Source organism: Aquila chrysaetos, chromosome 22 (genome assembly GCF_900496995.4).
Source record: "Aquila chrysaetos chrysaetos chromosome 22, bAquChr1.4, whole genome shotgun sequence".
In the NCBI taxonomy this organism is placed as follows: domain Eukaryota; kingdom Metazoa; phylum Chordata; class Aves; order Accipitriformes; family Accipitridae; genus Aquila; species Aquila chrysaetos.
Window position 1 is genome coordinate 1,834,075 of NC_044025.1, and position 140,593 is coordinate 1,974,667.

Sequence of the window (140,593 nt, forward strand, 5' to 3'; positions counted from 1 at the left end):
TTCTGTTACCGCTGTTCAGCTGTGCATCCTGAATGAGTACAGCCACGGTTGATATCTTCATAGCTTCAGCTCTGTGTCTCCCCGTTTCCTGCACGGGGAGCAGGGGTTTCATTACCAGCAATGTCCTCTCCTGGCTGCCCTTATATTTATGGCAGTCCTTTTTTATAGCCAATTTTGTAGAGTGCCCAGCAGTTAGCTCAACTGCTTCCTTTCATTTCTGCATTATTGCCAATTTCCTGTTCCACAGCCTAAATTTATCACATCTTTAATTGTTTGATAACTCCTAGAACCAGCTTAGAGTCACCCTTCCCTATGCTGTCCCAGTTCTCTGTGTGCAGGCTTCATGCTCCCATCCTCAGCACGCGTCTTAGTCCCCTCCTAGCACATATACACAAAGAAGATTCCAGTCTCAGAGCCAGTCTCAGCATCTCTTGGGTCCTTTTGGCCTCCTTTCTCTCATTTTAATTTGCCAGTCCCAGCCTAGCTCAGCATCCGTACTTTGGTCCATTGCCAGTTTATCCTGGGAGTCCTTGCGGTGTGTGTGGGTCCACCCAGAGGTCTTGCTCCTGCCAGCAAAGGCAGCATTATCCTACAGAAGTTTGCTCTGAGCTGTGTCCTTCTCAGCTCATGCCTGTCCCAAAGCAGACGCCAGGACTTCTGCCAGGTGTGAACAGCCTCTGGTGGGGGTAGGTCCATGGCACCCACTATCTGCCTGCATTTGGGCTGTGAGGTGAGTAAGAGAGAGGAGGAAGGATGCTGTTGTGTTGGGACAGGCTGGTCCTTCCAGAAGAGCGGTCCAGCCTGAGTTCTGAGGCTGTCAACTGGTCTTGGACCAGGGTGCAACACAATGAGACCATTTTTCACTTTAGCTCCTGAAGTCTTCGTGCTTGCTCATTTCTGTGAGCTATTTGGAAGTCTCTGATGACTCTTTTGATATCTGCTGTCCTACACTGCTGAGCCAACATCATCCTGGCTGGTGGTTGCGTCCTCGGTCTGGCCCAGCAGGGAGATCTGCAGACCGGCTGCTTGGGCTGCTTCGTGGTGGGTTCTGCTCCAGCAAAGATTTCCCTCCTGACTGCAGGCTGCTTCGCAAGCTTTTCTGGGAAGCTTCCAGTTTTTCTCCTAGATTCAATTTTAGCTGGACTTGTAATGCCTCCAGTTATTGCTTTGGTTTTATTTCGGTTCTGCCAGCCTTCTGGCCGCTGGCGATTTTTGTGACTGCTTTCGGGTGCCCATTCCCTCCCGGTGGAGCATGGCTGGGGTGAGCGTGTACGGTGGGCACGTGCAGGGGTGCACAGCCCCTGAGCCGTGCAGACCTGGACCTCCTTTGCCAGGGTGCCAGCCTCCTGGCACAGGGTTGCATCCTGCTCCCAGGTGCCCGTCCCAGGTGCGGCAAGCCCTCCATCCAGGCACTGCGCAGGCTGGATGCCTGAAGCTCACCTCCATGGCTGAGCCCCATAGCTTTTTCAGTGGCCTGGCATGGAGATTGTGTCTCTGTGCCCCAAATAGTGCTTGTGGGGTCTCCAGGAAGGGCAGGGACAGTTTGAAGGCGTCAGTGTGAAGAGAGGCTTGGGGGGCAGAGGCAGACATGCCTCTGTACCGGGTTACCCGTTTCATGGGCTCCACCCCATGCCTAGTCACAGCTCAAAGACAGTAAGCAAGCATCATGCCAAGACTTTCTGCTGAATAACATCCGAATGTCCCAAGCATACGCCCCGCTGCTCCACAGCCTGGCTGTGCTATTGCAGGGAGGGTTGAGCATTACCTCTGTGCAGAGCCACGGGAGCACTGCACCCTTGCAGGAAGGATCCCTATCCCATACACCGTGCATCCATCCATTTGGGACCAGTTTGCTGTCCTTGTTGCTTCAGGCTGCCTTTAATGCATGAATTAGATGGGTTTCAGTGCTGTGCCCCATTTACACCTAATTGTGTGACATCCCAAAAGCCCAGGGGGGAGCAGCGAGTCCTCAATCGAGGTCCTGCCCCAGCATTTACATGTCCCCTGAAGCAGCCCTAGCCCTGCAGTGCTGGAGGTGACAGCTACCTTTTAAGGGTAATTTGGAGCCACAGAATTACCAGGGGGCTTCACGCCTTGCATTGTTAGTGCTTGTCAAATATTTATGAAAAAACAATCTGGAGATAATTAATTCAGCAGCGATGGCAAAGCCTGGCTGAGATTTATTTGATGGATATGATTGGAGCATGGACAGAGCTCTGCCAAGTCCAGGAAAGTGTATCATCAATAATAGATTTGTCAATAGATGAAAACATCATCAGATAAGCTAGCCTTGAGTGCCACCTGGCCAGCACATCCCCGCAGTCATCCGTGGCCAGTGCCAGAGAGATGGGCTCCAACCTGCTTCGGCAAAATAGCTGCCCCACAGCTTCCAGTGCCACCATTCTGGTCTGGAGTCTTGGTGGCCAGTGGCAGGGGACCAGCAAGAGCGTCTCCAGAGCCACTCCACACAGCTGGCCCCACAGGGGACAAGGGGTGGGACACAACCGGCTGCAGGGGGGAGAGGCTGGGGTAAAGAGCCCTGGTGCTGGCCTTGTGCCATCATTCCTCCGTTTGGTGTCACCGCCAACCCCAGGGGAGCCCCTGCTCTGGGATGCATGGCACAAAGGCGACCTTGAGCACTGGGAGGGCCACGCTCTTTCCCTGAATAGCTGCCCCGCCGCGCCATGCCCGCAGGGTACCCCTGACCCTGGCCCTGCCACCCTACAGCAGCTGGTCTGGGGCTGCGGGGGTCTTGTGGGGGGCTGCACACACTGAGCCCATTCATCCACCAGAAAGGAGCCCTTGTTCCCTGCAGACAGGCTGCAGGGGCTGGTCCAGCTGCGGCGGCGCGGGTCCACCCAGGCCAGGACCAGCCCCAGGCGCTTCGCAGCCTGGCTGGCTCCAGCAGGGCTGGCCGATGAGCTATGCGATGTTTCCCACTTCTGGCAGCCGCGGGCAGGGGTGCAGGCAGGGCTCCGCAGCCTCCAGCACCCACTTACTTATCTTCTGAGGCTGGGGCAGGCTGTGGTGGGACATACAGTCCCATTCCCGATGCACTGGGCAGGGACCAGACCACACTGCTCCATTGAATCCAGGCAGCCAGGGGACTGTCCCCTTCCCCCGGCATGTGCCACGCTGGGTGGACACGGAGCATCACAGTGAGAAAGTGCTGCAGGCTGTCTCAGGTGGAAGCAGGAGGGATGCTGGGGGGCTGATGTAGTGATGGCCCCATCCTGTCCTGCAGCCTCTCCCCGCCGTTGCTCCTGCTCTGACAAATCCTAGCACCCCACTTGCAGCACCCTGCAGCCCCTGGCACATGGGGCCATGAGTTGGGCATCTTCCGTGGGGCATCCCCCATTCAGGGGATGCTGGGCTTGATGGGACCTGGGGGACATGCCACCTTGGGCAGGGTTGCCCCCGCTCCCCACGGGCATCGGGGCTCCCCAGCCTCCCGGGTCGCTGGCTCAGGCTGCTTCTCATCCATCTGCTCTCCTGTCACATCCCCGTCTCCCTGATTATTTTAATGAGGATAATGATTCACACCTGGGCAATTCAAACCCGCTAACAATAACAATTTTAATTAGTTTCCACTACAAATCTGAAACGTCGTCATTAACATTTAAAACGCTTGCTATTGGCAACTCCATATAAAGCAACGCCTGGGTGGGCTGGGGGGAGCTGTGGGAGGGGCAGGCAAGGCTCAGGGGTGCAGGTGGGATGGGGAACCCACTAGCGGGGGTCAAGGCCAGATACCCACACACCATGGCCCTGAGCTGTTCCACTCCACTCCTGCTGGCCCCCAGCCCATCACAGGGGTGGATGGCAGGGAAATGCATCACCCAGGCACTTTGGTGAGTGTGGGCAGGGACTAGAACCTGGCACTTGGTGGCACCTTGGCTTCTCGCAGTGGCATGTGAGCTGCAGCCTTTGGGGACCTGTGTGGGCAGGCAGACCCACGGCGGGGGACACCCATCACCCAGGCAGCGATGCACGCCCAGGAAAGGGCACCTACGTGCCAAGCACAGCAGGTCGCCATGCCCCATACCATGCACACGGGGCACGAGGAGAAGGGGACATGTCCCAGAGGCTCACCCTACTTCCCCAAGACTCTCTCGAACCCCAGAAACCCTCCGCTCCCCCAAAAAGCTTTGCTACAGACTTCCTACTGCACCACAGCATCTGAAGACCATGAGCGTTGGGGTCAAGCCTGTCTCAGTCCTACACCCAACTGTGCGCCCCACAGCAGCCCCCGGTGCCTCTCCCTCTCGGCAGACCTGTCCAGCCCCAGCACACCTTTGCCCAAACAGCCCTGCAGAAGATGGGGAAGACCTTGGAAGGGACCAGACACAGATGCAAACATGTCCCTCACTCACATAAGTTGTAAGACTCACTGGGGAAGAAGTGGTGGTGCCCTGAAGGTAGATGAAGGGGCTTTTTCATGGGCGTGGGAAGAGACAGTGCCCTGGGACGCAGAGCAGGGTTGAGTAGGCTCTGGCTGGTGCAGTCTATGTGCAGATCATCCATCACCTGCAGGCACACATGAGGAATGCTCCCCAGAGCAGCAAGCCTTTCTGACCCAGCCCCTCCAAGCTCACCCCATGGTGCATCTCTTACCCCCAAGGGTCCTTCTCACCCAGGGTACAGTTGCAGCTGGCAGAGTAAGGGGTTGGGGGTTCTGGGCAGGCTCCTGCAGTGTCTTAGAGTGTGGGCAGCAGAGGTCTGGGGCTCTGGAGGTGCTGGGAGCAGAGCAGAGTTAAATACAGCTGCAGAGGAGACCTGCTGTTGTCACCCTGCACATGGTGGGGTCCTGCGGCCCCTCGCCTTTTCCTCTGCACGGCAGAGGACTGCCTGCTTGCCCTGACTCCTCAGCAGCCCAACACGAGCTAATGCAGCCCCGCGTTCCCACTGGTCTTGCATCTGCCTGTGGTCTTTCCTCCACTGGAGGCTTCTGTGGCCCTGTTCATGGGATTTACCCTTGCTTGGCTTGCTCAGGCATGTGTGGCAAGGGACCACACTCCAAGAATTTGCTCCAGGCACTACAGGGAACAAGGGGAAAAGACAACGCCAATGATGCTTTGGTCCAGCTGCTGCCTCTGGGACATGGGGTGTGCGTCCCCTAGGATCCTGGGCTCAGCTTTCCCTCGACACCAGGTCTGCCTTTGCAAAGCGGAGCCCTTCTCAGGCTGCTCCTGCAGCTCCTGGCGCTGATGCTTGCCTGTCCCTGGAGGAAACTGGAGGAAGAAACACTTCCACAGTGCCCAGCTCAGGCAACCTGTCAGCGATCACATCAATCATTCAGCCAAGCCTGGCCTCACGGGATGTGTTTAGCAGGAGGATCCGGAATAATGCTGGGCAAGGATGTCGAGCAGCACATGTGAGGCCCGCGTGCGTGTCGCCCCAGCAGCAGGGCAGCAAGATGCTCTCCCGAAGGCAGAAGAAATGAGCAGCAGAGCTGAAGCTGTGGTTTCAGGGTGATGGGAACTCAGGAGTCCCCTGAGGGTGCCCCAGTGATGGGGCAGCAGGCAGGGCTCCTCCAGCCCAAGATGTCCTAGTAGCTGGGGTGGCATGGGGTGCGGGAGCTTGCAGGGTGCAGGGTGGAGGCTGTGGCTACTGGTAGGGGATGTGGCAGCCGCTTGGGGAAGGGTGAGCCACAGCCTGGGCAGGGACCTTGTTGTCAGACTGGGGACAGGACTGCGGTTCTGAGGCTGTTTGATGTCCTTGGAGCTGTTTCCCTCAGGTTTGTCCAGCTCTTTGCACACTGATGGAGGGAGCTGCCTGTGTCCTGCCCTGCCGAGAGCTTTCCCCACCCTGGCAAGCCTGGGGGTCACCAGGGCTGGAGCTGTTTCCCTTGAGCCTGCCCTACCAGCTATTGTGCAGGGACACCAGGGGCTCTCCTGGGGCCGCGAAGGGGCCCGTGGGCTTGGGGTGCCTGTTGTCACAGCAGTGCAGTGAGGGGCACCCGGGTGGGAAGGGGACAGGGGCTGTGTCTCCAGAGCAGCCCAAGGCCACCGTCGGCAAGGACAGACCCTGCAGCCCCTCACCTCCCCGACCCCCACACTGGTGGGTAAGGGCCAGTTGTACTAGGAAATCCGCCTCCCCAGCTGGATCCCAGTGCCAGTGCTCTGCCTCTTGGCATGGTGAGATCCTGCCTGTCTCGTGCCCAGGGTGCAGTGGTGTCCAGCCCCGGGACATGGGGCAGTGAAGGGCTGTGCACCTTTCCTGCATCTCTTGTAAATGGCAGATGTTGGGCAGTGGGGAACAGCATTGTGGCCAGGTCTTGCTCATGGTAAGTCCTGTTGTGGCCCTAACCCTGCATCCTTCTCCTGGGTAGAGATTCCCCTTTACCGCTTCTCTCCAGGACCCCATGCCCAGGGAATAGTCGAGACCAGCTCTTCTGCAGAGTGGACACTGGCAGGCTTAAGGCAGGGTGGGCAGCTGAGCCCCTTGTCCCCCAGAACCCCCTAGCCTCAGCACCATGCAGGGGAACCCCTGGGCAGACTTGAGTGCTGCAGAGCATCCTGCCCTCACTGTCCCACAGCAGAGAGGGAGACAACAGCAGAGATGGGATGATGAAGGCAACACACAGGGCTTGAGACAAGGTGGTAGCATCACTGCTGAGAGCCCCAGACCACCGCTGCAGCCAGACCCTGGCCAAACCCTGGTTCAGCAGCTTCCTGAGGGGCTGGCAGGCAGCAAGCTGCTGGGGCAGAAAGCATGAGTGAAGATTACAGCCACCTCCTCTCCCTCCCCCAGCTACACCGGCTGTTGTCTTAGTGTAAACAAGGTATTTAATATGCAGAAGCACTCATTAGCATCTCCTGGTTTCAGCAGCGCCGTGTCTGCAGCTGGACTCACGGGACATGTCACAGGAAATCTCTACACACAACTTTTAATTACAGACAAATGGGTGGACACGTTGTCATTACTAGCTCCCGGTGCTTCCTGCCAGTCCAGCTCTGCCTCACCTCCGGAGGAGTCCGTGGCCAGGCTGGGGCTGCCTGGGCTGCGGGGGTTCCCAGGGCAGCGGGGACGGGGGATGCTGGGGGTGGTGGGCACCTGGGGCCTAAACAGGGACCTTTGAGCAGCAGAGATGCAGCCCTGGCACTGCCAGCTTGTTGCAGTGTGGAGCCGGGTGTAGGAGCCCCCACTTTTAAGACTGGGGTCTTGGCAGGGTGGGTCAAACCCTTGTGCGTACATGAGGTGACATGGATGGAGCACCTCCTCCTTCCCCCGGAGGCTCCCAGACCCTGGTGCAAGGTGTTCAAGCCTCCATGCCCTCCCTAAATGCTTGCTGGACCACAGCCATGGACCGCAGCCATCCTTGACCCCTTTTGCCACTCCTTGGGGTCCTGCGGCTCATGATGGCAAGGGGACAAGGAAACACTCAGCCCTTTGCTGGGGTCAAACCAAAGGATCCTGGAATGGACCCTGTTCTTCTCAGTGTGCCAACAGAGAGGCAGCTTTGTGGGCTTGAAGCTCGTTGTGCAGACAGATGGCCACTGTCTTTACCCAAAATCAGAGGTGTTGGCCCAAACTGGACACTCCAGCATCCCAGTGCCCGTGTATTTCCAGAGCCGCGAGCTGTCCATCTGCAGTGTGATGGGTAGGCGGGTCCTGCCGGCTGGCTGCAGAGTGGAGCAGGGGGGACGGGGTGGCTGGCTATAAAATCCGCATCCTCGGAGGGAGCGGTGTGCAGGCATTGCGGGGGGGAACCAGGGGAGCAGCCAGATGGGGACCCCTCCTGCACAGCTCAGCTTTGCGCTGGCACTGCTGGAGCCTGCGCAGACCACCCCTTCTCTGATCCTGGTGTCAAGGGCATGCCCAGGGCAGCTTTTTGGCCTGGGGCATGGGCAGATGTGTCGATCGCTCTTTCCATCACACAAGGAAACTGAGCTCCAGGCCTAGTTTTTGATGCTGGGCTGGTTCAGAAAGCAGCTATTGTCCTCCTGGGCTCACCTCTGAGCTCTGGGACATCAGCCAGCTTGCCAGCCCCTGCTCCGGCAGGGTCTGCCTGCTTTAGAGCAACACTTTGAAGGCAAACTTGTGCAAGTTTGCTTTTGCAAGCAACTAACGGCTGATGATTTCTCACTTGCTTTCCCTTGGGGCCACTTGTGTGCTGGAGGGAGGGTGGAAAGGGGCATGCAGGCATTTTGCACACAACCTTTGGATGTTCTGGAGGTTGCAGTAAGCAGTGCTCAGGCCGCAGGGTGCAGCAGACAGCTGGCACTGACAACCACAGCTGCGCCAGGGCCCTTCCCTGCACAGACTGCTGCTCCCAGACGGGTGCCTCCCTGGGGAGGCAGCTGGGCAGCAGCAGGTTATAATGCCTCTTCCTGCAAAGCTTTTATCAAAAGCCATTTGTTGGAATTATCTGCAACACCATCCCAGCCACGAAATGCCCCTCCTGAGGTGGGCAGCAGGCAGCAACCAGCAGCCTTCCAGGTAGCTGAAAGGATGTCCCGCTCGCTCTGGCACCAGCCTTCCCATCCCAGTACATCCTGGACGGCTAATGCAGGCTGGGATGTGGGGTGTAGGAGGCAGGCTTGGATCTGTGCCGCATTGCAAGGAAGAACCGGGTCATACAGATGTAGTTTTGGCATCTCTGTGTTGCATAGTGATGGGGCAGCTCTGCCTTCCCCTTGTTCCCTTGGAGGGGCCAAACAGGGGGCCACAGAGAGACCAAAATCTTGGGGCTGGGCTGGATTTCAGGAGTCCATGCTCCATACGAGGGCACAGATCACCAGCTGAGCTGTGAGGCCAGGAGGGTGTTACAGCAACTTCCCCACATCACACCCCTAAACACCCACAGCACCCCAGTCTGTGAGGGTACCAGCCGCATTTGTCATGCATCTAGCCCAGACCTCGGAGGGCTTCTCCTCCTCCTCCTCCTCCTCCTCCTCCTCTTCAGGGCTGAGCATGCTGCTGGCACCACTTTGCTGCATCCTCCGCAGGGACCATCAAGCGAAGTGCAGGCAGAGCTGCTCTGCAGCCTGGGGGTCACTGGAGGTGAGCAGAGAGGTGATGTATGGGCATGTGTCCTCTCCTCCTGACGGAGCCTGGGTGCCCTCCCGTTCCCTATTGCTCTCCCCTGACTGCGAAGCAGGCTGGGATCCCCTGGAAATATCAGAGACTCCAGATAAAATGATCCCGCCCATCCGCCTGCTCCTTCCCCTCTCCAAACTGCAGTCTGTTGTCCCTTAAATTGCACTGGCCCTGCGGATCTTCACTGCCAGCCACATCCTAAAATCAGCTGTCTTAAAAATAACTCTCTGAAAACCCCAGCCTGGCTTGGCACACGCGCAGCCCAGGGCTGGGAATGTGCAGAAGGAGCCAGGACGCGGCTCCGTGAGCGGCAGCCTCTGAACCCCTGCGCCCTCTTGGCTGCCCTGATGGGTGTGTGCACTCGCCCGTGCAACTATGCATTTATATATAGCCTCGGCTTTCTGCACCACACGGTCATGGAGCTGCCATTTCCTCCCCACAATGCTGGCACTGGGGCCACGTAGCCACATTGATGCCAGGGTGACACCTCTCCTAAGGTCCCCATCCCCAGGGAAAGGCAGGGAGGGATGCAGGAAGGACTCGTGCCAGCCCGGCAAGGAGGTGGGATTTGGCGGCAGTGCGGTGGGTGTCTGCGCAGGGAGGGCTGGCTGAGGGTGCTGGCTGGGTGGGGATGGCTGTGGCAGATTTGGGTGGGGGCACGGGCAGATGAGGACTGTCCCAGCCGGGAGGAAGGGAGGCAGATGGTGAAAGGCAGGCTGGAAAAGTCTGAGGGCTTTCGCAGAGATTTTGCACTGGGAAAACCAGCAGGATTTACACCTGGAATGGGAAAATTGAGAGAGAGGTCTGGGAGGAGGGTCTCACCCAGGGTAGGGGGTGAGAAGAAGTGCTCTGTGGCGCTCTCCATGGCAACTGCCTGAGCCGGAGGAGGGAGGGCTGGGAGGAGGATTAAGGGATGCGTTTTGGCCATGCTGATCCTAAGCTATTGCCTGAACGCCTGTGAAGCATGGTGGGTGTCCATGTGCCTCTGTGTGCCCTCCAGAGTGCTCCCGAAAGTGGTCCGGAGGGGCATCCTGCTGCTGCTTAGCAGGGGATCCCACCACCATCTGACCTGACAGCAGAGATAGGGGTGGTTTTGGGGAAAAAACACCCAGTGCCTCCCAAAACCCATCAGCAGGGCATCTCCAGCATCCTCTAGCTGGTGCCCCCAGGTTAGCCCCTGCCCTGATGGGGACAAGCTTCTTGCTCCCTTGAATCCTTCCCAGCCACCGCTTGGGTGTCTCTGCTACCTGCTGAACTCTGCAAGGAGAAAGCTCCTCTCTGGGGAGGTATTTTCAGACCTGGCTCCTGCAGCTTCCTGATGCTCACTGCCTTTCAGCATCACTGCTCTCTGAAAACATGGGGCCCTTCCAGTCCTCCTGTCCTGCGTGGTCCATTCCTAGGTGTGCAGCCCTGCGCTGTGTGCATCAAGAGGTGAACAGCCATCATATGGACTTGTACGCAAAAGCAGAGGTGTCCCAGCTCCACCAAGAGCCAGGCAGGGAGCACCTCCCTCGCCCCACGTCACCGCCACCAGTGACCTGGATTCCTCCCTGAGACACGAGCCGGTGACCTCAGCAATAAACAAAGAAGTGGGATAAAACCAGGGCAAGATAGATGCCTGTTTTATAGGCTTTTTAAAAGCTTTTGACTCATTCTGGCAGTCAGGACTAACCTTAAATTGCTATGTGATGGAACTGGTGGAACATCATCTGGCAACATCGAAGCCGTGCACCAATCCATCAAGCGCAGGATAAAAATAAACAGCATGCAAACAGGCCCCGGGGCTGGTGGGAGGAGCAGGACCCCAGCGTTAACCTCGCACCCTGACACAGCACCCTCTCTTCGCCCTCAGGGCTGGAGCTTAGTGCTTCACAGCGCTGAGCATCCTCAGTCCCCTTATATACAGGAGGGATCAGCCCTGTGCAGGAGAGGGCCTGAGGGCTGGCATCTTCCCCCTACAAGATTCTCCGGTGGAAATGTCCTTGGCTGAGATCCCACTGCTGTGCCTGGGCTTCTGCTTTGCCCCGTGGGACTCAAAGCTGGCATATTTGCTTCCCTGGCAAGGTTTATAAAATAGACCCAAGGTAAATGTCCTGCTCTGAGGAGTGAGGGGGAACGTGATTCCTAAACAGAGCTGGGATGTCTGCTCTGGAGAGGGGGCACATGCCAGCTGAACACATCCTCTCCCAGGGCCAGTGCAACAAGGAGTATTGCTAACATTCACTCAACAGCTGGCTGGAAGAGCAGGGCTAGCGAGTCCAGCCCAGCAAAGCTGGGCTCTATGCACTCTGCATGTCAGAAAGCCAGACAGAAATTCAACCCATGAGCAAGCCTGGCTGTGCATGGTGAGAGGCCAGCACCAGCCACTGAGGGCAGGATGGCAGCATCATCTGTCACCTCCCCATCGGGGTCCTACTGCCTTGACAGCAGCATCCCCAGGAGAACTGACCTGCTCCTAGCTACAGCCTCAGGTCACAAACCCTGTGTGCAACCCCCAGACCTGATCTGCCCCCCGCACCCAGGAATGACTTACCAGGAGCATCCACACCAGACCTGCATCCACGCAAACGTGCCAGGGGCTGGGACCTGCAAGGAGCTGGGTGCAGAGGTGGCTCCGATCCCCTGGCACCCTCAGCGTGCCAGTGGGTGCCGGCGAGTGTGGGTCTTTCCCAGGACATGGCACTTGGAACCAGGCAGCCGGCAGCGTGGTGGCCGGTGAGCCTGTGTCACCCTGGGGACACAGAGCTGGGATCGCCCATGTGACTGCCTGCTTTGCCTGCCTTTCAGCAGAGAGCATTTGCGGCATCAGATGTGCCGCTCCGATCTGCAGGGCTTTGAAGCGGCTTCTAATGCATTTCTAATTCCTGCTTATTGCTGGAGCCTGTCGGAGCTTGTCTCCCCAGCCCCTCTCAGTGCGGTGCTCTCGGCTCAGCTCCGTTACAGGAAGATCTCATCTTCAGACCTGCGGTTTTTGCCTGGGAAATCTCCCCACAAGCCCCTGCCCCAGCTTGCACTGTGGTGAGGGAAGCTTACACCATGTCAGCTCCCTGCCTGTCCCTGTCCACTCCTTGTGTCCCTTGGCACTAGGTGAGATGAGATCCTGGCCCTTGCCAGACTCTGTTGGCATCTCTGGGCTGGCAGGTGTCCCTCTGCTCAGCTCATCACACCCTCTCTGTCCACAGGCCAGGTCACCTCTAGGAGCTGGGGGGAAGCCCTTGCAGGATGAACTCTGCAACCCATCCCCAACCCCAGAGTCCCTGAGAGACCTTCAAGGGGTGACAGAAAGTCCTCGGTGGAGGGGACAAGCGAAGTGCCACCCATGCCAGGGCACTGTCTGCCCCAGACCCACGGCCACGGGCCAGGGAATTGGGTCCCAGCCCCCGTGCCCTCCTGTTTGGGCCCCTGTCAGCGCTGGGAGGGCAGTGGAAGGGGCAACCTTGGCATCCCCGCACCAGCCAGTGCTCCCGGGTAAGGTGCTGCTGCGCTCCTTGTATCTCATGCGATGGGGAAATGGCTCTGTGCAAAGTGCTCTGAGGCTGCGGATGGGAAGTGCCCTCTGCACTGTGCTGAAAGCTGTTATTAGCGCTAATGGCTCTTTTGCTGGGGGTATTCAAATAGCAACCACTCCATTTTCATTGCAAATCTTCTCCCCCCCCCCTTCCCGCTCCCGGGAGGAAGACAAAGGCTCCTCACTGCCGAGTCCTGCTCTGGCTGAGGATGCTCAGCTCCCAGGGACCAGCAACGCTGCCGGGCCCGAGCCCAGGCTGAGCAGGCTGCAGACACATGGCCTGGATGTTTGCAAAGGAAAGGTCCACAGCAGCTGCTAAACCAGCACTGGGGGAGCAAACAAAGCTCCCTTGTGCAAGGAGCAGATGTATCCAAGCAGAAAGTGGGAACGGGGGAGAGCACGCACAGCCCGTCGAGGTCACGGGCACCGGTGGGTGCCAGAAGCTGGCAGAGGCAGTGCAAAAGTGCAGAGCATCTCCCCTTCGTACCCCACAGCCCGAGGGATGGGGTGGGCTCGGGGCTGCCTCCGTGGTCAGCAGCAGCCCTGGGGCAGATGGCGGCCCAGCTTGCCTGGCACTGACTGCTGTATTTGCATTTCTGGGATTCACGGAAAACGAGAGTGATTTTTTTTTTTTTTACTTAGTAAGCACAGAGTTTATGTTAGTTGAAAATTGACTCAATAAATATTTCAGCCGGTATTTTAACTGCATGCGCGGGCTTCAAAGGCTATTAGAGGAACAGATTTATACAAACAGGCACTGACTCGCATTGGCCAGAGCACATTACGGACCGAGGTATGAAGACTGCTCCCAGGGGAGCTGTTCTTGCCACTGTCCAGTTTGGATAAAGGAACATCTCCTGCAGACTGGTAGGGATGGGACCTGGGACTTGCACCCCTGAAACGCCAGTGGACATCACTCACTGGGGAGGATGCTGAGCTGGGGATTTGCAACGCAGGGTGTGAGCCCTAGTTCTGACCCCAGGGAAGGTGCTGCTCTGCGTAAGGGAAGAAGCTGTTGTGACTGATGTCTGCAGGCTGCTTTGGGACCTGCTGCCAAGCGATGGGGAGACCTGGGTGCTGCTGTGGGGCTGTGGGAGCTGAGGCGCTGGGAGGGCCAGGACCCGCTGCTGCTGGGGTGCTCCGTGGTGCTGCAGAAATGAGCTGAGCAGCGGCAGGGGAGGGCGCGAAGCCCTGGGGGAGTCATCTTCCTCCCATCTGGTGGGGAGAGGGAGGCAATTACCGCTTGCAGAGCCCTCCCCATCCGCCTGTGCACTGAAATGGCCCCATGGGCAGGCTGCCAGGCATGCGTGGCTTGGCCAGCTTGGGCTCTGCAGCTCCCGGCATCGCTTATGCCCTGCGCTGCTCTGAGCTGCCATGTCCCAGCAAGGCACAGCCAGCCATGCTGTGAAAGCAGGGAGCTGGTTTTGGGGCACCCTGATACCCCCATCACCCCCCACCAGGCACTCTGTCCCCCCCCATCCGCCTGCCTCCCCATCGGTGCTGGTGCAGGCGTGCGTGCTGCAGCCCAGCAGACCTGGAAATGCTTGCAGCCAGCCAGACAAGTGGAAACCACTCCTCTCCATTTGGAAATTAAACGGGAGCTTTAAATATTGCTGAAGCCAATCGATGGGGTGGGCAGGAGCCCAGCGTGGCCCTTGCCAAGAGCTGTCCGGTGTGGAGGCGAGAGGGCTCAGTTGCCCCAGCCACAGCCCCAGCAGCAGCATCACCTCGCATGTCCCCAGCCCCGTTCCCCTCAGCCAGTGCATCCGCACAGCTGCATGGGGTATCCCATCATCCTGAGCCTTCCCTCGTGGCCACAACATCCCTGGGGTGACAGCCGAGGGCAGCCCTGGTCTGTGAGTGCCCCAAGCCACATCCCTGACCCACGGTGCAGATCAGTTACAGATCCGCTGGCAGGCGGGGGGCAGGGAGCCTTGCGCCAGGATTAGAGCAGTTTGTTCTGGGATTAGAGCACTGTTTAGCCATAGCACGGCGCAGTAACCCTGCTCTGCTTTACTGAGCTCTGCGGGATTAATACTTTGTTTCAAAGGATTAGGGCGATTAGGAGTGTTGTGGGGGGTGCTGCAGGATGCAGGGTTGCTTACTGGTGCCACACAGCAAACAAGCACGGAGTCAAAAGGACTCAGTCCCTCGACTGGCTGGGAGGGCTCCGGAGGTGCCCCAAACTCATGCTCCCATCTCTGAGGGCTGCTGGTCCCTCATGGGTCCATGCCCAGGCCATCAGGACCAGGCACAGAGCTGCAGGAGATGCACTCTGCCTAGTCTCCTTGGTGGGATGCAAACCCACCCTGTACCATGCCAACCAAGCCCAAGCCTGGCCTGACCCCATCTTCCCCATCCACACAGCTCAGCTGCCTTTTACCCCATTCCTGCACAACCTTGGCCCAGAGACCTGGCCCAGAGACCCATGCAGCAGGCAGAGAGCAAAGGCAACATTTGGGAAGCCCTTGGAGGGCAGGGAAATGTGAAAAAACAATGTCATGAGCTGTCCCCAAGTCCCCGCGCCCAGCAGGAACCTCTCCTCCCTGACACATTGGCCAGCAGCTTCTAGCCCTGGTACCCTTTGTGCCACCCCGGCACCACAAACAAGCAGACCTGGGGTACAGGCTGTGTGTCGGTGCAGCAGCTCCTGGCTGGCCCCACGCAGCCCTCCACGGCGAGGATGCTGCAGCGGGCAGAGCTGGCGCCTGCATCCCATGCTCACCTCCTGCTACTCGAGGTTGCCGGGCTCATGAGGAGCTCTCTCTGCCTGGTTTCCCAGTGAGCTGAGATGCTCCTGTGAGTCCCTTGCTCCCCGAACTGTCCCCCAGGACCCCAGCTCCCTCTCTGAAACGCCGCTCCAGGGTAGGAACTGCTGGAGCCCAGCGCAAGGAGCTCAGCGGGGCTGGAAGCAGGACCAGAGGAACTGCTCTCCCCAAGTCTGTCAGTGCAGGATTGAAGCTAAAATTGCAAAACCCACCCAAGGTTAGAAGCTGGAAAAGCCAAGGAATGGCAGCTGGAGACTTCGGCCCTGGGTCTCCAGCTGGGTGAGATGCACCATGTAACTGGGTGCAACAGCAGGCAGCCCTACGTGGTGGTGGCAGTGCCAGGGATGGTTTCTGGGCTCCCACGTCTCAGCCCTCATCCTCCGCCAATATATCTGCTTGCTGCGTTGTGCTGCAGCCCAGATCACTGAATTGATCCAGCTACAAAGGACTTGGCTCCATTCCTGGTAAAGCCCCACTAGCAGCATGGCTGAGGGCAGGCGAGAGGCTGCAGTGAGGGGGCGGGGGGGCAGTGGGACCCCCACCCTGCAGATCCTGACAGCTGATGCTCCTGAGCCAGCAGCATCAGAGCTTGGGGGGCTGCAGGGAGCAGAGCAGCCCCCAGCCCTCTGCTCCTTGCCTGCAGCCAAAATCCCAGAGTCACATCTGTCCTTACCATGTCAGATGGACACAGAGCTCTTTGCTCAAGTCTCACCACCCTCTTTTCTCCCCTCACTGCCCCACAGGTAACCCCCTGTGAGGGGGTTACAAGCTCTTACTGGCCCACAACCCATATTGCACGAGATGAGGCTGTGGGATTTGGGCTGGTTTAGCTGGCTAGGAGGCAGCTAACAGCAGCATGCAACTATCTAAAGAGGAGTGGCAAAGATGTTGGAGACAAACATCTCCGTGGTGGCAGATGGTAGCCCAGGCAGACAGAGGTTGCACCATGGCAACTTGTGCTGGATGTAAGGAAAAGCTTCTTCCCCTGGCGCAGGTTGTTAAATAGGAGGGAGGATCTGCCTCCTTGGAAGTTTGGCTGGGAAGAGCCAGGGCTGACCTTGCCTGGCTGCTGGCAATAGTACTGCGCCCAAAGACACACAGGCAGCACACCCCCAGCGCACGTCTGCATGCAGGTGTGCACCCCCGGGGAAGTTGCAGGTGTAAATTCACACTTGCAGAGACACAATTTTACACGCCAAGGAGGAGGCACGCACCAGCAAACACACTGGGAAGCACACACATGCAATTGCCAACGTGTCACTTTGCTGTGAGTCCCCCAGCCACTGATATTTTGCAGAGGAATAAGTTGCATTCAGGGAAATTTTCTCCTTTGCCAAGAAAATGTGTAAATGCTGCTTTGGGCATGGCCACACTCAGACCCCAGGGCAGTCCCAGCAAACCAGGACTTCAGGTGTCCCCTGGCCACACGTCAGTGCCTGGCTCCTGCCGAGGGCCTAGCCACTTCTTTGGGAGAGGACCGGGCTGTGCTGGGGGCCAGCCATGCCTGGAGAAAGATGATTTGCAGGTCTGGGGTTGGGCTGGAGAGGATCTGCAGAGGAGGAAGGGTTGGGTGGGTCGGGGTCAGGGGGCTACTGCCCGGGGGCTGGGGTAAGCAGAGATGGTTTTCATCCTTTCCCCTCCTCCAGCCTGTAAGGAGAGCTTTATTTTAAATCCTTTTCCTTTGCTCACTCCCCCCGAGCTTGCGCTGTGCTGGAATGGTTTAATACTGAAGAAAGACAAATGAGTGACTCACGCACACATGCAGAGGATAAAAATACTTGGGCCCTGTGCATCCCACGGCCTGGACCCACGTGGCGTGGCCGTGCGGAGCAGGGTGGCCAGGCGTGCGGGAGGTGACGTGCCTGCTTTCGTGAGCAGAGCCAGGGACCGGGTACTCCAGGGACTCGGCGAGTGCTGCCGATGCTGCCTCGGCATTCAGATAATGCTGCTCCCACCCCAAGCAGCTCTGGCTCTGCTGGCTATGAATGAAGGGGATCAAGGGCCACACGCTGTGGGGGGCTGACCAGGGCTCACGTGGACTTTGTGTCCTTCATCAAGCAGAGGAAGATGCAGCTTTTGGCAACAATCCTGGATCCCACTCCTGTGTGAGCATCAATCCAGGTGATACGCCACGTTGTGAAACCAGCAGCACGTACACACAGCCTGGCTGCAATGTTGCATCCAAGGGGTGGCCACCGGGCAGGAGCTTGTCTCCTCTGGCCTCTGGAGGGGTAACACAGCCCTTTCTGGCAATGTCAGCAAGGTGTGCCCAGCTTTCAATACCACTCTGCCTTGCCAGCAACAGTGGCTTAGCCTGGCATGTGCAAGGGTCAGACCAGAGCAGCTTGCACTAACCCTTGCTTTCCTATTCCCAGGTGGAGGAAGGAGATTAGAAAGCAGAGCCTTAACTTTGCCTTTCTTGTCTTTCACAGTTGTTTTTGAAAAGAGGACATTTTTGCAATGGCCTTGCATGCTTTATGCTGCTTTTTGCATGCTTTATGATGAAAGACTCCCATGTCAGTGAGTGTACACACTGCAGTTAACACCCAGGGACCGTTCATGCCCATCCTTCCTGTAGCTTCGTCCTCCAGTCCAGAACTGGTGGGTGACAGTTGTCCCATGCCCTTGCAGAGCCTGCTGCCAGGTATGTCGGTGGCAAGCGGCATCAGGATTGGGAGGGGACATCACTGAAACGTTGCAGGAGGCTGGTCAAGCCCTGCTGAGCTGCAGAGCCTAGCACTGCTCAGACAGCAGGAGCACACAAGGCACAGAGGGCTTTGCCTGTGGGGTGGTTTGTGCAGGTCTGTGCACTGGGGAACAGGCAGAGAAGCACCCTGGAACTTGTGCCGTGACTTACAATCCCGTGATGGGCAGTGATAAGTGCTAGCTTGTAGGAGGCACATAAGGAATGGCTAGAACAAGAAAAAAATGGGAAAAAAAAAAAAGAAAAACCCTTGGCATAGCAGGTTGGCAAGAGGAGGAGATGCCCTTTGGGTGAAAGTTTCCATGAAAAAGCCTGATGGAGCTCCCTGCCAGAGTGTGGCTGGTGGCAACTGGTCCTCTGCTTCACACTGCTGCCTCTTCCATGTTGGCTGAGGAAGAGGATGTCAGCCAGAGGAGCTCCCGCAGCGTGGTACCCTCAGGCACATTGGCACTGCGGTAGGAGTGATGCTGTGCTCCATCCCCAGGTCCGTGCAGCATCCGACTTCCCATTGCGTTTCCCGGGCCCACAGCCTGAGAGGCAATGGGGGGCAGTGGGGCTGCAGGGATGGGGTCTGAGCACCCCACGGTGCCTGTGCACCCATGTCCTGGGTGTTACTTGTCCAGCTGGTGATTTTCCAAGGAGGGGGGTGACCACCATCGATTTGCCCAGAGAAGGGTTAGACGAGGAGCAGGAGACTCTCCTGGCTTAGGTATGACCTCAGCTCTCTTCAGGCTTTTTAAGGTGCTGCCCCATTCCCCGCAATGCCTCTGAAGTTTGAGCTGCCTTCCTCTGCATCCCTGACCTGCTGGTGCCCATCAAGGGGTTTTCTTGCAAGCAGCTCTGAAACTCGGCAGGCTCCGCTGGGTTTTGGTTCACCAGAAAGTCCCCAGGCAGGGTGAGAGGGGACACCCAGGTGCTCATGGCAGCGGGACCACTGGCGATGCACCCCAGACCGAGGCACGGACCGCATCAGCCGCCCCACCGCCATAGCTGCGGGCGGCGGCGTGGGGCGGCAGGAGAAAACATCCCTCCCTGTAACCTGGCAGGCTCCGGAGATCACGTTTCTGGCATTTAGCTGGAAGCTGAAGTGCAGGAGACGGGGGTCTGGCAGAGATCCCAGCACTCTCTGCTTTACTGGTAGTGGGGTGGGGATCTGCCACGGCTCGGCAGGAGGCCAGCCGGGGGCTGGGGTGCGGGGAGGAGGATGCTCTTGCAGGGATGCAGCCGTGGGAGCCGGCTGCAGCGGGAGGGGACAGAAGGCCAGGGTGGGCAGAAAGCAGGGTGGAAAAGCAAAGGAGGGTGCCAGGCAGGAGCGGTGGGTGAGGTGGGAGCCCCGCTCGGTGCAGGGCGGGAGTCCGCCTCGGGAGGCTGTGCAGAACTCAGACGCGTTAGCAGATGCAAATTGCTTCAGCCCTGTTCACCCGCTCTGCTTAGCTCTCCTACATGGCTCTGTGCACACGCCTGCTCTCCCAAAGGCAAATGTGAGAAAGCAGAGGCTGTTTGTCACCCTCTTTAAACCTGTGTGCAAGTGAGCGTAGGGACGTGCGCCTGGGCTGAATGCAGCTCACCTCCATCACAGACTGCTGGCTGGAGGAGACCAAGCAACCGACTGCAAGGGAGATTCCTACTTTGGCTACAGCGGCTTTGCGATTTTGTGGGTCCCCTGTGTTGGAGGGGGGTCTTTCCCCACTGCTAGCCTTGCTCGCTCTGCTGGCAGTGGTGGCATACTGGGCAGTGGGGGCAACTGGGGCAGCGGTGGGACAGTGTTGGGCTCTCCTGCTGCTGATTGAGGGCTCGAAGAGCACACCAGCCTGCTTGATTGGGGGTTGTGCAGGGAACTACCTCACAGAACTGAGCCAGTTTAAAATACATGTATATATATGGCAAAAGAAAGGGCTATTTTTAGCCTGAATTAGTTCCTGGACCTGGATCTGACCCCCCAGCAGTCTGCATGGCTGTGCCAAAAATGCTAGGTGGCACTGGGGCAGGAGCAAGGGGATGTGGGATGGGATACCCTGACCTGGCATCGGTGCCAATGTAGGCAGGACACACACCAGGACACAGGGTCACCTCCCAGCGACGTTTACACCAGGCTGCAGCCTGCCCAAGCTGGCCGGAGCACCAGAAGGGGCAGAGCTGCTCTGCCACCCCATCCCTAGCTGCATGGTCCTGCCACCCCAACTGGTGACAATGCAGACATGAGTCAGTTTGGTGAAAAAAATGCTCCTTTTCTCTTTTTCCCGTTGCTGTATCACTTCCTAGCTGGATAGCTTGCTGCATGAGCCACCAGTAGCAGCTCTCCCCTCCTCTGCTCAGGACCACAGCTGCCCTTTCCTCAGTGCTTGCAGGGATGCTAATGCTCACTTGCTATGGCTCCTGCATATTTCTTCTCAAAACACCAACCTCAGTTTGGCAGGAACAGCCTGCACTGCTTGTTCCTAGTTATAACTCTCAGCTGGTTGTATTAAATAGGATGGTTGGATCGGCCTGTGCTGGTCTGAAGACTGCCATCTCTTCATCACTATTTACTGCTCTGCCAGGCTCATGTGTCAGCTGCAAATATTAGCAGCAAGATTTTAGATTTACTTCCAGACCACTGATGAAAATGTGGCATAACAATGAACAGCTCTTTTGCTGGTCTCCACATCCTCTGGGGAAGTTTCCAGTGCGAGCATTTCGGGGTGCGGGGTGGATTCAGGAGTGAAGGGGACCACCTCGGACTGGTGGGCGTGACCCCCCCTGCCGCGACCACCCTGCCTGGTCCTTGTGGGTGCTCCCACTGCGCGGTGACCCCGCTGCCTGCACAGAGCTGCTGCGTGGCCACAAATTACCACCTGGCACGTGGAGGAGACCTGAGATGTGTTTGCAGTGGCTGTCTTCTGCCATGGAGGTTCAGCGGCTGCTTCACCAGCAGCACAACCAGTCTGGCAGCGCAGGCAGAGGGTGGAGCAGGGACAGAAAACGCTGCCCTCAAATTAGCCCACCCGGCTGGTGAATCAGAGCCTTTCCTAACCCCGGCTATTCAACTACTGATTGATTGAATAAACATGCCATAATAACAGCTCTTAACCTGTAATGTGGCACCCATTACGTGTGGGTGCCCTGATCCTGGAGCAGATACCGGCAGAAAGCATCTCGACTGCTCTGTACCTGGTGAGGAAACCCTGTGCAGGTGAAAAAACCTCCAGACAGCAAGATGAGACTCTTACAGGCTTCGCAGGGTTGAGCCTTGCCCCAGAAGGAGTCAGGCCAGTCCCTACCATGCCACCAGCACACACTTCAGCATCATCGCTGCATGAAAAGGGAAAACCTAGTCTTTGCTTTTTTTTTTTTTTTTTCATGTCCATTATATTCGACATGAGACAGCAAGCAAGATGGTATAACTCAGCTCTTTGCAATGCAGCTCATCTGTGGCTTCCTGTGTCTTGAGGACTGCCGTCGGCTGAGGGCGGCTACGTCGCTTTTGTCTTTCTAGCTAAATTCCACTTCTGTGGGAAATGCGGGGTCCTCCAGGCTTGACTTCTCCTGGGCAAATTGCCTGTCCTGCTGGAGGATGGGGTGAGCTTGCGTGAGCCCCCAGGTCTTGCAAACGCAGGCAGCAGGACACGAAAGCCTGAATCCATGGAGGATGTATGCAGGAAGAGGGATCACACTTGGGGAGTGAAATGCAGCCCAAGCAAAGCCAACCTGAGCAAGAGCCTGCCTGCAGCTTTCTGAGTGGCTCTGGGTCCTGCTCATCTGGTGGTCTGGTGCTGCTGCAGGAAGCCATGGGCTTTCTGGTGCTGATGGGACACGCTGCTCGCTGGGGCTTCCTTGCATTTTCTCAACGTGGGCATTCAGAGCAGGTTTGCTTCGTGGGTCTGGTGCAAAGTGTGGCAGGCATTTTCATGCACTGATAATCTGTAACAATAGGGTGAAAATCTCTCCTGTATTGTTGTCAAGTTTCAAATCTCCAATGGGTTGGAACAGAGACAAAGCTTTTCTGGTTTGCTCCTTTTCCATCTCTCATCATTTGGGCTGAGTGGGCAGATCACTCCAGAGCTAGGCAGGCAGGGAGCTACAAGATGTTTTCTAGTTTCATGCTCTTTACACTGTGATGGGTCCTCCAGGACCTCTTGCTTCCATTTTGTTGGATGAGACGCAGCATGTGGCCCACTGCGCCCCTTCAGATCCATTCCCTGAGGTCCCAGGTGTTTACCTGAGCAAGGGGAGCTGAAGGGAGCAGCTCCGGCATACCCAGCCCCTGTGGTTCCTGCAGCTCCTGAGGTGCTGCCTACCCAGAGATCAGAGGAATTTCAGTCAGTACCAGCCATCCCTGAGAGTCCAGGAGCTTTCAAAGCAGGGAGCAAACCTTGCTCTTTATGGGCACTTTGATGGGTGCTGGTCAGAGGAGGGTGGGGAGGAGTTGAGTTTGCAGGATCTTTCTGGGGATGGGAGTGCCACACAGGGCTGGAACCAGCAGCTCCATCTGCACCTCCATGCACCTCCATGTGTCCCCATGCGGCCCATGCCTCCCTGCTTTGTGTGTCTCCACAGGCCACCGATGCCCTTCCCTGCGGCCACTGGTGGGAAGGTGCTATCTCCACCATCTAGACCTGGGGATACATTGTCCAGGGCATTGCAGGCTCAGGGGCATCTCCCCACCATCCTCATCCCTACACCTCCATCACTGCTGGTGCTGTACTCATCTGCCTCCAGTGCAGAACAGGCTGCACCGAGAGCGCAAACATTCCTACCTCAATCCCACAGCAATACCTCTGCTGTAGCCCCCACTGCAATGCCTCTGTCCCACCACAATGTCCCCCCACTACAGCAGGGTCCCCCCCAGCTCCCCAGCCCCTCTGCCATTACCCCCAATGCCCTTGCTGATGCATTTCCCCCTGGCCTGGTGGTTCCTCTCTGCCACTCTGGGGAGGAGGCAGGGAAGGATATAAACCCCCCTGGTATTTTCCAGGCCCGGGTCCCCACAAGCTGCACCTCGCGCTGCATCTGGAGGCAGCGCCGGGAGCTGCCAGCTGGGCTGAGCTGCCTGGGAACTCATCTCCGCTGCGAGAGCCGTGCCGCGGAGCCCACGCCGGCAGCACTGGGTCATGCTGCAAGACTCATTTATATTCCTTAGCGTGTGGTGGGTGCCTGTCTCTGCTCTGGGTGGTTCTGGCTCTCCGCTAGCAGGTGGCCCGCTGGGGTTTGCTGGCAGCCGTAAGGGGAGGGTATTTTTAGCTTTCCACTCCCTCTTGCTGTGGGCGGTATGTGGCATTTATTTGTCGCTAAAGTATTTGTAATTAGGGTGGCAGGCTGCTTACATGGCAGGAGTGATGGCACGGAGCTGAAACGTGCTAAAGGTACCATCACTAACCTCCAAGCCCCTTGGTGCTGGGCCAGCGGTCCTGCAGGCTCTCCCCACTCCTGTGCCCAAAGGTCCAGTTGACTCTCCCCATGTCAGAGGGAAGCTGGATGGCTTGGTTAGAAATGCAAGAGACCCGAGTCAGCTGGTCATAAGCTGTAGGTAGAAGCACAGGCGAACTTCCAGGGCCACAAATCCATCTGTGTTTACATAGGCACCACTGTCGAAGCCACGCTGAGGGTCTATGTGAAAGCATTTGGGTGTCTTGCCTCCCCGCACCCCTGGGAGACGCCGTCTCTAATCAGGCAAGAGCTGCCTCCTCTTCCCAGCCTCCATGTGTCCATGCCCAGGTTGGACCCACTTTTTCTCATGCCAGCTCCTTGGCTCGGCTCCTGGTATTCCCAGGCCTGCATCCAAGTTTCCTGCATGCCTCTCCTGCCCCTCCGTGCCTGCCCGTGCACCTCCTGCACACGTGTCTCTGGGGAGAAAACACCTTGTAGCTGTGAAACGGTGCCCTGCAGGAAAATGCTATCCAACCTGTTGGGGTAGGTCTCTGCAGGGAGCCCCGTGCCTTTCCAAAACCTCCGCAGGCTGCTGGAGCCTCCCTGGCACATGAAGTCCTTGCTGCAAGGATCACGCATTCCCTGGCATGGGGGAGAGCCCTGCTGGAGGCAGCGCCGGGGCACGGGGCCAGGCGTAGCGTCACGCTTGCTGGGAACTCGAGCAGCGAGCACTGCGCCCGCACGTGGAGCGCATGCAGGCTACTGGCTGCACCGGCCCCGTCCTGGTGTGGGGCCAGGCTGCTGGGCTGCAGGCGAGCCCTACGCTCTGCAGCGTGGTGGGGAGGGTGAGTCCAGCTTCTCTGCCAGCCTCGGCTCCTTCTTGCATGGGTGTCACACCTCTGGATGCATTGACCAGAACAACACGTGCTGCTCCCCCTCTGTCCCTTCTCCCTCCACCTGACTGCAGGGGCTGAATCCCTGTGAGTGTGCTGAAGGCGCGGTGAGAGCCAGACTTTCAGAAGCTGGCACTGGCCCAGGTTTGCTGCTGCAGCTCCTTGTGCTGGCATTAGAAACCCAGATCAGAGGCAGGGGGAGCATTAACCGGCGTTTGCAAGAGTACCGGCTGCGGGAACTGTGTGGGAACTGAGCGCAGGGGAGAAAACAGAGGCTGGGAAAGCAGATGCCAAAACGAACCTTGGAGACATCTCCTAGAGCTAAACAGGAAGGTGTTGTGGCTGTTTTGCTGCCCCGGACCCTCTGTCGCTCACCCCACGATAAGGTGCGTGCTTGCACATACTCTGTGTGCATGCGTGTGCATGTGTCTGTGTGTGCAAGGTCACAGGTGTCCTCCCTGCAGTGACGCAGCTCTGGGGAATGTCCCTTAGAAAGGACCTGTTGCAGCAGCCTCTCCAGTGCCTGCATGGCAGAGAGCAGACAGGAGGTGACTGACTCACTGCAGGTCCAGACACTGTGGGAGGGCTGGTTTCAGGTCCTGGCTCCACCAGGCTCCCAGTATGACCAGTGATGGCTCCTGGCTTGTGCCTACACCACCAGCTGTAGCAGAAACCCGCGTTCAAACGTGGTATCTCACAGTTGCACTGCTTGTGTGTGACTCCACCTGAGAGCCTTCACGTTGCCTAGGAAGAATTGAGGGCAAAATTTCTGCCAAATTGTAGTGCATTTGGCCTCTGCGTGTCCAAACGATATCCCCATATGAGTGGGAGCTTACGCCTTCACGTGGATCCACGTGTGTGTTTCCTCAGGAACTCAGCCAACGCCGGTGCCTCAACAACACCACTGTCTGTACGCACACAGTGGAGAGGCAGAAGAAGAGGCATGGTCAGGGCAGGTGCCTGCATGTTCCCAGCAAGCCAGGCTGCATCTCAGGGTAGTCAGGCATCATGAGCAACCAGGGAAGATCCTCTCCCTGGGGACCCTCAAGCCTCCTGCTCTTGTTGCAGGTGGGTGTCTGCACCACTGGGTCTGGAGCAATGCCCCACAGGTGCCAGGTGATGGACAAGCAGGCAGAGAAACCTTCCTGATGCGGGATGATGCAGTAACCGTGGATACCAGCAAGGTAATTGGTGAGAAAGGAAAAATCTGAAAAAGGCACCTGCTGCTGAATTCAGCCATCTCGAAGCTCTTTGAGGTAGCTGCCGATTTACACATCAAAAGAGGAAACTGAGAAAAGCCTGCCCAAAGGTTGCAGTTGAACTGTGCTCAGGTCCTCACCCAGATGGCTACTGGCCTCAGCAGATGGGGTAGGATGCATTCCTCTCAGCTCAAACTGCCTCCCCGTTGAGTCTGCTCTCAGTTGTCCCTTTATAGGCTGTGGGGGAGATAGACCCCTCTGGAAGACAATTTGTGACATTCTCAGGTAGCTCCAAGACAGGACTTGAGACTGCTTCTGGAGCAGCCCTTGAACGCAGATCCCAGGGCTTGGCTATGTGAAGAAATGACTGGCGGGCTGGAAAGCACCACTGCAAAGTTTTCACGCCCAGGGATCGCACATGTGTGTGGCCAGACAGCCACCATCTCTGATGCCTTAGCTGCTGTGGTAGGGGTTGTTTTCCTCAGTTTTTTGTCTCATGCTTTGCACCATGGCCTTGTCCCAGGCTTCACAGAGGGATGGGCAGTGGAAGGGGCATTTCCACGCAGGGCTCATACCTACAAAATCCCATGGTTCCCCTCTTGCCCTCCCACTGTCAAATGTTTTCAAGAGAGCTGGCACCACGTGCACACCCCTAGCAGATCAGGATGGAGGGGACTGCTTTCTGAGCCATGGAGAAAAAAGCTTTCTGAAGGGTTGGCTGGAACCAGCCAGGTGTTGCCACGATAGTTTTACAGGTCAAAATATCTTCTTGGATAAAGCAGAGAACCATCATCAGTTTCAGTTACAGCTCCTTCATCTGCTCATGGAGTTGGGCCTGGAGGAGAACAAGAATGGGGTACAGAAGGAGAAGGATGAGAAGCTGTTTCACAAGGGACCTCTCCTTGAACCGTCTTCATCCTGTACATGGCTAAGCTGTTAACGGGTGGGAGTGGAGGCTCAGCTGCCGGCCTGGGCTCAGCAGCTCTGGCTGCAGCACTCCAGGATGACAACAGCAATTTCCGTGGTGTTTTACAACCTGGCAGTGGGGCAGACTGGCTCTTGAGGTCCAGCTGAAGGACACAGACACTGCGTGGTCCCCATCTGCTAATACATTTGTCCATCCAGCTCCTGTCCTGTCTTGTTTCCCGGCTAGTCTCCACACACACTGGGTTTTGGACCTGCAGCCTCGCCTTTGCTGGGGTCTCAGGAGGCTGTTGACCGCCAGCAGCGTGCACTGTCCTTTTCCAAAAACCAGCTCCCAGGACAGCTTCTCTGGGACAAGGGATGGGGCCAGGATGAAGCCCCCCCTCAGGTCTTGGTGCTCGCAAGGGATGCACCTTTCTGTGCTCGCCCAGCAGCCCCCATCAGTCCTGGCCATGGTATTTCCAGCCAGCAAGCCTCAAGGAAGCTGTTTGCCAAGAGCAACAAAACCAGCCGCAGGCAATTACACCGGCTTGTCCTCCTCCGGGGACGTGAGGGTGAGGAACAAATGTCCAACACCCAGTGTTGAGTGCCTGGCTGTCTCACGGAGCAGGGAAGAGAGGAGCATCCCATGTTGCCCTTGAGACCTACCACAGCCGGCCAAAGCCAGGAGCCCTGCTCAGAAACCGGGACAAGGCTGGAGATCTTAGCTGCTCCCAGGGCGCAGGGGGAACAAAGCGGTGGCCTGGCGAGGCAGGAGCATTGTGCGGCCGGCTGGCCCCGGCCTCAAACGCAGCCCACGTTAGCAGCCTGCCTGGAGTCTGTGTATTAGCCGTGAATTAATGTCCTGCAGAGACTGGGAACCGGGATCATGCGGGGATTAAAGAGGCATTACCCCTTTGTTAAAGCTGATGTTTTTGGGATAATCTGGAAGCTTTAGCTAATACATTATTACAGAAACTCCTTCAATCACAGCGGCAGACAGTAAGCAGATTTGGATATTACTGCATAACTGTGCGCAGGCCTGCTGCTGCTATTCTTCGCTGCCTGGGCAGCATCATGGCACAGCCGTGTGTGTCCTGCCCTGCGAGTTCTGCAGAGACCCTGTGGTGGCCTTGTGTCTTAGAAGAGATCCCTGTCTGGAGATGCTACATGCACAACCAAAGGGAGGCTGCGTACTAGTCGAGGAGCTCAGGGCTCCTCTGGGGAAATCGGCAACTTCAGAGCCACTAAAAAGGCTTTGTCCATGGAGGAGAGCTCTGGGAGCTCCAGCCTGGGTAGCTGGATCCCCAGACCAAGCAGCATGAAGCATCTCTGGATCAGGGGGAAGCTGTCACTCTTGCTGTTGGCACACATCTCCCCTTGGTGCTGCTGCCCCATTGGATCTGCTGCTGCTTGGACCCCAAAAATGCTCCCTTTCTTTTTCTCAAGAGTCACAGCAGGTCTAACACAAGATAACCTTTCTTCATCCCAACGTGGACAGCAGCACCAGGATTTGGGGCTTGTGGAAGAAGCCATTTGGAAGACACTTGCCCAATGCTCCCAGTGGTTCTAAGTGTGCAGGACTTCACAGGTGGCGTCTTGGCACCACATTCCCAAGCCTCATTGGGACTTTGGTGGAGACACGTTCCCAGTTTTCTGTTACTCCATCACATATTGTGTCTCCCCAGGTGTGACCCCCCAGGGCACAGGGGGCTGGCCAGGGATGCTTTCCTAACTCCTGACAGTCTGGGAGGGTGCAGGAAGCTCGTGAGTTCAACAGCTCATTGCTGACCTGGACTGTGCAGGTGGGGCCAGGCCCCCAGGCTGACTCATCAGCAGAAATCATGTCAAGACACTGATGGTCCACAATATCCCTCTCCTCTGGCTGAAGATGCTGGTGCTCTGCAAGCAATCTGTGCTGAACACAGTCAGCCTCCTTCCTGGGAGCCCTCCACCCTGCACAGGTTCCTGCCTGCCAGCAGACTGTCCTGAAGCTCAGCACTTTGCATCCCTCCACAAAGAGTTTTGGAAATGGGAATATCATGGGGAAAGATGACAAAATCCTGCTGGGAGCAGTCCCCTGGGTGCGCGGCATGGTCTCTGCAGAGGGGCACATGGAGCAGGGGCAGGCAGGCTCTAGCAGCGCCTACGAAATGAGAGGAGGCTGCAGGTGGAGGTGGGAGAAAACAGCAATTGCAGAAGCTGTTCTTGCCAGGGTATCAGCTTGCTGCTCCAGTACTGTCCACGCCAAGTGATACCACCTTCCCCGCCTGTGCACCCCTGCGCACCAGCTTCCCAAGCCTCACCGTGCCACCTCAGCTGGAAGGCCACACAGGGCACGTCATTTATGCATCCCAAAGCTCATGCTTGCCCTAGCATCAGCATGAGTGCAAGCTCTCCCCCTGAGCAGGGTGGCATGCCCTTTCCCTTCCCATGGAGGTTCCCGTTTAGGCTGTCCTGCCCTGTAAGTCTGGCACAACCAGGGAGCTGGCACTAACCCAGAGCCGAGTTTAGTATCAGTCCCTGCTTGTTACTTCGCCTCCGATCCTGCCTCTCAGGGATGCTGTGACTCCTACGCAGCAATCCCGGAGACATGGAGGCAGGTGATTAAAGCTGCCATGTCTGGGATTGAAGGAAGGGCAGTTCTCACTGTGACACATCTCCTAGGAGTGGTAGACGGAGATGAAGGAGGCTCAAGCCTGGCCCTGCAGAGCTGCGGGAAAGGCAGAGACCCGAATGTGGCAGTTTGCAATGTGATGGGACTCAGGCTCGAGCCTGCTTAGCAGTGCTTTGGGGACAACTGGGAAGAGAAACAGGGAAGGTTCATATTGCTGTTATGGCAGATGCATGAGATTGTTTGAGCCACATGCTGTTGAGAAAATAGATATTAACCTCCAGAGACCTAACAGAAAGAAAGAGAAAATGCAGCGGGTAAAACGTGGGATGGAAATTGGGAGGCAGAGACGGCTGAGAGCACACACAGCCGATGCAATGCATGCGCAGGGGAGCCTGCTGGGGATGGGGGCATGGAGGAAACGTGGTGGAGCTGCGGGATCACAGGGCCAAACAGGGGGGCAACCTGAAATGAAATCCTTGTGCAGGAGCAAGGATCCATGTTCCCAAACTCATCCTCCTCAGGCGGGGAAGCAAAAGGCAGAGATGGGGGACTCAAAGCCGCGATGCTGGAACGCACAAAAGGTAGCAAATCCCTGAGCCCGGATGACACATCTGGAGTCCTCAAAGAGCTGAAAACCAAGTGACTAAGCTCTTAGCAATAACACACAAATTCACATCCTCCAACTATTGGACCGGGGGCAGTAAATGCTGGGCCTACATTTTAAAGAAGGCCCCGGGGTGTGCTAGGGATTACAAACCAATAAGCTTTGCTTCAGCGCGAGGAAATGGTTGAAACAATTATGCAGAAACGTAATTAGAAATCTCGTAGAGCAGGGGTTCCTGAGCTGCCATATCCAGCCACTTCAAATGAGTGCACATTGCCCGAGCAGCTCCTCTTTTCTAGGCCAGGTTATTGGTAGGTCTGGTCCCCTCATGGACACAAAAGTACTGCCCGTGCAACAGGAGACACAGTTTGGGGCCAGGATGGAGGGGCTGGCAGCAAGCAGAGCTGCCGCCAAAGCTGTGAGCAGACCCCAGGGGCTCAGGACCAGCAAGACCCTTATCAGACACAGGGGTTTAGGCTCTGCCAAGCTGCTGGCACTCACGCTAACAGCAGCAGGTCAGACCCAGCATAGCCCAGGGCATGCAGCTTTGCTCCTGCGCTCCTAAGAGCCGCTTCCCTCTTCATTTCACCAAGATGCTGCACCCAGCATGGATGCTCTGCACAAACAAGGCGGCGCTTGCTGGGAGGAAGGAGCACGTTCAAGCACAGAAGGGAACCTGCTGTTCATGCACAGACAAGGAAGATGCCGTGGGAGCACTGAGCAGCTCCATCCCCAGTGTTTCTGCATGTCTGCACATCAGAATCTGGCCCCTGACTGAGAATTGGCCCCTGCCATGAGCACGGTGGCTCAGGGGTACTGCAATGCCAGGAAGAAGACACTGGCAGCCATGCAGGAAATTGCCATTTGCTCACGTTGTGTCTTTTCCTCCTTCAGGGTACCTTTTGTACCTCCTCATATCCAGCCACCAATTCTGAGGACACCTCAAGGAAGGTAAATCCTGCACAGCTCACTCCCATTGGTGAAATCAGCCAGCAGCTAAAATTGCCTCATTTCCTTAGAAAACCAGGCTGAAACATAAGGAATATAAACCAAACACCCAAATGACCAAATAGCCATCAATCCCATGCAGCCAGCCAGGGTGTCTCTGGGTGGGCTGGTTTCAGCAGCAGGGATTGGGCATGATGCCTTCCATTCATGCTGGTTTGGGTTATATTTTTTTCAATGCTAACAATAGGATTGCAAAACAAAAATGTATTATGGGATCTGTTGTATCACTTCCTCCCCTCCTACTTTCCTAAATAGTTGGAAGGGCTTGGAAAGGTCCACAGGGTTTTAAATACCTAACTCACACTGCTAAAAAAAAAAAAAAAAACCACCCCAAAAAACAGCTGAGAAAGACTTTTCTATAATACTTTTTGTGACAAAGCCCCCTGCAAGAACCTGAGGCCCTTGGGACCCATCAGCAGAGGTCCTGATGCTCCGAGTGTACCTCTTTGTCTGCTCCAGTCCTGTGGAGCTCACCGTGCCCCAAAACCAGCCCCGCTGAGCCCCCTGTTGTTACGAGATGGGGGTAGAGGCAGGCAGCTGGCACAGAGGAATGTTTCTGCCCTGGGCTTTTCTTGGCAGAAAGAAGAGCAAGCACCTCCCTCAAGGGCCTCCTCTGCCTGCCTTGTGCCCCGGGGCATTCGTGCACCTTTCTCTAGAGCATTTCCATGGGGGCACCACAGAGACTGCAGGCTAGTCTGGAGGGATGCTGGTCTGGAAATCCCCACTGCAGCTTCCCACAGCATATGCCAAGGGGCCTGAGGACAAGAAATCAGGAGGGACCCTCCCCCACCCCCCACCCCCCTTAACTGTTGAAAAAGTAGGACAGGTCTCCCAGGCTCTCCTGTGCTCCTTCCATCACTCCCAGCATCTCTCCAGTTCACTCCTGCCTAACCCTGCCCTCTCTTGCTCCACCAATGTAATCCTCGAACTCAATCGTGTCCCCGATTTAACTGCACCCCCTTTGAGCCGGCGCTGTCTGGTGTCTCACAGGATATTAATACCACAGGCATGGAGTCACAAAGAGCAAAAGAAGGGCAGAGAAGGGGAACACGTTACCCAGCCTGAGAATTGTCCCTTCAGCCCAGCTAAAACTGCCACTGCAGGCAGCTCAGGAGCCTCTTGGTGCTCTGTGAGGCACTTGCACTCTCTGGCATCCCCAAGATGGACCAGAAGGTGATGAGCACCATGCACATCAGCAGTGGATCTGGTGCCAGTGTCCCCACAGGGCTGACGTGGCAGAGTGATGGTGTCACGATTGCCCTGTCCTCCCCATATCTCCTATGCCTGCTGTAGTTGCACCATCACAACTGTCTGTGGGGCTGCGCTGAAGTAGAGTGGGTTTTGTCCAAGGGCCAACAGCTGGGCTTCCCCTTGGGACCAGCCTTTCTTCAGCTTGATGGGCTTTAAACCCGCAGGGCAGCCCCTGCACGGAGTAGGGGAGCAGGAAGGGGAGCACGGGGTCCCCTTCCCCCTTGCATTTCAGCAGCCTGCGTGCTGGCTGTGCCTTGCCTCCTCCCTCCCCATGCTGCCACCTCCCATCACGCAGCACCCCGGTGGCATCGGCACGCTGCCCCCTTCACCTTCCTCGCCACTCACAAGGGGCTGAGCAGCTCCCTGCACCACTTCACAATGCCCTTTGCGTGCAGCTCTTCAGCCCCCTCCAGGTCCAAGCGACACTGCTGTAATCAGGCCAAGATATTTAATTTTGTGAGCGAAACGTAATGCGATCAGGCTCACTGAAAATGTCTTGCTGCAAGCCAGGCCAACACTCTCCAGTTTTTTTCCTTTCTCTGCTCATCTACCCTTTTGCTTGAAAACGTGTATCTGGCATGTACAACCCTCTCTAACCCCAGTGGCACTTCCCACGCTTGGCTCCACTTGCCTTGTTTTCACGTCTCATGCACAGAACCATTGAATTTGCTGGGTGGGATAGGCCACAGTTTCTTGCCACGCAGCACCGAATTCACTTTCCTCCAGCTCTCACCAAAGGCTGCAGCTCCCTGTGACACCCCTCCAACTCACAGGGCCATCTCCATACTCAGGCTTGGGATGTCTTGATTTCCAAAAGGCTTTCCTTGTTGCCTGTTGGCCAGGTCATGGTAGTTTTGCCAGGGACCTCAGCCAGATGGATGGGATCTCGTTATCCAAACGTCCCCTCCAAATTGTCTAAGGATGTTAGTTTTACTTCTTGCTGTGGAGAAGACCCAGACAGCAAGACTGCTTTTTCTTCTTGGCCCCTAGCTCCTGCAGCTCAAAGCCTTTTGTGATTAAAGCCTTGATTACTGTGGGCCAGGATGAGGTTGGAGAGCCTTGTCCTGGCCGCAGGAGGGGTAACAGGAAGAACATCCCTCCCCACGGTGGTGACTGTCCCCATCGTTCCCTACAGAGAGATAGACTGTCCTGAGAGCCTGGTCCCTATTCTCTCCAGTCCTGTGTGGCTCTTTACACCCCATCACTCCCTGCTGTCAGTCCATCCCATCAATCTGTCCCTCTTGCACTTTCTCATTTCACAGCTCTCAAATCCAGACACACTCCACCCATTTCCAAAACAAGCCCCGGGGGCAGCGGAGTCCAGAGCTGGGCACGGCACCTGGGCCACCGCACCGTCATCCCTGCAAGAGGCCACGCTGGGCGCGCTGCTGGCCTCGCTCCCGGACCCTGGCAAGGAGACACCTCCCTGTCACCCATTGCAAGCTCTGTCCTGAGTGCCTCAAGGTGGCCACCCCATTTCCCAGGGGCTGAGACAGCCTACCTCAGGGTCACCCCACATCATCGCTGGTCCTGGCAAAGGGCAGGGTCCGGTTCCAGCAGTGCAGGGCCAGTTCCTGCCCTGTGCCAGGCCACCAGTGATGCAGGCGGTGGCCATGGACTTGTTTGCCTGCCTTGCTCTCTCACCCCCTCGCTTGCCAGGCTCACATGCACGTGGGCTGCAGTGCCTCTCGGGGGCCCTTGCACCGTGCCAAGGGAGTTTTCTTATCTTCACAGGAATGAAAACCTTTCCCAAATCAAAGTGCTTGGGTGGCTTTGAAGAGTTTCCTCTGGAGATGAAATAAGGCTGTTTGCAAGCGTGAGCGATTGCTGCTGAAGCTGGAGCTCCTGGTGGGACGGTGACTGGGCTGCTGGTGAGCACTGGACCCGATCAGTGGTCCTGGGACTACCCCAGGCTGGGCCCTTTGGTGACCTCAGCAGGCTTGAGGCCAAAAGAGCCATCCTCCAGGCTGAAACCTCCCCCCTCAGACAAAGCCCACCAACACAGGGCTTTTCTAATTCATTTCTAACTGGCTGCACACTGGCAGTTGTGTGGCATGAAAGACAACCAACAAAGGAACGTTTTAGAGGATTATGTGGATATAATATAGATGTTCAAAGGGCACCCTGTGCAATAAGGTCCTGTACAAATCCTCAAGTCCCCAGGACCCACAGGCCCCATCTGAAGGGGAAAAATAAATGCAAGGGCCAGTGCACCAAATGAGTCTGAAGAAAGTCTCACCTCCTGGAGGAAACTACCCAGACTGGGTTGTTCTGCTTTGAGATGCTGGATGAACGGTAGATGTGGAGGGACTAGAGACAATCCTGCTGTGGGCCTGGGGACAGGCAGACATGCTTATGTGATCTGGGACTCACCAGCACAGGCTGTACCTGCCAGCATGCCCTGGGGAGCAGAGAATGTCTGGGAAGCCAGTATGCATGTAGATTATTTGTTGTTTGATATTTTCCCTTTAATGCTTTTGTCCTAAAATAAATATACAAAAGTTCAGGGCCCTGCAGGTTGTGTCTGTTAGCAAGAGAAACGGATGACTGACTCAGTTATTGCTTTGGAGCAATCGATGCTATTTGTTTACCAGGATGGGCAAAGTCTAGTCTCCCTGGACACATCTGGCTCACAGCTCCTCATGAACCTGCCCCAAAGCTGTCTTGCCACCCTGCCAACACAAGCCTGCCACCTCTCCTCTGCCTCCCTTGTGGGGAGAGCACACGCACCTGCGTGGCACCAAGCAAACTGGTTGACATACTGCTGCACGGGCCAGGGGGTCTCCTGGGCTTTGGGGACAGAAGGACTTTGTCAAGGGGCAGGAGGGGCGAAGGCCCACACTGGATCCCAGCCTGGGGCGATGATGCTCAGGAACAAGGGCGAGCAGGATATACTGTGTGCTCTGTGTCAGCGATGTGTCCATCATCCTGGCACCTGGGCACAGAAAGGGAGCCTACAGAGCAAGCGATGCTTACCATATGCATCCCATCCCCAGTATGCCACCTACTGAATCCCAGGTCCAGCTGATGCCCCCACCAGCACAGGCACCCTGGCACATCCATCATCCTCATGTGCCCCAGCCCCACGTGAAGATCCCGATACAAGGATCCCACACTCCAGGGCCTCCGGGCCTCGCAGTTCAGGCTCGTTCTCTCCCTGGGGATATGCTAGTTCTGCATGGGGCTGGATCAGGGCCACTGTGGCCAGCCTGGCTGTGCAGGGCTCCCACTGCTGGGAACTGCACCCCTTGTGAGAGGGTCTCGGTTGGCCTTTACAGCAGAGCCAGCTTGTTTGTCACTCGTTTAGCACTGCATTCCCCTTGGAATCTCACTCAGGTGTCTCTGGATTTTGCCCTAGAAGAGTGTTGGCTCTAGGATATTGCAGAGCAAACAAAGAGCAGAGATAAAGGGACAGCATCATCCCGTCAGAGCAAACACAACTCTCCAACCTCCAGGGCAGTGACTACAAAGGCCGTGCAGGTCCACCACTGCTGTCACCTCCCACCCCAGCCCCTTGCTGGCCCCAAGCCTCTGCCTGTGGTCCTACCTGGTGGTGCTGGGAGGCCACGTGCCAGCTCCAGCGGGCAGCACACTGACCTCCCACCAGATACTGCCCGCATGGCCTCAGTGCTTCTCCATTCCCAGTCCATGCTGCCCTGGTCTCCCCCATCCATGAGGTCCCAGTGCCAGGGCTGCTTGTTCCTGCCTTCCATGTCCACAATGGTCTTGTTTCTACCCTGCTGATGCTCATGGCACCTTGGGGTCGGTCCCTGTCCTCCACCTCCCTTCTCCTTTGCTGTCTCCATCCACTAACCTTGCCTTGGGCCCCCACCTCTCAGTCTGTCCCTGCCATCTTCTGCCAAGTCCATGCTGACCCTGAGCTCTCCATTTTCTGGTGTCCATGCGCATGGTCTGTCTGCCCCCGCCATGGTCCCAGCGTCACGGTCGGTACCCAGCACCCTCCCTGCCGTGGTGCCTGCCCCTGATGCCACCCTGAGCCCTACAGAAGCACACTTGACAGCACGGCTGGCCAGGCCTCCCTGAGACACGTCTGCCCTGCCAGAAGCGGGGCTGAGGGGACCCCTGCTTCTCCCTTTCTCCGTACGCAGAGCAGCTTCTCTCCTGCCCAGCCCAGTCTCCGTGGGCAAGTCAGAGCGTGAGCCGAGTTTCCTGCTGTTGTGTCTCCCGTCCCCCATGTAAGTCACGCCAGGCAGGGCAGGTCTAATCTGGTCTCCTCTCCCCGAGTTTCCTCCTGCCTCCCTTAGACTGCAGCCAAAAGGCAGGATCTTGTGGGGAGAGGTCATGGCTGCTCTGACAGCCAACAACTCCTGTTCTGGGGATGTGGAAACCTCCATTCACCAGTGCCTGCTCACAGAGACTCTCTCCAGGGCTGGACCATCACCCAGCAGCAGCTGGGGGCTGGCTGGAGGTGGGCTTACGAGCAGAAGACCATTGGACCCTAACAAAGGCAGGAAATGGGGGTAATTCTCCTTGTGGAGGAGGTATGGATAGCAGATCCCCCAGAGGAGGTGAGGCCAGCTTAGAAAGCAGCAGGGACCTGGTAGATTCAGCTGACTCCTTGCAAAGGTGTGCTTCCAGCGAGCTTCCCTCTTCCTGCTCCTTTCCATCCTCTCCTCCCTTTGGGCCAGCTCTGCCAGACCCTCAGCAGTTCCTGCACTAGCAGGACATGAACCCACCAGTGTCCCGGCCGGGACATGGGTGAGGGTGCCTGCTGCTAGACCTGCACCCTGCCAGGTCCAGGGCTGCAGGGGTGGGGAGGCAGCGAAGGGGGCCAAAGGAGCCCCCACACCTCATGCATAGCACAGGTCACTGCTTCCTGCCCAGGAGCCCCTGCGCTAAGCACCAGGAGAAAGAATTTGAGTCTCTAGGGGAATAAACAGAGTGCCAGAGGCAGGGGATGGGAGGGAGGCCCCCACAGCCCAAGTCCCTGGCATGGGGCATGGTGGTGGGAACAGCAGGAGCTGCCCCTTGGGGGTGGCTCACAGCCCGGGGAAGCTGAGCATCCCCATGGGCTTCCGAGAGTCTGATAGTCTCTAGTAAGCTCCTCTCAAGTCTGAATCCCAAGATCAGCTCTGGCTTTGAGCAACAAAGCTCGATTTGCCAGCAGGATTTCATTTTTTTGGTGCTCTGCTGTTTCTACTTCAAGAAATCTCTGGTGCCGCAGAGGATGGGTGGAGATTGGAGAAACATTCTCTGCAGAAGTCCGCCTGAACCCTGAAGCAAGAGATTGATTAATCATTGCTTGAATAATTGCAGGGCACTGCAGACAATCTGTTCCCAACGGCCTGTGAAGGAAAGGGATGAGGTGGACAATTGGGCCCCTGCAAGGCCAGGGGAGGTCACCCACCCCAGGCCATTCGCGCATCAGCCTCAGGGTTGCTGGATTAAATGGTTTCTTTTTAAAAAGCAGATCTAATCTCTTCAAAAAAGCTTGAGCAATGCTGTGAGCCCATCATCTCCCTGAGAAAAGCTCTTCCAACCTTCAAATGCTTTCACCACTAGGACACTAGCTTTCAATTCAAGGCTGAATCTGCCTCTCTTCAGTTCCACCCCTGTTCCTGTTACACCTTTCTGTGGGATTTAACGGTTCCCCACTATCTTTTCCTCATGGGAGGACAGAGGCCAGGTCCTCAGATCACCTGACAACATACTTTTTAACAAGCATCACAGCACTAGGCCTGGCTTTCCAGCCTGTGGTCAGGTCTGCGGTGCTTCTTCAAGCTCTCCTGGTATTTCCCCGCCTTCCTCCAAGTGTGGGTGCCAGACACAGAGCTCCAGCAGTGAGCTATTTACTAGCGCTCCCCTTTGAGACACCCACAGCAGGGCACACCAAGTTCATTTTGGGGTACCTGTTCATGCTGATCCCTAATTCCTCTTCCATGGAAATATCTGCATCACTGGATGAGGCAGATAGTCCTGGGAGGGCTTCAAATGAGTTCCGTTGGTTGCTGGTTAAAAGCCAGTGTTCATATCTCCGCCCTGTATAGGCATGCCTAGAGTCATTGCTTTCCAAGATCTAGCCTGCAGGCTTAACATGCAAGCTTCATTTCCAGATATATATATATTCCTGTGTTTATCTGTATTCAAATGCACCCTGACCATTTAACCAGGTGATTCAGCATGAAACCATCCTCATTCCTTTCTGTCTCATCACTCTCGGTGTCATTTTCAAGCTTTACCAGCAAAGATTTCATATCTTCTTCTACATCATTGATAAAAATGTTTAATAGCAGTGGACGAAGGATGGGTCCCTGGGGGGAGGTAGGTAGAAATAGCGCTACTTACTGATATCTACCCATTAGCAACTACCTCTGAGATCTGCCAGGGAAGCATTTTTAATCCATCTAATATGTGCCCTGTTAATTCCTTATAATGCAAGTTTTAATCAAAATGTCAGGTGGAAGTAAGTCAAATGCCTCGGAGAGATCTGACTGTACTATATCAACACAATTGCCTTTCTCAACCAGACCAGTAATCCTGTCAGAAAAAGACAACAGGTTCGTGTGACAAGCCCTGCCATCCATGCCACCATGCTGGCTGCAGCTCCTGGTTCTGGGGACCTCACATCACCATTTGTTCCTCAACCCAGGGATCCACGTGTGGACCAAAAACCCACCAGAGACCAGCAAAACCCTCTGAGCAATAGCCTCATCCCCTTCTCCTGGTTTATACCCATGTTTCCTCCTCATTCGCCGTGATATTTTGGGGACAGTGGTCCCTGAGGAAGGGGATGAGCTTTCAAGGCTAGACGAGGTCTGTGATGCTCAGCCCCAAGGGTCTGTCCCAGGAGGAGCTTCCAGCGTGGCAATGGTGGAGCCTGTGCGGCCCTGAGATGCGAGGTGGGCTGAGAGCCGTGGGAGGACCAGAGCTCAGGGGCTTCCCCGGCTTGCAGGATCTTTCATCCTCCGTCACCACAAAGCCGGGCCAGATCTGCATTTGCAGCAGCCCACAGAAGCTGCCTCTGTTGTCTTATTTTTGTTATTTTTGAGAGGATATTTTAGCGCTGAGCACATTCCCTCCTGTTGCCATGGCAGCCGTGACAGGGGTTATATACCGTGAGAAAAATACCAAAATTAATGAGTGAGTGAAAGTGCAGCCGAGAGAAAAACAAGGTTAAAAAAAGAGTTAAAATAGTAATAAAACCAATCTCCCAATAATTCGGCAGCAAGTCGAAGTCCCACAGGCAAGACAGGCAGCGACCATCCAAGCCGTTCAGCCCCTCCATCGATCCCAGCGTGGGGGTCGGCCGCCCGCATCCCATGGCCAGCACATCTCCCGTCTGCGCTTGCCAGCGCAGCGCGGTCCGAGGGATGCGCCTCTCCCGCAGCATCCCGCTTACACTCCGGATCAGGCCAAAACCGCTCAGCCCCTTCCCCTGCAAACCTGCAGCCCTTCATTACGTGGTAGGCATGCGGAGGAGAAGTTCTTTAATGTGCTCATTTCCTTGCATTTGGGTTTTGAGGATCTTTTTGTTTTTAATTGTAGAAACAAGCAAATTGTCAGAACATCTGTGTTATTAGCATTTGCTGCCCAAATCCATGCTGCTGCTTCTCCTGCGGAGCCCAGAGCTGATAAGAGAGAGAGAACAGAAGAGCCTTTGAACTCCTTGCAGCAGACGGCAGCCAGGTTGCTGCGTGTGTGTGTTGGGGAGGGGGTATTTATTCTCTTGTAAGGTTCATTTGCTCTCCGTGTTTCCCTTTCTTCTCGCTTTCCCAGAGATTTAGCTGGATGCTCTTCTCTCGCAGGCTTTGTTCTTCTGACAAGGCCCCACCGGCACCACGAAGCAGCTGTCTGCGTGACGCCAGAGCATCCCGGCATGGGGTACCCGCTGTGCGGGGCGAGCCAGCGCCTCCAGCAGCATCTCCAGGGTCGGTGGCACTGCCAGCACCGGGGCAGGTGGGTGGGAAGGAGCTGGAGGGTCTCACGAAGTAACTCTGCAGCCAAAGCTGCAGTTTGATGGTTTCCCATGGCTTAGACTGGCCCGGCTTTCTGGGAAATGGCGAAGACAAGGTAAGGACCGGTGACACGTACTGTAATGCCCAAGCAAAGGGAGGGAGGACAGGGAAAGGCAACGCCAGCATCAGGTTTTCCTTGCTGTCAGAGGGCAAGGAACACTCTGGGAGGAGCTCGTCTGCTTTCAAAGGCAGTGGGCAGAGGAGGAAGGTAGAGACAGACAAATCACCCCGGGGATGCCAGGCCTTGGGTGGCCTGGACACGGCGTCCTGCCAGCTCCCCTGGCCGTCAGGTGCTGCTGGCACTGCAGAAGGTTTTGCCAGGCAGCTCCTCTGGGCTGCAGAGAGGTGACTCCTGAGGCTGGGACATTTCTTTTTCCCCTACGCTCTTAGAGCCTGGACCTGCCTCTCAGAAACGTGCCCAAGCAGAGGCTGCAGATGGCAGGCACCAGTCCCTCACAAATAGGAGGCATCTAGTAAACTGTGCATGCACAGCTTCCCCAGCTGCTCTCTGCACAGTTTGCCTATTGACTACTTGTGCCTCTTGCGAAATGGAAACCTTTGGTCACCAGCGATCTCTTAAGTTTGGCTTCACCGCTCCACAGACAGCCTTGGATCCACAGGGTCACTTCCTCAGTTATTCCCTTTGCTACAGCTCTTCAGCCCTCCCAGGAGGGCTGCCAGTGACTGATAAATTAAATCTTATGCTGTCTCCAGAGAGTTTAATTCCCTCTCTCCGTCCAGATCCCCGCTCACGCTGTATCAGCAGGGTAAACCCTGACAAACCCCACAGCTCCTTTCCCTGCCCTTCCATGGTGGGCTTTGACCTTGCCTGGCTTTTCACTTCACATCTTCCGCTAAATTGGCTTCATGACAATTGACACCCAGAAAAAAAACCAACACACAGACGCGAAGAAGCCGACATGCCTGTAGGAGCAGAGATGGCCCTGCTACAGGAAAGTCTCGGGGGAGAGCAGGGTTTTCCACTCAGAGGGGATGACTCTCCAGCTCCTTTCTCCTGCCCAGCAGGAAGAAGCCCTGCCAGGGGCTGAGCTTCCATCTTGCGGGGGGGAAAAGTGGGGTGATTTGGGCTGAGCCAGAGCCAGGGCTCCTCCGAGCAGGCCGGCGCAGCCTCTAGATGGTGCAGTCATCGCAGCCGAGCTGAGCATGTGTGCAGCGAAGAGAGCTGCGCAACAGGTTGGCGTAGCTCAGCGGAGAGAGCGAGGCTCCCATCCTCACGCTGCGGAGAAGCAGAAAGCGACTTTCCAGCATCCTGGCGAGAAATCTGCACTGCAACCGGCTGAGAAGGCGGGTGCTGCTTGGTGAGGGGCCCTGCAGCCCCGTGGGGTGCCCGGCCCTAGCAGGGTGCCGAGAGCCACCCCAGCATCTCCATCTGAGAGAGTTGAGGCCTTTGGGAGGGCCAGGCTGCAGGTCCAGCTCGCTGGCAGGGAGCACTGGCTCTCCTCGCAGGAGCACAGAGGCCAGTGTAGGCATCGAGGGAAGGGGCACCCCTGGAGCACACTGTCCCCAGGCCCCCTGGGACTTGCACTCACCCATCTGGGGTCCCACGGGGGCTCAGCAGGCGAGTGAGGACCCAGCTGAGGTAGCACAGCTTGTGAAGACGTTGCGAGGGCAGCCAAGAGCATGCAGGTGCTTTTGGGAGCTTGCAGGTGCTCTCTGCTCCCGAGTCCCGACACCCTGCAATAAAAGCATGATTCACCAAGGTGTGACGGGAAGGGACAGTTGCTTTTTCAGGACCCAGTGCCTCACCCGGGCAGGGCTGCAGGAGCCATTGCTTGCAGCCTGCTAGGAGCCCTGCTCAGTTGGGGGGATCCGAGGAGGGGTGGGCACAGCCCCCCCGGTGGGCTCGTTCCCACGGAGGGGCCGTCCCCTTAGCACAGCGGGGTGCACTGCCGGCCGAGCCCCCTTCCCCCGTGCAGCGGGGCTGCGGGGGTGTGAAGCGCCGGGTGTAAAAATAAATGAACAAAAATGAATAAACAAGAGCACAGGGAGGGGAGCGAAAGGGGACACCCGTCCCACACGTGAGCGAAGGGGTCTCCGGGGGTGAGGGGTTCCCGGAGGGGGGATGTGGGGGACCCCCCCCTTTCTCTACCGGCTCGGGGGCTTGGCGCCGTGCCCGCAGCCCGGAGCCGGGCGGTACGCGGCGCGACGGGCTGACGGCTCTGCCCGGCAGCCGATGCCCGCTCGTCCCGGCCCGGCTGGGCTGGGGATCTGATAAGGAGCCGGAGCTCCACCTCCCCGTGGTGGCGACGAGAGGCGGAGGCAGCGGGGAAGGAGGTGGGGGGGGAGGGTGGAGGGGGGGGGAAGGGGCCGTGCCTGCGCTGCGCTTCCCTTGCACATCCTCACACACACCGAGGGACGGAGGCGGGCACGGACGGAGCTGCCCACCGGGGCTGCCGCCAGCCCTGCCGCCGCCGCCGCTCCGCCGGAGGAGCCGCAGCCCCGGCCCGGGGGAGGGGGGCGGTTCCCACGGGACATTTTTTTTTTTTTTTCGCCCCCCCTCCCCTTTTTTCTTTTTCTTTTTTTTTTTTTTTTTTTTTTTTAATTTGGTTTTCATCCGTGGATAACGATCGAGAGGAGCCGGGGGGGTGGGGGGAGCCCGGTCCCGGCGGGGAGGAGGCGATGCAGACGCCGCTGGATCAGCGCGCAAAGGGCCGGCACGGAGCGCAGCGCCGTCCGCATCCAAGTAAGAGCTGCGGCAGGACCGGGAGTCCCCGCCCGCGGCCGCGGAGAGCTGCGGAACGGTGCGGAGCGGTGCGGGATGACCCGGGCGGGAGCCCGCCGCTGTGCGGGAGGGTGAGCCGGGGGCCGGGCGGCGGCGGGAGAGGCGCTGGCGAGCATCCCGCTCCCCCTCCGCTCCTCTCCGCGCCTCTCCGCGCCGGGTTGCGCGGGCGGCGGCAGCGGGGCGCGGGGCTGGGCGGGCGGCTCCCGGTTACCGGTACCGCCCGGCGCTGCCACTTGTTGTGCGGCGGGGAGCGGGGACAGCCCGGATCCGGGCAGCGTGGGTTGGCGTGGGGTGGCAGTGGGTGTGCGGCTGTGTCGGGGTGAGTGCGTGTGCGTTGGTTTTTGTGGGTTTTTTTGGGGGTTTTGGGTTTTTTTTTTCTGTCGGGGGTGGTTCTGGGTGTGCGTCCCCCTTGCACCCCTGGGTGTGTGCGCCCGGGGTGTGAGCGCGGCTCGGGGTGCGCTGGTGCGTGGGAGCGAGAGAAGTTGCCGGTGGGAGCCGGCTGGGAGCCGGGGCGAGCGCTGGGTGCTGGGAGCGGGGCTGTGCGTGTGTGTGTGCGTGTGCGTGTGCGAGAGGAGCGGGCTGAAGGGGTCTGGCAGGTTTGCACGCCTGTGTCCGTGGCGGGGTGTCTCTGCGGATGTGTGCGTGTACCGGTGGGGTGTGGGTTACAGGAGTGGCGTGCGTGTCGGGGAGCGGGCTGCGTTTGTGTGCCGGGAGCGGGGGTGTGTGTTGGCGTGTGTGTGTGTGTTACAGGAGCGGGGTGTGCGTGCGAGTGAGTGTGTCAGCGGGGTGTGCGTGCCTGCGCCTTAGAAAACCCCCGTTTCCCTGCCTGTACGCCAGGCTGAGTGTGAAGCCGGTGCCGGGAGAGCGGCTCCCGTGTGTTTTCCCCGGGTGTGTGCGTGTGTGTGTGCGGGGCTGGCGGGAGGCGCCCCGTTCATCCCCCCCGGGGCTCGCCGGGGAGCGGCGGAGCGGAGCGCTCCGTGCCCGGAGCCTCAGCCCGGGCAGCCCCGCCGGGCGCCGGGGAGCCTCGGCCGCAGCGGCCGGGGAGCGGAGCCCGGCCTCAATCCTCCCTCCCAGCCGGCGGGGGCGGCTGGGGGCCGGGAGCCGCGGCTCTCCCCGGCACCCTGCGAGGTAGGGGGTTCCCTATCCCCCCCCTCCCCAAGGCCCCCCCCAGCCCCTCCGGGCTGCAGTCCCGGAGGAGAGCCGCTCCCGCTGCTGCCGGCTCCCTGCGGCCCTGCCGGGGTGGGGTGTTTCAGGCCTGCCACGTTTTTGCCTTCCCCCAGGACCTCCCTCCATGCCGGGATGGAGGGTGGGATGGTGGCAGGAGGGGACAGGAGCCCGCAGGACCCCGGAGGGGCTGTGGGGGACCCCCGAAGCGGGAGAATGGGGGCTGCCGCCCTAGGGAGGCTCTGACAGGTCTCTGCCTCGCTGGCTGCTGGAGTTGGAAGGGATGTGGAGAAGGAGGCAGAAGGAGGGAGGGCCCGAGGCTTCGCCCTCTTTTCATCACTGTGCAGCTACTAAGAGATGATTTTGGGGTAAAGCTGTTCCCAAGCAAGTGGGGTTCCTTGTTACGGGGTGCTCTGGCTTCGGGGTGCTTGGGCCCAGCCTGCATAAATGCTGAGCAGCTGCAGTGGCAGCCGGAGCCGAAGGAAGCCATGGGACGTGCCACAAAATGCCCAGGATTCACGCCATCCGTGCCTTCGATGCAGGACTGAACACCAGTGGCTGTTTTTTGGACAATATGGTCCTTGATCTCAGGCCCTCGCATGGAGTGGAGCCCGTGGTTAGCATTTACTGCTTGCTCGGATGTTGCTCCAGCTCCGAGCATCAGAGTAGAGCTTTGGGGGGGGGGGGGGGGGCGGGATTAGTATTTGTGTGCTCAGTGCAGGGTTTGGATAGACTTGTAAGCATGGCTCCCAGCCACGCAATCAGCCGTTGGGAGCAATAAGAGGGTGGACTTTGGTGCCCGTTCCCGGAGCGCTGCTGCCTTCCATGGAACGGGGCCAAGGGGCTGTGGGAATCACAGGGAGCACAGGCTTGTTCAAGCAGTTGCTTAAATTCTCAGTGCTTTATAACCTCTCTGTCATTAGGGCTTGTTTTTTTTTTGGGGGGGGGGGTGACTGAATTCTGTAGGATTTTGCATGCCACTGTCCTCTGAGAGCTTCCCAGTCATGCATTAAGCAGCGTGACTAACGCCTCTCTCATGTGGTTCAGTCTCTCACACTCTCCCCGTAGGGAGAATTGTGTGTGCGGAGGAATAGTTGTTTTGGGAGGGGTTTTTATTTTTAAGTGCTCTGTGCTCTGCCAGCAGGTCGGAAAAAGGTGCCTGGCACCTGAGAAGAAAGTGTGGGATGGTCTTTAGATCCCATGGGAAAATAGCCCGATGCCTTGGACTGGCCCCTGGGAAGCCTCTGTCTCCTGCACAGACGTGCTTTTCCCCAGTGGTGGAGGCTTCCTCCTCCTCCTCCTCCTCACGCCCAGCTCCGGGCTCTCACGTCTGTGCTGTGTCATTCGCACCCCTAGGCGCCAAGCAGGATTCCTTACCCCGGCGAACCCGGGGCCCCTCACGCCTGCCGGCAAGTCCCTTGCGGGACGGTGGTCCCACTCGGGTTCCCAGCCCCTCTCTTCCTCCAGCCTCCCTGTTTTGGAGGTTTCCTTCACCTGCAGGAATTGGGCTTGGGTTTAGGCTCCAGCTCCTTTTTTGGAGCAGAAAGCATGGGTGCTGGGCACGCTTGGGTGACTCCCTTCCTCCTCCAGGCTGGCACAGGGCTCCTGGCATTTCCAGCTCCTGGGGTCCTCCCTCCCAGCTTAGTCAGGGCCATGTGAGGCATCTCACCCCTTTGGGACTATCACCTTTACCTGCGATCTTTCACGTCACACCAAGGCTTAGTCAGGACGTCGCTACATCATCAGCAGTCACAGCCCAGCCTAGTGCAAACAGGCTTGTGCAAACAGTCCGGCAGCGGGCGTGGGTGCCTCTCCCAGCTTGGGCATCCTCCAGGAGCCCCTTCCTAGTGGCCGGGGCTGCCCGTTTTTCCCTTCTCCCTGTCCTTGCTGCACAGCCATTTCCAAAGGGAGCGCGGGGCAATGGGGTGATGAAGCTCAGTGTGGGATTGGACATCTCATGGCGGGGTTGGGGTCTGGTGTGAGAGCACACGCATGCTGCGGGCAGACATGCGTGTGACCCAGTCGGGGTGCGCACACACGCACGGTGCAAGTACCCCCGCACGGGGTGACATCACACAGATGCACACCCGGTGGCAACAGGGGCATGCGTACATGGTCCCCCCGCGCAGGCACACACGTTGCTCAGTGCGCACACACACACGCACTCAGTGCAGGGTTGCAAACTCCTGTCTGGTGCACAGGCTCTCCCGGTGCAGGCACGGATGTGCTCCTCGCAGTGCGTGCACACGTGTGGCACGCCTGCACACCCGGCTAGTGCACATGTGTGCGCATGTCCACTTTTTCCTCCAGGCACATAGTCGTGCTCCGGGCAGGTGCACATACACCCAAATGCTCATAGCGCACACACGGATACATGCACACTGAGTGCAGACACACACGTGTGCGTGTACACGCATCGCTGGGTTTTGCCTGTATTGATGCAGAGATGTGTTGTGTTTCTGCTCAGCTTCTTACCTCCTCCATCCTCAGCCCTGTGCGTGCCTCTTCCCTTCCTCCTGGGGACGTACATCTCAGAGGTATCTGCACACAGTGCCGGTCTGGACAGTTACGCATGCCCTCAGCAAGGTTGGAAATACCTCTTCTCTGCATGAAGGATGCTTGCAGGACAAGGGATCAGAGTCAAGCTAGGCTTCAGGACCATAGTTTTGTCTTTAGAAATAGAGATGTATTTTCACCTGCGGAGGGAGAGCTCCTCTCTTCCGTGCCACCAATGAGGCACTTGTCTGTGGGGAAGCGGAGGGGTGGAGGGTCTGGGAGCTGTTGGCTTGCGGGAAGTACCAGGGTGGACAGTGCTGGATGCTCCACTTGTTGAGGGTCTGTATGATGCCAGGGTAACCAGAAATTAAGCACTTGCTATGTGGCACCATGGAGGGGAGATGGTGGAGGAGCGCTCACCCATCCCACAGGCTGGGTGCACAGTATGGAGAGAGCGAGTGATGGGAGTGGCGAGAGGGTTGCTGCTGTGGGGCCATGGCAGATGCTTGTGGCTGTTGATTTTAGGGCATCTGACCACTGAGCTTTCTGGGTGCCCGTGAGCTGGGCTGCACCCCTTCATGCTTACGGCTCGGCAGAAGCTGTGTGGGTGCGCCTGGACCCTGGAGGAGGAAGGTGTGTTCCCAGAACGGAAAGCGGGGGACTGGAAAGCTGGTGGCCAAACACAGCAGCAGACAGGGGCTTGGTGACGGGGCATGTGGCTTGGCGTAGAAGGGGACAGTCTCTGTGGGGCTGGCAGTGCGCCTGGCACTGCCTCTGCAGTGTGTGCATACTGGGAGGAGGTTTCCAGTGGCTGGGTGCCTGCGGTGCAGCATGTGCAGTGTGTGTCTCTGCAATGCGGGGGGGGGGCAGTACTTCTGTCACTGCCTCTGCAGCGGGTGGGGTGGACACTGGCACTGGCAGGGTCCTGCCTGCGGGGCAGGGAGGGCACCCAGTGCGAGCATGCAGTGTCCCGGTCTGGGAGTGGGAGGGAATGGGAAGGAACAGTGTGTCTGCAGTGAGTGAAGGGAACAGTATTTGCCGGCGCAGGGTGTGGGGTTGCCTAGTGACTGTGCAGCAGAGGGGAGATGCTGTGGCTACCATTGCAGTGTGCTGGGGCTGTGCAGTGCTGCTGCTCCGCGGGGAGGCACGGGCTCTGCCCCGTGGGGTACGTCTGCACTGCAGTGCAGGGTGGGCAGTGAGTCACTCTAACACAAGGGTGGGCAATGCCCCTCTTTCTGCGAGGGGCACAGGCGGATGGCAGTGCCTCGCATGCAGTGCAGGATGGATGATGCTCGGGGCTCCTGCATCCCTGCAGTGCTGGATGGGTGGTGCCTTCGTATCTCGCAGCGCCAGGCTGGCAGTGCTGCTGTGTCGGCAGTGCAAGGAGGGCAGTGCTGCTCTGTCCCCGCCGTGGCAGTGCCCTGTGTCCCTGCGGTGACGGATGGGAGGTAGCTCTGTATCCGTGCAGTGTCCCATGTCCCTGCAGTGCTGGGTGGGTGGCAGCCCTGCATCCCTGCAGGGCAGGCAGAGCCCCTGCCCCGCTTTTGGTGCTCCTGTTTCTGCAGGGCTGGCAGATTCGTGCAGTGCCTCTGTGTCCCTGCCGTGCGTGGCAGGCAGTGCCCCTGCAGTGCGTGGCACACAATGCTCCTGTGTTTCTGTGGTGAGAAGCTGTCTCTGAGCCTGGCCGGCTCCATCGGGTTGCTGGCAGCAGGCTGCGTGCAGTCCACCCTGTTAGTGTGCCTCGTTGGGTCTAATTACAGTTTGTGTGGTGATGAAGAGGGTGGACAGTGGCAGGATTGGCTTCCTGCAAGTGACAGGAAGCCAGGGCTGAGGTTTCAATGACTGGGTTGCTCACTCAAGCAGGGCGTTGCAGGAACTTTGCAAGCTGGGACCGGTCCTCCCGGGCACTTGCTTGCGGAGGCTGCCAGGAGACCATGGCTGGGGCCAGCTCTGCCAGGCGAGCCCCTGAAGCCCCTTCCCTTTGGGGGGCTGCTTTGGGACCATGTGCAGTCCTGCATGGCACAGGGGGTGCACCCAAAAGGGTACGCCAGGGAAGTGGGCTGGGGCGGAGCGGTCCCCGGGGGCCTGGGGCTGCCTAACCTCCGGTGTCTGTATCTCCTTGCAGCTCCCCTGCGGCGCAGGATGAAACCACTGGCATCCTGCCTGGGCCTGTGGCTCCTCTTCCAGCTCCCTGCCCTAGTCTCTGGGACGCGTGTGGTCTACAAAGTGCAGGAGGAACAACCCCCCAACACCCTCATAGGGAGCCTGGCCTCCGACTACGGCTTCCCAGACGTGGGGCACCTCTACAAGCTGGAAGTGGGGGCCCCGTACCTACGTGTGGATGGCAAGACTGGGGACATCTACACCACAGAGACCTCCATCGACCGGGAGAGCTTGCGTGAGTGCCAGCACCTCCTGCCTGGACAGCCCTGCTTCCTGGAGTTCGAAGTGTCCATCACTGACCTGATCTTGAGCAGCAGCCCACGCCTGCTCGAGGGGCAGATAGAAGTGCTTGATATCAATGACAACACCCCCAACTTCGCCTCGCCCGTTCTCACCCTCTCCATCCCTGAAAACACCAACATCGGGACGCTCTTCCCCATCCCCCTGGCCATGGACCGGGACTCGGGCCCCAATGGCGTTGCCTCCTATGAGCTGACGGCTGGTCCGGAGGCGCAGGAGCTCTTCGGGCTGCAGGTGGCGGAGGATCAGGATGAGAAGCAGCCGCAGCTGATCGTCATGGGGAACCTGGACCGGGAGCAGTGGGACTCCTACGATCTGACCATTAAGGTGCAGGACGGAGGCAACCCGCCACGGGCGAGCAGCGCCCTGCTTCGCATCACCATCCTGGACATGAATGACAACGCGCCCAAGTTCGAGAAGGCCCTGTATGAGGCGGAGCTCTCCGAAAACAGCCCTGTGGGGCACTCTGTCCTCCAGGTGAGTGCAGGGGCTTTTTGTCCCCAGCTCCCCTCCTACCTGGCTGCAGCAGGGACAGCCTGGGGAGCATTTGTACAACCGCTTGCTGCCACGGTTCTTCAAAGGAGGAGGGAGCCTAGAAGAGTTGCAGGCCATAGGAACCCAGTGTCACCTGTGGCCATCAGGCAGGCAGGTCCTTGGGATGTCACATCTGCTAAAACGAGGTTGGAAAGGATGCGCGGGAAGGTGCAGCCAGAGCGGGGGCTGCAGGACACGACTGAGGGGCAGCAGCAGGGCTGGCGGGTATGTGGGAGAAAGGCTCTGGGTTATGGGGAGGGCTGGGACCTGAGGTCCATGGGGAGTCTGGCTTCATGCCAGACCTGTCTCAATGCTGCCCACAGACAAGACATAGACCCTTTCATAAGTTGCATTCCCTTGGCCGCTCCATGGAAACTCAGGCTCTCACAAGAGATGGGGGGCAGGCAGCGTCCCTACTGCCCGTCTGGGGGGGCTGCCCATGACTCCAGGGGTGCCTTGCTGTCTGCAGGGGCCAGGGGTTCTGCCCCATCTCAGGCAGCGGTGCAAACTGGACTGGGGAGCCCGAGGGGATGAATCTCAGTGGATTTGGCTTGGAGGGGGCATTGAGATGATAGTAGCCGACATCTGTTTATCTGCAGCTGCCATCTTAATAAGCGGAGTGCGGCCAGCTCTCATCTGCTTGCTAATTCTGATGTGAATTTTTTAAGAATTCATTTTTCACTGTTAAGAGAATGGAAGTTGGAAGCAGATAAGGGAGCTGCACGGCCGGGAGGAGAATGGGCTGAGACGCCACTGCTGCCATTGCTCAGCTTTTATCTTTCAGGGGGAAAATGACTTCCGCCTTTTTTGTGAGTGGAGGTAAAAGGTGGAATTTACATTTAACAACTTTCGTTCTCCATCCAAATCTGCTGAGCAAGATAACGGCAGAGCAGCAAATGGTGCAGAGAAGAGGCTGCTCGGAGAGCCGATTAGGGAGGCAAATGTTAGACAAACCTCATCTTCTTTAGAAAGCAAATAATAGGCGTAGAGGCAGGTTTATGTGAATGCAGAGCTCCTGACGGGTGGGCAGGGATGGCTGGTGCTGTGCAGAGCTTAGGCAGCCCCAGTCCCCGCTTGGCTGAATCCCTGAATGCTGGGATGGCGCAGCTGCAGCTCCGCACATCCTTGCCTCCATCCTCCTCATCCTCACGTCGGCCAGGCAGCTGCTCGAGCCCCTCTTTGGGGAGGGTTTTGCAGAGCGGGCACAGCTGGAGACGTCCCTCCCTGCTGCTGCTGCCTGGGTCGAAGAGGCACGGGTTCCCGGAGGATTCCCTGCGTGCCGGAGCTGGCCGGGAGAGGAGTGCAGCCGACCGGCCTAGCCGGTTTTGCCGGAAGAGCAAAGAAAAGCCTCTGTGCCGGAGGGCCGCTCCCAGCTGCTCCGACGGTCCCAGGCTCTTTGCCCCATAGTCCTTGGCCCCAGAAGAGGAAATCCTGTTTTTTTCCCCCCAGCTATCCCCAGAGGAGGCTGCAGTGGGCAGTGCGGCGGTTTGCGGAGGGGCTCGCACTGGCTTGCCCTCTTGCTCACCGTTTCTCCCTCCATCCCGCAGGTGAAGGCCAACGACTCGGACCAGGGCGCCAACGCCGAAATTGACTACTCCTTCCACCAAGCCTCAGACATGGTGCGCCGGCTGCTGCGCCTGGACCGCACCACGGGGCTCATCACCGTGCAGGGACCCATCGACCGCGAGGACGTCAACATCCTCAAGTTCTCCGTCATGGCCAAGGACAAGGGGGCCAACCCAAAGAGTGCCCGCGCCCAGGTGGTGGTCACCATCAAGGACATGAACGACAATGCGCCCTCCATAGAAATCCGAGGCATTGGGCTCGTCACCCACCAGGATGGCATGGCAAACATCTCGGAGGATGTGCCAGTAGAGACAGCAGTGGCTCTGGTGCAGGTGTCCGACCGAGATGAGGGTGAAAACGCCGTGGTGACCTGCGTGGTGGCTGGTGATGTCCCGTTCCAGCTGCGGCAGGCTAGTGAAACAGGGAGTGACACCAAGAAGAAATACTTCCTACAGACCACCACGCCACTGGACTACGAGTCGGTGAAGGAGTACACTATTGAGATTGTGGCGGTGGACTCGGGGAACCCGCCCCTCTCCAGCACCAACTCTTTGAAGGTGCAAGTAGTGGACGTGAATGACAATGCGCCTGTCTTCAGCCAGAGCTTCACCGAGGTGGCCTTCCCTGAGAACAATGAGCCCGACGATCTGGTGATGGAGGTGAGTGCCAGCGATGCTGACAGTGGCTCCAATGCCAAGCTGGTTTACTCCCTGGTGACAGACCCCTCCTCCAAGGGCTCCTTCACCATTGACCCCGACTCCGGGGAGATCCGGGTGAAGGCAGTGCTGGACCGAGAGCAGCGGGAACGCTACGAGTTCTTGGTGGTGGCGGCAGACAAGGGCAGCCCCAGCCTCAAGGGCACAGCGTCTGTGGCCATCAACGTCATGGACAGGAATGACAACGACCCCAAGTTCATGCTGAGCGGCTACAACTTCTCAGTGATGGAGAACATGCCGCCCCTCAGCCCTGTGGGCATGGTGACGGTGATCGATGCTGACAAAGGAGAAAACGCCCGCATCCAGCTGTCGGTGGAGCAAGACAATGGGGATTTTGTCATCCAGAATGGCACCGGCACCATCCTCTCCAGCATCTCTTTTGACCGGGAGCAGCAGAGCACGTACACTTTCCGACTCAAGGCAGTGGACGGTGGGGATCCTCCCAGGTCTGCCTACGTGGGGGTGACCATCAATGTCTTGGATGAGAATGATAATGCCCCCTTCATCACTTCACCCTCCAATGCCACCTACAAACACATCCTGCCCCACACCAGCCCTGGCCAGCAGGTGAGCAAGGTCAAGGCGGAGGACATTGACTCTGGTGTCAACGCAGAGCTGACCTACAGCATCACAGGAGGCAACCCCTTCGAGCTCTTCCAGATCTCCCCGCACAGTGGAGACATCACCCTGGAGAAGGAGATCCTCCGCAAGCACCATGGCCTGCACCGCTTGGTAGTGCGTGTCAATGACAAGGGCAAGCCCTCGCGGCACGGCACGGCCCTGGTGCACTTCTACGTCAACGAGACGCTAGCCAACCGCACGCTGCTGGACACGCTGGTGGGGCACAGCCTGGATACACCGCTCGACATAGACATCGCCGGGGACCCTGAATACGAGCGCAGCAAGCAGCGAAGCAACATCCTCTTTGGAGTCATTGCTGGCATCGTGGCCGTCACCCTGGTCATCGTGCTGGTTGTCCTGGTGCGCTACTGCCGGCAGCGGGAGGCCAAGAGTGGCTACCAGGCAGGCAAGAAGGAGACCAAGGACCTGTATGCACCCAAGCAGGCCAGCAAGAGTGGTAAGAGCAAGAGCAAGGTGAAGAAGAGCAAGTCTCCGAAGCCGCCCAAGCCCACGGAGGATGAGGAGGAGACGGGGCTGCAGAAATCGCTCAAGTTCAACCTCATGAATGACTCTGTCAGCGACAGCCCCCGAATCCACCTGCCTCTCAACTACCCACCAGGCAGCCCAGACCTGGGTCGCCATTACCGCTCCAACTCGCCGCTGCCCTCCATCCAGCTGCAGCCTCAGTCGCCTTCTGCCTCCAAGAAGCACCAAGTGGTGCAGGACCTGCCGGCCACCAACACCTTTGTTGGCACCGGGGACAACAACTCGACGGGCTCCGAGCAGTACTCGGACTACAGCTACCGCACCAATCCCCAGAAATACACCAACAAGCAGGTAGGAGAGCTCATCCTGAGGCCGGCAGCGGCCCCCCCCCCTGCATCGGGGAGCCATCTGGACAGAGGTTTGGGAGTGAGCGTGGACTGGCCCCCAGCCCTGCACGCGTGGCCTGGGAGGCTGGCGGAGGACTACCCCGGAGCCGAGCCGCTGAGCCTGGTTGTGGGGTGGGGAGGGGATGGGGATGGTGGGAGGGGGAGTCCAAAAACTGTCAGACCCCTTGTCAGAGCGCCCGGGGCTGGGTCCTGGCGGCGCTGCCTGGGTGACGGTGATGCGAAGGGTGCTGCATGCGTGTGCCTCTGCATGTGGAGCTCTGGGGAGGGAATCCCACTCGCCCAGGTCCCCTTTGGGGACCAGCTGTAAGAGCACCGAGGAGGGCAATGCCCACCCTCCCATCCATCCCTCCGCTTGGGCTGACTTGTGGGGAGGAGAGACTGGTCCAGCTCCTGCCACAGCTCTGGGCAGCCCGTTTCCAGCCCTGCCCCTGTCCAGGGAGCAGTGAGCAAGGCACTAGCCTCGCTGTTGCCAGCCTGGCTCTGCTGGTGCGGCTGAACCTTTTAAGCATCCGTGCACAAAGCCACCCAAAAGGGAGTTTTGCACCCGCTGTGGCTGCCCAGGCAGGTGGGGCTGGGTGGAGGAGCAAAGCTCTGCCTTTTTCCCAGGCTCAAGCTCTGGCTTCCCCCAGGCTTGGGCCCTCTGCCATAGTCGGCGCGGTGAAAACCGGGCTTCCCTTAGCGCGAGCATCGGGCCCGGAGCTACGGCTCTGCGGCAGCCGCGCTGCAGCCGCTGCGGAGCGGGAGAGCGGATCCCGGCGGCCGGGGCGCTTCCTTCAGGCGGCACGGGTCCGGCCGTGGGCTGGGGCTGGGGCTGGGTCTCGTGCGCAGGGCTGGAGGAGCGGGGCACCGGGGTCTCTGCTGCGTGCCGCGGTCGGGTCGCTGCTCTTGGTCCAGCCGGGGGTTTCTGCTGCGTGCGGGGCAAGGCGGAGGTAGGTCTTGGCTGCGGACTGGGAAGGGCTGCTCGCTGGTGTGCACTGGAGCTTGGAACTGTCCCAGGAGGTCGTGGGATGAGCCTGGAGCTTGCAGGACCCTCTTTCCTTGGGCTGTCTGGCTAGTTAGCTTGCACCACGTTTCTGCTTTGGCGCCTGTCGGGTCTATCCTTAAGTAGCTAGGGAGGGAGAGGGGGGATGAGTGCCTGTGGCTTTGCCTTCTTCCTGCGGTCCTGTGAGTGAGGAAAACCCACTCCCCCACTGTGCTGTACCCTCTGTGCCCTGTGGAGACCCCTGCTCCCTTCTTTGTATCCCAGTGAGCGGCAGGCTGGGCTCCTGCCGTGGGGCTGAGCTCAACTGCCCTGTTGGATTTGAATTCAATAAAGTTTTCTATTTTTGACCGGTTGTGCCTTATTTTCCCTACTGCCCCTGAAGATGCTCTTGCTCCCAGCAATTTCCCAGGCATCTTTTCCATGTCCTCGGCCACCGGAGCACCCGGGCCCCGCAGCGCCCAGAAGTGATGCTCACGTGGGCCAGCCATCTCCAACAAGCCCTCCACCGTGCCCCAGCATGGCCAGTCCAGAGGCCTCATGGTACTGAGCCCCCCTCCCCAGACTGACAACTCCCATCTCTAGTCACTGCCTGGCCCTCTAAGGAGACAGCTTCCTCCAGGACCTGGTTCACAACGCGTGCATGTACATACACACACATGTACATGTGTGGATGTGGAGGCAGTCTGAGCCACGGACCAGCCAGCCCAGCTTTCTTCCACCCCAACATCCCCCTCCATAGCTTCTCCTGGTTCATACCCACGTCCTTTTGAGACCCACCCATGTTCCAAAGCCAGTGCATGGAGGAGCAGAACCCTGCCACGCGATGCCTGGCTAGCATGACCCAAATCCTGCCGGTGAGGGCTGGAAGATGCCTGCAACTCGCCCGCTGCAGTGCTGGAATGAGGACGCACGTGGTTGCAGATGGAGTCTCAGTGCGTCAGCAGTGCCAGGGGGAAGCACCCAAAGCAAGGTGCTCCCCCCCACCCTGGGATGCAATGGGCACCCTTGCAGTGAAGGAGAGGTCCTCCCAGGCAGGCTTGCTGGTGGCGGTGGGGCTGCGGGAGGGAGATGGAGCCAGGCGGCCATGCTCCCCATAAAAATGGCTGTGCCCCTCCTGGCAGGCAGGTTGGGGGCGATGCTGCTGCCACGGGGCTCGCTCAGGCTCTTGTCTCCAGCGGGTTGGAGAGAGGATGGATCCTGCTAGGCAGGAGCAGCACAGCACCCCTTCCCCAGGCCCTGGATGGGGCCGTCCTACAGCCCCCTCCCTCCAGCCAAGCATCACATCTCAGGGACACCCTCCAGGGCCACCTCTTCCTCTTTCTCATGGTTTTTCTTTCAAACTGGGGCAGACATCCCTGCACCCATCACGCCAGCTTCACCTCTTCCCCAGGGGCTCCAACCGGCTGCACCAGGCTGCTGGAGAAGAGGAGCTCTGGCTCTGCAAGAGATTAGATCATCTGGGGAAACCAGTGGTTCTGGCTTCGGTGGTTTCATCCCTGTGCCAGCCTTGGCTCTCACAGCCTCCTAGTTTGTTTTGCTAACAGCATAAGGTTTTATCTTGAACCGTCCAGGAAGTGTCTGGGCCTCCTAGGCAGGCAGAGCGGGGACCTGCGGGGAGATGCAATGGCTGCAGAGGAGGAAAGGAGACACCAGCAACCACCTAAATAACTAGTTCCTGCAGGGCTGGGCAGGGCAGTCTGGGGGCTTGGCTCAGTGTTGCTATCTGCTTCCCTTTGGGAACTTTCTGAGAGAAGTTTCCCTTCCTTCCTTGTCCTCGGCAGCTCTTTGATGAACGTGGGGTGAGAACGCAACCTCTCAGATGCTGGCGTGGGGAGCATCTCTTTCTTCTGCCCGTCTCCCAGGCTCCATCATTTAGGGCTTTTTTATACCAGGAGGGCTATGCTACATACTTTCCTGGATGTACAAACCCAAGACTGCCCCGGGTCCTTACAGCCCCCCACCATCTGAGAAGGTGGCTGGAGTGGTGTTAACTTCAGCATGCTACTGCAAGCTCAGCAGAGGTGCCTGCACCTGCCTGCAGGCTCAAGAGCATGGTGCAGTATTAATTACTCTCTGCGGGGGGGGGGATAAGAGGAATATTGTAACTGTAATGGACAGAAATGAAATTGTCTTGTTTTAGAATTTAGCTTAGAGTCTCCATAAATTGCAGGTTTAGGTGTTGGCAGATGTCTGGGAAAGTCTCCTACCGTCCTGGGTCAGTGGATTTTCTCAAGGTCGTTCACGTGGAATGAGCTGATAAATGGATCCAGCAACGAGCTGCAGATGGAGCTGAGGGTTCATGGGGGACCTGCCCTGTTTTTCCCCAGTTTCAGAAAGACACTGTGCTGGGAGCAGTTCCCAGGCACTGCAAAATCAGCTCCTGCTCCCGGGATCAATTGCACTTGGTTCAGATTTGGCTCTGACGTGCAGAGACTGAATGAGGGAGTGTGTCGGTGAGGTCCCGGGGGCTCCGGTGCGGGGGCTGAGCCCTAACAGTGCTGGGAGGAGTGGCTGGGCTCTGTAAAACAGCTATGAATGCACAGCAGCTTGTGAGCATCAATGGGGTGCTTGTGGGAGTTGAGGAGCGCAAGAGGGGGCGAGGAGTGGGTCGTACGCCATGCTGGCTTCTGGGGAGTTAGTGAGGATGCCGAGAGCCCCACGAGCGAGGCAGGAATGCGCCATGGCTCCCGGCAGGTCTGTGCACTTCGGTTTATGGCAGGGAGGGGTACCTCTGCCCGGCAGAGCTCCGTGGGACATTTGGGACCCCGAAATGAAGAGCTTCAGCCATGGGCGACAAGCAACCCCGTGATACAGCCTGGCCTGTACCGCCAAAGGCAGCGTGGGTGTGCGCAGGCTGTGCTGCAGGGGGAGGTGACAAGCGGGTGTACTCAGCCTGCGCTCCGCGTGTGGGAGGTGACGGCGGGGTGCTCTCAGCCCGTACCCCACAGCGGGGTGCTCTCAGCCCGTACCCCACAGCGCGGTGGCACAGGGGTGCGTGCGATCTCCGTGGCGGGGGGGTAGCGGGGGCACGTGCGCAGGTTGTGCGGCAGGGGTAGGTGATACAGAGGGGTGCAGCCTGTCTCCTCCGGGAGGAGGTGGCACAGGGAGGGGTGCAGCCCCTGTCCCCAGAGGAGGTGGCAGCATGTGCAGCCTGTGCTGCAGCCGGAGGAGGCACAGGGGGGTACGCGGCCACTACCACAGGGAGAGGCGGCACAGGGTTATGTGCAAGCTCTGTTGTGTGGAGCGGTGGCAGTGGGGGGTACGTAGCCTGTCTGCGGTGGGAGGTGACAGCAGGGTGTACGTAGTGGGCAGCCTTGGGCAGGTGACGACTCCTCTGTAAGCAGCGTGTCTGCAAGGAGGCAGTGGCACTGACTGTCCCTATCCCATTGAGGAGAGCATCGAGTCTCTCCTGCCTGACAGTCCCTGGCCTCACCAGAGCTTGGGACCTTGTCCTTTGCTCCCTTGAAGGCTCGCCCAGCCTGTGCTATGTGCCTGGGGCTCCTCGTATCAGGCTGGGCTTGCCTGGGTGGCTTGCACCTCTGGCCAGGTCCCCTCTTCCCACCCTGCTGAGCCAGATGCTGCTCATTCCTCCCTGCCCTCCTGTTCTCAATTCTCACACCCCCAGGCTCTCCCCTGCCTGATGCACTTGGAGCCAGTGTTGGCCTGTGGTGAACACGGGCTTTCCTAGCTTGGATCTGGGGGGCTTCTCCTTTTTTTTTCCCACTATCCTCTCGTCTTTTCTTTCACAATTGTATCTAGTCTCCATCCCTCTCTCCTGATCTCTCCCCCTGCTCTGCTCGGGCAGTGACCTCCCCCTTCCCTGTTGCTTTCTGCTCCCCATCAGTCTCTCCTGACCGGCTGTCTGCTGGCCCCAGTACAGAGGGATGCTGAGCCCTCCACAGCACAGGGCTGAGTCCCTGGCTGGCTCTGACAGCCGAGCTGTGGAACCTCTGTGCGATGAAAGCGCTGGCTGTGTGGGCAGCCGCCTGGTCCAAGCCGCACTGATTGATATTCCCAGCACTGCTCTGCCCGCTCGGCCGGGCTCTCAGCTGCAGTGCTGTTCCCTGCACGCACAAACCAGCCTGGAGCAGGGCCCAGCCCTGCAGCCTGCTTAATCAGTCACCCAAATCCTGGGGCAAAATCCGATGCTGCGACGGGGCGTGTCCCCGGGCGCTTTGTGGTCCCTCCGCCCAGAGAGCATCCAGCAGGACATGGATGGGGTGAAGGGTGGAGGGGGGATGAGGCTGGAGGGGGTGGAGGGTGGGGTGCTGCCGGGTGAGGACAGAGCTGGGATGTTCTGGGACAGGATGGAGAGGAGGCTGGGGTAATGAGAGGGTGCGTGATGTAGGGCAGGATGGGGTGGGGTGTTGCGGGGGAGAGCAAGGGCTAAAGGATGTGTGGAGCAAAGGGGCGCAGAGCAGCTCTGTCCCTGGGAACTGTGTCAGCTCAAGGCGGGGAGGGCGGCCCCAGGAGGGTGTGAGGCAGCAGCCAAGAGGTGGATGCTGTGCACTTGTGTCTCTGGAGCTGGTGTCCACCCAGGAGCCCCGGCGTGAATCGGGTGCGAGAGCCACGGAGCTGTGCACGGGCTGACTCCCGTGGGGCTGTGCCGGGGTGGGTCGCAAAGAGCAGGAGCTCCCCTTCACGGTTTGTGGCGTCTTGGACATTCAGCCCCTGCGGTAGCCCGTCAAATTTCTCTCTTCCCGGCATGTTCTTTTGAACGCTGCCCCTGGAGCTGAGCCCTGTGCCAAGCCCAAAGCACCTTCCTCCCCCTCCACCCTCCATCCCCATGCATACCTGTTGTGTGAGAGCACCTGCCCCTGAAACCCCGGGCACAGCCCATCTCCACGGGAGAGCTGTGCTCCTACGTACTGCCCTGCAAGCCGGTCCATCCAAGCTGCAGTTACACAACCCAAGCTCTGCTCTTGGGAGAAACCAAGATGGTTGATGGAGATTACTCCAAAAGGGACTCTTCCCACAGTCCCCTGCTCCTTCAGGAGCCCGGGAAGCACGCAGTCTGCTTGGCCGAGGCGGAGAAGGATTGAACGTGGGTGGGGAGGAGCCTGGCTGCAGGGGCACAGGCCACCTCTGGCACTTGTTCCCCCCTCTTCTTGTCACCTCTGATGCTAGCTCAGTGTCCATCAGTCCAACCGGGAAGAAGCTCGGTCTTGGTTTCACTTATGGGAGCCAGGGTCACCTGCGACTCAGACCCACTCAGCCACCCCCCAGTAGGTCCTCTGTTGACTTTGTCTTCTCTCTGACTTTCTGGACTTTTCTGGAGGTCTCAGTCTGCACCCTTGAGGACCTGCTTTCCATATTCCACCAGCAGTATAGGTTTCTTTTCCTAGTGGGGTTCCTGACTCAACCCTGGGGTTGAAAGCACAAGACAAAGAGGAGGTCAGACAAAGGAACAGAAAGAAAACAACTCCCCAAGATCCCTTAAAAATGTCTCCTAGTTGTTTTGCATGAATGTCTTCCGGTGGTGTAAGCTGTTTACTGTCTCAGTCCTTCAGATGCTCACAGGAAAGAGTGGGTGGGAGAGTAGGTTTGTGGCAGTGACCTGCTAGGAGGGCAGGAGAAAGGTCGTGTGTTATCTCATCATTTACATCCATTTTGGCATTCACAGCCATGCCTTGTGGATCCCGCCCAAAGATCCCTAAAGATGCCCCTGCCCCGGGAGGTAAACAACCTTCTGAGCACCTCTTCACTTGCAAAATACCTGCCTCCTGATCTACTATCTAAACGTGGCATGGCATGGCTGGTGATCTTGGCAGGTTTCATCAAAGCTGTCTTTAGAGCCATCATTTCGGGAGGGCAGCGAATCGCCACCTCTCCCTTGGAACTGATCCTGCTCCGTAGTGAAGTTCTCGGAGCAGAGTGCCCTGATTCAGCTCCTCTGAGACATCTCTAAAGGCCTGAGCAACCTGAAAGCCTGGAGCTATTTAGCTCCCACGTGGCCTGGATTTCACATGCTCCAAACTCCCCAATGCTCTTGAGCAGCTGCAAAGCTGCTGCCAGGGAGGCAGGAATCCCAGGGAGACTCTGACAGATATCCATCCCTGCTGGAGGGGGGAACTTCTTGTCTGAGCTTGGGACTGAGATCGTGCTCTAAATGTCTTGCTAATGTGATGTCTGATGTTCCTCTTATACTAATCTGTTAATCTTTCTGCTTCTTCATCAAAAGCACTCAAGCCCAGTAGAAAGCAAAATCAGTATTTCAGATGTTTGAAGAGCCCTTCGTTATTATTCAGGCTGGGCAAGGTGTTGTGATTCAAGGCTCTGGGAGTGCCTGGAGGAGCTTGGGTTGTTTTTTCCAAGGATTTCAAGTAGATCACAGTTTATTAGGGACTATCAGGACATGTCTTGCCCAGAGAATAGAGCTCAGAAACCTTCTCTAATGTTCAGGAAATTTTTCTTGAGCCACGACCTGCAAGTTCTGGCCCAAGGACTTGACAGCTCACCCGGGATTTGAGGATAGGGTAAAAGAAAGCTGTCCTCAGCTCATCCTTACTAGGATTCCTGTGCCAGTAAGAGTGGCAATGCCAGACCAGTGCAGGCAAGATAAGTGGCCTTAACAAGCCTTACAATATTACTTGTCTTACCTCTTACCTGTTTGATCTCTCCAAATGAAGGCTTGTCTTACCCAGTATCATCATTCATCATTAGGTGCAGGTTGGTTGCAGAGCACTAAAGTGAGGGCTCTGCTGATGTCTAGAGTGTGTTTGTGCACAGACTTATGGAATAGACACAATTCCTTGACTAAGCAGGAAAAGCTTCTGCCCTTTGCCTATGGGAATAGAGGTGGTTAGAAAACAGGGTTGCTATCAGAGGAAAATTTTCAATTTGAAAACATATCAGCAAGAATTGACAATTTTTCTTCTATTTTGGCTCAAGTTAATCAATGGATATAGCTGTATAAATATATATATTTTTCCTAGTAATTTCTGAAGGCATGATTCTGACTGACCTTTTTGAATTTAGCTTCATAATTAATACTTGGCTTGAATTCTGAAGTGAAAGTTACCTTTGCAAGAGCATCATTTTTTTCATTTTTGCATGTCAGCAAAGATATCCCCCCTGCCCCAGCTTTGAAACAAGAAACTCACTTGAAAAATGATCCAATTTCAACAAATTGACATTTTTCCCATGCAAAGTCTTCCATTGAAGCATTCCTGGTTATCTCTCTTTTTTTAGAGTCCTGAGTCTACGGCTTCGGACCCCCTGCTCTCCCCAGAGCTTTCAATACTATCTGTCAGCTCCACTGGGTGCAACTGGGAGCCAGATTAGCTCATTATTTTGCCAGCATTATTTTCCCACTCTACAGCTGTTGGATTCCTCGAGGGCTTTATTCAAGTGTTACTCCCAGTCCTGGAACCTTTTTCTCCCTGGGATCTTCAGATGGTTTTAACGTGATTATGAGACCTCCTTCTGTGTCCTGAGCAATTTCCGCTCTATACCAACTATCTACAAAATGGCTCTATTATCAGCTTGAAGGTGATAGACATTTCAGGACACCACGGTCATTCCAATTTAGACATTATTCCATAAAGATTATGACCCCTTTAGATTTTATGATTTACCCTTCAGATGATTTATTTCCGTATTTTCCTTTCCAGTCTTAATTTCAACCAAAGAAAAGCCAAATTGCACATCTTTGATGGGCTCAGAGCTCTGATAGGCTGAGAGGTTAGGCAATCTCTGTCCTGAGGCTGTCTAAATGGGTTTCTAATTGTGTTAGATCTTGCTATGAGTTAGATAAATTCGATCTGACCAGGCAGGTTGGCACCGGGCTTTGGCGGCTTCTTTGAGCGTCATGCAAATTTCAGGAGGCTTCAGGGCACCTATGTGGCGTCAGCCCACATTTTACCCAGATTTATTCATTAAATAGTGCCTTGGGATTTGATGTCCATTTTAGGATGGCTGTTCTGCTACCATTATTTCAGCAGGACTTGTAGCACCTTTCTTCTGACTGCAAGGTCAGCACTTGCTAATTGTCAGCAATGGAAGCCATGCAAACAGCCGCTTAGAAGAGCGAGCAGTTGCTTTTCAGATAATACCTGGTTTGGGGAGGCGTGATTCACATGGATTCCTGTGCGTCTTTCCTCCAGTGGTGGATTCCTTCTGTAGCTTCATTTGTCAACACTGAAAGAGGTAAAGGGTTATTGGGAACAACCCTTACTTCAGACACTGGGATGGGGATGGAGACAAGGATTTGTGGGCAGAGCACAGCCATCAAACAAGACCTTATGAACATCAGATGGACTGGAGCTGTCAGCCCTGTTGCTATTGTGCCTTGTGCAACCACAGTAGCTGTGGTGGAGGTGATCCCAGCAAGTCGTCAGTCTGGTAGATCAGAAAACTGGGCCTTTAAGTCTGCTAGTAGTCCTGTCCAGAATTGTGAGCACTTGTTTGGAGACACCACCTTCAGTGACAAAAATCTGGGAAGGCCTGAACAGTTTTTCTGAATGCCAGAGGGGTCTTACAGGTGTGTGTAGACCACACCTTTGCTTAGAGCTGGGTCCATATATCACCCTCCCTTGTTTGTGGTGTCTGGAGCTCCAGGCAGGCAGTTGCCCTGCCTGGTTGCTCCATCCCTCCCTTGTCCAAAGCAGGCAGAGCCCCCGGGACCTGTTCCCTCGCTCTGCACCAGCTCTTTCCTCAATTCCTTCGTGTTACGCTAAAAGGGAGCAATCCAGTACTGCTAGGAACTGCAGCTCTGGCGTGGTTCAGTCCATTTTACAAAGTGGTAGTTAGCCCTTGTGCCCCTGAAAATCTGGACCTGGAGATGCTGTGGCAGGGCAGGGAGGAACATCTGGGGCAGACGGGATCCCGAGACCACAAAGGGGACCAGAGGGGCACAGGAGGGAGAAACGCAGTCCTTGAGGAGCAGAGGGTTGCTACAGGTGCCAGGAGGCTGACACCAAGCCGGGGCAGCATTTGCCTTTGCTGCTTGTACGCAGACACTCTCTCTCATCGTGCTGCTCTGCCTGGTGCCGCGTAACGTTGTGAGCTCTTCCCATCACGTGCAGGTATGGCAGCCCTGGGCGTGAGGGTGGGTGCAGGAGGAGTGGGGGATGCTCTTGGGGAGCTTCTTCTCCAAAAGTCAGTGCAGTGGCCAGACGGTGTGCTGCTGGGGTAGCACAGGAAAGAATGGGGAGAGCTTTCTGCTCTGACTCCGTCCTCACCCCAAGACACCAGAAGCACGTGCTGTTGCTCAGATGAGCTGTAAAATGGTCGACCGCTTATGGCCAAGAGCTGAGCTTGTGTCCTCTTTCCTAGAGCTAGAGCGTTGCCCTGGATGGTTCTTGGCAATTCAGCTCCAGCTTTCCTCGAGGCTTGCCCTGGTTTCCATGGTCATAACATTCCCCTCAGCCTCCTGCTCTGCGGCCTGTGTTGCATTGCACTGGAGCTGTGCTGTTCTCCAGACATGACGCTAGCAAATAAAATAATTCCCACATGCAGCAAAGCCTCCATACATGAAAAGCTGCATCTGTGTAGTTTGGGGCATGGTCCCTGGGCTTATCTTTTTTTTTTTCGGTAACCAGGGATGTTGCAGAGCTCCAGGTTGGTTTGTAAAAGAGAGGGGTTCATGAATTAATCTGAAGTTGAGGAACTCATGTGCTACAATGGCTCCCTTGTCACTTATTTTTATATTCTGGGCAGTGGGTCTGACATTGCCTTTCACTTTCAGCCCTGTGAGTTGCTGCATTGTGGCGGCTGTTGGGGAAGCAAGCTCCTTTGGCAGCTGGCTGAAAGGCCGTTGAGGCTTCTGGCATGTGGGGAGGTGCAGGAGCAATTGGAGGCTGCCAGATGAGCCCATTCGCCGCGGATCCTGCTTTCGGATCAGCAGCGAGGTAGTTAACAATTTTGATATTTCTACCACTCCAGCATTAATCGGTGCTCAGGAGGGAGCAGGGTGGCTCACCTCTGTGGGGGCTGTTGCACTGCACCATTCCTGTCAGCAGGAAAAGGCTGCCCGGGGCAGATTTTAAGGTTTTCTTTGTGAACAGCGCAATTTCTTGTCCGTCAGATGGGACTGCATCTCCTGCCACTCGGTCCATGCCATCTGCACAGAGGGTGATGCCGTGCACTTGCGGGGAGCCCGTGTGACACCCCGCAGCCCTGTTCCCTTGTAGCGCTGCTCTCATTTTGGCTGAGTTTGTTTTCCCTGGGTTTGGCAAGGAGAATCGGCTTGGTGCGGGTCCCGACGAGAGCTGGAGATGTTTGCGATGGAGGGGAGAGGCAGGAGGGAGCAGAGTGGTGCTGAGGAGGGAGGGGGTCCCCTTAGTCCCTCTCCGGCACCCGTGGGTGGGGACCCTCATGGTAGAGGGCATCAGGACGAGGAGCCCCTTGTCAGGGACTGGTGTTGGGGGTTTTGGTGTGTAGGCAGGCTGGGGAAGGCTGTCGGGGAGAGCCCGAGAGAATTTCTCATCAAAACAAGTCCCAGCTACTGTCAGAGAAGCCCCAAAACTGGAACGGTGGGTGCGACCCTGTCTTCCCCATTGTGGAAAGGCCGTGGCAGAGCTGGAACAGGCACAGAGAAGGGCAGCAAAGCTGGCCTGACCTGCCCGGCGTCTGCAGGAGGACAGGCTGCGCGTACTCTCACGCTGCAGCTCACAGAGGACACAGTGGAGCAGGATGCAGAGCGGATCTGTGAAATTGGAAAGGGGTAGAGCGAGGAGCAATTACTCATGTTTTCTCATAACCCTGCAGGTAGGAGAAGTTCAAGGAAAAATTGCCAGGCGGCAGATGTAAAACCAAAGGGAAGTGCTTTTCCGCGTAGCACATGGGCAGAGAGTTCATTGCTGCAGGATGCCACAGAGGCCGAAAGCAGGCATGGACTTAAAAAGGCGTGAGAACACTTCACAGAGGATGGGGGTCATTAAACGTATGAGCTGCAAACAATTCCTTGCTCAGGAAAAAAACTGAGCTGCAGCACAACAGAAACCCGCAGGATTTACCAGGGGATGAATGTCTTCATCAGAGCATCCGCCGTTGCTGGAGGCAACTGCCGGTGCTCCCTGTGGAAAGTCAGGGACGGGGGCTCAGTTTGCTCCTCAGATGTACAGGCTGGCACAGGCAGGTCTCCCCATCAGGAATATAAGAGTGAGCACTGGGGAGCCCTTGAAAGGAGTTTTTTCAGAGCCACAGTTCCTCAGCTAAGAAAATAAACAGCTTTGCCCCAAATCCCATTCTAGTGCAGTGGCAAAGTGGAGACAGCAGTTAGAAATAGAAAAACAAGAAATACTGGGGGAGGCGGGGGGGAGAAAGGGAAAAGGGAGGGAGTATATAGCAATTAGTAGAAATGAGTAGTTATGGAGTGTAGAAAATTGACAAGGAAAGCCAGAAACATTGGGAGAAAATCAATTTTGACAAGCTAAACACAAAAAGGAGTACTTTAAAAAATGTGCTAGAAAGAGGTGGAATCTAGTAACTGTCGTTTCCAAATGGAGATTGCAAAATTGTTAATTATGTAGAAAAATGCAAAAGTATTCAATAAATGCCAATGCATTGGTAACCAGCAAAGACATTAAAAATATAATCTCCTTGAAATAGTGATATTTGAAATAATCAAATAAAATAATTTGTGCCAAACAGTCTTCAAAGGTCTGGAGTAGGAGCTCTCTGATCTGGGAGTGTTAATGGAGCTGGGGACGCCGGGATGGGCCAGGAGGAGTGGGAGGGCAGTGATGCCGTGAGCCAGCTGGAATAGTGATGGGGATGCTGTGTGCACTGCACACTGTCCTCGCCAGCCCCAGGGAACAACTGGATTAATAGCTAAAGCAGGAAACTCAATGATGGAAATAGCACTGACGTCAGTCAATGCAGTTTGATGGGAAGGGATACTGGGCAGTGTCATTACATGACAGGTCCAGCTCTTAAACCTTTCCTTAGGCATCTGCTCCTGGCCACTGTGAGGAACAGGATCTGCTCTAGGCGTACCTGTGGGTCTGAAGCAGCAGGGCTTGTTTTATGGTGGTGTGAGATTACAGCATGCAGCTGATCAACTTGGAGTTTGATGAAGACGCCGAGTTGATAATATGTTATGTTGTTATTATTGTTATTATTTTGAATTAACACTACTCATTATAAGTAAAGCATTGTTAAATAGATGAAGATCTGGTTTATCAGCTTAGCGAAGAAAAGCAGTCGTTGGTTGGGAGTCCTTGTGGAACGAGGTTCTCCTGGAGGAGCTCTTCGGCAACAGTACTGTGCCCGCTGCCATTCAACGTTGTAATCAATGATCTGGAAGTAAATATAAAATCACCGCTGATAAAATTTGCAGCTGACACGGAGATTGGTGGAGTGGGAGATCATGATGAGGATAGAGCAGTCATGCAGAGCAATCCAGATTGCTTGGTAAACTGAGCCCATTTAAACAAAGTGCATTTTAACACAGCCAAATGCAAAGCTGTACATTGAGAAATAGGGAATGCTGGTTTATATCCTGGAAAGCACTGACTTTAAAATGGATTTAAGGGTCACACTGCATGAGTAGCTCAGTGTGAGCACTCACAGTGCTCCCGCCAAAGGGCTAATACAGTCCTCAGATGAAAAAACCTGAGAGGTAGGAGAGGAAGAAAGGCTCTGCAGAAAGCCCTGGTGAGATGGCACCAGCAGTCCTGCAGGATCGCCTCTGATGAGGAGTGGGGAAAAACCGGGGCAAGGAAAGATGAGGGCCACAAAAACTGATTTTCTGGCTTGCAGGTTGAGACTTAAGGAACCCGGTTTGTTTAACTTCTCAAAAAGAAGATTGAGGCATGCCTTGATTGCACTGTACAAGCAACTTCTTGTGTAGAAAACACCATGTGCTGAAAGGCTCTTTAACCTAGCAGAGAAAGGTCAAACAAAACCCAATTTCTGTAAGTCAGTGCCAGACAAATGGATTCAGAGTCTTTCCATGACTCCAGAACAAGGCGCTTCGGGTGGAGAGCTTCAGCCAGACACAAGCTACTACTAGGACTGCGCAGAGTACGAGGGGGCACTGACCCCTGTCAGTGCCATGCTGCCGTGAAGCGTTGGAGGGGAGCAGGGTTGTATGTGGATTGCCTTTGCCCTGCAGTGAGGAGAAGAGCCCTTTCAAGGGCTGCCAGGCAGGATCTGACATTTAAAGGAGGTGTTTTTTAGGTAAAAGTAATGCTATTTGGAAGGAGACCCCTCAGGGGAGGGATAGTAGCTGTCACAGGCTGGGTTTCTGAGGCTGTTTGTTTGTATTATTGCAGGCACCCCAAGGAGCCCTAGTTGTTTGTCTGGGGTTTTACGAGCACAGAGTGAAAGTAGAAGCTTTGAGCTAGGGATGAGCCACAGTGATGGAGGAAAGCAGTTTTAGACAGGCAGTCAGGGTGCAGGAGGAAGCTGTGGGACAGCATTGCCTGGCATGGTGGGCAGTGATGTCTGTGCAGTGAAGGCTTTTGCAGGCTTTACACAGCTGCACAGCTTACAAAGATGTAAGGGAGATGACCCAAGGGAGGGTCATCTGCACAGAGTTCTGCTGTGGGCAGGACTGCCTTGACCTCAGCTCCTCCAGAGCTGTACACGAAGACCTCCCGAGAGGTGCTTGCCTATCCCTTCATGACAAAGATTGCACCTTCTGCTTTGGCAATCTATCACACTTGGCTAAACCTACCATTGTATTTTTTTCCGTAGTGGCTAACTTCGGTTTTCCTTGCTGCAGGTGAAGGTCATTCCTTCTTGCCTGTCCATGGTCAAAAGCAGCACCTTTCTCTTTGCAGAAGGCTCTTGTGAGCTTGAAGAGTGCTGGCTTTGCCACCCTTAGCCTTCTCCTCCCCAAACCAGTTTCCTCAGTCTTTTCATGGTTTGTTATGATTTCTAACAGCTACTTTTTTCTGTTCCTCTCTGCTTAACTGGTACACGTGTTCTTGAAAGTGATGCCCAGACTGGACACAGCTCTGCCTGTGAAGTCCTACTGGAGCCCAGCAGAGCAGACAGATCCCTATGTGACTGAAAGACAAAGCGCCTGTTTACACATCCCAATATAGATGCATTTTTTGGTGAGAGATTGACACTGTTGATGGATAGTCAACCCATGATCTGTTGTAACCCCCAATCCTTCAGCCAGCCTGATGCTTGTGCAGTGATTATTTTTCCCAAGTGTGCAAATGTGACAGATATATTCTACATCTGTCATCCAAGAAGTTAATGAAAATACAGGCTAGCGACGGACTCGGGACACAACCCAAAGAATTTCATTTGATACATCATCCCAGCTGAAAGGCCTGTCTTCAGTAATTACTTTCTGAATACAACTTTCTAAATGCTTTGAATCCACCCTGCAGTGAATTGCACTATATTACCTAAGCAGAGAAGTACTATGCTGCACCTACACTGTTTTCCTGCATTACTTATGAGAATATTGTCTAAAATAGTGTCAAAAAATTTCCTAAAGTCAAGATATAACATTTACTGCTCCTCCTCCATCCACAAGGCCTGATGTCTTTTCAAAGGAAGAAGTTCAATGGCTTGACATGTTTGTTTGTGACAAACCTACAGTGGCTGTTACTCATTTCCTTGTTATCTTGTAGGTACTTACAAAGAGTTCTTTTATCTGTTTCAGTATTTTTCCAGGAACTGAAATTAAGCTAACTGTTTTATAATTCTCCAGCTCTTCTTTTTTCTCATCTTTAAAGACAGGCGCTATTTTAGCTCACTTCCAGTCTTCTGGAAGCTCCCTGAGTCTCTACAAATTCTTTAAAAAAAATCTAAAAAAAAAAAAAAAGCAAGAAAAAAAAAAAAAGCCCCAGCAGCTCTGAAGTTACTTAAATCAGGTCTCTAAGCACCTGGGGTGAATTTAATCAGGTCCAACCAACCTAAAAGCAGCTAGCTCATCTAAATGTTCCCTGTGTGTTCCTTCCCTTGGTTAGTCTCAATTCCTACCCTTTCCTCATCGGTGCTAGCTATGTGGGATGCCTGATTGCCACTCAGTTGTAGTAAAGACATCAGCAAAAAAGGTATTCAACCTAAATGGCGTGTTGGTTCCTCTCTCTCCTGATCGCCTTCAGATCCCCATCAAATAGCTCGTTTCTTGGGCTCCTGCCTGCATTTATGGGTGACTTTGTGTCTTTTTCTCTCTCTTGGTGTTTGTGTTTCATTCTCTGCACTCATCATCCTGCTCTTGCCCTACGAACTTGTGCTACCCTTTCCACTCCTCAGTAATCACGACAAAGAAGGATTTTATGGAAGGATTTGGAGGAGGATAATGATGTAGCTTAATGGCTGTTTGCAGGGAGCTCCTTCCAAGCATGAGGCAAAGCTGGAGAAAGAAAGTGTGAAGTAGGGTCTTTGAAATGTTTAACAAGCAGACAAAAGAAGCGATGGTGACCCTTGATGGAGAACCTCTTAGGATGAGAGATGGTGTCAGGCCAGAGGCTGGAAGGTGAGGGATGATGTCACCGCTGGGCAGTGATCCCATTAGAGAGGCTCTCCGGTGGGCTTAGCAGGTGGGTCTCTGAGAACAGGTCTCTGAGAGCACCGAGCGTTCATGCAGAGTCTGACTGCAAAGTGCAGACCCCAGGCGAAGGGGGGGGGCAATGATTCAGGATGCTGTGCTAATGGGGGACCTTTCTGGAGCCTGCCGGTAATGCGAGAGGGCATCTGCCCAGGGTTGTCTCTGCGTGGAAGAGGAGCCTGGCGCACGAGCCATGGAGGGAGCTGCTGGGTCAGGGGAGTGCAGAGACCGTGCAAGGTGTGCTCCGTGCATGGGGTGGTGTCTGGTGGGGTGCTCTTGGCTGGGGTGGAGCCTGGCACCATGTCTGTCGGGCTGGCTGGGGGGGGCTGATGATGGACCTTGCTGGTGTTGGGAGCGCTGGGCAGGAGCGCTCTGCCTCTGTTTAGGGATCAGGTTTGATGACCCCGCCTTTGCCTTCATCTGCTGGGTGCGTGATGCAACAGCTTTTCTCTTCTCTCCCAGTTACCTCATCGCCGAGTGACGTTCTCTGCAGCCAGCCAGGCTCAGGACCTGCAGGATCCCTCCCAGCACAGCTACTACGACAGCGGGCTGGAGGAATCAGAGACCCCAAGCAGCAAGTCATCGTCGGGGCCCCGCATTGGGCCACTAGCCCTGCCTGAAGATCACTATGAACGCACCACGCCCGATGGCAGCATCGGGGAGATGGAGCACCCTGAGAACGGTATGTGCTCGCGGCACGCGTGCCTGCCACCTCCCCAGGGACCCTGTGCCCGAGGCTCTTCATCCTCAATGCTGCACCTCCCCTGGTGTGGGTGAGATGGGGCAAGGAGCTCAGTTGGGACAGGCTTGTCACGCTCAAGTCTGGTGGGGCTGGGAGGCTGGAGAAGAGGTGAGGCTCAAAGCAAGAGAGCAGAAAGGACATGGTGAGGAGGGGAGAGGTGGGTGAGGGAGAGGAGGTCTGCTGGGGGCTAGGAGATGTGGGAGTGGGAATAGTCGAGGAGGCAGGTGGGTTTGGCATGATGTAGACAAGGGGCCCAAAAGGATGGTCCGAGATGGCAGCACGGGGAGGGGGTTGTAGCCCAGCCAACGGTGAGCTTGCGTGCAGCAGTGAGGTGGTCCCATGGGTGCCTGCCCCTGTGTCAGGGCAGGGGTCTAGGGGTGGTTGGGGCATGATGCAGCTCTCTGTGCTGTGATGGGTGTCTGAGCCGTGGGAGTTTCCCGGGGAACAGAGGAGGAGAGCAGGTTTAGTGGCACAGAATGGGGTGAGGAGATACGTGGAGTGGAGGATCAGAAAGCATGGTGGTGGCAAACCCGAGAGCGACATGTCCTGCCTTCATTGGGCCCTTCAGGTCACCTCCTGCTCAGGTCCACCTTTACCTGAGAATGCCACTGGAGGTGTCTGCACTCTCACCGTGGGAGAGCTGGCTTTCCCCTGCCCTGGCGCAGCTTCGACCCCAGTTCTGCTTCTTGTGCTGCCTCTGTGCTGCCTGCCTGACTACCCTCAATGAGCCCACTCCCCAAGCTATCTTCTTTGGCCAGCTTAAGTTGCTTCCTTGGACTTGGCTCTGGCTGTGCACATAACATCTACTTTCCTGTACCTGCTGCCTTCTGTGCTCTTGTACTGAGGGGAGGTTGCAATGGAGCTGGCAAGTTCAAAGAAACCTCTGGGAGGGAAAAAGAGGAGGTGCAGTGGGTTCTCCTGAAGTCTCCCCCTACTTCTGGGAGCATCCTTGACTTTGGGACAGGTCTGTATGTGGTGTGAAAATGGCTGAGAGTGTGTTCAGCTGGTCTAGGGAGCTGCAAACCTGCTGGGTCCCCCTGCTAAGGAACACATGGGGCCCAGGGTAATTTGTGGTCTTGAAGGTCTAGTGGAACATCTCTTCCTTCTTCCCAGGTTAGTTTCTGGAGTAATGCTGGAGTTCGCTATGCTACAACCATTGAAGCAAGGCATGGTGGTACCGGGTCTGGCAGGGTTCCCAAATCCATTTGTTGCTCTTGCAATATGAGGCACCCTCCTCTTTAGGAGCGTTGTGCAGATCACTTTCTTCCCAAAAGTATCAGCCAGTCAACTGGGAAGAGCAGTATGGAGAGGTTCCTGGAGTCCTGGTGCAGGGCGACAGTACTGGACTTCCCAAGTGCCCTCGAGTATAAGCCTGTGCCTGCAAGAGAGGCTTGAAGGGCATGTGGGCGAGGAGATGCCACATGGCAGTGCTGAAGGATATAGTGGGGCTGTGGTGATGATGGGCCTGGAAGAGGAAAGTTTGAGACCCTGACCGTGACAGGCAACCCAGAGATGATGAGGGAGGAGCAGGGCTAAAGGTAGAAAGAGGAGAGAGAGAGGAGGACCTGGAGTGTCTGCAACAGGAGATGGAGGGCAGAGAGAGCTGCCTCTAGTCCTTGGGATGTTCATTGTCTGCCCAATGGGGATGAGCAGACCTGAGAAAGGCTAGGGGACACTGCCCGGAGCAGTGGCTTCTCACAGGGACAGAGCACCGGGGCATGGCTCCCTGCCCACAGCATCACAAAACCCAATCTGCCCTGTAAATTAGTCAGCTTCCTCCCTTTGCACAAGAGACCCTGTGTATGTTCACAACCCAGGAGGACAGAAATCTCCACACACCCATCCACGAACAAATCCGTGCGTGATACAGACATGTGCAGAGGCTCCCAGGGGATAACCATAACCCTGTTCTGCTTGCCATCCCTCAGCCTGTCCTGGCTCGGCTCCCTTCACGTGGCAGTGGTTGGGAAGTCAGGCTCCAGTGCCTCCAGCAGCCGTCCTGACCTGTATAAACCAGGTTCAGTGCAGAGGCCGTGGCAGGCCAAGGCTCTGGGGAATCCACAGGCATTAACCCTAGTCAGTCCTGGTGCTCTGCAGATAATCTGGCAAAGACAGTTCAATGAACTTGAGGGGCTGGGGTCAGGGTCGTGATCCATTAAGCAGACTATTAGGGGACCCTGGCACCAGGCCAGGTGATCTGGAGATTAGGAAGTACTGGTCGTGTTAGATCAGTTCATCAGAGTTGCGTTTCCCACGGTCCGCCTGCCTGAGATGTGGTACATCAGACCTCTGTGGCACAAACAAGACCTCTCTGTCTTGTTTGTCCAGAGAAGGGTCATGTCTTGCTTCCTGCAAAGAGTCTCCAGTGATGTGGGACCATCATGACCTTTTTGGGGACTGTCTCACCATGCCCTTGTCTTGGCTTCTGCAGCTGCTCAAGCAGCACCAGCCCCTCAAAGAGATCAGATTTTGTCTTTTGCGAGGCTGGGAAGACTAAGCCATTCTTGACCTTACATTAAACTGAAGAGACGAGTTGGATCCCACTCACCCTATCTCATGGCACGAGTGCAGGACTGACACGGCTGTGCATTTTCTAGGCTTTCATCTAGTTATAAATATCCAACATAACAGGGCTTCCATTGCTTTCTCCAGGAGATTATCCCTGCAGCCGAACCAATCTGATAAGCAAGTATGCAAGGCTATTTATAGCTTTTCAACTGGAAGACAGATCCATGCCTTTTCTTTGTAGATGGTTCTTCACTTGATTAACACACATATCAGTGTCCTCCTTTTTTGGACACTTTTTACTGTGCAGACTGCAGTAAAATGCTGTATTGCAGGGGCTGAGCCAGGTCCTTTTCAGGAGGAATTATGATGTTTTGGATGAAGACTTCTCCAGTATCTTGGCACTAATGTGCCAGCTCCTCAGTCATCCCAGGCATTTGTCATCCCTGGTATTTTACCTAGCTGCCCACTGTTTCCTCCCCAACATTTTGCCGTGCTGTTATCCACTTCTGTGGGGTACACTGAGCTGGGAACTGAGCTTAGTCTCCCACTTGGCCACCCGTTGCTTTTGCTAAAGACATCTGCTCCCCGTGTATCACAGATTTGCTTTAGTTGGAAGAAGCCTGGGAGTGATTCTGCTCTGCAGAGGATCTGTCCTGCCATAATGCATGTAGAGCTTGGATTATGAAAGTGCCAGTCTCTCTCCATTGACGATGGAGAGAATTTAGTAAGATTACAGGACCAAATACGTGCAATTTAGGAAATGTTACATGAAGGCTGTTTCACTCTGTCCCTGTGTGGTACAAAGGTATCTGAGATGACGATATAGCGGATGAAGTGTTTCTGAATTGCGTTCTTCAGCCCACAGAACAGGGGCAAACATTTGATCTGTTTTATCCCCATTATTTAAAGTGGGGACCCCATGCCTTTTTTAATGCATGCCATTACAACCGCACACTGAATATGTAATTAACAATCATCTCATGAGCTTTTGCAATGCACTTAGTGCAGTAGTATCTGTACTTCACAGATGTTAATGAGTTTAGCCTCACAGCTCCCCTTCCAGGGAAGAAATTCCACCATAGTTGGGGAATGAAATAGAAAATTATAATCTGCATTTCTGAGATGTCTGCTAGCTTTGGGTGACCCCCTGGATGAGCTAGCAGCTCCTCGGTCTGCTCTTTTTGGAAGGCAAGAGCCGCCATAGCATCCCAGTGCTCCTGAGCCACGAGGCAGGTCTCCAGCTGCTCTTGGATGGTGAAGCCAAGGCTGCATCGGCTGCCTCCGGGCAGTCGCTGACGTATGAGGCGCAAGCAGCATGGTTTTGGGACTTTGTGGCAGAGCTAGATGTAAAACCTTCTCGCCTGGTTCATGGCCATAGGCTTTTCTGACAAGACCAGCCTTTTTCTCATGGTCTCTTACCTCCTCTGTACACCTCATCACAGCTTGAGCAAATGAATTGAGATACCATTTCCAGGGTTTGACTGCTGGACTTGATAAAATCCTTTCAGTCCAGATTCTTCTTTGTTTCAAGAAAGACTGGTAGATTGATGCATTATAAAGCCAGAAGGAGCAGCTTGTCTAACCCCTGTGTGACACAGGCCATAAAATTTCACCCTGTGATTCTGCGTCTCACCATGGCTGACCGGGAGCACTCCTTTGGAAAGATTCCATTTTGATAGCAGATTGCAAATGGTGGCAAGTGTGTGAGACCCCTGGTGAGCCCTTCTGGTGGTAGATCCTCTCTGCCCCCAGTTTCACAAGCCTACACTTAAAATCTGCTTGAGCTACTCTAGCTCCCATTTCTTTCCATTGAATCGATATTAGAAGAAGCCTCACTTGATGTGTACTTGTAGATCACATGCAAGCAAGTCAACGTTTAAAGTTCTCTTTGATACACTCAAAACCTGAGTCAGGTCCCTTACTGTGAGCAGAGCCAAGGCAAGACATTGTGGCAGCTGGGTCTCTCTTCCTTTCCTCCCACCCTTCCTTGCGCTCCTCCCAGCCATTGCCATCTGCTCATGATGTCGCCACAGACCTGAAGCCCCATTCCTGGGCAGCAGCAGCAACATCTGGCACATCTTGGGTGTATGTGCTGCTTTTTGGCAACCCTTGCAAAGGCAGCCTGGGGAGATTTTTTTCCTCTGGCTCCCCTTTGCTACACTTCTGATTATAGTTCAATCTTCCATTCCTTCATATCATTTTTTGTCTACATGATCACCAATTTGCCAACAACCTTTTAGTGGTGTGGATGTGTCCACATGATAGCCCATAGCTCTCCAGCAGCACTCAGTGGCATCCATAGCAGCACCAGGCACAGAGATAACGTGACTGCTAGTGTTTGTCTTCATAGTCTCATGACAGGCATGCGTGTCCATCACATGCAAACAGAGCTGCTTCTGGCTAGCACTGGGCTGTGCGTGCACCCTGCAGTGTCACAGCACCTTGAGAAGGCAGGTGGCTCAGAATAAGACTCCAAGCCAATGGTCCCTTCTCACTGCTCACAGTGATGAGTTGGATTTGCAGCACTGGGGAGCCACTATCACCTGTCTTCTGCTTAGCATCAGTCCGGTCATGCACTTCTTCTTAAGGTTCTCACTGCTATTGTCATTCAGTTCCTTCCAGCCAGCAGATGGGACAAAAAAAATTACTTTCTGTCTCCTCGTCTGGCAGAGTGAAGTCTCTAGATCTTAAAACCTATTCTTTTTTTGCATTATCTTTAAATGTCTCTTTTGTCTTGATGAAAGTGTTCCAGGCACATGTTCAGTCTGTGGATTTTTTTTTCAAATGTACTCTGCAGCATTTTTGCTTTGTTGCAGAGTGCTGAGGAATGCCTGTGACTGGGCTCCCATCTGGGATGTGGGATTCGAGCTAGCTCTGTGCCATTCCCGGTCAAATGCCTGTGAGCCCAGATAGGTTGACTGGTACACAGACCTCTTCTGTTACTGAAAGATCTCACACTTTGTAGGAGAAAACAGGGTATGGTATAAGATAGGATAAATGCTGCTGTCCATGGAATAAAGAAGGATGGTCTCTGGCTGGCACTGTGCACTGGTCTCCCCTTTTCTGACTGAGAACCAGCAGGTCACGCATCTGACCAGCTGAGGACCATTGGCTTGGGCCTGGCTGGCACTTGGACTCCTCTCTAGCTGAGACATTGTAGGGTTTTTTTTTAACTAATCTGCAGCCTTTCCATTTTAACACTGACTGTTGACATCAGGGCTGGAATTACTTATTGTAGATGTTTTGTCATTACTAGTAGTTTCCAAGTTCTGCTCTTGTTTAGGATATGCATACTCTCTGTAACCATCTTCTGCATCTTGTATACTTCTACAAATTATGTCTAGTTTCTCAGTGATCTTCAGCTCTACAGGCATCTGAATTTCTTCATAAGAAATTGTGAGCTTCTCTACTTTCTTCACTTAATGTTGGTTCATCCCCAAAGACAGCTTCTGATTTTCCTAATCACTACTGAAGAGAGATGTGGGAAAAGTTTTTATCATGGTAGACAACATCCGACGGATTGCAAATGGTAATGGATTACACCATGTTGGTTTCAACATGCCATTTCTGTCTGAGCTGTAATTTCAAACTTGTTCTCACCCTGTTTCTTCTTTTCTGTATTTTCCAGCACCTGTGTCTGGGTAAACTCTCTGTTACGAAAGAGCCGTTCTGGTCAGAGCAGTTGTGGCATGCCATGTCAACCAGGTCACCTTCCTTAATTGTACCGAGGATCCCAGGGTAAATAGGGTACAGCTGTTTTTTCTTCCCCAGACTGAGTAACAAGTACATTGCTACTAGCTACAGAGAATGCCTTTAATCCTCTCAAGACCTTCTAAGAAGGATGCTACTTGCTTCAGACGTTGTCCAAAATAGCTTTAATGATTTATTTGACAGTGTCTTTCGTGTCTCACAGGATTATGTGGTAGTGCACATGTAAGATTGTCCTCAAGTTCTCCAGAGATCCTTGACAGATCCTGGATATCTCTAGAGCCGTTATTTGAAGGAACCAAATTTCTCTGTTGGATCCTGATTACTTTTTTCATCCTTTCTGTCCCTGACCTGTGGTTGCGTTATGTGATTATGAAAAATCTAGGCAGGACAGTCGTTCTGAGTCAATGCCCAAGAGACGAAAAGCTTCATATTTCAGTAGGAAGGTGCCTTCTCTTGTAGAATATATAGGTCCCTATGGCTGTATGTGTGCCTCCTGCATTCGAGATTGGATTTTTTGAGTTTTCTGCTATTCCTTGTGATCCTGGGCTGGGCTGTGACATCTTCCATCCCCTCTTGCTGTCTGTGGCAAGACTATGGAAATTAGTGAATGTCATATCCCTTCTTTTATGTCCTTCACATTCTTCCTGCTCTGAACCTACTGGATGGAGAAAATCCTGTCATTTTTCTTAATCTTTATTGTTTCTTCCATTTGGAAGCCCTACCCAACATGATCCTCTCCCTGTGCTATCATGAGTGCACATCTCAGGGAGGTGACCCTCCTCTAAATTTGCTGATTTACTGGGCAATACTGCAGACACCACAAGCTTGGAGAATATGCTGAAAGTTAGCCCAAAACTCACCTTGCTTTTTGGAACCACTCTTCCCTGTTCACTAGGCTTCATCAGCTCCACAGCAAACTTTGAGACTTTTCTTACAGGAACCAACTGCAAACACATGGGAGCATCTAATTTTTATGTAAGAACTATAAATGAGCTTATACAGGGAAGATGACTTCTACTATCCCAGGGAAAGGAGGATTTCCCAGTCTCCCAGACCAGGGAGACCAAGCAATCTCATGTATCTCCTCCAGTCCGGGGCAGGAACACTTTTGACCACCATTTCATCTCAGCAGGCTGGGTCGTAGCTCTCACTTGACCGGACATGCACTCCTGCAGCCTTAGTGACATTAAAACAGGGAACTCTTCACATTCACAAGGTGGCTGCAAGGTGAGATATAGGTTACTGCCACTCAGTCTGCACAGGACTTAGTTTTTTTGCATTTACCTGGCAATGGTTGCAAATGCCCATGCAAATGGTCATGCACAGCTATTCTTATCTGGACCAAATCTAAACACCCCTTCTTTGGTATAAAGTCTCTTTTCCAAAGAGTAGTTTATGTCATCCTCAAGCTTTTCATGGGTTCAACTCAAGTTTGCTAAAGCTTTCAGAATTAGACCCACAACAGGAACAAGAGTGTAGGTACCTTCTTCATTTGTACTATGTTGCTCTCCAGAGAGGACATTTCCTCAGAATGAGGGGTTGGCTGAAGCTCCTTCAGACTCTTCTTTTGTATTTTCTGTAACATTTTAAAATATGCATTAGAACAGGGCTTGAGATCTGGTGTCCTGCCTTTGGACAGGTGCTCTGGAGCAATTGCAGATGGTCCATGTGACATCCATGGGGGAGAGCCAGCAGATGAGTTATGAGCATTTCTGTTGATGAACCTGTTAACCACAGCCAGCACTCCGTGTGTTTTGTTAGCGAGAGTGCCAAAATAGGCAGCTTCCCTCCTCTCTGTCTTGGTTTGCTCATCCCTGTCCCTGTGCCATGTGCTCTGTTGTGCCAACACAGCTGTTTGTCTGGCTGCATGGCGAACTGGATTGGGGAGCTGATCAGGCTGAAGTTTTGCTGGATCACTTTTTTTTTGCCATATTGCTCTTCAGTCAGAGCAATTTTCCTAACCTGACTACTCTGTGGCTCCACAAAGAGCTGAAGTTGCAGAAAGCAGGGATTTTGCAGAAGGGCAGTGAGCAGCCAGATGAGGTCGGCATTCAGGTTTAGAATACGTCTAAACCAGAAAAAGCAACCAAGTGTAAAAGCAGTAGACAACTAGGATCCCTCAGCAGTCCCAGACTGTTTGTTGTTTTCAAAGACCTGCTTCCTTAGAAAGCACCTTTTGAAGTAATTTGACATGCCATTTCCAGCTCCTGTGTGATCTCACTCAGTTATTTCCCCTTTATCTGCCTCTGAATGCTCCTGAATGTCTCTATAAACCTTCCTGCTTGGCAGTACCTCTTCCCATGTAAAGGGACCTGCATTAGTGTGGGATTTAAACTTAATGCTGGAGAAGCTTATGAAGCCTCCCATTTGAGCTTCTTGAGGACTTCACACTGCATTTTCTTTCTCATAAAAATAGCATGTGCCTGAGTTTGAAGGATCGGTCAGGTGTAGATCCCTCAGGTGGAAAATCCCTCTCGTAGGCATGAGAGAGAGGATAAGGGATTCATTCCTGTCCCCGGTGAAATCAATGTGAGCTTTGCTACTGAGACAGGTCAAATGTCAGTCTCAGTTGTTCGCTCTTCCCCAGGATTTTATCCTTTGTGCTCTCACTATTAATGAATCTCTCTTCCTGTCTCCTTCCCACAAGCTCTCATCCATCCTGATTTGAAGTCACCTCCATTAAGTGGTTGTAACGCTAGCTCTTTGCTTTACTTGCAGAGAGGACACTCCATAAATCTAACATTAGTCATGGCATCTGGTGAGAGATACCAAGGATAGGCTGCTTTGACTCAGAGGTTATCTAACCGTATCAGCCCCTGCGTTTGCCTTTCCTTTCAGGGAGCTGAGGTTCCCCTGCAGGATCCAAGGCTCATTTCATGTGAGCTGATGCAACCATGCAGCCTGCTCAGGGCCAGTGCCGACACAACAGCAGTGTAGAGAAGCCACGTGGTGGTCAGCTCCTTCTTCCCTGGGCAGTGTGGTTGGACCTGGGCTCCCTTTCCAACACCTCAGCCCTCTATCTGGTCTGAGCCAGACAAGAAGCTTTCAGCAAGCAGAAATGGGGGAAGCTTATGATGTGCTTCATGGCTGGCGGGCTCCATTTTCCCAGGCAGGCACATCTAGACAGGTCTCAGAGGCATGTAGTGACAAGTTGTCCATGTTTGTTGTTACTGGAAACCACAGTGGGATGGAGAAGGGGCTGTGCCTTTGCACCGGGTTCAAGGCTTCCCAGATAATCTCTGCAATGGGCTTCAGCCTCACTCCTCATGGGAGAGGAGAGCTGCGCCTCACTGATGGAAGAATTGGACTGCCCAGGGCCTGATGGATACGGAGTCCTACATGGGTGCTCCTTCCACTGCCGTATCACTAAAAACAAAGAGACAGATCTTGTTCTTGGGCTTTGAGGCCAACTGCTCCAGCACAGCTCATGTCTACTAGGCTAAACTCTTTCAGTCAGTGTTGCTTCATCCATCCTATCCGTTGGGAAGGGTTCCTCCACAGTGCTCATCCCCAGACTGTGCCAGGGCTCTTGTCTGGTCGAGAGCTGCTCTGAACCAGGCGAAAGCAGGCTAACGTCAAAATGAGCCGAACGATGAGGACAGTGCTCGTGGTGGGTCTTGGAGATGCTTAGATTTACACTCAGGACCCTTACTCCAGCGTAAGACTGGCATTATTGGGTTTAACTTACTTCACTTTTAAAATCATTTCACATAAACCAGCAAAAATGCTCTGAGTCAGGAATAAATCAGCTCAGATGGCCCATGTGTGAGAGGACGTGTGCCTCTGTTTTAGTCTATCTGTGCATATATACTTACTCAGATATAAAAGGTAAAACATTCTTACATGCATGGCCATAAACCCTCTGTACAAAAAACACTGGGAGTGGCTGGGGAAGGGATCCAGCAGAGAAGAGCAGGATGCTGGAGTACATGGGCACAAGTTCATAAAACCAGCAGTTCTCAATCAGTTATGTGTCTGTTTCTGTTTTAAAACAACCTTGCTTGGAAGTGAAATAACAAGGAGGCAGCGAGAGAAAGGAGGAGAGGCTTAGGATATGATCTTTGTTCAGGGATATGTCAGAACAGCATGTTGTGTTGTTTTATAGCTGCTGAGGAAAGAGAAGATGGAGTAGGGAATGTAAAATGACAGAGAGTGAGTAGATGTGATATTTGCCTGATGTATTTTGCTGGTAATTAGTATAATGCCAATTAGACATAAGTAATCTTTTTTTTTCTTCTTCAGCTGTATAAGTTATTGCTTGAAAATATGCCAACTAAAATCATGATATTAAACTTTGAGGGATATGGAGATCTCTGTTCCTTGAGGATCTCTAGATGAAATTACCCAGACAACAGGGATCTTGACAAAAGCAAGACTTATTATATCTAGAAAGAAAATGAATAAAAGCAAAAGAAATTGTGTATTCCGTGTCTAGCGTCTTGCTGCTTATTAGCCACACAGGAAGGGGCACCCACAGAGATGCAGATAAATCAGTGAGAGAAGGCAAATATCTTGCCTTTCCTGAAAACAATGCTGCTTCGATGTTATTGTTCACGCTATCAGTTTCCCTCAGCAGACAGAACCCTTCCCATGTTCAGGCAGTTCCCCGCTGCAGGTAAAACCTGCTGCCCACATGCATTTTATTTTTCATTCTCCAAGCGCTGTTGTCTCTGTTTGCTAACCCACATCATAAGACACAGGACTCGCCTTATTGTTTTGCCTTTTGGTCCCTTGGGACATAAACCTCCTTAATGATGATTAATGGCTTCTTTCAAAGGGTCAATTGCTGATCCTAGACCTCTCAAATCACAGGTCCTTTTGAGCTCTTTACCTGTCCGGTTCTGGGCTGCTCTTTCAAACAGGTACACCACTGCTTTGCTCGATGCTACACACATATTTTCTATTGCTATGGACTATGCATAAGGAGCAGACCTGCTATTACTGTCTTCTGCCTTTTGAAAAATAATCTGTAAAAATTGTGCCCTTGGACTGATTCTGGAAGTTTTCATACATCTCTGTTGGACCATGAAATCAAAATCTTCTCGCGATCATCCTGCTGTTCCCTTGTGCTGTGCTTTGGGGGTGACAGAGCTGGCAAATCCCCTTTGCCAATCTGCCTCTAATGCAAGGCAATGATGTATGCCCGTTGTCCTACCAGGATGTTAGGCAGCAGGTTTAATCCTTGCTCGTTCTTTAAAGCGTGTTTTATTCATTCTGCGCCTTTAGAACTGCCTCTGGCAGGTCTCCCTCGAGTGGTGCAAACTTTATTGCATCTAACCTCCAGCAGTCTGTAAACTGCAGCACCCAGGGGTAGCTAGAGGTTGATATTCCCTATCGGAAGCGATTATCCTTCTTTTTCCCACTCTCCCACAAGAGCGCCTTTCTGCCATCCTAATAACAAACATAGGGCAGAGCAGTATTTATCAGGATCTGGCTTTTTTTCCTGGGTCTTCCCAAACAAACCATAACCAGTCTGCCCCATTCCTAAACCTCCCCATTTTCATCAGCACACTGATATCCTCCTGTTCGCTCAGAGCTGCACCTTTAGCTAGCTGCATCGGTGTTGATACCTCCTATTTTTACATGAGGAGGTGACTTCTCTCTGGCCATGGCCATCAGCACTGCTAATCCTTTCAATGCCTTGGTGGGGAATCATGCCAGCAAGATGGCAAGTGGTTCAATTCAGAAATGTTAACCACCTGGATTGATTTCTTGGCATGTATTTTGGCTGCACCAGAGGAGGAAATGACCAGTGCATATGCTGCTTCTGCCATGTGCCAGCCACAAAATCTCTCCCCGTTTAGCTTCCACTGCAGATTTTCAACCTCTGAGTCTGTGGGTGTTTGAGGCATCAATAACATGCATTTTCAGCTGGGTTTATGGCATGTCTCTTCACTGCAGAGAAATGGGCTGGGTAGTTCAGAGGTTCAGGCTTTCCTGCGTGGGCTGCTCTTGATCTTCGAGCAATCAGCAGCCAGACACCCTCATTTGGTGTCAGATCATTCCTCCAAATTTTCATGACCATACCCCTGGCCCAGTGCTCACAAAACTGCTGTATGTTGGATTTCATGTGCATTTGGTTCTCTGTGGCCGGGTGTGGTATCTGGGTCTACGTGTGCATCCTCCATCAGCAGACAGACGTTTCCTCCTCAAGGCAGCCAAAGAGCATCAGCCCTGGATTTAGTGCCTGTCCCCTGGTCCTTCAAATATCCACTGCAAATTCTGGCAAGGATCTAGCCTCTTCCTCCTCAGTGTCTGCATTATGGTTCAGGCAACCAGCACATTTCTACAGTCAGAACAGACTGTAAGAAAGCTGAAATGAGAAGTGAAGGTGCTCACTTTACTCTTAAGCAGCCCAGGAAAGATCTGTGGAAAGCAAGCAGAGTATATGTGTGCAAATCCATACTGTCATTTCCTCTCCCAGTTTCCTTGGGGTTTGGCTTGACTCTTTACCAAGGGCTCTTCCTTCTCCCCTGCTCTGCTTCTCTCCGAGTGGTCTTGGTTTTCTTTGTTTCCAGACCCCCTTGTTGAGGCAAGCTGTTTTCATAAAGTCGTGATTTCTTTTGTCAGCTAAACACCTATATGACTTCAAAGGCCTTGAACAGTGCTTTGCGCTGTGGCTACTGGCCCCCCTGCAAGAATAATTTTCCCCGATTCATTGTCCTGCTAGTGAAAGATTATTAAATTGTTGATGGAGCTTAACAATGGTTTTGTTCAAAGGCAGACACACGTATGCCAGTTCTTTTCTCCTTGACACAAGAGCTTTAATACAAGCGTACAATGAAAGGCAGCCACCAAGGAGCAAACACAGTGTGCTCATAAAACCAGACCAGTATTCCTAAGTCCCTGTGCACATGAACTGGCGCACCTTGCAATGCACTCCTAGGCTGTGCATGTGGCTACCTGCTCACTCCCATCCGACACAAGCTTGTAGGTGAGGTGAGAAAACTGGTCTTGCTGAAAATTAATTTTAAAAAAATTAAAATATTGTGCATTAATTCTTGCTCATATGATTAGGACACTAGGAGGATTGAGGAACTAGCAGATGAGCAATGGTGGGAGAGGACCACCCTTTCCAGGAGCAGTCGAAGGACTGTACAGTGTTGGCATAAGGCTGAAACAATTGCTCTATTCCTCCCGCTCGGAGCATGCCAAGCACATGCATACATCTCCCAAGCAGGCTGTGCCTTCAGAGCAGCTTTTGGAACCTGCAATGAGGATCATTATATAGACTGCGCAGCCTCAGGCTGCTTGACATTTTTGTATTATACAGACTTATTTTCGATTGCTTATCACTTCAGCAGATTTCCAACACTAAAGCTTAAATTTTCCATGCTGGGTTTCCCTCAGGTTGATTTCTTTTCCTTTTTTTTCTTAAGTTTTAGCAGAGGTGTTCCAGCTGTTTTCTGAGAACAAGACATGCTGTCTCAGCCCTGCTAACAAACTGGTTATAAGAATTTCTTTTCAAGACCCATTAGCTTAACCATGCTTTGGAATAGAGGTGTGGAATTTGGCACGGAAGCTGTCAGCATCAGTTGGGGGTTGTTTGCCCCAAAATGGCTGAGTCTCGCATTGAATGTATGCCAGCACGCATCCCTGTGTAGCTAGGTCGGCACGCTGTTGTGTGGCCTTCAAACAACAGCATTTCTCAGGGCTTATGCATCCTTGCCCTCCCTCAGAGACCTGGTGGAGGATCTTGCTGCAGTTGCCGTTGCTTGATGGGCATCCCTCCTGGTGCTTGGTGGCATCCCTCCTGGACATGCCCCTTCCCCAGTACTCTGGGGGTCCCCAGTTTTCTTTGGGGTGCTGGGTACTGCATGGCATGGGTCATTCCTTGCCTGCGGGAGGATTGAGTGTGGCTTGCTCTGCTGCTGGGGCATGTGGCATGCATGGGCTCTGGTGTCAGGGTGCATCTGAGCGTGCCTTGCTGGGAGGGCTGCTTTGGGGCAGGGTGGGGGGTCCAGGGTCCTGCTCCTGCTGGGGGATGGAGCTAGCCTGTAGTGCCTCCCAGCCTGCCTGTGGAGGAGTCAGCTTTCTTGGCTCACCCCCAGGCTGACACTGCCGAGTTCCATCCAGAGCTGAGAGGACCCTGCGTGCCCCCACGCACAGCACCGCAGCTGGCAGACTGGCACTGGGGCTGGGGCTTGGTCCCCCGCTGCCCTCCCAGTCCCCAGGCTGCCAGCACAAAGGGACTCTTCCTTTACCTTCTTCCCCCTTTTATTGTCCTTCCTGGGGCATGTTCCCTGCCCTTCTCCTGCTCCTTCCCTGGCAAACTGGTAAAGGCTGCCTCAAGCTCCAGTGCCCTCCCTGATTAGCTGCTGCCAGGAAGGGAAGCACGACTGCAGCTTTAATTAAATGATAAGGGCAGAGCCCCGGAAGTGGGGAGATAAGTGCAGCGGTGTCTGCCACCACACTTGCCCAGGCTCTTTCTAATTAGCTTTGAGAAGCTCTAGAGAGGAAGATTAACCCTTGGAGGGAGGCTGGCTGGAGCGGTGGGCTGCAGCAGACGGAGGGTGCTGAGGCTGGCCCCAGGGATGGGAGGCTGCAATTTGCCTGGAAGCGTATATGGGGTGTGGGCTGGAGGGGACCCCTCCGTCCACTGCCCCCCCCCCCCGAGACCCCTGCCTGAGCAGAGGGGCTGGATCAGAGGGGATTAGACCCCTGCCTTTCACAGGCTCAGGCACAAGGTAAAGCTCAAGGATTAGCTGCTCAGGTTCCTTCTGTAAGAAGCATTTGCTGCTTTAACACATCCTATGACTGGCAGCTGTGGGGTGGCCTGGGGCATGTGGGTTGCTGCGCTTGCCCTTGCTGCTGCCCCAAGGCTTTCAGCACAAGCAGACAAGTGTCCCCAGCCTCTGGAGCAGTGGCAGGAGCACAGGGCACAATCCTCCTGCAGGAGCCATGGGACAGGTCTCCAGTCCCCTCCAGAAGCCGTGATGTGTCTCAGTGATGCTCTGAGTGAGGAGGAGGGAGATGGGGTAAGGGGACCGCTGTATGTCAGCAACCCATAATAATATGGACCAGGAGCTCCCCAGGACCCGGTGCCACAAGGGCCGCAACCTCAGCTCTCCTGCCATTCACCCAGATGCAGCAGACCCCGGCTGGAGAGCGTGTTGCACCGGAGAGCTGGGCAGCGGCACCTCAGCTGTAGGCACCCCGTAGCTAGGTCGGTGGGTAGCCAGAGCTCTCCCTGGCATGGGTGGCACCGCTCCTGGCCCTGGTGGCCTGGCCCCTTCTGGTCACCCCCCCATCCCATCAGCAGGCAGCACACCGGTACCAGGGCATGCCAGGAGGCTCTGGACCACGCATCCATGTGTCTGCGGGGAGCCCCAGCTGGACAGAGGGACAGGTCAGCCCCACAGACCGGGCTGGGACCCCCACCGGGAGGGTCTGGGGGGAATCCTATGCATGGGAGGCATGGCAAAGGCAAGGTGGGAATGTGGAAGGAGCAATTTTGTAGGTATTTGGGTAGCAGGAATGCGCATACGAGGCATGCATGAGCTGTCAGCCCCTGGGGATAGCAGGTGGTGTTCCTCTGCTTATTTGCATAACCATCATTAGCCCTTGCGAGAGAGGACTCAAAAGCCAGAAGAGCCCTGTGCTCTGACCTTCCCCTCCTCCTTGGGCAGAGGGGGAAGAAGGGCGGCTGCTCTGCTGCCCACAACTTCTTGTCAAGACCTTTGTGCACTTCTGAAGGTACTACAGGAGTTGTTACTCACCCGGGCTGGTTATTGCAGGAGCATATAATGAGACCGGGAAGATGGTTTGGTTATTGCATGGTTTGGTTTGGTTATTGCGTGACTCCTCGACCTTTCTGGTGGTTATTTGTTGAATGTCTGTAGGTGTCATGAGAAGTTCTTGGTTGGCCAGAGGACAGTGTTTGGATATTGTAGTAACCAGGATTTCATTTTGGAGCTAGACTTGTTACTGTGCTTTCTACAACATGGGTGAAGTGGATTGCCCAGTAATGCTCATTACCTGACTTCGTTTTCAGTTGCTTGAAGTTTTGGCAAAATTTAACTGCGAAGATATAATTTTTCATAATGGACATAGGCCACTTACCAAATATTTTGAAAAGTGGCAGTGAAATCTGTCCAGATATTTCACTTCCAAAAGGACGTAGGAAAGGAAATTGCTAGTTTTTTCTCAATAGTAAAGCAATCCCCCTATCTTCCAGCCCCATGCTTTAGAGAAGTAATTTTCTGTGATCTCTTGACCCTTTTATTGTACCTTCCCCAATTTCAGCAGCCTGTGGGGTAGAGTCTCACTGGCAAAGCCTCTTCTTCCTGAAAAGCCTGATATCTCCCAGGTGGTTCTGTCCTCTCCCCCAGAGGCACAAAGGGACCCCAGGGAAAATATTTTCCACCAGAGTGTAATTCTGGTCTGCACCATGAAGCAGATTTTCATGAAGCGAATTAAGACTGCATGGACAATCCTAATTTTGGCATTTCCTAACCTTTGAACCCTGTAATCCTATTAAGGTAGTTCTTAACATAATTATTCAGTAATTTAATGTAATAATTCTGCTTTTTATAGTCCAGCGAAAGTTGAAGCCCCACTGTGCCAGGGTAGGAGATCATGTAAGAGGCACCACAAGCACAAAATCTGTTACAGGGGGATTGAATTTGTTTTGCTGGGTATCACAGGGATTGCAGTGAAGCTGGGGGGCAGATGGTGCTTTTGGGAGCCCTGCAGGTGCCATAGTCTGTCGCTGAGCCCTGCGAGCCCTGCCTGGTCCTTGCAGGAACACGGCCAGTGTCCAGAGCCATCCATCTGGGTGCTCCTGCCGCTGGCGCAGGGTACGGATCACCTCCCGTTGCTGTGGCGATGTGGCCGTGGGATGCCTGCGCTTCCCAGCCAGCCTGCCACTGTCGCACAGCTAGCTGCCTGCAGTTTACAGGCATAACGGCGGTGGGGAGGTGGTCCCTCAAGCTCCAGTTACGGCAAGCAAGGGAAGAACATGTCCTCTGGGAGCCTGGGCTCAGGCCCTCGCTGCCGACAAAGTGGTTTAGCACTACCTGTGCTGGTGAGGCTGAGGCTGGTGGGTGCATCTGTCCACATTAATTACGTGCTGGTTCTGCTGTGATACCCTTGGCAGGATCTGGGAAGTCATTTGCTTCGGTGCTGCAGTTAGTGTGTGCTGTTGTAATATACTCCAGAGGCCGTGGTTTGATCCGCGCATGCATCTGGGGGCTGACAGGCCATTAACTTTGGAGCAAGCTGTCTGTACTGGTGTTTAGATACTATTGTTTAGCATGAGGGGAGAGATGCTCAGTGCTGTAGGGTCTGGGCGAGATGGCTGTGCGCGTTATATCTCTTGACTTTGGTGCCTAGGAGAAATCCATCTGTGTGCTGGCATCGGTCTGAGGATCTTGCTCGGTATTTATTGTAAAAGCAAGTGTTGCTCGTTATTGCCCTGAGAGCTGTAGGTGTGGCGTTGAACTGCAGTAACCACCTTTATGGGCAGTGTCGGGTCGGTCTCAGATACCAGAAGCCATCTGTCTGCGTGCTGTAGTGACGGTGTTAAGTTTGGAAAGCCATCTGTCTGGGTGTTGTAGTGCTAGAATTGGTCCCCGAAGCCGTCTGTCTGGGTGTTGTAGTGCTAGGAATGGTCCTGCAAACCGTCTGCCTGGGTGTTGTAGGGCTGATGTTAGCTCAGTCTAGGAAAAATAGGGACTGACGTGGACTGCGGGGAGCTCTCCGCTTGTGCTTTCAGCTTCCGATATTTCTGTACTCATTGATCTCTGGAGCATTGCTGTGGAAATGGGCAGCAGTCCAGCAGCCTTCCCCAAGGGCTGGAAAGTGAAATTGGTGTTGTGCTTGTACTGTTCTGGAGGTAGAGGGCTCTGGTCACGTCCACATGTGATGTGGGAATCAGGGGCCAGAAAGGAGACGGACTGAGGAGTTGCAGAAGGCGAGCTTGCTGCTCTGGTCCCCTGCGTCCAGCGGCAGGCCATTCCCTGCTGGGGATAACGCACTGGCCATGCCCACCTCATTTGGGGACCTTGAAGGGGGACCTGGTGTCAGGGCTTTGCAAAGGAGGTAATAGCTCTGCAGCTACCTACAGCACAGCTCCTCTCTCCCAAAAACCCTTGAAAGGGGGAAGATGTTGGAAAGGAGCCACTGAGCTCCTGTACGCCAAAGGAAGCTCACGCTGAGCTGGCCAGGTAGGGACGGGCTGTTGAGTATCTCTTGCTGCCGACGTGGGGAGACTCCTCCAGGCTACTGGGTCGGGCGTGCTGCTGCAGGGCAAAGGCACAGAGAGGGGTAAGTCAAGGGGCGGGATAGTGCAAGGCACTCATTCCAGCAGTGCCAGGATGCAAAGACATGAAGAATAGAATAGAATAGAATAGAATAGAATAGAATAGAATAGAATAGAATAGAATATCAAAGTAATGGGGCTGCTGGTATAAGAGAACTGGATGTTGGGGCACACTATCCAAATAGCTGTATTATTAGGGTATAGTGAAGAGGGAACAGACCATGAAGCAATGGTGCCTGGAGGAAGCAGCACTGCAGGGGAGTGGTATCTGGAGGGAACAGTGCTGTAAAACATGGTACCTGGAGAAAATGGCACCATTAGAGCAGCAGTGCCTGGAGGGAAGACAGCAGCGGGGGGAGGCAATACCTGAAGGGAGCAGCAGCACAGAACATGGCACCTGGAGGACGTGGCACCATGGGGGACCAGTACCTGTAGGCAGCAGCGCTATGGGGGAATGGTGCTTCCCGGGAACGGCGCTGTGGGGGAATGGCACCTGTAGAGAGCAACGCTGCGGGAGAGTGGTACCTTCAGTAACCACGCCGTGGGGGACAGTACCTGTAGGGAACAGCACTGTAGGGGAACGATACCTGTAGGTAGTCGCGCTGTAGGGGAGTGGTACCTATAGAGAACAGTGGTGTGGGAGAATGGTACCTGTCAGCGGTACCGCGGTAGGGGAGTGGTGCCTGTAGGGAACAGTGCTGTAGGCAAGGGTACCTATAGGTGTGAGCACTCCAGGGAGTGGTACCCGGAGGGAGCGGTGGTACAGGAGAACAGCACCAGTAAGCTATGGTGGAATAGTGGAATGGTGCCTACTCTCAGGAGCTGTGCTGTGGGAATGGAGTTGCTGGGAAGAGCAGCACCAGGGAGGCTGTTTCTATTGCATCGATGCTGTAGGGGCAGGCAGGGAGGACAGTGCTGCTGGGATATGATGTCATGGGAGGTCACTGCTGAAAGGGATGTCCCAGGAGTGCTCTGCAGAGCCCTGAGGGCTTGGTGTGGGAGAAGGGGTGTTTCCAGGTGTCCACACCAGGGCAATAGAGCTGGTAAAGCTGCCTGTACTGGAAACACTGCATCCTTCCCTGGCTGAAAGACAGCCATTTTGAAAGAAATACCTTGCACCCCAGCCCTCAATCTGCAGCGTGGGTTATGCTCCACCCTTCTACCCCCTGACCAACGCTAGAAGAGGCACAGTGCTTTTGGGATCTGCACAGGGGTAGCTGGTTGAAATTAGTGGCTGATTTTCTCCATGCCACCAGGTAGGGAAGATGAGTCTTTCTGATCTAACGCTTCAGAAAAGCATCCTGCTTTGCCTCCAAGCTGCTCTCCCCCCACTGTCATATTCCCTGTTTCTACATACCACTAAACCTCTCCAGTCCCTCCTAGCATGCTGCGCTTCCCTCCTCCTCCCTTCCGGGCTTCTCTGCATCCTCTGCTGTGCTCTGCTGTGTCACATCCCCACAGTCCCACTGTCTTCCCTCCCAGAGCTGCTCTACTGTATCCCCTCACCCGCAAGATCTGGCCTCCTGTGCTGCATCATCCCTGCTCACCCAGCACTGCACACCACGCATTCGGTGCTGATGTCTGACGCAAATGGAAGACAGGGAGAACCAAACCAGACTGCGGACGTTGCAGATGGTGCCAAAAAAAAAAAGTGGTTGAGGCTGGCTCTCAGCCTCTGCTTGAAACTACCTGGCTTGAAGTGGGCGAGTGAACCTCTGCACATCTAATGCAGGAGGTGGAAGTGCCTGCTGAATGAGGCTGCCTGCTTTTGTCTCCTGTCAGTACTCAAGTGCACTGTTGAAATCCCCCACTAAGAGCAATAATACTATTAGAAGAGCCCTTGCAAGTGGCTGCACCAGGATGTGTTCCTGCCCTGCATGGGGATATAGAGAGAGAAATAATTAGCGGCACAAATATGTGCCTCTTCCCGGAGGAGACAGCCTGGCACAGTCTCCTTCACAAAGAGCAGAGGTGCCCTGGATGTCAGGAGACGAGAACAGCCACTCCAGCATCGAGAACAGAGCCGCAGCTCGAGAGAGCTTCCCCTCCTCCAGCCAGAACGAGGGACCAGGGTGCATCTCTCAATGCTTCTCGGTGTAAAGCCCCAACCGTGCCCCCTTTTCATCTGAAAAGTTCAAAGGGATGCAACTTTTACTACCCCGGATCCACTCCTATGCAATGTGCCGAGGCAGAGCAGCCCCGAGGCAGCTAACAAGAGGATGCCAGGGAAATGCAAAGCTATGGAAAGGGGGGAGCTAGAAGACTGTGAGGACTGGGAATGCCCAAGCAACTACACAACCCTCCTGGCTGTGAAGTACAGCCTTCTGGCATGGAAATGCTAATAACAGGATGGGCCAGCCCTCAAAAGGAGCGCAGTGAAAGGGCAAAGCTCAGAAAAACACAGCAGCTGCACAGACATAGGTTTTACTTTGCATGGCCAGGATGCGGTGGAGGAATGAGATGCTGGAGAGGGCACAGCCGTCTTCTTCATCACCAGGAAACTTTGTCAGGTTTCAGGGGTTCAGAGTCACAAAACTGCATTCCTGGGGTGGAGAAGGGATCTGAAATCCTGAGTACACTTTGTAAGGTGAAGTGGGCACCTCAACCCCAAGGTGAGGTTTGGGCTCTGCCTTCTCACCACGCTGCAGGGCATCCCGAATCAGCACTTTGTGGGCAAAATTTCCACCAGTGTTTACTCCCAAAGAAAGACTTCTGCTTGTCTGCAGTGGCACATCGAAGTCTCTGAACCACCAGCATGTGCTGAGAATTAGGCCGTAGGGTCATGTTTGCTCTAAATCACAGCTATTCAGGAATTACACCCTGCCCCGTTCCGGGGCTCTTAAAGCGGAGCGGGTTGTGCTCATGGAACATAATACGCTCCTTTAGTGGCAGAGCTCTGATGCCAGCATCTCACTGCAAGTGAGACAACATTGGAAAAAGACTTTAGTGCCAGAAACAGACAATGGGAAAACCAGAATAAAAGACCCTGAACACAGCGTTCCTGCTTGATCCTGCGATTTCTGAGCTGCCATTGGCACGAGGAAATCACCATAGCTTTGTTCACTGGAGAGGTAGCTTTTATTTTTGTCCTGCCAGCACCCTCCGTTGACTCAGCAAAGCACCTTCTGTCAGAGCAAGAAGTGATGGCACTCATCCACTCCCCACCCCAGGACCGCGCAGCACCAAGGCATTTCTGGAAGTGGAAATGATGATGAGCCATCCCATTTGTCCAGTAGAAAAGTAGATGAGAGAGACAGCAATATTGCCTCTCGAACAGAAGAAGTGAAAGACAATGTAACACGACCTCAAACTGACCAAGCCGGTGGCCACCGGGGCATCCTGTTGTCCTGAGAGGAAGACCTGGTGGATCATCTAGGACACAAGCTCCAGTCTGTGCTTTGACTTGCACAGAGTAGAGATGAAAACTCAGCTGTCTTGCCTGCGGTTTCGTATCTTGCTTTCTACCTGTAGCTAGGAGAAAGAAATGAGGCAACTTTCCACATGCTCAGGAAATAGGACAGTTGGTCTGTGGCCAGCCCTGAGACTGACCCCAAAGACATGCACTGGCAAGCTATGCTCTCACACTGGCCTGTGTGGGCATCTTGTCCCCTGCGATGCTTGGGCTTCTGCTTTTGCGCCCTGCAGCGTGAGCATGGCTGTCCCCTGCGCACGAGTTCATTGGAGTGTGCCTGTTTGCGGTGCGTGAGCACGTCGGCGCACATTCGGCTCGGCTGTATCCATGTGACGCACAGCCCCGTTCCCTCTGCACACAGGGGCTCGGGCTGCCACTAGCCGGGTGGCTTCAAGCTTTGCCTCAGGTTCCTGTGTGAGTCCTGCAAGGGCCAGTGGGCTCCAGAGAGGCTAGTGTAAGGCTGGAGAAACTAGTGAGGCATCAGCAGTGGTGGCCAAGCAGCCTCAAGGAGGCTGGAGCAGGGCCAGGAGAGGCCAAGGGACTCCTGAAGGCAGTGGGTACCAGAGGGATGCTGTGGGGCTCGGTGCGATGTGACGGGGAGGGCTGGCAGAGGCTGAAGGGTCCAGGAGGATTCTGAGGGTGGGTGTGGAGGCTGGGGGCTGTGCAATGATGTGACCCTCTCGTCCTTTTTCTGCTCCTCATTAGAGTCCCCTGAGCGGAGCAGGCTGTGAAGGGGGTCTGCGCTGAGGTATGTCCTTATGGCTTCTGCCAGGATATCACAGCTTACATGTGTGCCAGGGGACGGGACACAGGAGGTGGCTCCCAGCACGGGGAGCAGTGTGGGTGCCAGAGCCTCTGCAGGAACCAGGGGGAAAAACTGGGGGGCCTCAGCCCCCAGAGGAGCTGAGAATTTGGGATACAGTCACTGGGGGTTGGTTTTAAGGCAAGATATGCTCACGCACTGGTTTGCTGCTAACTTTTCCCCTTCTTCCATGCCCATCTCTTTAGCTCTCACTTATGAACCTTGTCAACTATTGCCGGCATTGTATGCAGCCTTCTTCTGCAGAGACCTTCCTCACATCCTGGGGTTGCCTCTGTGTGAAAGCTGTGCCAGGGTGACTTGGGGACGCCTGTGTCCGAGAGCCCCAAACAGGTGGCAGGAGGGATGTGCTGATGAGGGCAGAGCCCCCAGCATGGTGTGAATGGCTCCGGTTTGCTTCTTCCCAGGGCTGAGGGAGTGCCAGCTGGTCTCTCCTTTTTTGTGAGGAGGGGATTATGTGTACCAGTGTGTATCTGGTGGGAAGGGCCATGCCCTGAGCTGGTGAAAGCCCCGTATGTCTCAGGTCCCCAGAGCTCCTTAGTATCTCCCTCCATCAGTCTGCAGGGCTGTTTGTCAGCAATGCAGTGGAGTGGGCTCCTGGGTGGAGAGATGGAGGGGACTTCTGTGAACCAGAAGGGACGTCTGCAAGTCAGAGCAGTCTCAAGGTCATGAGCAGCAACCCCCTTTCATGCCAGCATCAGCACCAGGCTTGATCTGCCAGCAGGTGCTTGTGGTAGTGGGCAGTGATGTGTCCCAGGCGGTGGCAGGGGGCTATGTTGTGCCCCAGGTTGGGGTAGATGGCAAGGAACGGATTGTGTCTGGGATGGCTCTTGGAGGGACATGCTCCTCTGCATGGAAATGCCAAGTTTCAGCCTCTGAAGACTTGTGACGGGTCCTCCCTGTGTAAAGGACATATGGCCAAGGCTCAAGAAGGCCTTGTAGTGTCTGGGGTAGAGGGTGGCTGGTATGTGAGGACACCAGACCATGAACTGGTGTAGCTGGTGATCAGAGTTCCCCGGCTATGCCAGGAGCAGGTAGCTATTGATGCCCTCAGATCCCTGTCTCTCTCAGGGGCAGGTGTTTGGTGCACAGAGAGGCTTGGGCGCTCCTGCGGCAGGGACTCGTGAGTATCAGATAGGTCCAGCCTCTCTGGGGGCAGACGTGGGTTTGCCCATGTATGCTTTGCTGCGCTTGGGGATTTCAGGCTCCGTGGGAGACCAGACGATGTCTGAGGACATCGGGCTGGGCTTGGGGCTCCTGCTGATGGGTGCTTGGGGAGGCTTGCAGGTGGCCTGGCATGCCTGATGGTGAGCAGGGCAGGGCTGCCCAAGGATGGTGCTCAGAAAATATGGTCGTGTACCTCAGGGCAGCGAAGAGCCTGCCTGTGTTTAGGGCAGTTCCCTGTCCCTGTCCGGTGAAGCTGTCAGTGGTGCCCAAAGGTGCTGGACCAAGGGAGTACCTGGAGCCTATCAGGGTCCAGGTGGTGCCCACAGCTGTGGGGTGATGAGTCTGGTGGCAGCCTGTCTCCTGCTGTGCAAATCCGGGCTGTGGAGCCCCTCCTGTGCAATGCTCGTCTCCAAAGGGGCTGAGCTCGGTGAGCTTTGCCCCGTGCTCTGCCTCCCATTTCTCTGCATGCACCTGCTGCACGGAGGGTGCTTGTCCAGGGGGAGCTGGGGCTGCGGGCTCGGACGGGAGGTGTCGGCTGCCAGGAGCCTTGGGTTCCCCTCCCAGCTCTGCCTTCGCTCCCTCGGTGGCCGTGGGTCCGGCTGTCCCCTCCCACCATGGGAGGGTGTGGGTAGGATGGAGATGTCCAGGCTCTGTTGCTTGTCCATGTGCTCCATCCTCACGTCCTGAGCCGGTGGTACCCGGGCGCGCGTAACGATGCTCTTGCTTGCTTCTCTGCAGATCTCCGGCCTCTGCCCGATGTAGCCATGACTGGGACCTGTACCCGGGAGTGCACAGAGTTCGGCCACTCCGATACTTGCTGGATGCCCGGCCAGTCCTCCCCCAGCCGCAGGCCCAAGAACGCCCTCAAACTCTCCACTTTTGTGCCTTACCAAGACAGAGGGAGTCAAGAGCAAGTCGGGAATGGCAGCCCCAGACTCTCAGAAGAGCGCAGCACCAAAATGGCCAACCTCCGCCTGCTCCCCACGTACAGTGCCTTCTCCAATAGTAGCCATGAGCCCTGCAAGGACTCTCCCATGGAGGAAATTCCTCTCACCCAGACCTCGGACTTCCAGCCAGCCACCACCCCCTCGTCCCAGACCACCAAGAGGGAGATATACCTGTGAGGCTGGGCGTGAGGGGCAGGGAGCAGAGGCGCTTCTGAGGCCAGTGTCCAGAGGAACATTTTAAACTTCAATGCTTTATCGCTCCGGCCGGTTCTCCAGGCAGTGGGCTCTGCGGACAGCAGGGCAGGGCAAGGCAGGGATGAGAGGAGCACCTTTTTAACCCATTGTTTCCTGGGGCCAGGGGTGGGTGGGAAGGATGAAAGCATCCGAAACCCAATTTCCGAGCACTTGCGGGTGCATGTCTCCGAACTGCTGCGTCGCCGGGGAGGGCTGGGCAGGCTCCTGGTGCGGAGGGCACGGCTGGGGAGAAGGGCTTACGTACCAAAGGTCCACGCAGAGCTGGTGGAGTTCCTGGGGCATAGGACGAGGGGTGTCCCCGCGCACAGGGAGTGAGCTGCCTGTCTCTTTGCTGTAGACTCCTGTAAATATGAATCTTAGGAATGACATTCAAGTCCTGCCTGATTGAAACTTTTTATTGTCCTTGAAACAAAAGACGTTTAAACAAAAACAAAAAAAGAAAAAAAAAAAAAAAAAGAAACCAGAAACAAACCACAGGGAGCAAGTTCCAGCTTTGAATGGTTTGCTGCGTGGAAGAGCCCGCGGGAGCGCAGTGTCCGGCCCACACTCATGTTCTATATTGTAAATAGAGATGTGACCAGTCCCTGAAACAGCAGCTGGGGAGCTGGAGGAAAGGGGCAGCGTCCTAGCCGGACTGTAGGGACTTTGCTATTTTTCAGCCTGGATCTCTTTCTGAACGTTGTCACTGTGCCCACAAGCTGCAGGGTCCCTAGGGACTGCCCGGTGCCATAGGTGGGGTCTGCTTTGGGGAGGGTTCCCTGGTGGTGGCCCTGCACCCAGCGGGTGGAGGAGGGATGGGGAAGCCCCCAGTCAAGGGTCTGGCTGGGTGCGGGGAAGCCCCCAGTCAAGGGACCGGCTGGGTCCGGAGAAGCCCTCAGTCCGACCCTGCTGGCAGGGAGGTCGTCATCGGCTGTGGCGTCTCAGCCCATCGCCTTGTGCCTCCTCCGGGGCAGGGGATGCCCATGAGGCCGGCTGTGCCATGCCTTCGACCTCCATCCCGTCCGCCTGTAAGCCACCATTGCCTTTGTGAGGAGGAGCTTTGTCTCAGGGTCACACTGGGGGCCACCAAGCCCCTGCCCGCTGGACTCCCGCTGCCCTTAGGCCACAGGGCCACTCTCACGGGATCCAGCTTTCTCTTCCATTGTCAAAGGTCGACCGGTCTCCCCGGCAGGTCCCCGCTGCCCTGGCATCCTCGGCTCCCTTGCAGGACACCCAACCGGGGCAATGCTGCGCACGCGGTGGGGACAGGACCCGCTCGCCCCTCGAGGGACTCCTCGGAGGGGGATGCCCGGGCGCTTTCCTGAGCCTGTCTGCTCCCTCAGGAGCTGGGGCACAGTCCTGTTTTGGGGGGCTCCACGTGCACCCCTGGCAGGAGGGGTCCAGGGGACTTGCGCCTCATTCCTGGGTAGCCCTTCCCGGTCCTCCCCCGCCAGGACGCGGGGAGGGGCTGTGCTGCACCGTTGTTCTTCCCGTACTCATGCGCGCATCGATCGTCTTCATCTCTGGGATCTTCCTTAGGGAGCGAGGCCGGTGGTAACTGCGGGACAGTTCCCCCAGCGGCTCATCTTCAGTCCACGTGGTCCATCACCACGGGGTCAGCGGATGGCTCTGCCACGCTTGACCGGCACGGTGATGCCGCAGGGACGGGGCACCCCAGCCGCTGCGGGTCAGAGACTGCCCTGCCATAGCTGTAGTGCCTGTCAGGGTGCAGTGCGCCGGGGAGCCCCCCCTGCCCAGCCTCCTCCTCCCCCCCCCACCGCCTCCAGCATCCCTCTCTGAGCAGCTCCTCTCCCTTTGCTTCGGTGGTGGTGGCAAGATGCAGCCAGCTTCCCGGTGCGGTTCCAGTTGACCTGAGGGGACGGGGTGCAAGCCGAGCCTGGGCGACGAGGGAAGGGCAGCAGAAGGCGCCTGCTGGCACCCGCTCCCTCGCGCCCCATCTCCGCTCCTCGCCTTCCCCGGGCGGCGCTGCGCCACGCTGCATCGCCCGCAGCCCCGGCACCTCAGGGTGCCACCCGGAGGAGGCAGGACCCTCCTCCCGACCTCCTGCTGCTGCTCCCCGCCGACCGGCCGGGGGTCCCTTGAGGCGGGCACGATGCTCCCGGTGGATGTCCGCCCGACTGTCCGGGCATCCCTGCTCTACCCTCGCCCACGGCGGCCGCCTGGCGGGGCCCACGTTCCCCTGGTCTGGCTGCCTGAGCAGGTCACACTCCTGAACTTGTTTTTATTGTAGCTCTGTAGTTTCAGGGCCAAACTGGGCAGAATGTGCAATTTGGCCGCGCTGGCCAGGATCTTTGACTCCACTGCCAACTCGACTGCTCATGCCTCCCCTCGGCTCAGGCAGTGGCAGTGTCCAGTGCCCCTCTTGGGGACCCCCCAGGAGAGCGACATAGCCACATCTGAGGGGTGCTTGTCCAAGACCAGCTTACCCCGGCCCCTCGCCTGCGGGTGGGCTCCCTACCTTCTGCTTAGGGTCACCAGAGGGACCCTGAAGCTTGAAGCCCTGTGGCTGAAGTTGCTGTCTTGTCTCCTGGAGGACCTGGCGATGTTCTCAGTGCAAGCATGGTGCAAGGGGTGGGGGGGGGGGGGGGGGAGTGCAGAGGGGGTCCCCGAGGGATGGGAGGAATGGGTGCTGGAGATGCGTGCCGTGTGTGGGGGGGGGTGAGTCTCGTGGAGGTGCACAGAGGGATGGTAGGGCTGGGTCTGTGGAGGGGAGCACAGTGGGGAGAGGGCATGGGTATCTGGGGGTGGAGAGGGGATGGGTGTCTGGGGGAGCATTGGGGGGGTGAGGGTGGGTCTGTGGGGATGAACAGAGGGGGCAGTGGGAGTGGGTCCTCGGTGGGGTGCGATGGGGCGGGAGGCTATGTGGGGTGCAGCGGGGATGGGTCCCTGGGGAGGAGAAAGCGCTGGACATCGGTTCTGGGAGACGGGGAGCTGGGGATTTGTCCCGGGGTGAAGTTGACAGTGTCACTGGGGATCAGTCCTAGGGGAGGGTGAAGAAGAGGTGCTGTCAGAAAGAAGCTCATTTGCACAATTATAAGCCAGAAGGATAAAGCCTCTGTGCACGTGGGAGGGGGGAAGCTCCCCACGGGCTCCAGTCTAGACAAGCACAGGGAAGAGGAGGGGGGTTCGACGCCTCTGCGGAGGGGTTCACTGTATCTCACACTGCACTAGGACAAGCCAGGGGTAAAACCAAAGGTGGGAGCCAGGGAGCAGGCGGGCTGCGTGGGAAGGATCTAAGCGACCCCTTTGTAGCTCTTCAGTGTTGGTTCTATTTATACGAGATTTCATTTCCTTGCTTGTGATGCCTTGTTTTTTGTACAGTTTTATGTACATGCAGGTGTAGCTTTTCTAAAGGAGAAATCCTATGGCAGAGTAAAGTACCCAACTATTTTTCAGATGGTGACCTATGTCTAAGGCAATGCCTCTTGCTAAGGTTGTATTGCTCTCAATGTGTGATGCATTTCCCTGTGCGGGGAAGGCTTTGGGCCTTGGGCTTGGTTTTCCCCGGGCGCTGTGAGCACAATTGATTCCCTTGTAATTCTTTCTGTTCAGAGCAGTGAGCATGACACTGTCGTGATCCCCTTTCCGTTCTCTCCTGTTCTGTTTGTTTGCTGAGCTGTCAGATGACCAACTCCATTGTAATTAGCCCTTCCTAAAGCTTTACAATAAAAGTGTGAAAACCTGGGTGCCTGTGCCTGACGGATTCTTCCCACGTGTCGCATCCTTGAGGGTAGCTCGGGGCACCCTCAGGGAAGAAAGCACATGGAGGCAGTGAAGAGCCTTGGTGGCTGTGGGGAGATACCTGCTCCTGCTGCCCTCCTCCAGGTGCAAGGAGCCCTGGCGTGGCTGCTCTTGTCTCCCTGCTCCTGTTTTCCAGCTTAAGGATGTTTCTGCACAGGTACGAGTAAGATAACCTCACAAAGCAGTTTGCCACAGACCAGTCTCCTTTATTTAAAACCAAAATGTTTTAGTGAAAAGTCATCTTCAGCCCGAAGGCTGCCTGCACTGCCTGCTTCCCCGTCACCAACTAAGGTGGGAAACAGGGGAAGTCCCACCAACTAGGTCCAGACTCCCTCCCACCTCCATCACTGCTCCTTGGAGACATGATGCCATTTCCCACCATTTTGCTGTCTCTTTTACCAAGCATGGTTGATTATTTTTTTTAGGTAGTTTAGACCCTTTGGAAACAGCTGGGCCACTTCAAACCAGGGCACATTTGCGGCTGCTTCCTACTGCAGCTGCAGGGAGCTTGCTCAGCTGTGGCTGTTGTGTTTTCCTGCTTGCCTTTGCACAGGACTGCACTAGGCAAGATCAATAGCTGTACAGGGCAGTTTCTTAGCTCAGAGTAGAGATGCTTCCTTCATTAGCCGGGTTACATCCAGGTGCTACATGTCTCGGCTGTGCTGGGCTCACACACAGCACTGCGCCTCTCTCTGCTGAGTTGCTGGTACTGGACTTGCTGTGAGCTTAGCACCAGGCAAAGGCAAGACTCACCCCCAGCTTGGAAGACACCAGCAAGTGTCCCTGGGAAGGAAGAGTTTCCAGGTGAAGATGTAGACCATCGTTCCCTTGGTGGGGTTTTTGTAGACACTCCTTTTCTACCATCCCCTTCTCCCTGGGCTCTCCCCTGGGCTGTGCAGAGGAGAACCAATGCCCCCCACTCCCCGTGTTCTCATGGGTGAGGGGGTGTGGGGCTCTCAGCTGCCCCTCTCTGCAGGCACATGCCAGCTGGGCAGCAGGGATGTGTCTACAGGGGTCCTGGGGAACCAAGTGGCCTTGCTGCCTGCTGATGCCCCATCCCAGGGAAAGAGGTTCCGGATGAGGATGGTGCCAGACTCCCACAGCTGGCACAGGGGATCAGGTAGCACCCACCTGCCCCCAGGATAACCAGGATCACCAAAGAGTGTCTTCCTAAGCAGAGGCACAGTCCCAGGACTTCCCTGTCCCTCCTGAACCTGCCTGGCCTTGTGCCGTGCCCTACAGTTGCTCCTCACACTCCCTCCTCCTCCCCAGTCAGACCAGTCTGTGCTGATCCCCTCTACTCCCCATTCACGCCTCTTTCCCCTCCCCGCGCATCTCCCACCTCCTCTGTTCCTTCCTTGCCTCTCCCCTACTCCACTGTGCTCCCCTCCGGCACCCCCTCCCCTTGTCCCACACCAGTGCACCAAGCCTTCCCAGTCCTCTGGCACAGCCCTGAGTATCACATCCAGCCAGCTATGTGCTGGTCTGGAAACTTTGGTTTCCATGGCAGCTCACATTGATTACTGGGGTGGGAAGGGGACTTGCAAATGCTGCTGGTGAGGATGCTGCGGCTGCCCAGCATGGCTTGAAGTTTGGACACAAGGCTCCCCAGACAGTACTGCCCTCAGGATTGGTTTCAGTGCTCAGTGAGCCCCTCAGGTGGATGTGGAAGGGGTATCATCCAGCCCACCATGGCCCCACCGGGCTGGGCCTCATGAGCAACTGAAATGGAGTTGAGTGACGTGGCCTCAGTGACCCTGCCAAGTCCACCGGTCCTCGGAGGTTTGCACAGCCTGTGGCTCCACAAGAATCACTCCTAGCCTAAGGTGGAGGAGATGGGAAGCTGCTCTTCCTGCCTGCTCCTTGGCAGCCTCCCCTGGGGTGGGAGCATCTGCAAAGAGGGGCAATGGTCTGGCTGGCTGCCAGGTGGGGACGGCGTGTGAAGGGAGATGGGCTGGGCAAGGAATCGCTTGCTGCATAAGCTTTGTTCTGACCTGGGTTTTTCAAGTACATCTGGTTTAATAGGGTCCTCAGCTTACAGCAGGAACTGGGAATGTGCCAGGCCAGGGACATCCATTTTGATGGAAAACTTAATTCTCATGTCTCCTGAGGGCCTGACCTTGCAGCTTCAGCTGTCCAGCTGCCTGCACAGATCTGGCAGATTTATTTTCAGTGCTTGCGTGGTAAGCTGGATGAGGTTTGGGATCTCTTTCTGGCTCTAACCAGGAGTGACCAGGTGCAGCAGCACCATCTTCCTCATGGAGGCTGCCTCTCCTGAGGCTTTCTCCCAGCATGGCTTTGCTCAGTAAAAAGTTTAAATCAGCGTTGTCAGTAACCACAGAAGAGCTGTGCTTACTTGGTTGCTTGTCTCAGTTCCTCACTTCCAGAGTAATAGGCATTTCTGCAAGCTAGAAACAGGAAACCAGGTGGAAATCTCAGAATTTCACTGAATCTTTAAAGAAATTAAATGATCCTGAGATGGTCCGTGGGCCAAGCAGATCTGGTAGGAGGACAAAGTGATCCAGCAGATCTCTGCACAGAGCTGGCTGAAGTGGCCAGACAATGAGTTCCCACCAGGGTGGCTTTCTTGCTTGGGTGAGTGATGGGACAGCACAGCCTTTGCTGCCTACCAGCGCTGTGTTGGTGGCCACAGATGCACTTCTGGCATGGGAGCAGGGCGCTGGGCCGCTGCTGTGCCAGCCTGACACTTGGTGTAGAGGTTCAAAAAGAGCTGAAAGTGGTTTAAGAGCTGACACCATCTCTTCTGGCAGGGGATGTTTTATGCCACGATGCCCACAGGCAGCTGTGGAGCCGCAAGAGCAGGGCTGGCCATAGAGAGGGCAGTGATAGGCTTCAATAACCATATGCCACGGTGAGATTCTGTGAGGAACAGAACCCACCATGCAGGAGGAGCAGGACCACGGTACGGGGAAGATGCAAAGCCCTCCTTCCCCGGCTGGCTCTAGGCTGCGGGGCAGTCGCCCCTGCCCTGCTCATCCCTCCTCTGTACTGCCATTAATAGGATGAGCAGGGTTGCTTCTGCTCACGGCGGCCAGGGAGCCCAGCCCTGCATATGTTGCAGTGGCCTCTGGGGGAGATTGGATATTGTGCTACAGGAGAAGCCCCTGTAATCACCCACAGGATGATTGGGATTTGCAAGCAGCTCAGGGGAGGCAGGGGGGCCCAGCCCCAGGCAGTTTGCTGCTGTGTCTCTGGTTGTCTGGCAGTATGATGAAGGGGATTAGGAGATTTAGAGCAAGACCAGCTCCCTCTCCAGGGGGCTCTCGGACTGAAGCCCCAGTAGAATACATAGCTCAGTTTATTCCCATAGGCAGATTGATAAAGAGAAGGCTGGGGTGCTGCTAATTTAAGAGCAGGAGCTTTCCCCCCTCTGCTAGTAGGGAATCGGCATTGTCCAAAACAGGGAGGGTCTATCAGTTTCCTCCTCAGCCAGATGATCAGCCCCCACCAGCTTTCACCCCACATTGCTGGTCCCATCCCTTTCTTGAGCTGATCCCAGCCCCAGCCCCTCTGCAGTGCTGCAAGCCCCCCTTAGCCTGACGTGAACCTCTGAGCTCCCACGCCAGGACGGCCAGGCACCATGTTTTAATCACACAAGGAGGCACAGTTGGTTGGACCGTGCTCTTCCCCATCTGCTCGTGGCAGTTGTGGAGCTGAGCCTGGCCCACACAAAGGCAGACACTCTCTCGACAAGGGAGCGCTCGCGGGGGCTTAGTGCAAACAGACCTAATGCGATTAGCGCAATTGGGAGCCACGCTCTGTTCCAGCGGAGAGGGAATTGTGCCTGCCCGCCCTCCCTAAGCTTGCCTTTCCCTCCCAGCCTGTCCATCAACCCCGAGTGGGGTGCCAATCACCAGATATCTCAGCACCCATACTCCTCAGAAAAGGTGGCTGTCTAAAACTCGCTTTCCTGGGCTCTTCCAAGCTAACGGATGCAATGCATCAGATATCTTAGCTCCCTGAGCCTTTCTTTCCAGCCTGATCTCATTATGGACAGCCAGCATCTGTTGCAGAACCCGGATGAGTCCCACTTTCACTTGTGAAACAGCTCCAAATTGTGAAGTTACCAGACTTGACTCTGGAGAGAGATTTTTTTTTTCAAAAGGCTTTAAAATGGAGGTTTGCAATGTCAGGGTGGATACCGAGCCATTCCTCAGTTCTCTCTTTGCAGCAGCCTTTGTCACAGCTCCAGTGCCGCAGGGAGCTGGGGTGCTCTGGAGCCCCGTCATGCCCTGCTTGTCTTTCTGCACATACTGTTGATTAGTTAGCATCGCAATAACACTGAGGCTCCCACCATAAGCCACCGCGGTGTTACACTCGGCACCATGCAACAACAGACCAGAGGTGTTTGCTTCTCTGGCATTGCCACACTGAGTGTGATTTATAACATGCTTATGCTGGGCTGTGGGCAGACTACCAACACACGCAACCACAACCCCAAGCGGACACCTTCCCCACCAGCTACCCTGCCTGGGAAGCTCAGCTCCCTGTGAGCAAGCAGCTGCACGTGTAGACTGAACCTGGGCATCAGGGGTTGGAACTCGACAGCTGAGACTAACCCTTGGTGATGGCACAAAGACGGCTGTCAGCTGGAGGGGTGCTGTAAATAGGCAAAGAAGTTGATAGTGGCTGTCACACAAGGCCATAATGGCCACCCTCTCCTGGCTGCTGCAGCTTGGAAAGGATGGAGGGATGCTGCTGCAGAAACAGCACCTGGGTCTCCCACCACGCAGGAGAAGGTGGCTGTGGGCAGCTGCATGGCAAAATCATGGACGTGAGCTGCAGCAGCATCTCTGCACCTATCGGAGATGAGCTTTGAGCCTCTTCACAGTCAGCAGGGGAAATTCGTGGATGCCTTGCTGTTGTGTCTCCCAGCCTTGTCCTTAGCTGCTTTTCACTTCTCCTCCTGCCCTATGAAATAATTCCAGATCTGAGGAAAGGGCTGCACAGGTTGCTTTGCAGACTCAGAAAAGTAGCAGGGAGTGAGTGACTTAAATGGTTTATCAAAGACCACACAGACCCGGGACAGCCCTTTGTTGCTGGTCTAGCAAATGAAGGGCTCTCCCAGGACTTTGTGAGGTCTTTGAGCAACATCTCTGGAGTCAGCTGGAGCTGGTCAGGCCTCAGTTTCCCTGTGAATATGTGGATCTGATCTGGAGAAACCATCGGGGCAGGCTGCTCTGCCCACTCACAATTTGTTGCCTGCATGGCAATATCACAGCCCAGCGGCGCATCCTTCATCAGGCAGACTCAAACATAAACCACTCACAAAGCTGGGGAAACCCTCAAAGCTCAGTGCTTTCTATTCAAGCACAGTGGAGGTTTGCAAATGGAGGATGTCCGTCATTAGGAAATGGATAATAAAGGTCATCTTGCCTTGCCCACACACTAAACACATCACCCTGATGGTGCATCCTGTGTGCTCCACTCCAAGCAACCACTTCCACCTGCCCCTGCACACGTACTACCTTGCTGCAACAAAAAAATCAAAGCCAGCAGGAAAGCCTTGAAGGAAGCAAATGGCTGTGTGCCAGCGGTGCTCAGCTGTAACTGCACCAAGCCTGGGCAGGATAGTGGGGAAGGTGGATGTGCAAAGCACTGGGGCCAGGCTTGTGTGCAGGGGAGGGATGACCAGGGGAAGCAATAAGGCAGGAGGGAGATGCAGAGCAGTAAGGCGAGTGGGAAGGTGTCAGGGAGGATGGAGCCTTCTTTCCCTACCTTGTCTTACCTGGGACTAAAGCATTCCCCCATGCTCTCCATCCCGTCCCACTCACTGCTCTGCTCCTGGTCCTGGCCAGTGTTTCTGCTGTCTTCTGTTTCACAGAGGACCTTCTCCTCTGGCCCTGGCAAGTCAAACTCCCCCGTGCATACTTGGTGCACAGATTGAGCAGCTCCCACGTGCCATGCTTGCTTACTGCAAGCAGACCCGTCACTCACGTGTGGGAGGCCCGGCGGCACCACGCTCCCTGCATTATTTATATCACAGCCCAGCAGCCACCTCCAAGCATGGCTGCGAGGGCACGGCATTCCTTTGACGGGATAAGCTGTGCTCATCCCAGCCCTTTCCAAGCTTGCTGGAAAGGATGGCATCTTTCCCAGGACCTCTCTGGCTGCCAAAGTAGGTCTGCCATGGAACAGCTCCCTCACCATGTGGACAAGCTCATCCGAAATGCTGATGACACCACCCGCACCCCAAAATGCTTTGCTGGGGGTAAGGTGGGTGGGGAAGAACTGACCATTTCCAAAGAGCAAAGGAGAGGTTGTTTTCCCCTGCCTTGCGTAGCTCTCCGTAGCCTGAAACCTGCTGAATTATGCTCATGACTCAAATTTGCAGAGATGAAGAGATGATAAAAACCTACTTGCTGTTCCAGGGCTCCGCCTCCAGCCCGATGCGATTCCGGCATATGCTCCAACAGCACAGCCACCAGCAACGGCTGAGTGCAGCAGCACACCAGAGGCAACGCTTGAACCCTTCACAGATGTTGCCTGTCAAACAGCCTTTGGGACACGGTGAGATCCCAAATGGGTCACATACGCGAAGTAAAATCAGCCACAGCTGAGCCTTCTGGGAGCTGGTTTTCCCCACTCCTGGCAAAGCTGAGCATTTGCTCTGTGAGATCCTCGCCCTGCCTGGGAGCTACCAGGAAACACCAAATACCACAGTTCTCACGCTGAAACTGTGGGCTGTCTCGTCCAGCATTCTCCCTCTTGTCTTTCTTTATCCCTTGTGTTTGTCCTCCCATCCTCTTCCTCCAGAGCAGCCCAGCACCAGCCTCTGAGGGCCCCCAGAGACTGCCTTGTGCCTGGAAAGAGGTCCTGGTCACCTTGGCAGCATGTCCTCAGTCCTGGTGACCTAGAATGAGTCACCAGCCACAGCCTGGCCAGCCTGAGGTCTGTCCTTCCTCATTCCTGTCCTGTGGCACCAGACTTTTCTCAGCCAGTCTGAAATGAGCATCCCACCTCCCCAAACCAAAATGAGAGACATCGGAGCTCCCACATGCTCCGGAGCTGAACTCAGTTAATCAACTCCTGCCTTGTCTGGAGCTGGACACTCTCTGGGAGTTTTCCAGGGCCAGAGGTCAGTGGTGGCCGGGGGGAGGGATATCGATGCAGGTGAGACATTGCTCCGGGAGCAATCCTCCACTTACCCTGTCAGCTCTTGTTTAACCCAGCAGCCTGCAAGGCTCAGTGGAGACAGCAAAGTAGTGGAGGCTGAGCCTGCCCCACAAGTAAACATGGCATGCAGCCCTTTTTAGGATAGCTCTCCATAGCCTGTCCCTGTGCACGGGGAGGGGTAGCCAGAGCAGCTCTCTTCCCTGGCCCATAGCCTCCCTGGGGCTATGTCACCTGGGAACGGTGTCCGAGCAAGGGCTGGGGGGAGTGGAAGCACAAGGAGGATGGCTATGAAGAGGGAGGAGCAGAAAGGGCATGCCCATGCTCCTATGGCATCTCAAGTTGTAGAAGAAACAGAGAATAAATGCCAGGACCAGGCAGTGTATGTAAATGCTGCAAAGATGGGCAAAGACCAGGTGGCAAGTGTAGATCCACTGAAGGAAAGACAGTGTTGAACAGGGTAGGAGAGGCTTTGTGGGGTCCTGCGTCCTGGGCTGTACAGCTGGGTCTTGTCTACTAACCCAGGCAAGACAAACGCCTTGAGGGCGAACCTTCCTCCAAGCACCCTCATCCTTCCCCTGTCCTGAGATGAAGGGGTGTCCACAGCAGCCTGGGTACCGTGGGGGTACACAGCACACTGCGCACAGCACATACTGGGAGACAGTGACCAGCACCAGCGTGTGGGCAGCAGCTGCCAGCGGTGCCTGGGTTTGCACGCACATGCCGTCCTCCTCCCCGCACAGCTGAGAGCACTCCATGGGGCTACCAACAGGGTTTTGTGTGCATGCAAGCCTGCGCCGGCAGAGATGCTCTGTGCGTGACCATATGTCCGAGGGGGGGACCGTGCGTGTGGCCAGCCACAGAGCGTGTCCCTATGTGTCCTCCCTGAGCACGGGGCAGGGGGGCACACGCTGCCTGTGCTCACACATGCAGACACAGGCAGGTGCGTGTGCTGCATTCGGCCAGGGGTGGTTATTATTCTTTATTAGTTTTTCTGTCCGTCTGACATATTCTTTATCACGCTGTCTCAATCTTTCACTCGTCCTCCTTCAGTCCCTCAATCATCCTCGATTAGTTTTTCTGTCTGCCTCCCATTCCCGTATTCTTCATCAGGCGCTCCCTCTCCTGCCCTCCCCCACTCTCCCTCCCCTCCTCTCTCTCCATCTCCCCTCCACGCAGCTTTCCTCCCTCCAGTCTCATCTCCCCTGCTGCTGTGGGAGCCTGTGAGCATGGACTGGTCAGGAAGAGTGGGACCATCGTGGCTCTTTTCCAGGAGCTGATGGCTGCTCAGCTGCCGGCCCTTCGAGCACTCCTGCTCCATCTCCATCGCTGCCCCGGCTGCCAGGCACCGGGGATTTTCCTAGCTGGCAGGAGCAGCCTGGGGATGCTGAATGTCTCCGGCCCCCCCACTAGCACGGATGCTGCTATGCTGCTGAATCAGTTGCAAATTAAGCCCCTGGCTCAAAGCAGCTCAGGAGCCGACATCTCCTTTGAGAGGGAGCAGATCTCCTTGGGTGCTTGTGCCTTGTTCCTGCTTCCCAATCCTTCTGCCCCTCCTCCAGTCCACCCCAGCATGCATCCTCCAGCAGGGAAAGCACTCCTCTTGTGCCTCATCCCCGTTCCCCTTCCAGGCTAGTAGTAGAAATCCCTGAATAGGCTGGTGCTGTAGGACTCATCTGTGAGACTGAAGGCAGCTTGCCAGTTGCAAGGAGAGGCCCTGGCTGACAGCCCCAGGCCAATTCACAGCCTTTATTGCCTCTTATACCAGCGTCTGTGCTGCTCCTGCTGGGGTGCCTCCGCCTGCACAGACCTGCAGTCACCATCCACACGTGGGGAGATCGGAGCAAGGGTACAGCCGTGGGGTGTGATGGAGTTGCATGGCCAGAGACTATGGAGACCAAACAGAGAACAGAGCTGCTGGTGGACCTCGGGCTTTGAGCCACAGGGAGAAGGCACAGCATGGAGAGATGCTCTGGAAGGCACATTGCATTAAAGTCGGGGATGGATTAAGACATACCCTGCATCCCCCAGCAGAGAAGGCACAAATATTTTGCCTCATCTCCCTCCCTTTGGGGGCCAGAAGGTGAAAGTCTGGAGTGCTGGAGGACTCAGGTAAGTGAAATGGGCTGGCAGTGGCTGCCGTGCCAGAGGAATCTATTGGCCCAGACTGATGGCAACTCCACGTGGAGATGGTGTCTGCTCAGCTGCTGCCGTCCCCCACCCCTGGAGGAAAAGGGTGCCCACAGGACCCAGTGCTGGCTGCAGCTGGCAGCTCTCTGCATCCTTGTCCCTGCCTCCCAGCATGGAGAAAATTGGAGCTGGTATTGCAGGAAAGACCCTCAGTGCCACAGCAGCCCCCTTTCTGCTGCCTGTGGACAGCAAGGGTGGGTGTCTTGACCCATCAGCTGGGACAAGCACAGGGTTTCTGCAGCTGGGCCCAGCATGGTGCTCAATTTTGGGTGCGAGCCATCCTATCTAGAGTCTGATTTCCTGACACTGCGCTTGCTCCTGTTGCTGGCTGAGAAGCCTTGTCACCGCCCAGCCCCAGAGCTGCTCTTACTCTTACCCATAGTGTCAGAAAAGACCATTTCAAGGGGTGCTGGGGACCTGAGTTGCAGCCGGGAAGCCACATCAGATGGGAGACCTCATTACCCCCCAGCAAAGCCCCAAGACCCTTGCTGTATGGCGGTGAGCTCCCCTCTTGGCAGAGGGGTGTTGCAAGAGGCGATGGGTCCTGCATTGCATCCGCTGCTGATGCTGATGTATGTGACAGGCGCGGGGGTTGCCAGGAGACAGCATCCTCCTCCTCGGGTACCGCACAGCCAACGCGGCTCTGCGCGGGTGACGTAATGCTCCTCCGGCACCGCTCATTGCCAGCCTGCCCTGTCTCTCCCTGCCAGCGATGGAGGGGAAAATGCAAAAGCCTTTACAGTCATTCCTGTGGCCTTCCTCAGTCTGCGTTCTGCTCCCTCCCCTCCTACGGGAGCAGGGAGCAAGGGTTTGCAAAAGCCGGCTTCAGCGCCGGCACCAAAAATGCTCTCGCGCCCTTCCTGCCATGGGTCATCAGCCCCATCTTCCAATGCGCAAGGTCCATCACAGACCCCCCGCTCGGGATTTGCCTACGTGCAAACAGTCCAAGGCAAGATCTGTAAAGGTCTTCATCGTTTGTTCAGATATGGGGGGGGAGAGGGAGAGGCAGATGGCCACTCACGCACACAGAGGCTCATTGAATAAGTATCTGGCTACAAATTATCTGCTGATCTAATAAAAAAGATATTACCTACCTCTACAAACCTAGTTTCAAATTATTCCTTCTGCTCTGTTCAGTAGCCTACTGGGAGATCACTGGCAGGTTAATTTGCTATTGAACGGGTCCCAACTGGAATTAGCACTTCAGCCTGCCTCTGGTTTCACTTGACAGTTAATGAAAGTTGCTGTTATTCACTCCTGGCTCTGAACTTTATGCACTGCATCATGTTTCACAGGTGTGAAAGAGCTGACCAGGATATTTTCCTTTGGACTCGCAAGGTGTTCAATGCTTGCAAGACCCAAAAGGTGCTGAGATGATAGAAAATAAACTGCCATTTGTATGCTTTTACATGAGAACTTGGTGTGTTCCTAACAAAAGTGGCCTTTATCTGGGGACTGTCATTTTGATTATTTTATATCTGTACAGTGCCCCAGAGGTGTGCATAGAAAATGAAAACAGATAAAGAGCCTGAACAAGGCAGAGCTCTGCCAGAGGCCCTAATAAACCAGCAGTCTGGGCTGATGCGGGGAGGCCAGCATGGGGGGGGGTAAGTTAAAATGATCCGTCCTGCAAGCCAGTGCTGCTCCCTGCTCTGCAGCTGAGGAAGGTAGTATGGAGGGTGGCAGGTCTGGTCCACGGTGCTGGGAGATGTGTCTTGTGAATGCCACCAGGGAGGAGTGACAGGTCTTCTCTGCTGGGAGGGCACCCAAAACCGTCCCTCCCCAACACCAACTGGGCTGAGCTCTCTCCGTGACAACGAGGACTTGGGTGACCTCCGTCCCTGTGGCATTTGAAGACGGTCTGTGTATGGACTGCTGCGCAGAGGACCACCTTCCCCTGTGCTGGGGTCTCCCACCATAGCTTCTGCCCAGACATCTCCAGGACAGACAGCTGACTCGGACAAACTCCATGCAGGCATGATGACATCATCCCATGGATCCCTGTTGCCAAAGCGAAGGTCTGTAACAACACAGACGCAACAGAAAATGTAATCTTTGCAGTTGCTTATCAGTCCCGTCCCACCTTCCTCATCCCGCTGCTCTCCTTGCACAGCCCCATTATTCCACCATGCTCTCCTTGCTCCATCACCTTCCCCTCATCCCATATACTATTTCTGCAGACCTCTTTGACGTGCCAGCCATGGGCCAGAAGCTTCCCTTGCAGCTCAGGCATGGTTTGGTTGGGCCTCAGTCCCATCCCCTGTCCCTGAAGACCCGTCACGAACAGCAGGAAGAGCTGATTCAGCGGCTCTGGCATTCCTCTTCCCCTTCTGACACCCCAAAGTCCCCTAAGTAATTTCCTTCTCCCTCAGTGTTTGCACCCTTCAGGCACTCAGAGACAGTTATCCGGCTCCTGCCTGCATGATTGATCGGCAAAGCTAGACAGATTTAGTTCATTTAATCTGCCTCCTAAATCCCATCCTTCAGCCCCTTCATCATTTTCTTTGTGTCTCTCTATTGTGTCTGTATCTCCTCGGGACAGCAATGCCTCCAGCTGTGCCCAGGCATACAAGCTGCAGGCAGGGGCTGCTGGTGCCAGCATGATGCCTGGCAGCCCTGGTGTGCATGGCACGACTGCCGCACCGGGGCACCCCCGTCCCCGGGCTGTCCCCGTGGGGTGCCATCGCGGGAACCCCGAGTCCCTAAGGATGCCTGCGGGCACTTTGCATGCCAGGCACCGTTTGCCTCTGGCTATCCCCTCTGCCTGTAGGAGCCTCATTTGCAACCGCTGCTCAAGCCCAAGACCCTCCGACGTGATGGGCAGTTCTCAGTGCCCTCGTCAGATCCCTTATAGCTTGTTCCTCGACAAGTGTCGGGAAGAAGAGCTGGCAGAGCCAGCAGCACCAGGGCAGGAAGAGGAGGCATGGGGCATGGCTGCAATCACGCAGCTCTCCATGCTGGGTCCTGCTGTGTCGCAGCATCCCCTCCTTGACACAGCCTGCCACGTGTCCCGGTGTCCACTCTGTCCCCAGCCGAGCACTGGAGACCTTCTGGGCAAACCCAGGGCTCTGCTCTTGCAAGGATTCACTGCTGCAGAGTTTTCTCTCTGCAAAATTTGGGCCAAAGTCTCTGCTCTGGGCTAAACCCAGAGATGTTTCTCGTACTTTGGAGAAAAAAATCTCATGACGATGAGGTGTGTGACAGATCCTGCAAGGCTTGCCTGATCCTGCAGAGACCAAGACTGCAGGTTGGAGAGCAGGAACCCGTCCTGCTCCCTTGGGTCAGGGCTTTGGGGGCTCTTCTCACATCGCTGTGCAATAAGACATTTTTGTCCAGATGACCTAGAATTCAACGTCTCTGTCCCAGAGTCGCCCAACAGATGTACCTACAATTACTGTTTCTATCTGATTAGGACCTTCCTCTGGCTGCCTCTGGCTGTCCAGATTCCCTGTGAGAGCTGTCGATGCATTTCCAGCACCAGAAGCCCAGTGTGGCTCCATTCAAAGCCACCCCCAAAGAGGGAGCCTGAAAGCAGAAAACACATCTCCCCACTTACCAGGTGTGCGCTTTGCACCAGCCCTCTGATTGCTGGCATAAAAGACTGTGTTGGGAGAGGGCAGGAGTGCCGGGGGTAAGTCACGGGGGCAAAACCACCCGCACAGCCTGCAGACACTGTGGGTCGTGTGCCTGATCCCCCTCTGCCCTCATGGTCCCACTGGACACTGCCACAATTTTGTTATTTTCCAGAAGTCTCCCTGGCTATCGGCTCTATTGTTGGGTTGAAGATGGAGCCGTAAAGTTATCGCTGCTGGGATCACTGTCTTTTCATGAAGGCTGGTGTACTTCCTTTTTCCAAATCCTCTGGTAATTTCCTGCTTCTCTGTAACTTAAACAACTCTATTGTCGGTCCCTGCTTTATTTCATAAGCTCAGTCCCACCCCGGTCCCTGCTGCATGCCCCTAGCCCTGCTGAGCCGTACAGGTTCACCCTGCCTTTGCTCAAGAATTATATTTGACAATTTGACAAGGTTTTCTTTGTTTTCTTATTGTCTGCAGATGCTCTTTAGCTTTTCTTTTCTTTTTTTTTTTTTTTTTTTTTTGGTTAAAGGCAGATTTTAGAAGTCTGTGCAGCAGTTCAGCCATTTGAGAGTCATCATTAATTTAATCTTCTTCCTAATTTATTAATGGCTCCTACTTTCTCTCCAGTATTTGAGACTCCCCTGGTATGTTTGTAAAAACCATCTTATTCCCCTTAACCTCTTTGGCAGCATTAGTTCATTCTCCCTTTCCTCCCCGTCTCCAGCAGGTTGAAGTCAGTCACTGTCTCCTCGACAGTCACGTCCCATCCCATCAGATCTCCCAACAGTTTTGCTGCCTGCTCTTTGTGTACTTCTTGTTAGGTGACTTGCTGGAAACTGCCCCCTTGTTGAGGGAATATGTCAGACTCTGCCCATGCCACCCCAAAAAATAAGACACTTTCCTCTTCATGTCTCTCACCCGCAGGCAGGGAAGCGGGGGGCACAATGCAGGGTCCATAGCTTGCTGGTTTATTAATTACAGCCTGGCAAAGGTTCATCCCTCCCTGAGCTGGGAAGGCAGCCCTAGACTTTAAGAAGAAATCTCTCCTAATCAACTGTACTTTGCAGGCAAGACCTGGAGTTGCTAGCACACACCAGCTAACAGATGATAAATGGAGTAAACTGATAAGCAAACATCACTTAAAGAGTGGGAGAAAAGTGCCAAGACTGACCTGCAATAGTAAATATATTAGGCTTAATCCATCACTGGTTGAAGTCCCCTGTATGGCACAGGATCCCAGTGGCTGCAAATCCCTCTGAAGTGCTCCAGGAGCTAGCAGGGGGCCCCAAAAGCTCCCCATCACTTGAAACATGGTAATAACTGATCCACTGGTGACCAAGCTTGCAGGAACCAGGTCTTGCCAAAAAGCCAGCTGGGAGAGGGATGGGTGGCATCTGCTGGGGGCAGCTTCTGCTGAAAAGCGACTTGGATCAGACTGGGAGGTCCCACTGCTGGGGACCCAGATCCTGGGAGTACCCCAGCCTCTCAGCTCTGCCCAGATGTTGCCTGCACCTTCATCCCCATCACCCTCCTCATGAGGCTCGGCACCAACACCCCAGCTGCAGAGGCACCCACAGCCAGGAGGCAGCTGGTTACCCCACGGAGACAGCATCTCACGTCTGCCCCACGCGGCCTCAGAGACCAGGGTGGGAAGGAAAGGAGCTGTATTTTTACAGGAAATGATGAGGATGTGACTTTATTTTTCTTCATTTGCAAGTGAAGCAGGCCCATCAAAGTCTGAATTTTTTTCTAGAAATGAAGTTCTGGAAGCATTTCTTTTGGATCAGTCCAAATGTTCAGTGTCAACAAAGCCAAACTACGTCATTGCAATTTGGACTTTTTCAAACAGAAGTAGAAAGAAACTTAAATTAAATTTGTTCCTAAATGTCATTTTGAACAAAGAGAGAAATTCCTCAGCCTGGAAATGTTGAAACAGACATTTTGATAGCACCAGAATAGTTAATCCTATTAAAATAAAATAAGATGGGAAAAGACACATTTTATTCCATTTTTTTTATTATTTAGGCAAAACCACCATAAAAGATAAAATCCTAAACTTTTTGAGAGCGCCATTTAGCACTGTCTGTTCCAAGCAAGGTGATGGGACCCCTGCTCTGTGCTGGAGATATTTGGGGCTGTAGCAGTGACTGGGTCAGGAGAGGGGAAGCAGCTATGGGGCTCCACCACCCCACCTCCTGCAGGATGCTGTGTCGGGAGGTTCCAGCTCTGCCCACAGTGTCTTGGGTGCACCCACGGTATCATCCCACGGTGCAGCAGCTCTGTGTGACCACATGGGCATTGCATGCTGTGCTCCTGAAGAATCTCTGAAATAATCTGTCCCTTTCTGGGACACATCATGAAATGCTGATTTGCTGAGCAAGAAATTATTTGCCACATTTTCACCAGGGCTGCAGCTATATTCCTTCACATGCCTGCAGCCTGCCCCAAAGCGGGGCACCCTGAAAGCACCTGGAGTCTCGCCCTGAAGCTGCCTCTCTAGGACGACTCCAGTATTGTAGGACTGATGAACTTCTGTGTCAGTTCATTTCAGAGCAAAATCAAGTTAGGGGGAAAAAATATTATCATGAACTGGAACTGTCAAAGCAAAATTGTGTTCCCAGATTGCTAGAAATGAGCAAAATGGAGTGTGGTCGGCAGCAGCTGGGGCTCCTCCGCCTTGTTGTTTGCTCAGGATTGCGTTAGATCTCTCCCTGTGATGCAGCTGCCCTTCCCCATGCTGCAAATTTTGATGTGAGTGACAGTGCCTCACATTTCCAGCACCCATTCCCCTGGTGTGGAGGGTGCTAGGGCCCTGCTTTCCCCATCAGGACTGCTCCCTGGGTTTGAGCCACATTGCCACCCACCAGGTCTTCTCTTCAACCCTCTGCGGGCTCAGCCACCCTCACAAGCACTCCTGGCTCCAGAGCACTAAAAATCCCCATCCCTCCAGCTACCATGCCTCCCTACCTCCAGGCTCCCCAGGTTTTCTATCTGTTGACCAAAACGTTACTTAAAATATCTTTTTTTTTTTTCACCCAAAGTTGCATGGTATTTAGCCAATGTGTTTTGACTGCAGCAATGAGACTTTTCATCTAAATTGCTAGCAGCTGTAAAATGCAGACCCTGCCTAAAAGGAAGCCAAGGCTGCACACCCGCCATCCCCAAGGACGGCAGGCCAGGAGCGCCATGCCTCCCGCCTGCTGACTGCTGCCGGTAGCCGCCTGCGCTACCCTGCCCTATGCCGGTGACAGCACCATTTGCCTTGCAGCAGCCAGAACGCTGGTCATAAGCCAGCGGGAGCCTGTCTTCCACGTGAGCTGTTGTAATTTCATTACCGGCCATCAATGCACTTGCAAATCTCCTGCCATGCTTGTGAAGCTGAAGAGACACCAGTTCCCACACCCAGAGCATCCCCTGGAAAGGAAAATGGGAGCGAGATGAGCGCAGGCACTGAGAGGCCGTGGGCGAAGACCGTCTCGCACGCACAACCCCACACAACACACAGCATCTCTTATTTCCATAACCGGCAGCAGAGGTGGTTTGGGTGGTGCAAGGGCACCTCCCCTCCCAGTGCTCCTCCCGAGCAGGGCTGAGCGACAGGCATCTGGCTGCAGTGTGGACAGGGGCCAGGACTGGCATGTCAGTGTGTTCATTCATTTTTTTTTTTTTCAGATGGATAAAAGCAGAAATCAACAGCGTTTGGACTGGAATGCCCTGTGGTTGCCTGACAGCAGAAGCCAACCTCAGATACGGTCGCACAAACACTGAACAGACAATGAGAAGATCTAATTATAGAGAGGAGAAAAGCAGCCATCTAACCAGGCAAAGATTCATATTTCTACCGGCAGACGCAGAGTGGAAGGCAGGACAAAAGAAACAGGAAAACGCTGCTCTGGGCTGACTCATGGTTCACTTGACCCCAAGGAACAAATGTCCCCATCTGCTGGAGTGAGCACACACAGTGATGACAAGCAGGTGTCACATCAGTCCACCTGGGTGCTGTCAGGTACCCGCATCACCAGCCGTGCCTCATGCCAAGCAGCCCTTCCCTACCCCGGCACAGGCAGCTAGAAATCGTTTCAGTGCCTCCTAACCCACAAATCAGTATTTAACACTGTGGAAAAACATTCACCTCTGCAGGATGGGCTCTAAAAGCTTTAAAGGACTTGCTCCCAGCTCTTGCATGCTCTCAGGGCGTATCCTTTCATCCCAGCTGCAAACCTGCTTCTCTAGCACTTGCAGGCACATCAAGGTGGCAGAGATTGCTTAGCCCCTGAATGACCGCCCTGTTTCTTCTCACGTACTTGGGGATATATAGCAAGTAATGAAGCCGATATTGTGTGGGATTGACTTCCCAGCCAGGCTTCAAGGATCTCAAATCAGGTTTCTGGATACTATCATAACAGCAATAATATGGAGAAATCACTGATGTGTCAGGAGAGAGCTCTGCACATGCAGCAGCAGCTGGGTCACCCCGCGGAGGATGCAGGGCAGGGGGTGCCAGGGGAGCTGCCAGAGCGAACAAGGATGCTGCGTGCCCTCAGCGTCAGGGGCCAGAAGTACCCCTCAACCCACACCCATTCCCAAACTCTCCCTGGTGCAAACAGCATGAGAAGCAGAGCTGGTGGCTGCAGCAAACTGCAGAGCAAGCTGCTGGGAGATGCCTGTTCACAGGTGGGTTCAGGCTGTGTGCGGATGCTGCACCCCACGGTGGGTGCACTGGCTAAGATGGTCCTGCGCTGCAGGGCGATGGGCACTGTTGCTGAGCTGGGAGCTGGAAGCTCGTAGGGACAGTTTAGAGACCTCAGAGACAGATGAGTCTCAGCGGGTACCTGGAGCTCCTCTTCCAGCTGATGTGCATCTCCCAGGACCAAACTGGACCCCCAGGCTGTTTTGAAAACACTTCCCTTTGCCAGGTGCCTGCTCTGGCTGCTCCCATGAGCAGAGCCCAGGCAGTCCACAGTGGGTTTTTTTGACCAAGGATGATGGTAGTTTGGGTTCACTCTCTGCTCACAAGTACAGGAGTGGGGCTGTGTTTTCAGCCCTAAAACATGGAGCAAATATGCTTCAGAGAGACCCTTGTGGGAGGAGGTGAATTAGGGTTGCCTTGTGGCTTTTCTCCAGAAGTTCAGCTGGAGGCAGCAGCATCAGCAGCTATCTTCTGCCCAGGGAAAGTGGTCGTTCCTCTAACCTGCCATGGGGCACCCCATCCCCTCCAGGCTGGGCTTTACAGACCCAGGTAACCCAAAAGCTCTGAGCACCTGCAACCCTCTCTCAGAAAACTTTCCTCTGCAGGCATCCTGCAGCCGGGCTTGCGTCCCGCCCAGGCAGCCACTTTGCTGTGCTGCAGAAGTGCCATGTCACTGCGGGATGCCTGGCAATCCCTGTCACCAGCCTGACACAGATGCACAGGCTTTCTCCAAGAGCTGACGTCCACGGGGTCTCGAGTCAAGGAGCTGCTGCTGCTGCCAGTGCTGAAGAGCTGGTCCAAGAGGAGTGATGAAGTGGAAGCAGAAACAGCTGGCACCAGTGCTGGGACCTGCTGCACTTGGCGAGTGGCGTGTGCGTCCTGCCAGCCCAACTGAATTTCCTGAGCTGTCAGGTCAGATGGAGAAGTGCCACGTCAGCCTCGTCAGGTCATGTCGCAGGGGGAATGCAGCGTGTCAGCAGCAGTGTGTGCAGCTCTCGCCAGCTGCAGAGCCCCGTGGGCTTTGGGGAGGCCAAAAGAAATGACATCTTGAAGGGAGGTAGCACTGTGGCTTGGCACAGGGAAGTGGAGTTTTCAGCAGGGATGGGTGATGTCTGGGCTTCACACCTGCATGGTCCACTGGTGTTTTATCACCCATCAGTAGAAGCCAAGACACGCCTGCTCTCAGTGAGTGGCCATGGAGGAGATTTGGCCACTGCCAACAGTGAGACGGAACCACGATGTCATTGTCTTGTCAGGTTTGGAGAAGAAGCCAAGTGTGTAGCAGGTGACATATTTTGATAGATGTTCTTTTCACCCAGTTTGGTGCCAAACCTCTGGGCAACACACAGGGAAAAGAGCAGTGATATGTGAGGGCAACAGCATTATACCAGCTAGCTCATTCATGCAAACCTGGAGCATGGTATGCAGCAGCTCTGCATGGTCACAGGGCTGGAGACCTAGGGGGGTCCCAGACTCCTTCCAGTGTTTACACCATGGTGTGTGATGTGTAGCCCATCGCACAAACTGTTCAATACATTTTGCTGTGACTTTTCATCCCCCCTGCTGCTAGCAGGTTATTCCAGGACTCGTGGCTTGTTCAAACCTATTTTTCTTTGTGCCAATGTCACCCATTAGCTCAACGGATTCTCCTCCATCACCCTCCCTGCAGCATTTCTGGGGAGCGGGCTGTCCTCTGAGCCATCCTGGGGGGCAGGCAGGCCAAATCCCTCCAAAGATGGGAAGGGGGCCACCGTGGGAGAGTCTTGGAGTGAGCAGGACTGGCAAGACTGCTCCTGATGAGGCCTCACTAATGCACCGTCTGCAGCGTTGATGGGTTTCTCTCTCCAGGAAATATTGCAGCTCGGCTCACACACGCCTGTTTCGCTGCTGAACCAAATTGGCAGTTTATGGCCCTTCGGTGACTGAGTCCCCCAGCAAGCTCCTTGTGCTTTTCATTTACTTCCAACTACAGCTGAAGTTCCTGCATCAGTTCCTAAGTACCTGACCTCACATTTGTACTATTGAATTTCCTTCCAGGTCTCTTACTGCAGTCTTTAAGGTCATCCAATCGCTTCTGTTTGATATTCCACTGCTGCCATGCATTGGCTTCCTCCTTTGAATCCTCAGCAGGTTTTATCAGCAGTCTCCTACCTTTTGTGCAAAGATCATTAGTGGAAATATTAAGCAAAATCAGACCCCAAATGGATCTTTGAGAAACTCCATTAGTAGCCTGCCTGCAGCTTAGTGCTTGCTGTTTAACACTATCCATTGCTGCTTCCCCTCCAGCCATTTCCCATCTTACCCTTGTTCCTTATCATTTCTCCATTAATCCCCATCTTCACCAGTTTAATTAATAATTTCTCATGTGCATTACATCAAATGCTTGACTGAGGTTCAGGGAGATGAGATCTACTTCAATTCTTTTGTCTGGGAAAGCAGATACCTTCTTAAAGAAAGCTATCAAGCCAACAGGCCACAGTATGCCTTTGGTAAATCCATGTGGTATTTAATCCCGTTTTCTATTTACTTCAATGCTTTTAATTACAATTTCCTTTAAAGTCTATTCTAAAGCCTGGGCTATTGCTCAGGTTAGGTCTCAAGTCGTCTTTTCTCCAGATCCTGTTTTTTCCTGTTTCTGGTCAGCCAGCTCTTCAGCCCGGTGAAAGACTCCTGTGGGCATGAGCACCGATGTGGTCTAGAAGAAGAGAGTTATTGGAAATGCAGTCTGGGCAAGGTTGGACAACTTGGAGAAGGCTGCCAGCTGTGACCCACAGCCAGCTGCCAGCGGTGTCCTGCTCTGCAGTTGGAGCTGGAAGCCTTACTGGGGAGGGACCGATGCCTGGTAGGAGCAGACAATCAAAGCCCAGAAGGTGGCTGCTCTAGGGCAGAGAACCATGATGCCCACATACTCACTGCAAGCAAATATCTAAACCTTCCCAGGAGGGAGCCTCTTGTCCAGGGCTGGTTCCCCACCACGTGCTGTGCAGGTAGCAAGGTCTCCATACAGGGGAGCTGGGGAGTTCAGAGTCCAGGTCAGGTCAGCCTGTGTCCCCAGGAGGTGACGGTGCCAGTTAGTGCCGCTATGTGCAAAGATCACATATCTGCAGACACGTTTCTGTGCTAGAGGTTTCAGAGGGCACCAGAAGGCCTTAGGGTTCATGGGATCACGCTTGGCATGTTGGACAGGATCAGTCATCAGATGACACCAGAGTAAGGCTGGAAGGACCCATATCATCTCTACATCTGATTTCAATACCCAGGGAGAAGAAATTTTAAAAAAAGAAGAATGGATGGGCATCCAGGAGACAGAAAGTTTGGACAATTGTAAGGACAGCACCCAGGTGGATCCCTGTCAAGGGAAGCCATGTGTCTAACCCAGCCCAGAGACCTACAGAGAGGTCCCCAGAGAGGAGAAGCTGTTAGCAGTATACTGAGACAGGGAACCTAAGGGAGGAGGAACCAGGGCAACTTGTGCAGCACATGAGATGGGACACCATGCAATAACCCTCCTTTCCAGCTGGGACTCCTGGCCTGAGCCCCCCTCGAAGCCTCCCACCTCCTGGAAACGGGTGCAAGGATGCACTGTGCCCACAGGGTTCTTATTAAAAGCAGATAACACTGTTCTGCCCCTTTGTGTTGGCATTTTATGAGGCTGTTGAGCTACTTCAGGTGTGGGATTCTTTCCTCCTTGTGCACCTCGGGCTGCTCAGTGCACACACTCACCAGAGCCGCTGGCCCTGCAGTAGACTTCTCCTGGCTCAGCTCATGTATAAACCATGGCACTGCCCCATAATGTTTAACCCAGAAAAATGATGGCTGAAAGACATGTGATAGCTCTCTATAAATATTTTGGGGAAAAAGGGAGCGAGAGAAGGGTAAACATCAGCACAGCAGCTTGTTATTTAAACTATAGGCCAGTGTTGGCACAAGAGCAAATGGGATAAACTATTCATGAATATATTTTCAGTAGAAATTGGAAAAACTGCTGAAGCCATCAGAAGATCAGGGTGGCTGTAGAAAAGCCTCCCAAGAGGAGCAGGGAGAGGTTGGCTTAGAGCCTTTTCACTGTTTATGAAAGAGAGCCTCAGAGCAGGTCACCCTGCTCCCAGGGGCAGGGAGGGAGGGTCCCACACCCCGGGGGTCCACACAGGAGGAGTTACACCATGCCCTGTTGCCTCCCCATCCCTCTGCCCTTCTCAGATGCCACCACTGTCCCAGGAGTCTCGTGCTGTGCCTTGCTGTGGGGCTCAAAGCTTTCCTCCGGAGAGGTGGGAAAAGACTTGTGGAGACCAGCACTCCTGGAATTACCATGTCTGAACACTGCACTTTATTTTTTTATTGAGCTCTTGATTTTCTTTGCTTAAGAAAAGGGAATTTTTTCTTTCCTATTAGCAACAACTAGAAACCACTGTCCTCTAAGCTGGTCCCTCTGTTCAATCAGGACAAGCAAAATTATTTTAAATTCCTAAACTCTTTGCTGGGAAAGGGTCCCCTGAAATGCAAGTGGGTGCAGCAGTGAGGGGCAGAGGTGGGAGAGGAGCAGGGCTGGAGCCACCAGCACTGTCACCCAGGAGGGGACAGAAATCACTCCCAAGGAGCTATTTGGATTTGGTAGGAGGCACTGTGGTGGTGATGATGGGTGGTGGGTGAGGAGAGAACAGGGGTGACACACGTGGCATGGCATGACCTTGACTCTGAAGGACTCCACATGACTGGAGGTGTCTCTCATACCACCACTGTGCCCAGACTGAGTGTCCCCACACAAGGACAGGAATGAGATGGTAGGCCTGGGTCTCTTCCCAAACACAAGTTACCTGACAACATGAGGCATCGTGCCATAGACACTGGGGGTGCAAAATCGTGTCCCTGTATGCTCCTGCCCGAGCTTTGCATGGAAGACATGTTCTCATCTCTTGGCTGGTCCCAGTGTTGAATAAGGGCATCAAATGTCTGCAGCAGTAACTACAACAAGCCCTTTGTCCAGAAGATGCGCTCCAGACTGGAGACCTTCAGAGAGCCCCTTGTCCTCCCCCCCCTCCTGTACCGTGCCTGCCCCTGCTCCTCCATCTCCCTCACGCTTGTCCCTGCACTCTCTTGCTCTATTTGCCTGGGAAGCTGGCACAGCTGGGATAGATGCCAGCTCTGCTAGGGCTTGTCTGAGCTTGCTCCTGACCTTCAGCTGATGGATCGATGGAGAGGTTCCACTGACCCTGCACCCAGCTCCCAGCAGCCTTGATTCTGAGATTGCTGTGCAGGGTACAACCGACAGGTCATCTCCCAGCTTCAGAGAACCCTACCCTGAATTGACAGAAGTGCCTGTGAACCAGAGACAACCTAAAAGACTGTGTTTGTATTTATGGGTTTTTTTTCAGCAACATATGTTTAGTAGCAGATGCTTCCTATGGGAATGTGACCAAAGAAAGGACGCGTTTGCCTGACCCTCTTTCCATACTGTGCAGACCCAAGGGGAAAATGGAGAGCAAATATTTTTTTCAAAGGTTCAGGAAGCTTCATTTCTACCCCGACAGCCCCTTCACCCTGCACAGAAATTCCCTCTGTGTTTCCAAAGACCTGTGCTTACCAGCTCCGGTGTATAAACAACTGTGTCCTCTTGCCAGTCTGCATTTATCTCGTAGCAAAACTCAGATGCAGATTATATACAAATGAAGTGTAGCCTAGGAATTTTTGGTTAGTTCCCAAAGCAGCCCGAAGTGCTGAAAACATTGCATATCTTTGAACTAGGGAATGAAAGAGTCAGAGGAGTTCCTGGAGCTTCCCCAGAGCCTGAATATTGGACACCTATTACTTATATACACTCTTCAGACACTAAGAATTTGCCAGCTCTTCCTAACAAAAGCCTGAAAATACCTTTTAACTGGACCAGAAGCCCAGGATCACAGGGAGCTCCAAAGCAGAGGCCACTCATGGGGAGCAGCAACTCCCTGGTCCAGGAGCACATCTCCATCCGTGGGCTGGTGTCTGACTCCCCATGTGGATCCTCTTCCATTCTTCTGCCTCTTTGCCCCTATCATGTTTAGACACAGAAGGTAGAGGCATGGTATGTACCAGTATGGGTAACTGGAGGAGTGGGACAGGGGTGGAAAATTCAGCCTCTGTGTCCAGATCCCAGACAGCTCCTTGGTCATCTCTGGAGTTTGTCCAGATGACTTGGTTGTCTCTGGAGTTTGTAGCTATGTGCTGGGGCTAAACCATGTGCTCTGGGCTAAAGACAGAAAACTCCTCTGCAGCCTGGTTGGTAAAACATGTTGGAGCAGCATGTAACCTGTTACAGTCATCAGTCTAGTTCTGCCTTTCCCTGCAAGCAATGCCTCGATCTCCTACCACACACACGTGCTATGCCTCACTGGCTGCAGAAGCAAATCTGCTGGAAAGAAAAAAGGATTCTCTGATTCTGCGTGTGCCCCAGTGGCATGAGCTTCAGGGCAGGGCCTCTAGCAGTGAGCTGCAGCCTTGGGAAATGCTGAGTGGACCGTTAGTGCCAAGAACATCTCCTCCCTAGGCAAAAGGAGCCTGGCTTTTGTCACTTCCCATTTCTCACCTTTCAAAAACTGGACGTTCAACTTTGCAGTCTCCAGCCTTCTCCTTCATGCTCTCCATTGCCACCTCCAAACAGGAACCAGCGCTTTCATGCGGCTCAGCTAGCAGCAGTGTCAGCAGGTCTTGTTCCCCCATGCAGGCATGCCTGTGCACAGCCCTGGCTTTCGGGGACTTTTTCAGCTGGTGCAATTGCCCAGTGTACAATCAAGCACCAGGAGCAGGGTTTGTCAAACTAAAAGTGCTCTTCTGTGGATCTCCTCAGTGTTAGATGACAATGCTGCGGCTTGTCAGCTGAGCTGTGACAGAGCTCCTCGAGCAGGTAAACCCTGCAGGCGTCTGCAGGCAGGAGTGCTTCTGGGAGAGGGGACAGTGTGGGATCACACAAAGCCCCTCCTGCAGAAGCAATTCATGGGCAGGACTGTGCTTTCTGTCATGTGGATGGGTTTGCTTGCTTTGTTTGGGTTTCCTATGGTGGGTATAAAAGGCTGCTTCCCTGGGATAGCTTCGTCTGTGCAAGGAGTTTTTCTGGTATAATGTGGCAGTATTTGTGTACCAGCAAGGCACTCCTGTCGAAAATCCCCAATGAGGTTATTATAAAACTAGTAGCTTAACTGTGATGCTAACCTCAGTCAAATGGCAACAGGCAGCTGCCTGCTCATATAACCTTTTCCGTGTGCCTTTGTCTCTCCGGTTTTCATTAATGAATTATGATCAACCAAAACATATAGCCTTAAAGCTTGATATTGCAGCTATTTGCTGTCTGTCAAAAGGGCATAGTTTCACTAAAGTTTCAGGGACAACAGGGGAAAATGCCTAGATCTGTGGGCCTGGAGAAGAAAGGAGCCTCTTTCTCAACAAGAGCAAGCTCCTTGAACCATACACCTATTTGACCCAGCACCCTGATTCATAGGAAGGATCCCAGGGCAGCAACCAACTCCCAGGAGAGAGGGCAGATTTCTCAGCACAGGTCCTGGAGACAGATTTTTGGAAAGAAAAATCCTCTGGAATGACTGTCAAAGCCTATCTGTGACATCTAAGTCCCCTGGCTCATGAACAGCAGCTGAGGAGCCTTGCAGCCCAATGGCTGGAAATAGCAATCCTGCCAGGAGGCAACAGCCGTGCCTCAGAGAGGTACAGTGCAAAGGGCTCCTCTGGCTCCATGCCACTACCTGGTCATCCCTCCCAGGAGGCTGCCAGCATGGTCTCGCAAGCTCTGGAGGATTTGCTTATTCTCCTTTGGCAGATATTGCTAAAACCCACGGTCCACTTAAAGAATTGCAAAATATGGTCACTGGCAGGCATGGAGAGGAGCGCCTACAATCCTTGCTTCAGGTCTCGTGATTGTAATTAGCACAAATGTACTTCCACGAGCTATTTTAGATAGACTCTCCTCATGACAATCTGTCAAACTCTGAACATAAAGCCCTACAAATCAATTAAGCTGATGCCAGCACAGAAACCCTGTATCTGTAGGGTTGCTTGCGATTTAGATCTGAGGTTTTAAGGTGCTCCAGACTCACTTTTCTCTGCTCCTTCCCATCAGCCTGGAACTTCGATCTCACAGACACCTTCGCCTGCTGTGCTCCATACAGCTCCCACCTGCCTTGTCAACCATATAACTTGGTTTTGCTCGGGTGGCCCTAGGTCTCAGAAGTGGCACAAATGTCTTTGGAGGTTCTTACTTGGAAATGCCTTGGGCGTATTCATCTCATCAATCTAAACACTTGATTTTTTAAAATATTATCTGTCAGCAGCTGTAGAAATGTTTGTGTTGGAGGCATAGCCCCCTCACAGGGGAGCCAGCTCTGAGATGACTGGAGCGAGCTGTTCAGGGTAACAAGCATTCTGGGTCACGAGCAGTGAAGGACAGAGTGAGGACCTGTGATGTATTAAACCCAGGTTGGCATGCTTCTGCAAACTGACCTCATACTCTTGCTCTGCTTTCCAGAGCCTCCAAAGCCACCAGAAACTCCCCAGGCCAAGCAATTTGCCCATCTTCCTGTGGAAGCTGACAATCTCAAGTCCAAAAGACATTTAAAAAAACTCATGCAGTTAGAGGGACATCAAAAGGTGCCTTTCTGCCTCAATCCCCCCATAGTTTGGAGGCCAGAGTGTTTCTCCTTTCCTTCAAACCTGTTCTCTGCTTTACGTCACAGACCGCAAATCCAAGGTGTCCAGCAGACCCATCTAGTCACTTCCCTTGGGCAGGACACCAAAGGCAGTGCCCTCACCGGCGGGATGAAGCCATCCCCAGCTGTACTGCAGGCACCACACCATGCAGCCCAGGGCTTACCAGGTCCTGCTCTGGTTCTTGCAGAGGAGCTACCAGCAGCGGGGCATGGTCTGAGGAGGAACCTTGGCTTGTAGTCAGCCACGTGTGGATGGGAATTAGATCTGTGCAAGTCTGCAGTGGGGTCTGCACTGTGAAGAGTTTGGATAACCTTGTGGGCAGGGCTGAAAACTGACTAGCTGCCACAGGGTATTTTAATATCCAAGGAGGCATTTTGGGAAGTCCCACAGAAGTCCAGCAGGGACCATAACACCCCACTCGGGCTAGGAGCTCGCTTAGGTCCTGCTGAGCTGCACTTTGAGGCTCTGTGTGAGAGATGCTCCAGCACACAGGTCTGTGTCCATCCCCAGCCCTCACTCCAACATACCCCATCCTGTCTGGGGCAGAGCATCTGTGCAGCCCTACAGATATCCTGCTGCTGTTGCAAATCTCTGCTAGAGAAGGAGTCCATCAGACACCCTGGGAAATGGCTGTTGCTGGTTTCCTTTTTATTTTCAAAATGCTGACAACTACTCTTTGTCCCTGGATGGTTTTTTTGCTTTGGGCTTTTCTTTCAGTTCGTGTGAAACTGAATCATTTTGTGACCGGACAGGAACCCAGACCTGCTCTGAGCCTATAAACACAGCAGCAGCTAATACTGCCGCTGCAGCTCTTGGCTCCCAGACTAACCCTGCTGCTCACACGTGTCCCCGCTGTGTGTCACTGGTGCTGGAGTGCCTGGAGGTGGAACAGGCTGCTCATGGCAAGGGTGGTCACCTGCCAAACAGGTGGTCCCCTTGTCCGTAGGTCGAATTAGCCTTGGGGAAATTTGAGGCAGTTCCTAGCTCTTCCCCATCTCACTATGCCTTCCCTGTAGCATCAAGGGTGCTGTTTTACCATGTGCTCTGCCTCATTGCTGTCCTGCCCAAGCATCCCTGTGCTCTGCATCCCAGCCCTTGGCACTTCTCACGTGTCCAGTCTCATCACCATTACCCACGAGTCACCGGCTGCAGCTCCCAGGCATGCTGTGCAGCTCCCTGATGCATGCTGTGGCCAAGGTCCCACCCCTGTTGTTCAGCTGCCCAGATCTATGGGAAGACCATGTGGCTACTGCCCACATTACCGGTCTTTGCTCTCTCCACTTGGTGTCTGCCCATTTCCCGAGCAGGGCAATGCCTGGCCTTGACATTTGTGACACTCTGGCCTGGCTCGCTTTGAATTAATAACATTCATTTTGCAGTGCCAGGATTTCACTGAATCCTTTTCCTTATTTTTCACATGATTGCCAATCTCTTTTGTTTCACTAGCCCAGTCTAACAATTCTTCTAACTGTCCAAAAGGGCCATTAATCAAATGAGCAGCCTCTGCTCCAGACTGTACATGAGACACATCCGTGTGCACAGCCCCATGGAAGTCAGCCTCTCCTTCACATGGCTGGACTCGAGCTCTGCAGCACGTCCTGCAGCCTCACCATGGGCCCGCTCTTCTCCATTGACTTTGGCTGCCATCCTGGCTGTCGTTCTCAGCGTGTGAGCCTGGGCTCCTTGCTGCGACCTGGCTGTGCCGCCCTGCTGTGCTTCTCAGCTCCCCAGCTAACGCAGGTAGAGGTCCTGCTGAACCTTCTCACCTGGACCTCCGTTGACTCCCAGCCAATGCAGACTGTCAGCTGGTCCCAGGCAGCATGCAAGGATCGGTGCCAGCCCTGGATAAGTTGGTCCAGGGGAACTTCTGCAGCAGCATCAGGGCTTGGCTGCTCAGCCCAGAATCAGCCCCCTGCCTGCTTCATCCCCCTGCCTGCTTCATCCCCCTGCCTGCTTCATTGCCCTGCCTGCCCCTGCCTAGTTCATCTTCCCTTCTAGTTCATCTCCCTGCGTGGGTCATCCCCCTGCCTTGTCCATTTTAACTGCAACATGGACCCGAGCCACTATTGCATGGGAGAGGGTAGCAGCAGTGGGAAGAGAAGGGGGTGTCCTGTACCCGAGCGGGAACAGCCTGACTCTGCTCCCATGGGATGTAGAGAGGGCAGAAAGAGCAGGGGTTGTCATGCCTTAACTGGGCTCTGCATGTGACTGTGCTGGATGGTTGCGTGTGCTTTGTCAGCCCTCAGATTTGTGTACAAGGCAGTTCTCTGGGCCCCTCATCTCTTAGCAAGTGCCAGGGAGGCCAGGGCATGCTGGCTTCTTTCTGTTTTCATGAAACCTTATGGTTCCAGTAAGACATGTTGGGGGTCAGCTCCTCAAACCCCTTTGCCAGCCATGGTTGGGCAGTTTCAGGCTGCACTTGAAACTATCCCTGAACATCTGAGCCCTCAGCAGAGCTTCTACTTCCAGGCAATTGGCTTTGACCAATTTGTAGCTGTAGGGCATCTCTCTGTGTCTCCTAGAAAACCTCTAGACAGAGCTTGAACTCCTTCCAGCCCTCCTAGATTTTTTTCATATGCTTCAGCTATTTGCTTCCTCTCTATTTAGGAATAAGAACTTCCTTGGACACAGTGTTTGTACAGCCTCTTTTTTTTGTCACTGGACCTCCTTGCAAATTGCTTCCTGGAAAGATGAAACTAGGCAGAGGGTCAGTCTAATCTGACCAGAGGTAGGCATCTTTACCTGAGTTAATCAGCCTGGGCTCACCTTACAGCATGTTTGGGCCAGAGTATATCAGACATATCTTGCCTGGAAGTTTATTTTTCTCTGCAGTGAGTGCAAATGAAACAGAAATGAGTGGCCCACTTGGTGAAATGTACACCACAGACATCTAAAGCCAAGTGAGAAGAACTCTGCCCAGGCATCTGAGCACACTCCTTCTGCACACTCACACCCACATGCACACACACACTACATCAGGCAAAGCAATATCTTTTTCCAGGAACCATACCACACTATCAGGACCTGCAGAGAGGAGCTCAGCAGCAGTGAATTGATTTTCCTGCAGGGCTTTTAGCTAAGAGATGTCCTGCTCTCACCTCCCTCCATCCCACGTGTCCCTTATTCCAGAGGCACTACCTGCCTTCCCAAGGCTAAATGTTTTCTCACTTGCTAGGGAAGATCTGAAAGACTTTGCCTAGTGGTACAACGTATCTGCTGTGGCACAAAGCCTTAGCTAATAACATGGGAAAAAAGGGCAACAGTGACCTTGCATATGACACAAATAATTAAGGCAAGTCAGGCCTGTAGAAGCACAAGGAGAATGACCTGAGAGTGTAAATATGCACGCCAGCAAGAGAAAGAGCATGCATCTGAGAAAGGAGGTGAGCATGACTGTGAATTCATGTGCCATGGCCATGGTTCACCATGGACATCCTCCTCCACTCGCATCTTCTTTGATCAAGGACCCACCGACCATGCCAGGATGCAGAAGAAATGGGATAATAGATGCTATGGATCTGTCTTCATGTTGGAGGTTGGGCAAAAGCTGCCACAGGCAAGAGCCTTGAGTTGCAGCTGATCACAGGTGAAGCTCACAGGTTTGCTTTCTTGCACGCAAATCGTAAGAAACAGCTAGATGTTCCTTTTTGTCATTTTACCTGGAAGCAAGCACGCTTCCAGGCTGGGAAGCAACCTACATCAGGGTGATGGAAGTGCTGCACTTCAAGGACTTGGCATGCAGGGAATTGGAAAGGGCTGGGATCACTTTGTGTGGGGAAGAGATGATGAGTGGGGATATGGTGCAGGGTACCTGTTCATTACAGGTATCAAGTAATGAGCAGCCTATTCCCCTGCTTGCCTTTTCTCAAAGTGAAAAAGAAAGTGCCAGACCATTAAACCAGAAGGCAACCTAATTAAAACAGATAAAAGGAAACAGTTTCATATGTACAGCAAAAGCTTAGCTGGAGGGACTTATGGCTACAAGGCATGCCTAAGGATGTGGATTTAGCAGGGATCAGAAGAGGGTTAGATCTGTAAATGGGTTAGATGAGGTCCCTGGTGGCCACCCTTGGACAGGATCACACATTTGACTTAGCCAGGAGATAAGCCTGTATGCTTTGGGCCATAAACCAGCCACTCGCTCACGCTCTCGGGCATCTGCAAGGAAAGGGATCCCTGCCTGGGGATATGGCAGAACTTTGTCTGGAGGCTGGAGATGAGGCCAGACAACAGCCTGAAGAGGAGATGCAGGCTGCAGTGGTAGCAGTTGAGACTAGGAAAGGAAACAAGACAGTCATGGAGAAGAGCAGCAAAGCTGGAGTGTCCCACTGGAGACAGGACCTGACCACCAGTTCCTTGGATCCACTACATGCCTCATCCTCGCTGTGGGACCCCGAGGGCTGCCAGATCCCTCCTGGGGAAAACTGGTTGTTGGATGAGGTGTGGAGACAACAGGAATCTGCTTCTGACTGCAGAAACAAGGAGGAAACAAAGAGCAGGAGCTGGTTTCTGAGCAGGATGTGGCCGTCACAAGCAGGGGGACTCTGGGCAGGGTGGGAAAAGCCTTGGCGGTGCAGGGATACTCGGCCCTTTGGGGGAAAGGCTGATGTGGACAGGAGACTGCAGCTGTGCTTACAAATCTCAAAGACAGAAAACCCCAATAGTTAAACGGGGATGGAAACACCTCCGGCGCAGAAGCCAGGCTGCAGAGCCCATGTCCTGTAGCTGCCAGTATCAGTGCCCATTTGGCCTGCTGTCTCTGGGAGGAGCCCTGACACATCCCCATGGACATCTGGGACCCTGCAAAATCGGTGCTGCTTACAGATCCCTGGCAGAGCACGGTCACCAGATGAGCAGCCCCCAGTCCCACAGCCCCTCGGGGAGGATGCCCGTGGCAGGCAGCGATCCCTCCAGCCGGGGGAGAAGCAAAGGGCACCATCAGCCCCAGCCCAGAGAAAGCTCCACACAGGAAGAGCTGCATCAGTGGCAAATCTATACAAAATCCTTTCTAAACACAAACAGACAGAACATTATATGAAAGAGCTTTAAAGAATGGAGAAAGGCACACTAATAACTCTTGGTAGGAGCCATGACCCCAGTGATGAAAGCGTCAGTCTGGCTATTCGAACTGCAGGGACTTTCAAAGAGTCTCCTGTGGGCAGGGACCCACAGGCATTTCAGAAAGGGGGGAGATGTGAATGGTGAAGTTTGGGCTGCTCCGACACACCAGCCTCTCCGGCACAGATGAAGGATCTCTTTCTAATCAGCAGTGCTGGGACCCAGCGGAGCACATGCAGAGCAGGGGTTCCCAGGGTACATTATGAACATTGAATTCACACACCAAACAGCAACCAAAAGGAAGAAAAAAAACCCAGTTCATATAATTAAACTGCGACTGAAGAGAGAAACAGCCTCGGTGCTGGGTGAGCTGGGGAGTGCTGGAGTCAGGCAGCTGGAAAGAGAGAACAAGGGGGTGGGGGGAGCAATTGTGGTAAAAACCTTGAAAATTCATTTTGAACAAACTCATTAGAAAGATTGCAGTCCTGTCCTCAGAGGGGCAGAGGAAGAGCTATTGTAAAGAGCTATTGTGCTGCTCAGGAAGGACTTGGTGCTGCAATGGCACCAGACTATGGGAGGCGGATGGCAGGGCTCCAGGGCTTTCTGTGCCGGGAGTGTTAAGCCCTCTCAGGCCAGCAGCTCCAAGGAGCAGGTGGATTAGGAATTTCCTTGGACGCAGAGCAACCACACGTGGGGGATTTGTCCTATCAAGCCACTGTGCTGACCAGTGCCAAGCACTCCTGTTGGCAGAAATAGAGGCTGCCGCTTTGCCATCTTTCTTAAAGCTGGCCACCAGTGCGGGTTTGCAGTTTTGATCCATCAGTTTTACCAGCACCCTGCGGGGACAGGGGCTGGAGGGAGTGGCAGAAGCACTAGGAAAGAACAGAGCAGGACCCTGAGAGAAGGCAGCTGTTCCAGTTTAACCTGCATGAACCAGTGCTTTACCCCAAAATCAAGCTCGTGCTTGTTTTGCTCCCTGGAGACATATGCCCTTTTTCTCACAGCAAAGCTTTTAGCCGTGATGGCTGGCAGCTCTCTGCACTGCTCCAAGCTGCCTGGTGCACCATCCCCAGCGGACACCAACAGCAGACTGGGGGAAGTGGAGAGCCCATCACCCCGGACCTCTGCTATGCATGCTTGGGTTTGGTAAGCAAGACCCCAAAGACATTGCAAGACTGGCTGCCTTTCCCACTTGGGGCTGCAAGTTTGGTTCTGGGTTGGTTTTTTTTTTGGTGAGGTGTCCACGTCTGTTATAAATGTTACAGTATAAAAGTATTCAGAAAGGCTATTTGCACTGGACCAGAGCCCCTCATGGGCACCGGTGTCATGGGGGCTCTCTTTGCCACCTGAGGGATGTTGAAGACTGAGGGTTGCACTTAAGGAGCAAAAGCTCCTTGCAGGTGGTGGCAGGAGGACAGGACATTTAACTTCTGTCTCTAGCAATGCTGTAGGATGCTAGTGTGATGGGGACCTTCCACTTTATCTGTCAGCAGTGACCTGTACACAGACAAATCCCCACACCATGCATTTGCCATACCCTCATCGGTGAAATGAAACTCAACGCTTAGACCTGACTCCAAGGAACTGATCCCATCGCCTCTGACTTTCCACAGTTTCAAACAGCGTGCAGGTGGGGAGCACAGCTGGCAACAAAGTATGATCTGCCCTGTGTTATTGTGGCATGGTTTATAGGGGGAATTAACTGTTGAATGGGGTTGTTTTTACTGGCCTGATGATCTCTGCCACAAGGTTTCTCACTGGGGGCAATTCAAAACATGCTTTATGCTGCCATGTGTGCTGGCTCTTTTGTGCAGCAACACGAGAAGGAGATATCATGAAAGCATCTGTGCTGGGAGAACATGTAACTGTCGCTGAGGTTCAGTGCAAAACTTTATTGCCAGGAGAAACTGCAGAACAGTTGCCGTTGCTTTGACAACAGCCAAAGCAGCCCGGCCCCTAGGTGAGGAGGATGTGAGCTCAGTGTGAGCTGTACGAGTGTGTCTACCAGCACCATCAGCTCTCGCGTACCCACTGATGGGCCTGGCTTTGCAGGCACAGCATGTGCCTTTCCTTACCCCAGCAGATGATAAAATCTCTGGCCTTATGAACACCTGCTTTTTGGAGCAAACCATACATCAGGTGGATTAAAAAGCTCCAGTCCCTGAAATAAAGCCCTTGCTTTCCAGGGTGATCTAGCTTTCAGCTCAGCCACACACTACTGCATCAGTCTGAAGGTACCATGTAAAGGTCCACCTAAACCCAGAGCAGATATCTTTGTCTGAGGACTCCTGTCTGCTACCCAGGGTCCCTTGCTAGAGACAAGCTGGCGAAAAGAAACATAAAAAATCTCAGCCAATGAGTCCATCATTCCTTCACCACCTGGATCAAATAAAAGAACACATCTGGGTGCAGGCAATAGAGTACATGATATCTGGCGACCGTTACACCCAGCCATGCACCAGGGCTTGACACAGTGATGTCTTCTGCTTGGCCAGGGTTGGGGAATACTCTGTGCGGTGCCCATTTGCAGTGCCACTTGCCCCCAGTTTCTGTGGACTTTACATTTTTCACCCTGGGTTTGGTTTCCAAGTCACTTCGGGTGTGGCTGTGCCTAGGTCTTGGAGGCGGCTGTGCTCCTCCCTGCTCCAGGACCCTGACTTTGGAGTCCTTTTTCCCGTACAAAACACTGTCTTCCCTTCATGTTCTGGATTTTCTCCAGGACCGTTCCCAACATCATGGAAATTCCCATGTCTCACTCCAGGGCAATGCATGTTGAAAGAGACTAACTGGAGACCAAGTAGAGACTGAGAAAAGACCTGCAACATCAGCAACCTTCAGCTGACCACAACAAACATCACAACTCATGGCCAACCTCAGTGGGACAACAGTAGCTATCTCCCAAAAAAGAAACTTTTCATTTTATAAAGGGCTTTCCAGGCCCATACAAGATCTCCAGCCAGGTCAGATACCTCCAGCAGTTCAGATAAGAAAAGCTAGGGAGCTTGGGATCATGGTGGGAGCTTGGAATCATGAAGAACTTGTGATCATCTTAGCATGCTGGTGGAGGTGAGGACAAATCCCCAAGAAAGGTAGGGGAGATCCTGCCTCAAAATTTAGAAAGAGAGGGCAGATGCAGGCATGGAGGGACACAGCTTCTGTGAGCATGGCCGTGCTGCAGAGCAGGGGGCACAAGGTCTGACATGGAGAAACGTTTTGCTGACGCTGTTTAGTCTGCACCATGAGGGAGAGAGGGGCATGCCCCAGGCAGAGGGACCCAAGGCAGGCAGCTAGCTTGGGGTATTTTCATTCAATTTTCCTTCCCTGCTGAGCTTGATGCTTCTTCAGCATGAGCAGGGCCTGACACATAAAGATGGGGAAGCAAATCCCAGCCTGCTTGCTTTCAGCCACATTATGAATGGCTACAGGGATTTGTCCTCTCTGGAGCGAGGATGCGCTGCTGGGAATGTCATTAAGAACATGCTCGTTTGCCTTCAGCGCTGAAGTGGTTATTGCACATGGGGGGGACAGGAGGCAGGAGGGCCTGATATTAACCACCTGGGTTACAATAATGTCATTTACTTTTCCCAGGGGACAGGAGGCAGCTCGGATGACAAATGTGTCAGCACTTAGAGCATTGCTGGATAGGTTACTTGCTAAGTGAGCATGTAGCACAGTGCTGCAGGTTTTCTGGTATCTCACAGGTCTGGGCCATGGGACCCCCTCAGAAACCTCAGGTCTGAACTAACTATGAACTGACAACATCTAGATGTTTTTAAAAAGTGATGATGTGCACAGGGCAGGAGGTTCTGCCAGGCCAGAGAGAAAGGGAAAGGTGATGGAGAGATCAAGGAAGAGCACAACAAATCATCCTGAACTTGGTCACAAGATTTGGGGAGAAAAAAAGCTATGATCCAGGATCAAGGGACTCATCTGATGGAGTTTTAGCATGGACTTGGCTCTAATGGAGACCTACTCATTCTTGCTGAGTGTACAAATCCCTTGTCCTCATGTAGGTTGGACAAACCGTTGCCTACTCCTCTCTGCTGACTAGGGAAGCCAAGTGTGACCAGCAGACCTCTAGCCCGGCATTGTACTCAAAAAAATCTGGATGAGATCCCCTCTCACCCTAGAGCTGGCATGGAGAAAAGGGGATACAGAAACAGTACGCACGGGCTGCCTGCCCTCCCTGCCACCCAGGCTTCCTGCCAGCCAGGTGCCGCAGCTCCTGCAAGCACCTTGGAGCCACAGGCTGGACACTGGGCTTCTCCTGGCCCTGCTCCAATGTGGTGCTTGCCCAGGCAGCATTGTGGCCGGAGCTGAGCATTACCCTGCACATTGACTCTGGGCCTGGCCATTTTGCCTGGCACTACAGTTCCCAGAAGGTTTCTTGGTCATTTCAGCACCATCCATGCTGCTCAACATCCAAATATCCATGGAGATAAGACACCACCTTTGCCAAGCCTTTCCTGTGCAGAAGACAGTGCCCTCTACACTCTGGCAACAGTGAGCTGCACATTTTTGACCTCCGGGCTCAATTACTGCAGCTCATTATATCTGGGAATGGAGCCAAGCAGGCTGAGAAATCTTTCACTGGTGCAAAACGTAGCAGCCTGCGTGCTCAGATGCCTGGGGGCTGTGATCCATCAGCCTGCAGCTCCTGCTTCTTTGCTTGTATTCCCAACTAACCCAGCATCCCTGCCAGACTCCAGCCCAGGACCTGAAGCATCTCACATTTGCTGAGACCAGCTTTATTGCAGCAGCGGGCTTCTCAGCTGGCCACGTCTGGCGCTGAAAGGGGAGATCATGGCAGAAGACAGCCCTTCCCAGGCAAGAGGCATGACGTCCACCTCTCCTGGTGGACCCTGTGATCTCTTTTGCTTGCTCTATCTTGGTCTGGAGGTCTTTTCCCTGGAGATGTGGGGCTCTCTGGTCTCAGCTTGGAGTCAGGCTCCCTGGCAGAAGAAGGGGAAGGTGGCAGGGGCAGAGGGTGAGGCAGCCGTAGGCACAGAGGAGGTGGCAGAGAAGGGCGGGCGAAGCAGCCCTGGCTGATGTGTGTCCCTGCCAAGCCATGAATCCTTGCAGCTGAAGCAGCCAGATCCCCTGCTCCTGGGTCTCTGTTGACTTGGGAGAGCAGGAGCTGGCACTAACACCCCTGGACTGCCCTCAGGGATGGGGATAGTCCAGACTCGCATTTGGACATGCAGCTCCCATGGAGATTGGCAGGAGGAGCTGGGTGCTTTCCTTTGAGCTTCACAAATCTGGGTGCCTCTCTGCCTTCAGCATCATCTTCTTTTTGCCTCCTGCCTTGGTCTCTTTGGACAGGCTCTTATGCTGCCCTTGCTGGTAAATTGGTGAACACTGCAGCAATACCTGAGCAACAGTGCAATAACGGCATCCCTTTCGCCCCTCTCCCACCCTCTCCTTTCATCCCCTCCCCTCCCCCAGCCTCACTAACTCACTCTCCTGCTAGTTTATGGCCAGAACATTTTGTTTGCAAAGTGCTGTCAGATGCGACATTAAGAGGCGCAGTAAATCAGAGCACAGGGGCCTCTCCAAGCCTCCGCAGATGAAAACCTTTTATCACAATTTGGATCTGTTTGCACTGGTATGAAAATTATGGCTCCAGTTTAGCATCAACTTCCCATTATTCATGTCCCTGTGAGCAGCGCCTGCTAAATTGGATTGTTTCAAGCCTCCCCGCCCTGCTGGCCCTGAGAGCCCAGCAGATCCCGCCCGGCTTCCCATCCTCACCTTGATGTCCTCTCCCGGCAGGATGCGAGCGGGAGGGAGGTTGCAGCGCACTGTGCATGCTCCTGGCTGGAGGAGGGCTTGGGAGTGTGGAAAAAAGGGATGCCAGAGTAGACGGAGAGGCTTCTGCATCAGTGTGCTGGCACCCTGTGCTGAAGCAGGCACGGTCCCCTCTCTGAGCTGCAGCCCGATCTCTGCTGCTGCAACCCCCGAAGGTGGGAAGTGCAGGTTGCTGCCTGCGGCTCTGTGCACGTCCTTTCCTCTGCTCCTCTGTGCCCAGGAACTTTCTGGTTATTGGTAAGTGTTTGGAAGAGAGAAGCAGAGTCAATGGGTTCAGGAAGGAGGGAAGGATGAGGGAGAAAGCACTAGCAGGGATGCAGATGGAGCTCGGAGGAAAGAGAGTGATTTTCAGCCACACTTTAATCCTTGTTGTATCATGAGAAATCAGGATGCACATCCTCCCCATCCTGCCAAAAAGGCCAGATGGGGGATTCTTCGGGGCAGAGGGGGACAGTGGCTAGGTGTAGGGACAAAGAGCGGGGCAGGCTGGAAAGGAGGACCTTGCTCCTCACATGTGCTGTCCCATGCAAGAGCTGGGAGCAGTGCTGAGCCCTGGCAGGTAGCTCTCTTCCTTTGGCCAAGGGAGGCTGTGGTTCTTCCCAGCTGCAGCAGAACAAATCTGCTCCATGCAAGGGGCTCTGTCTCTTTCTGTCCTAGTGTTGCAAGTGTTGCAGTCTTAGGGTGTGCTGTTTAAGTCAGACTCATTGGGGGTCAGTGCATCATGGTAAGTCATTAGGGGCAACAGGTGAACCAAGAAACAAGGTCTGAGGAGGCAGCTCAGTGGAGGGCACCCGCTGATCGGGGCAGTGGTCCTCAAGCTGGCCAGGCACAGGCTGGTTAACACGTGGTGTCCCAAGGAACCTCGACCAGTCCAGCCTTTGGGATGTGAGAAGGGAGTCATCTGAGCTCCCCCCAGCATCTGGAAGTGCATCTCACATCAGCACCACTGTCCTGGCAAACTGGAAAACGCATTGCATGTTGGTTTCCACCTGAAATACTGAGGTTCATGTTAATGAGGCACAAGATTTTCTTTGCAACAAATTAAACTAGAAACCTCCACTGAAACATGGTAAGAGGTACTGTCAAGCCCTGGTTGAGTGTGTTAGATGTTCCTGCCAAACTTAGCTAAGGCTCCATGGTAAGAACAATTAAATTTTCCCCTGGACAGCATCAACTGGAACAGTATGGAACCATTGTCCAAGGGGGTGTTCCCCAAAAGAAGGCCCATTGACAGTTATACCATGTAAGCAGGGTTTATGGTGGTCAGCGAGCACGCAGGATGGAGGAAGGACTGGCCACTTTCACCTGTGTGCATGTTGATTTGCACGTGCGAGAGATGGAGCAGGAGCAAAGCTAATGCAAAAGCAAGAGTGAGCAGCCACCAGATGAGAGGAACAGCAGCGTATGTGATATCAGGAGAAGAATAGGAGGATGAGCTTCTTCTAGATGAGGTTGGCGAGCTAAACAGCTTGGTTTCATGCGGCCAGCAGCTCCCTGCTAATGTTCATGCTTGCTGAGTTGAGGGATGCAGTGCTGCAGGTTTGTTCTCGCTACCCAAGAGGGACCGTGCCTGTGTGTCACCATGCCCTGTTGCTGCGTGTGCCACACAATGGCACCAGAAAACTGCTAAGCCATGGCACAACAACGTCAGTCTGAACAAGAAGCTGATTCTGTGAAGAAAGACAAATCTTGTACCCACCTGAGGTCCGCACCATGGGAAGCATACCAAGTCCTCACAGACCTCTTTTTTACTTCCATTGTGCAAGGGAGTTCAAGCAGCAGCTGCAAAGACCTGGTTCTCAAGAAATAGGGAGCTGGTGCAAGGGCTTTCACATAAGCAGACTTTCTGACACAGCTGGGAACATTTATTTTCTTTTTTGCACCTCTCTGCAGAGATTTTGCTGCAGTTGTAATTGTACGTTTTTTTAAGATAATATGGCCAGATGCTCTCCAAACAAACCTTGAAGTCTGTTGTTGCAAGGCAATAGGTATTTTAATTTTAACTTAATACCAGTGTGACTGCTCAGAATGAGCCAATGTCACTGTCCAGCAAATCCCTCGGGCTTTATCTACCACAGACAGATTTGGAGTGAGTTTTGCTGAGCAGGTGACCATCCCAATAAATCTGGATATTTCTTGTAGGTTTTTTTTTTATTATTAACACTCACCCAGTGCTTGGCCCCCAGGCTATCACCTCACTCCAGTCAAGTCCATGCTAAAGATCCCCATCTTCTGTCAATCTCAGGAGAAGTGAGATGACACTAATAAATATGCTTGCAATGCTGCGAGTCTCTCGTGCTCTCTGTATTCTCCCTTGAATTGCAGGCTGTTCAGAGCAAGGCTGGCTTTATTTCTCTCTCGTACATCACTGATTTGCTACGCTGTCAGAGTTCAACAATAGCAGTAATAATTAACCATTTAATCTGAATCAGACACTGGGTCTTGTTTGCTCTTTCTGTATAGAAGATGGAAAACACTTGCAAAGATCAGATTCTGATGTTCCTCAGCTTAGTGTTAAGTGTCTTGACTCTGCAAAATTGCTCGGAGTCTTTCATTTCGCTCTTTGAGCTCGTTAGTCCAAATTAAAAACAGCATTCATTCTAATTCCAGCTTCTTGAAATTCCTCCAAGATCAGTGCTATTATTCTTTCAAATGCCTTGGGAGCAGAACTAACACCAAAAGACATTCACTTACATTCCTGATGTCCAAATGGTTTAATAAAAGCCACTAGCTTCAACTTAGTGATCCTGTCATCCACCTTGCCAAAGTGCACGTCGCACTCCTCCCGAAAGCTTCGCTGCAATTTCTGTAATGTCCTCACTGCCTGCAGCTCACTCTTAAGGCTTTCTGTGAATCACGTAGATGAATGCCCCTCTAGTTTTATTTACGACCTCTGAATAAATTGGGTGTGCATGTGGCTTTGTCTTTTCAATAGTTCACGATTTCTGAATTTTGTCATGTTTGGGTTTAAGTCCTGTAGGGAGAATGGATTTCTCTTGGTCACTGGACTGCTTGAGCCATCTGTCCTCATGTGGATTGCACCATCAGGAGGGGACTGGAAAGAGCTTGACCAAGCTACTGCTGCACTGCATCTCTGCTCAGACAGCAAAGCAAGGTCTTTAAATCCTGTATGTGTTGCAAGTCTGGGTTCACAAACAGGATTTCAGAAAAGCTTCAGTCTCACGTCAGGTATGAATGTAGTCTCACATGCAACTCTGTCTCCACCGCTGCAAACAACTCTCTGTTACCTTACCAGGCATTTATCTCTTTAGTCTTGAAATGGTCCATCAAGCCACACGCTCGCTAGGTCATGCAACCCCAGTTTACAGTGGAGGAAGTTAGTGAGTCAGGCAGGGTTTACAGTCGTTTCCTAAGGGATGTTCAGCTTCATTTCATGAACTAATAAAGTTGGGCAATGAGAGAGAAGGAGATGTAGCAGGAGAAAAGCTGCATTCACGAATCAGCTCTTAGCAGGCAGGCAGTTTAGGAGAGACCCCCGACAAAGGCTGAAGGGAGATCCAAAGTGTCTGTTAACTGTCTGCTGATGCTGTTCTGCATCAAACTCCCAGTGTGAGGAGCCAGGAGAGCCACAGGGATGCCTTTCCAAGCTACACCCTCCTTTCCTCTCTCCACCGCAGCTCAGCAGCCTAGCTAAGGGTCCTGATAGTGTCCAGCCCAGGGAGCATGCCTGGAGACATTGCAAGTCAGCAGTCAGTGCACTGCTGGGAGATTTTGAAAGAGTTTCCTGGACGCCCACACATACAGCTTGGAATCCCACAGAGCGCAGCCCCTCACTGAGAATGATCCATTGCTCTGGGACATTTCATACCGGCTCGGCAGGCAGCTGCTCTGTCTCCATCCACAAACTGATTCCTCACCCCCTCCTGCTCTTACTAAAGAGGCATCCTGAAATCTTGCCGGTCGGCTTTCCACCACACTCTGCCTTACCCTGGAGGAGAGCAGTGAGGGTTGTCCTGGGGAAAGGGGTAGATCTGACCAGGGCTCTGCAGCCTTGCACAGCTCTGGAGGAGCTGGAGGAGGAGGCAAGCAGCAGAGAAGGCGTTGGAAGGGCATCTGCATTTATTTCCAACTCAGTGCAGTTGCACGAGAGGACCGAGGGTAGGGGGTGAATGGCAGGAAGGTTTTTTGTTCACCAAGATGCACCAGGGAAGGTAATTTAGAGAGCACTGTCTAAAGTCACGTCTGCCTCCAAGTCTTCTGTAGTCTTTGGAGAGCTCAACAGAAGATGGAAATTATGAGTCTAGGAAGATATAGATGCAGTTAATACCTATTTTACCTGTACAGTCTATAATATGTTGCCATAGTCTTGAAAATGTTGTGACTTGGAAGCCATAAAAGCTGGAAGGAACATGCTAATTGAGAACACAGTCAGGCTATAAATCCAGAGAAGATACTGGGGCT

At 54.4% G+C, this 140,593-nt stretch overlaps 1 protein-coding gene and 1 long non-coding RNA gene across 3 annotated transcripts; one reads left to right on the forward strand and one right to left on the reverse strand.

The window, feature by feature from the left end:
* Positions 1-39,313: 39,313 nt before the first annotated feature.
* On the reverse strand, positions 39,314-42,017 carry LOC115334402. Its single transcript, XR_005931165.1, has 2 exons — positions 41,930-42,017; positions 39,314-41,514 (listed from the first exon to the last, which is right to left on the reverse strand). It is a non-coding gene; the product is annotated as an uncharacterized LOC115334402 (long non-coding RNA).
* Positions 42,018-42,173: 156 nt separating this feature from the next.
* Positions 42,174-98,968, forward strand: PCDH1 (protocadherin 1). 2 transcript variants are annotated; one of them, XM_029997866.2, is made up of 6 exons: positions 42,174-42,523; positions 48,348-49,162; positions 50,767-52,959; positions 69,923-70,142; positions 92,801-92,843; positions 94,821-94,930. In XM_029997866.2, the coding sequence occupies exons 1-5, from the start codon at positions 42,460-42,462 to the stop codon at positions 92,824-92,826; spliced, it is 3,318 nt and encodes a 1,105-aa protein (XP_029853726.1). In that variant the 5' UTR covers positions 42,174-42,459; the 3' UTR covers positions 92,827-92,843; positions 94,821-94,930. The 2 variants fall into 2 exon arrangements, with proteins under 2 accessions (XP_029853726.1, XP_029853725.1); XM_029997865.2 differs by lacking the exon at positions 92,801-92,843 and having other exon boundaries at positions 42,175-42,523; positions 94,821-98,968.
* Positions 98,969-140,593: the final 41,625 nt, after the last annotated feature.

Excerpts from the sequence above, each read along its gene's own strand:
- PCDH1 (XM_029997865.2), top strand. The coding sequence starts at position 42,460 with ATGCAGACGCCGCTGGATCAGCGCGCAAAGGGCCGGCACGGAGCGCAG. Across the intron at positions 42,524-48,347 it reads GCAGCGCCGTCCGCATCCAA|CTCCCCTGCGGCGCAGGATG; the intron begins GTAAGAGCTGCG and ends ATCTCCTTGCAG. Across the intron at positions 52,960-69,922 it reads AGAAATACACCAACAAGCAG|TTACCTCATCGCCGAGTGAC; the intron begins GTAGGAGAGCTC and ends CTTCTCTCCCAG.